This window comes from Ananas comosus, linkage group 9 (genome assembly GCF_001540865.1).
Source record: "Ananas comosus cultivar F153 linkage group 9, ASM154086v1, whole genome shotgun sequence".
NCBI classification, from domain to species: Eukaryota; Viridiplantae; Streptophyta; class Magnoliopsida; order Poales; family Bromeliaceae; genus Ananas; species Ananas comosus.
Window position 1 is genome coordinate 380,867 of NC_033629.1, and position 124,478 is coordinate 505,344.

General features: G+C 37.1%; 15 protein-coding genes, 1 long non-coding RNA gene and 1 pseudogene across 27 annotated transcripts; 10 read left to right on the forward strand and 7 right to left on the reverse strand.

Moving 5' to 3' along the window:
- Positions 6,292-8,551, forward strand: LOC109714879 (zinc finger protein ZAT9). The gene has a single exon (XM_020239604.1). It carries the CDS (start codon positions 6,682-6,684, stop codon positions 8,143-8,145), a length of 1,464 nt encoding a protein of 487 aa, XP_020095193.1. The 5' UTR covers positions 6,292-6,681; the 3' UTR covers positions 8,146-8,551.
- LOC109715363 (probable WRKY transcription factor 57) lies at positions 11,598-16,637 on the reverse strand (the record flags this gene model as incomplete). Its single annotated transcript, XM_020240341.1, has 4 exons — positions 11,598-11,982; positions 12,838-13,269; positions 14,713-14,856; positions 16,135-16,637. Coding segments are annotated over 3 exons (1,047 nt in total), but the record flags the coding sequence as incomplete, so codon positions are not given.
- On the reverse strand, positions 24,231-32,426 carry LOC109714886 (alpha-1,4 glucan phosphorylase L isozyme, chloroplastic/amyloplastic). Its single transcript, XM_020239613.1, has 15 exons — positions 32,083-32,426; positions 31,219-31,457; positions 31,014-31,115; positions 30,393-30,569; positions 29,937-30,212; positions 29,350-29,621; positions 28,626-28,743; positions 28,035-28,511; positions 27,524-27,676; positions 26,852-26,980; positions 26,528-26,764; positions 26,110-26,186; positions 25,803-25,989; positions 25,350-25,550; positions 24,231-24,818 (listed from the first exon to the last, which is right to left on the reverse strand). Exons 1-15 carry the CDS (start codon positions 32,300-32,302, stop codon positions 24,702-24,704), a joined length of 2,982 nt encoding a protein of 993 aa, XP_020095202.1. The 5' UTR covers positions 32,303-32,426; the 3' UTR covers positions 24,231-24,701.
- Positions 35,228-37,439, reverse strand: LOC109714878 (LYR motif-containing protein 4). Of its 2 annotated transcripts, none has more exons than XM_020239602.1 (2): positions 37,044-37,439; positions 35,228-35,566 (listed from the first exon to the last, which is right to left on the reverse strand). In XM_020239602.1, the coding sequence occupies exon 1, from the start codon at positions 37,342-37,344 to the stop codon at positions 37,054-37,056; it is 291 nt and encodes a 96-aa protein (XP_020095191.1). In that variant the 5' UTR covers positions 37,345-37,439; the 3' UTR covers positions 35,228-35,566; positions 37,044-37,053. The 2 variants fall into 2 exon arrangements, with proteins under 2 accessions (XP_020095191.1, XP_020095190.1); XM_020239601.1 differs by having other exon boundaries at positions 35,228-35,533; positions 37,044-37,436.
- Positions 38,023-42,450, reverse strand: LOC109715672 (heparanase-like protein 1). The gene is made up of 10 exons (XM_020240785.1): positions 42,248-42,450; positions 41,311-41,558; positions 41,171-41,207; positions 40,829-41,012; positions 39,944-40,092; positions 39,609-39,842; positions 39,312-39,501; positions 39,086-39,211; positions 38,898-38,997; positions 38,023-38,632 (listed from the first exon to the last, which is right to left on the reverse strand). Exons 2-10 carry the CDS (start codon positions 41,518-41,520, stop codon positions 38,240-38,242), a joined length of 1,623 nt encoding a protein of 540 aa, XP_020096374.1. The 5' UTR covers positions 41,521-41,558; positions 42,248-42,450; the 3' UTR covers positions 38,023-38,239.
- On the forward strand, positions 47,001-51,231 carry LOC109715893. 3 transcript variants are annotated; one of them, XM_020241121.1, is made up of 6 exons: positions 47,001-47,209; positions 47,740-47,813; positions 47,928-48,007; positions 48,410-48,561; positions 48,704-50,401; positions 50,718-51,231. In XM_020241121.1, the coding sequence occupies exons 1-5, from the start codon at positions 47,074-47,076 to the stop codon at positions 48,799-48,801; spliced, it is 540 nt and encodes a 179-aa protein (XP_020096710.1). In that variant the 5' UTR covers positions 47,001-47,073; the 3' UTR covers positions 48,802-50,401; positions 50,718-51,231. The 3 variants fall into 3 exon arrangements, with proteins under 3 accessions (XP_020096710.1, XP_020096711.1, XP_020096709.1); XM_020241122.1 differs by having other exon boundaries at positions 47,067-47,209; positions 47,287-47,813; positions 48,410-48,566; XM_020241120.1 differs by having other exon boundaries at positions 47,067-47,209; positions 47,287-47,813.
- Positions 51,930-54,376, forward strand: LOC109714940 (26S proteasome non-ATPase regulatory subunit 10). Its single transcript, XM_020239696.1, has 5 exons — positions 51,930-52,213; positions 52,350-52,482; positions 53,388-53,512; positions 53,617-53,763; positions 54,090-54,376. The coding sequence occupies exons 1-5, from the start codon at positions 52,040-52,042 to the stop codon at positions 54,222-54,224; spliced, it is 714 nt and encodes a 237-aa protein (XP_020095285.1). The 5' UTR covers positions 51,930-52,039; the 3' UTR covers positions 54,225-54,376.
- Positions 66,396-73,822, forward strand: LOC109715322. The gene is made up of 5 exons (XM_020240271.1): positions 66,396-66,997; positions 67,683-67,910; positions 69,272-69,498; positions 69,921-70,656; positions 71,605-73,822. The coding sequence occupies exons 3-5, from the start codon at positions 69,274-69,276 to the stop codon at positions 73,230-73,232; spliced, it is 2,589 nt and encodes an 862-aa protein (XP_020095860.1). The 5' UTR covers positions 66,396-66,997; positions 67,683-67,910; positions 69,272-69,273; the 3' UTR covers positions 73,233-73,822.
- On the forward strand, positions 74,424-77,468 carry LOC109715508 (mitotic checkpoint protein BUB3.3-like). Its single transcript, XM_020240548.1, has 9 exons — positions 74,424-74,654; positions 74,732-74,862; positions 75,019-75,101; positions 75,378-75,629; positions 75,750-75,816; positions 76,161-76,241; positions 76,319-76,397; positions 76,853-76,953; positions 77,383-77,468. The coding sequence occupies exons 1-9, from the start codon at positions 74,550-74,552 to the stop codon at positions 77,444-77,446; spliced, it is 963 nt and encodes a 320-aa protein (XP_020096137.1). The 5' UTR covers positions 74,424-74,549; the 3' UTR covers positions 77,447-77,468.
- Positions 78,540-81,779, forward strand: LOC109715509 (eukaryotic translation initiation factor 5A-2-like). Its single transcript, XM_020240549.1, has 6 exons — positions 78,540-78,692; positions 78,800-78,927; positions 80,509-80,631; positions 80,721-80,777; positions 80,859-80,933; positions 81,362-81,779. Exons 2-6 carry the CDS (start codon positions 78,805-78,807, stop codon positions 81,461-81,463), a joined length of 480 nt encoding a protein of 159 aa, XP_020096138.1. The 5' UTR covers positions 78,540-78,692; positions 78,800-78,804; the 3' UTR covers positions 81,464-81,779.
- On the forward strand, positions 82,363-85,737 carry LOC109715710. The gene is made up of 7 exons (XM_020240842.1): positions 82,363-82,767; positions 82,865-82,959; positions 83,396-83,513; positions 83,597-83,715; positions 84,201-84,387; positions 84,536-84,679; positions 85,207-85,737. Exons 1-7 carry the CDS (start codon positions 82,426-82,428, stop codon positions 85,495-85,497), a joined length of 1,296 nt encoding a protein of 431 aa, XP_020096431.1. The 5' UTR covers positions 82,363-82,425; the 3' UTR covers positions 85,498-85,737.
- On the forward strand, positions 86,014-89,850 carry LOC109715712 (probable WRKY transcription factor 58). Of its 2 annotated transcripts, none has more exons than XM_020240845.1 (4): positions 86,014-87,618; positions 88,244-88,779; positions 88,865-89,005; positions 89,218-89,850. In XM_020240845.1, exons 1-4 carry the CDS (start codon positions 87,532-87,534, stop codon positions 89,390-89,392), a joined length of 939 nt encoding a protein of 312 aa, XP_020096434.1. In that variant the 5' UTR covers positions 86,014-87,531; the 3' UTR covers positions 89,393-89,850. The 2 variants fall into 2 exon arrangements, with proteins under 2 accessions (XP_020096434.1, XP_020096435.1); XM_020240846.1 differs by having other exon boundaries at positions 86,014-87,606.
- On the reverse strand, positions 88,603-93,503 carry LOC109715713. Of its 8 annotated transcripts, none has more exons than XR_002217737.1 (5): positions 93,195-93,503; positions 91,837-92,167; positions 91,123-91,295; positions 88,814-89,061; positions 88,603-88,739 (listed from the first exon to the last, which is right to left on the reverse strand). It is a non-coding gene; the product is annotated as an uncharacterized LOC109715713 (long non-coding RNA). The 8 variants fall into 8 exon arrangements; XR_002217736.1 differs by having other exon boundaries at positions 88,814-89,064; XR_002217738.1 differs by having other exon boundaries at positions 88,814-89,083.
- LOC109715711 (T-complex protein 1 subunit eta-like) lies at positions 95,185-100,437 on the forward strand (the record flags this gene model as incomplete). The annotated part of the gene is made up of 13 exons (XM_020240844.1): positions 95,185-95,475; positions 96,336-96,461; positions 96,541-96,744; positions 97,229-97,398; positions 97,491-97,626; positions 97,996-98,112; positions 98,272-98,391; positions 98,486-98,584; positions 98,661-98,750; positions 99,037-99,118; positions 99,206-99,294; positions 99,387-99,461; positions 99,821-100,437. Coding segments are annotated over 13 exons (1,704 nt in total), but the record flags the coding sequence as incomplete, so codon positions are not given.
- LOC109715477 (CSC1-like protein HYP1) lies at positions 101,089-108,935 on the reverse strand. The gene is made up of 10 exons (XM_020240501.1): positions 108,288-108,935; positions 107,839-107,994; positions 107,257-107,320; positions 106,708-106,917; positions 105,723-105,917; positions 104,399-104,697; positions 103,861-104,137; positions 103,334-103,612; positions 101,925-102,158; positions 101,089-101,806 (listed from the first exon to the last, which is right to left on the reverse strand). The coding sequence occupies exons 1-10, from the start codon at positions 108,566-108,568 to the stop codon at positions 101,651-101,653; spliced, it is 2,151 nt and encodes a 716-aa protein (XP_020096090.1). The 5' UTR covers positions 108,569-108,935; the 3' UTR covers positions 101,089-101,650.
- LOC109715364 (probable receptor-like protein kinase At5g61350) lies at positions 110,844-113,517 on the reverse strand. The gene has a single exon (XM_020240342.1). It carries the CDS (start codon positions 113,475-113,477, stop codon positions 110,844-110,846), a length of 2,634 nt encoding a protein of 877 aa, XP_020095931.1. The 5' UTR covers positions 113,478-113,517.
- Positions 117,247-120,528, forward strand: LOC109715303 (annotated as a pseudogene).

Sequence of the window (124,478 nt, forward strand, 5' to 3'; positions counted from 1 at the left end):
CGAGAAAGAAACAATAATAATAAATACAAATTCCAAAACCTAAACCCTAAACTATTATCCTACCAACAAATGTTGGTATTATTTGTTTTTAGCAACATTTATGTTTGAATGTTGGCAAATTAATATATTCATCAATACAAATAAAAAAATGTTACTAAATTTTATAATCAATGTCACTTATTAAAATGTTGCTAGTTAAATGTTGCTAAAACTTGATATTCTTTTAGTGATGACGAACTAATAGAGATTCTTAAGGATATCATCTCATCAGGCTTCTCCAGAAGGTAGTAGACGTCGGCACTAATACCGGCCCGAGCTAGCACCTCACTACCCTAATAACACATGGCTGCCGATATATTTACTTGAAATATTTGAAAGGAATTCATATGAAATAAATATATATACTTGAAACATTGAAAATACGAAATTCGCCGTTTAATTCGTATCTTAAAAAATACGCGAATAATTCGCGTATTAATCGCGAATTAACTAACTAAGCTTAAAAATGCTGCCCGAGGGAGAGCAATTTGACACGTGTTTATGAAATCACTCAAACACAAGCTCAGTTGTAGATCCAAAAGTACTACATCGATGTGCACCGACCTCTCAAGCCAACCCGCATCCATTCACTAGAGTGTCTTGGACCTGCCAAGCCCAAAACGAGGCCCAAGTACCACCGAAATTGCAGCCCATTGGTCTATACTCGTATTTTCCACTTTTGCAATGTAGCCGTCTTAGCAAGTTAATTTTACATTTCAGTATGCATTAGTAGATGATATAAATACCAAGATGTAATGTGAACAGGGCATGAATGGAATATCGAAATCTGCTTCTTCCCCAATTATCCTTCTTCTTCTCTAACCTTCTCCTTCCCCCCTCTCATCTCTCCCCATCTCTCTGTATCTCTCCATCTCAATTTCCCCTCTCCTCTACTCTCTACTCTCTACTCTCTACTTCTCTTTCTCTTTTCTCTGTCACTATCTCCCTTTCCCTTACCTCTTCTAGCTCGGTTACCTCGGATCGGCGACTCAAGGCCACCATCATCCTCATCGCCGACCAAGCCTCAGAGCAATCTCATCATCGGCGGCTGTGACAGGTCCGGGGTTATTACAGTAAAATCACCCAAAACACGAGTTGTCTAAACAAAGTACTTTTACAAAAAAAATTTCTCTTCCAATATGTATGATTGAATTCCAAATATAACAATCGTAGAGGAGCAAATCCGTAATTATATTTTTCCCTTCATCTATAATAGAGCACGTCAAAACTTCCCCCATAATAATAATTATAACAATATTTACTAGTAACATATAATATATTTTTTTAGACTAAATTATAGAAAAACTCCCTGTCAAAATCCGATTTTTCACTTTTTTTCTTTCTCTTTTAAAAACCTACACTTTACCCCTTTGTAAAATGAAAAATGTTCACAAGGGAACAGTGTGAATTGTGATGATAAAATGAGAATTTTGCCCCTCATCATGTTCACAAAAGAAAAGGCTGAGGGCATTTCTGGCATAAAAATATATATAATAATATTTTATAAATGAAATCCTAACGGATTACTAACGGCATGGGACGAAGTGAACATTTTTTATTTTACAAAGGGGCAAAGTGTAGGTTTTTAAATGATAGGGGGAAAGTGAAAAATCGGGTTTTGACTGGAGGGTTTTATGTAATTTAGCCATTTTATTATTATTATTACGAACGCATAATAAGGATAGCGATCTGATAAATGTGGACGAAATCAGCCAAATAAACTATTAACAGTAACTGCAATCAGTTCTCGTCTCCACTGAAGGCAGGAATTCGACTAGGCCGAAGGATGTATTGGTAGCAAAGAACTCTAATTTTGATTTCTAAAAGGGAAATTGGTAAAAATTAGCAAGCGACTCGACGATCTCTGGATCGAATATTCCCTCAGAAGAAAAGGAGAATGAAGGGCTTTGAGCAAACTCCTATCCAACACCATTCCAAATCCTCTAATTTGTGAATATGTATTTGGATTTTGCTAGCAGATTCGAATTTGGAAATCGAATTCAGATTTTGAGTTAAAACTAAATAATTTAGAGGAATTAAGAATAGGATTCAAGTTCACTATTTTTCCTTTGTATTCGAATTATCCCAGTTCGAAACTATTTTGGTGTTTTCTCGATATGGGACGTACCCATTATAGATTTATAGATTCCATATTTGACTTTTTCTTTTTGAATTCTCAATTCTTGTTATTTATTTGTTCCTTAGTCTTTTTAAAGTTTTATTTAGAAATGCATGGCAAGCCATTAATTTTGTCCTTAATTTCAAATTTTTATTAAATATCCACCTCAAATTTGTATCTATTTGATATCCTATCTGCACTTGAATCCTTTTTATCGGATATGGATTTAAATTTTAGTATTAGGCCAATATCCAAATCCAGAGCCCATATTGAATAATGGATATGGATATGGATTAGGCACCCATCCGGCCCGCTTTTGCCCTAGTTATGTGAGATTATATAGAACAAAGTCAGGCACGAAGCCAGTATTTAGGCTCGCGGGAAGTCAAAATATATAATATATTTGTCTTTACACCCATAGACTTCTATTGGCCCCTATTTTTTCATTTTTCATGTCAATTTTCTATTTTTGTTTTTGTTTTTTTAACTAAAATCCAATTGTTAATTATTGGATTTATGGGTGTAAAATTACACCCCTATAAATGGTGTGCTATTAAGAGTTATGTACATACTAATCAAACGGTGTTGCAGTTATGAATTCAAATTTTAGTGTCCCCTTCTCTTCTAAGGGTCCTACACATAATCGACGATTTTCAAACATGATATCTAATTTATCGAGAGATTAATAGATCCTACTACTCTATGAGATCAACCGCAGTCAGTATCATGTTGTTTGAACTGTTATTTTGCGTGTCACGGAGCTCGACTTGTAGGATGCATAAGCTTGATCCAGCCCCTCAGTAAATCCTAAAGATCTATTTGATGTTTGTTTTATGTGGTTTGAGGAAGAACATTTTCAGCAGCAGTCAGTTCACGTCTTGCTAAAAACACAAAGAAACACAGTTGAAGTTTAAAACTGACAACCAGATTTCTATAAAACTCTGAAGCTAGTGATCGACAAGAATTAATTTGACAGTTCAGCACATTTGTTTGGAGATCATTTTCTGAAGCCGTTTAAAATCTGAAACTTTTCGATATTAATTCTCAAATTTCGAACTGATTTTGAAATAACTTTTCAAAGTCATGGTCTGCACCATCAATGTTCTGCTAGATTTCATTAGACTGCGAAGGCCACCTACGATGCCGAGATGCTTTTTCTTTTTGTTTTTAGATTAAACACGGTAGAGGCCCCAAAATTATTTACATTACAGGAGTAAAATTAATAAGTACAACACAGTTAAATCACCTTTTAAATTTTGGGCCGTATGATCGTTAAAGCACGTCGACTGAAACCATGAATCTAATTAGGTGTATATATGCAGTAAACAGAGAAGAAAAGACCCACAGAGTGGTCCACAGAAACCACCTCGTCCACCATAGAACTAGGAAATTAAAATGATGCATGTATATGGTCCCCTAGTTGTAGTGCACTAACACTCTGAGTTCCATTGACCAAATTGTTTTTGAGTATTTCTCAAGCATTGCTGTTGAGATCCTGCTCACCAACACATGCCATGCTCCATTATTATTACATGTACAAGAGGGAGATACACATGCACCTTTATGATCTAGACCTATAATATAAAAGCTACCTCAGGTAGAGGAGTTCATGCCTAACGAAAAAAGAAAATTTATTAGTGCGTATAATATAAATTATCTCTTGAGTATAGTTATCTAAATGAATATTAACTTTTTGGTTAATGTTGCATGGACAGTAGAATCTTGGTTGGAGTAATAAACTAGTATTCTCAAATCCAACTTTGCCTAGCTAGCTTCTGGAAGAACTTCCACAAGCAGTTGTTGAGAATTTAGCAGCAAGAAAGTGCAAAGTTTGTGGCTTAAACGGAGATTTGAAATAATCCAAAGATAAAGCGTGGAAAGAGATAACTATACTGTCGGATCATTAGCCTCTGACGCAGTGCAAAGTTCTTGAAAACATTCTAATAAAAAGTTTGTTAGTACTTTGTCGAGCAGCGCTACTTAAATAGAATTGTGAAACGTATCTTCAGCTAGTTAAGCTTGACGTATCCGCCTTTCAAAGTTTGAATCATTCTTACAGGCTTTCTAAATGAAGGCCCAATATTGAAATGCTTCAGAAAAGCTGAAGCCCACAAAACCCAATCATATTTTTTTGTCAGCATGAAAGCAACCTATATATAAATATATATATACTACAATAAAAGTCAGGTTTCAGGAAGGAATCTTCCATACAAGAAGTTAAGGTACAAGCAAATGCCATTAATACAAAGATACGCACGCCCTCCTCTTCTTTTATCTAATTTAGAAGCGTGTGAAGAGCTTGAATAAGATCATCTTCTCAATGTAGGATCCTGTTCCTCTACACAGTACACACTCATCCAAATCCACCACTTTAATGTGCAATAGGGTTACTATTATCAAGTTAATTGGCATTATCACAGTGTGGGGAAAAGAGAGATGCTCTCCTTTATTGAGCAAGTGGATGCACATATATACATTCCCCTGGTTCTTTCTCTAGCCCATATAGCTCTAACCAAGCACAATTAGGTGAGCATTTATTTATTTTTGAGAAAGGTGAGAGTTTATTTATGAAGAAAGAGAGAGTGCATCTACTGAGCTCCAATTGTGAAGGGAGAACACCCAAATGCGTGCTTACGAGTAATTCAGTTCCCTGGTTCTGTTTTTTTTTTTTTTTTTTTTTTTTTTTTTTTTTTGGCTCTTTTAAATTGATATACTCTTACCTATATGTACATGTCTACCTAATTCTCTCCTTAATTCCCTACTAGCCAGAAAAAAGGATTTCGCTAACAAATAGTGTAAGTGTTGTCAAAAATTCGAATTTGAAATCGACTCATTTGTGTTTAAAATTTGTCTCTCTCCTAACCATTGTCGATTTCGCTAACAATCGGAATATGCTCCAGCATTCAAAAATTCCACCTAATTAGTGGAAAATATAATTTGGTTTTTTTTCCCCTCTAATTCATAATTAGTTTATTAATGGGAAATTTGTGTAAGAATCATGAGAACAAGGACTTGGTACAACAACCGTGACATCAACTGATCAAGTTGATGAGCCCCATGTCCTGTAATGTGACCCTCTGTTCTATTGGAGGAAGCCCCGCACACGTCTCCAAAATGCTCCATCATAAGGGGTCCCAAAAAATGGACGGCCCGGATCATCCTTGGAAGTTCCTTATTTGGCCCGCGAATAACGGTGGAGGGTTCTTTTTGAACGGTGATCCGATGCGCCACAACTTACATCGGACACTCAACCTAACGAATAGTAATTTGACACGTAATCGTCGAATCTCCCGTTCATGGGCCATGAGAAATTTTTGGCTGGACCTGGTTCACCGTAGACCAATCGCCTACGACGCACGAAATATCTCTTTGAATGTGATTTACCTTGCATTAAAGCGCTGAGTGCAAAAAAAAGTTATAATTATTTTTTTTGTTAACTAATGTTAGCTTTGTAATACAGTTAAATTTTTAAAAAAAATTTAATTTCTAATAATAGATTTTTTTCAAAACGTTGTATTCTTAATGTGCAAATTATTTTGAGACCGTAGAGCATAATTTACAATTTTTAATTTAAATTTTCTGAAAATTTTAGGCTTGCTCAGGGATGTGGTGGACCAAGAATTTCTCTCTTTTCAGGGCCTAGATATCCTCCATGTGCACTACGTGGCAAGATCACAGCCGTCGAATAAATTGTAGGGACTACACGTGTTTATTTATTTCTCTCGCGCTCCTCTTTCTCCTTTTAACTTTGCTTCTGTGCGTGGTTTGCTCCTCCCATCCATGTACCAAAATAACTCCAAAAATAGAAGGCAAAAATTGTATAGAAACCTCTTAAACTATACCATTTGTAAAATAGCCTCCTCAAAATTTTAATTTCTTTTTTAAATTTTAAACTTTTTCTTAATTAATTAGTTTTCTTTAAGTCTAAAATTTAAATTATTCTTAAGCAAATATGATCGAAACAATTATGGATTAACAGCTGAAAAGAGCTATTAAACTACACAAAAGCTTTTAACCCCCCTAGAAAAATATAAAATTAAGGAATTTATTTTAAAATAAGCTATAATTGAGGAGATCTCTAATTCTCTATACTGCATTTTTTTCACTAAAATTAAAGAGAGAGAGAGAGAGAGAGAGGAAAAGAACAACCACCTCTCTTTCTCTCTCTCTCTCTCTCTCTCTCTACACTTCTCTCTATATCTCTTCTCTCTCTGACCCACTCTTAGAAGAGTAGATTTTCCACGCTCTCCGAGAAACGATAACAGAGTGTGTTAGAGAGAGAAGCAGAGACCCCCAACAGCTCAAATCCCCTTCTTTTTAGATCCTCAACTTCTCCAAAAAGCCCCACAAAATCTCACCTGGCAATGGCTTCGAGGATCAAGAATCCACAAGATCTAAGCAAATCTCCGATGCCCATTTGAGTTCTTGGATTGATTGGCTCCTCAGATTTCCGTTTCTCCTCTTTCGTTTTTTTTGTTTTTTTTTGGCGCTTCTTCTATCCCCTGCTCTGCTCTGCTCTGGTTATGATGGAAACAGAGAGGAGGTGTCATCAGAAGCACAGATGCAAACACTGCGGGAAGAGCTTCCCTTCGGGGAGGTCACTGGGGGGCCACATGAGGTGCCACGCCCCCCCTGCAGCCCCGGCGACCGCCTCCCCTGCTTCGGAGCCCGACGATAAGCCGCAGAGCGGCCGCAGCGTCGTCGGCGTCTTCTCCCCGGCTTACGGCCTGCGACAGAACCCCAAGAAGACGTGGTGGATATCGGCCGACAACGTTCCTGCGCACGGCGGCGCCAACAAGTCCTGCAGGGAATGCGGTAAGCGCTTCGCCTCTTGGAAGTCTCTGTTCGGCCACATGAGGAGCCATTCTCTGAAGCAATTGAGCACAATTGAGCAAGAAGAAGAAGAAGAACAAGAAGAAGAAGAAGAAGAAGAAGAAGAGCAACAACAGCAACAGCAACAGCAACAGGAACAGGAACAGCAGAGCAAAGCAGAGGAGGAGGAGGAGGCCTCTCGGAGCCGATCGGATACCGTGTTCGGTAACGTGCACGTGCCGAGGAAGAGGAGGAGATCGAGAAGGGCCATTGCCTCGTGCTCGGTTTCGGCATCGGAGGAGTACGAGAAAGAGGACGAGGAAGGGGCCATCACGCTACTCATGCTCTCCAGAGATGTGAGGTGTTGGAGCAGTGGCGGTGGCGGTGCCGGCTTAATCCACTGTGTTCAAGAGTCATCTGATAAGAACTCTGTGGTTGTGGAGAACAAGAGGGTGGATTTGGCTTCTGACGAGAGCGAAGAGACGAAGAAGGCGAAGAGAACGCGGAGATCTCAGCTGGATGATTTGAGAAATGGGCGTCGGAGTAGAGGGATCGAGAAGGTGGAAGAATCTGATGCTTCCGACAATGGATTAATCGGAGATCATGGATTTGAGCAATTCGACGACACCCGCAGGGATCCGAGTTCGAATTCCGCTTCCGAATTCTGGATCAAGAGGGAGGGATCCGAACTCGAGGCTTCTCTGCATGGCGCTTCCAATGGCGATTTCGACGACGATAAATTGGCGGAGAAGAGACGGAGGAAGAGCAGATCATTCGAGTGCGTGGACTGCGACAAGGCCTTCCACTCCTACCAAGCTCTCGGTGGCCACAGAGCAAGCCACCACAAGAGGATTGATCAGAACGCAGATCTCATAGCGCGCCGCGGTGGATCGGGGAAGAAGGCGGCGGATCACGAGTGCTTGATCTGCGGCAGGAGCTTCGCGTCGGGGCAAGCATTGGGAGGCCACAAGAAGTCCCATTTGGGCTTAATTCAGCAGCAGAAGCTGCCCGAGAAGCCGGACGCGCTGCTGGATCTCAACATTCCGGCTTCGACTACGGAGGGGGACTGCGTTAGTACGAACAACGGGTCGATTCTGAGCTCCATTTATGGCGGATTGGCGGAAGCAGCATGCAGCATGCAGCATGAGCCATTAGTGGGTGTGCTCTCAAATTGATCGACGAAGCGCTTTCCGAAGCGGTGTGTATAGAATCATTTCCTAATTTCCTCCACCTGGATTCAACAGTGAGGTAAAAGATCCATCTCATGATCTCCTCCTAGTTTGTTTTCTTTCTCTGAGAACACTCTCTCTTCTTCTTCTTCTTCTTCTTCTTCTTCTTTTTTGTTTTTCTTTTTTGAGATACTCATAACAAATTTGATGATTGAGGTGTTGGTAAAGCACAATGTTGGATAGTTCTGGAGCTCACTGATTTGTTTTGTGACCGCTAGTTTACCGAAAATGGATTCTTTTTGAGTTTTTTTTTGTTTTTCTCTTTCTCTTTTTTTCCTGAGATATACTCAATTGTATTTTGTCAAGGAGTTCAATAGTTCATTGGAGAAATTGATTCTTTCTTTTACCCTTATTATGTGCTCTTTTTTCCTGCAATTTGAGTACCGTAACCTGGAATGGCAAATGGGAAGCTCAAGTGTGTTTCTCTGTAGTTTTTATTAGATGCAATGTGAATAGGACTCTTAAAGTTTTAAGTAATAGTTTTAAGTAATAGTTGTAAGTTCAACTTCAATGATCAGTAAGTTTTCTCCTGTTCAATAATGTGTTTAGTGATTTAAAATACTCTTTTTTAAGTTTGTTTGTTTTGTTTTGTTTTGTTTTGTTTTGTTTTGTTTTTCTTTTTTTTATCCTCCTGAGTTGCTCTGAGGATACAATAAAAAGTCAATGTTGGTGCTATAACCTAACTGGCTTTGTTAATATAATATTGTATTCTCAACCTCCTAAATGTTGCTTAAAATTTGGTGGTTAGAAACAAGTCATTTACAAAAGCAGTTCGGAGGTTCTCTTTTCTTCTGTGTTGTGCTTATCTGACATTATTGATGAAATTGTAAACACAGGGGGTGTTTTGAGTAGTCATCCAAATGAGATGGAAACAAAGTACCTGACATAGTAGGATTTAGAAGCTTCAAGCTCAGGCTAGAAATGATAGGGTTCTTTTTTTTGGGTGGGGGAGGGGAGGAACATTTTTAGATGTTTAATTATATATATATATATATAGATGTGTAATGGGCTTTAACCATGGTATTTTTTTTAAAAAGATTAGTATGAGAACATGTGATATGTGAAGTTGGTTGTTCACTTGTCCACCAAAACACATGACAACCCATCTCCCCCCTAACCTATGTTGGGTGTCCTTTTCCTTTCCATGCTTTAAACCAGTAGAATACTGCTTATGCATATCTTTATTGTGGGGGTGGGAGGGGGTTTAATGCTCTTCATGCACTTTTCTTTCACCTCTCCATATAGTCCAGCTTATCAACAACACTTGTGAGCCCATATATGTCCTTTTCTTTCCTTACCTTTTCTTCTTCTTCTTTTTTTTCTTATTTATTTATTTTTTTCCCTTCTTCTTGGCACTTGGCATTGGGATGCATGAAGCCTTAATGAGAGGCCTCACTATTCAAACCCTAGCCCCTTCCTCACTATTCTCTCTACACATTCACACCCTTTTGAAGAATTTATATCTAAACGTATTGGCATATAAAGTACTTGTAAGGTAAGTCTCATTGGAAGGAATTTAAATGTCGACAAAGTTACTAATATGAAGCAAGTTGAAGAGTAAAATAGTAAGCAGTAAAGTCGTAGACACAGCAATATTTCTTATTGAGAGAGTACTTTGAATCTTTTTTTGCGCTCACTTAAAGGCCAATTAGATTTCCCAATAAGGCATTAATAATGAGATACACTTAGCTATTGTAGTAATGAGATGTATCTAGCTTGATTAACCTAAAATTATGGCACAACAAATTACGATACCGTCGAAAAAATGGTATGATTCAGCAAAATTGGTTTCTTTGCGCAATTTATTGACTAAACTTTTAAGAAACATGTATATGTATATATATATATATATATATATATATATATATATATATATATATATATATATATATATATATACACACACGTAGAAATTAACACCCACCAAATTTATCTCATCATGTATCTGCTCTCTCACCCACACTTAAGCTTGCTCTCTTATAATTTCTCCACTTGTGTGGTAAGTGTAAATGGGCCAAACGCTTAAGACAAAGCCCAATTCATTGGGGGCCCAAGAAGGCCTATTTTGGTCCACTATATAGACCCAATCATGTACGTCTCGCTACGAGACGAATCGGCCCATGTTGTGAGACTTCTAAAGTTCACAATAATAATGTGGAGGCCACACGAAAAAGTAGGGCTTGTGTAGGCCTTTTCGATCATTTTGGGTGCTTATTTGACTCTGCTTTTATTTTACTCTCAATTACAGCTATTTTTGATGGAACGTTCGATAGATATATATAAGAATGGTTAAAAGTTTTGGTGTAGTGGAAAAGTTGAGATCAAATTTTAAGCTATTTAAACTGAAGCTGGACTTTAGTCCTTACGATGATTATGCGGTATAAAGAAAGATTAGTTTTATTTTTTTATAATATTATTTTAAATAATACTTTATAAAACAGTAATGTGTTCTTTAATGAGACCAACCCATACTTAATTCGAATAAATAGGTTGATGTATAACAATGTCGTAGAAGTAGTGAGATGATGCACGAGCTACCCGACGTTCTCGTACACTGATATCGTGTAAATTATTTTGTATAGTACTATAAAATGTACCGACAAAATTATCATGATCATCGGCCTTAAATTTTTATAAAGTAATAACGGAGGAATATGAACAAGGACGCATTTTCATTTTGACTCGTAATTCGTTTCATTCACCACCACGCATAGAAAAGGACCACGATTCCTAAATAATAATTACTACTTTAAGGTACAAATTTTTGTGCATATATATATATCAGTGCTGCTATAAGTATTATATAATGCTGATTTTATGTACCATTAATATATTGACAAATTTATATAATATATATTTCGAACTTTATGCTTAATCTAATTATAATTTTTTATATTATAGATGCTAATGTATATTGAAAATACGGCAGAAAATATGTATAGGGGGATCTAAAGCATTTCTCTAATTCGGAGTATCGCTGGTGTACGTACACCTGACGCGTACGAGGAAAAGTTGTCCCTTTTTTCTCTGTAAAGTAACAGACAAAAAGGGCAGATGTAAAGTTTCCTCAGTAAATATTTGGATGGGATGTGTCGAGTACTTTTACCCACTAATTGTCTTTTCAACTAAACATATATATTACATAAAAGCAACAAATAAATGAATGAGACTTTTTCTGAAAATTGCATGAGACCAGATGCACTCCCTACGCAAAAACAGTGATGCTTCGTTTTTGACGTAGAGAAAATAAGAGGGGAAAACAAGAAAATAAATAACTTTTTTGTTGTGTGGATTAAAGGGGAAAAAAAAGAAAGCTACTTTTTCTTTCTTTCTATTTTTTGAGAGAAAAAGTTAATTCAAATGAGCGAAAATTATTGTGTGCAAAATAGGCCAAAAGCAACAACAAAAGAAACAGTTTAATAAGGTAATTAATACTTAGTTCAGAGTTTTACAAACTATATAACTAAAAAGTAATTAGTGAGTCTACTTAGAGAAGAAGATTACATTCATAATTAGAAGAAAAAAAAGGAGGACAAAAAAAAAGAGAGGAACCAGCAAGTGGGCCTTGTGGCATCAAAAACTGCCAACATTAGATGTCCAAATTAAACTCAAATAATTAATAAATAACTACTCGAAAACATTTATAAGCTTTATAAGCCTCTTGATCTGCTCTAACGCAATGCTGTACCAAGACGATTGATCGATTGATTCTTTATGTATAGACTCCAGGGTTTTCGAGATCATAATAGCCGCTTGATTCGCCACGAAACATTCCAAGAAAACCTGCAAAAGTTGTTACAAACTCACAGCTTGGAATCAAATTCATAATGAGATAATCAATTACAATAATTTTGTTATAGGAAAAGAATACTAAGATTGACTAGTGCATGAGTAAAACTGCAACAGTACTCCATTTTCTTTAAAAAAAAAAACATGTGAAACAATATATAACATGTATATGCGCACGTACTTGAACGAGTGGATAGAGAGATTATGCTGTAAATTAATTAATAAATGGAAGAATGGAAGTTAAAAGGTGTTCTTCGAATTAATTGTCACAAAAAAAGCAAGTTCTTTAGCTGTACAAAACGAGAGTGAAGCTCAGCATCATGACCATAATTTTAGTACTGGAGCCATAAATATAGAAAAGAGAGTGGAAAATGAAAAAGTTAGCCCCATTAGTGCCATAATATTAATAATCTTTTCGTCCTTTTCATAAAGATATATATATATATATATATATATATATATATATATATATATATATATATATAGAATCCAGGGAAATATAATCCTCACATAAGTTGTATGCACCTGGTGTTAACTTAATTAATTACCATCATTTTGCATCTTCAAATTGCACTCTTACTCACACAACAAACTCCTTTGTGATCACTTGATATATATCATGTGCAGTTCACGCCAATTATGTGTTATCAACTGAAAATTTGTCCAAGTGCATGTATACAACCCAGTATATATTCATGCACTTTTCTTCTTGTTATTTTTCCCTTTTACTAACAAGCTAGTCTCACTATCGTGAGTGCGTTAATGGCAAAATGTGTTTAAAAAACAGATCGATTGCATATGTTTGAGAAAAGGTAAGTAAGAACAAGAGAGATTGAGATGTATAATTACCCAAAATATTCTCTTCCTAGCAAATTAACTCCTCATCCATTTCTCATTCCGGGCGGTACCATATCGCCCAACAACCCCTCGTCGACCGGAATAGGAGCCGTTCTCTCCAGCGGTGAACTCTGGACCTCTTCTCGTAACAATCCCACCATTTCTCGGCCGGCCTCCGACAAGGGCGGAGGAGGGTTCGAGTTTTGGTATAACTGCAGCGTCGACGTTGGAAGATACAACTGCGCTTGGGACGGATACGCGATCTGTTCCGTGAGGACGGAGTTATGGGTGTTGTGGACTATGCCCGGAGTGCAGCGCGGAAAGGTTACGGTGTGGTGGCAATGCTGGCCTTCGTATGTGGTGATCACTATCGAGGGGTCCTCCGACGAGCGCTCGACTCGCTTCTTCACCGCGCACTTGCTGTTCGTGCACCGGTAGTAGCTTCTGCAAATTAAGCGCCAAATTTTTGGGATTAGTTATCTGAAGCAGCTGATCCTAGTACTTGACTGCGAGTGCTCGTAAGATCAGCTTGAAAAACAGTCTCTTTGAGAGAGAGAGAGAGAGAGAGAGAGAGAGAGAAAGAGAGAAACATTAAATATTGTTTTGAATAATCCTTCATGGTCAACAATAACAGTGTGAGCAAGTGCATGCATGTACAGAGTTGAATATATAGATTATGGTCATTTATTTCACAAAATATTTCTTCATGGGAGAAAAACTATATATGGGCCACTGCAATACCAACAATCACGAGTTTTAATATTTATTTGAGTCTAAACTCTAAAGAGCCAAAAATCGAAAAAATTTGCCTCACAAAAACAAAATTTTAGCGTGAAAAAAAAAAAAAAACGTATGGATTATTCACTGCAACAACTAAATAGGTAGACCTCAATGCTGTCTTTTTTTTAAAAAAAATTATGTGTGTTTCCACTCAGCCAAGTAAATGACACCACCCTTATTTTGGCGTATCAAAACAATTTTCTCAATCTGTTCCTGTTCTAACCTTTTATGTTGTCGTCAAAATTATATAAAAGCATCGTTTTGTCATGTACTAGAAAAAGTCCCCTTGTTAATGAATATATATATATATTCAGTAAATTTGTGCTCCCAAGCATGCATGTTCTCCTACCCTTATTTTACTTAATGTGGTTTATTTGATCAGTGTATGTCACAAAGTTATGAGTTATTACATTGCTTAGAACACCTGCAGAATAAGGAGACGTGCTTGGCTAATAGAAGCTAAAACTACAAAATTAATTAGATGAATTAGTTGGTGACGTGAGACAAGTTGTGTTGCCCTAACCTTCAAGGCATGCATACGCAAACGCTGTACTACTACTACTAAAGAGTTCATCCCACAAGCTAGCTTGCAAATTGTAAAGCCTTATCGCCAATATTGTACGCAAAAAAGAAAAAAAAGAAGACGAAATTAAGACGAGAAAATAAAAAGGTATAATATATAGTTCTAGGAAAATAGAATGGCGATGACAATAATTTAAACAAAATAGTCTAAGTTCTAATGTTTTCATAACTTTTGATAATCAGAGACTGTCGTAACAACGAGATGTTCATCCTTTGGACTGGAACAAATCTAAGTGTATCGCACAAAACATCGAACATAGAAAATTTACTGAGGGGGTTAGCATAATTACCAAGAGCCATATAATTGGAATTATGGATCGAGCAGTCGAAAAGAGGTAAACTAAACTAATTAACCAATACTTAAAAATGTAATACAAGGAGAGAAATTAATATTGTTGTAGTTACAGAATGAAAAGGTTCAATTGAAGTTATTAATTAATTAACATTAGCAGATGAATGATTTGGTTCTGAAGTAGAGGAACGAAAAGGGGCGGATAAAATGTAGGATTTAGAAATTAATATTACCTAGGATATGGGCTGTTTTTGACAGCCTTTTGCCCGTATTTTCGCCAGCGGTAGCCATCTTCAAGATGATCTATCTCGCTCTTGGTCATGAATGCAAATCTTGGTTGACGGGTTCGCTTTTGTCCCCTCTTTACAGTTTTGCTCCTACACCCGCAAAGATATAAATATATATATATATATATATATATATATATATATATATATATATATATATATATATATATATATATAATTCTGATCAGTATCAACATTGATAGGTCAAATTATGAAATCAGATTCATCGTATATATCAGATGACAAATAATTAGCATGAAATGTTCGTAAAATACGACACTGCTGTACAGCACTGAATGCAAAATAAATTACAACACAATGAGTAGACTATTAAATTACAACACCATTTATATAGAACGTATTCGTGAGAACATTAAAACAAAGGTAAATTAATTATTCTGATAAGGAAACAAAAAAATGAGAGAGAAAATCATGAAGATCGAGCATCTAGGAGAAAGATGTTAATTAAGTGAGTAGATAAAATAATAATAATTAGAAGGCAAGTCAACAAAGTAACTCTAGTACCTACAATATATAGTAGTAATCAAGCATCTTTGAGCTATTAATTGTCATGCACGCTGGTAATTTAAGTAATATAAAGACTAAACTAAGAAGATAATCTACAAGTTAATAATATAACAACATTGGCGAGGATACGGTAATTGGGTTTTAATACAATTTTAAGCACATTTTGATGCCTCAAAAAAAAAAAAAAAAAAACATAGTAAATTTACAATGCTTAAAGATGGTAGCTAATGTTGTTATATTATTAACTTGTAGATTATCTTATTATTATATATATATTTATCTACATGCACTAGAGAAGGAACAAATAGTTCCACATGCATCGATCGGTGCACTTTACACATCTTTCTAATAATAAACATATATTGTATTTGTTCGTTTCCTAACGCTTTCTATAAATATTAAATATATATATATAATAATAATATAATATAACATAATATTTAATTTAATATTTTATTTAATCTACAAATAAAATAAAAAAAACTGCAACCGCATATAATCGAAATACTAAACACGGAATTCCCGCCGCGCGATGTGGGGGTAAAAATCACATTCCCAGCATAATTACGAAACTGCCCCTCACTCTAACCGTTTTGCACCCAATGTGAACGGAATTACCCATTACGCGTTTCTATTTTTATTTTCCTTTTTTTTACTTATATTTATTTATAATTTTTGCCCCCCACTCTTTTATTCGGAAAGATGGGAAACGGGTTTCACGAATTCGCCCCGGCCGATGCTAGCTTATTACGAATTTGCCACTCGGAGAAGCTACGAGTAATAGTGGTGGTGGTGGTGGTGGTAGTTTAGCAGTGGTATATATATATACTACGAACTCACGCTGTTTCCGTTTGCTTCCCCTCCGTCTCCGGCGTCGCCTCCTCGCTCGAGCTCGACGACGCCGCGTCGCCCGATCTCTCCGCCGCCGCCGCCGGAGGAGGCGCCGTCCCCTCCGCCGGCGCCGTGGCGAACGACTCCGGCGCGAGATCGAACGGGGGGATCCCCCACCCGAGCTCGCCGAGGATGCTCGCGGAAACCGTCGCCTCGCCCCCTCCTCCTCCGCCGCCGCCGCCGCAGAGCTCGTCGAGGGAGGAGATCTCGCCGTCGCCGGAGAAGGGCCAGGAGGCCTCTCCGGCGGCGGGGTCCGGTTGCGGCTCTCCATGGACGGCGACGATCGATCCCCTTCGATCCCGATGGAGACGTAGACGATCCGACCCGACCCGATCCGATCCGATCGGGGTCGGATCACCGAGGTGCGTACAAAAACTAGGGTTAGGGTTTCGAGCCCCCTCTCCCTCTCCCTTCTCTCTGCTCTTCTCTATAAGCTCACTCTCTCTTCTCTTTTATCTCCTTCCTCTTCTAAAAGCTTTACTAGTACTTTATTAATTTTCTGCTTAATTTATTTTATTTTATAATTATCGGTTTTTGGAGCGGACGCGTTGAGGGGCATTTGGAACTTTCCCTGCCCCCCTCCTCACTCTCTCGCGTCACTCGCTACTCGATAAAAGTCATAAAGAGCGCCTTTAAATAATGAGAAAATAAATATATTTTGAGTACGTCCTGAGGTAATATTATTAATATGTCGATATTATAATATAAAATAAAATAATAAAATTAAACTATATATATAAATTTGTAATCAAGATAATTATATATAAGATAATATTATAAATTATCTGTAATGATAGTAATCTCCGGTTAGAATAATAGTGATTTTCTAGAATTAAGTGTGTGGTGGTTGAATATTATAATCTAACGAATAGAAATGATTAAAGTGATAGATCTAATTGTTGAAAATTTATATTTATAAGAGTACAGCTACGATACTCATATAATTATACTATTGATGTGTTGATATTATAGTAATAGAATAATAAAATTATAAGGTATCATTAGTGATATTATTTAATAATAAATTATATTATACTATTCTCACGATATATAAACAAAATTTTTGGACCACTGGCGCCCGTACGAGCCGAATATACATTTCCACGACTCCACATTGCTCAAAATAAATTAAGAATAATCGGAAAATTATAATTATGAGAATTAGCTATTTAATTAGCGGGTTGCTTAAGTAGTGCTTTAGCTTATAATAAATTTAAATCTCGTGTAGAAAACGTTGGCATCATATCATACAGTATTTTTTTTTTTACTTTTATTTTATGCTTGCTAGAGAATAACTTGTGTGTGATTGCAATTTAGAAAATTTTATAAGAAAATACACATTATCTATGAAATAAGATATTTAATTAATAAATAAGAGCCATGCTTAACAAAGTATTTGTACATCTAGATAGGGCCGTAATAATGAATACGATAAGTGCACTATTTACAAGCCGTTTATTGAATGTGAATATTATAAATGTAATATGATCGTAAATATATGCAATTGGAAATAGAAAATATAGCGGGGACAAGTTGAGTAAATTTGAACTTAATTTCAACCTCTGCAATCTCCATCATGTGAATTAAAAATAATTGCACCAAGTATCATTTTCAAATATATCCATAATTATAATTACGATTCAGTTGTAACTACATATAACTCCTCAAAATTATGTTTTTTATACTGCTTAAGGTTAAACAAAGCAATTTAATTATTATAGGTTTATGGTACTTAATAATAAGTGTATTTTTTTTTTCTCGTTTTGGTTCGAGTGGAATGGTCTAAATTGGGTACGGAAGCGTTGGGTGGGGATTAATTAGTACTCAATGCATTTTTATTCGGCGTTTAAACATGGGATTCGGTGGGGGATTGAAAATGCGAAGGTTAATAATAATAAAAAAAAAAAAAAAAATTACCGGTGTCGTTCGTTATCATTGTCGTTTTTTTATATATTTTAAATATTATTNTTGGGAGGAGGTTGGTGGGGCCCAGCACGAATCTTTTGAAACCTAACTTGGCCCGCACGGAAGCACGTCGCTCTCCGCGGAATTTATTGGTGCCTCTCTCTCCCGCTCTCACACTCCGTGTGCCGCGTCTACGAGGCTTATCTCTTCGGTGTACAAGCGAGTACATGGAAAATGCGAAGGTTAATAATAATAAAAAAAAAAAAAAAAATTACCGGTGTCGTTCGTTATCATTGTCGTTTTTTTATATATTTTAAATATTATTTTCATATAATTTGATATCGTAAAAAAAATTTCAATTCTATAATTGATTAGCAGCTACTTAACTTAGAGTAAGTGATAGCAGGCAATTGGTTAAAAAAGAAAGAAAATCTGAAAGTAAAAAAAAAGAGCTATTTTTCAAGTTTTTATTTGTATGGACAAGTAATTAAACATTTTAGACCCAAAAAAGAAAGATCTGCTCACTTCTACAGTATTTAATATACAAAATATTTTAAAAAATTAAAAACAAGCACCATACTAAATGAGGCTTGCACTTTTGGTTCTCAAACTATATATGAGCAGTTCTCAACCTTTAATTTGTTAAAAGTTTAGACTCAAAATTTTTGAATTGTTGTAATATAATCTCACAATTCAATTTAGTTGACTAAATATTAACGTGTCCGTAAATGATTGATGACACAGGTATTATTATCTTTTTGGCAATAAGGTTAGTAAATTGGACAAAATTTATTCTTTATGGCGTGACTAAAATAACTCAAATTAAAGTTGGAGGGTCTATTTAAAATTGAACCGTAGTTGAGGGGGGTCTCTTTGCATTTTTATAATTTAGAATCTTATTCTTTGATCAAAGATTAGAAGGATTTAGTAACGATGGTACAATTGCCTAAGTAATTGGACTGTCTCAAGTTCCTTTTCTGCGGTGATTAAATGAGCGCAACAACACCGATTTAATGAGCTTTTGTACTAACAATCAAAGGAAAAAAAAAAACAATAAATAGATTCAAAAATTGAGTGTAACCTTTATATTCCTCCCTCGAAAGGTTAATTTTTTATATTTATCTTATCCATTTTTTTTGATATTATAAAAAAAATTAATAAGACCAGTGAGAAAATATTGGCTAACATCTACTTTGTAGATATACGTGTAGTATTGCTCACAATCAATTAATACTCAATGAATTGATAAGAAAAATTAATTATTGATAAGAATGAACGGATAGAGTTGTTGGTCCAAGGGGCTTTATTGTACTATTTTCGATGCAATTAATGTTATATAATATATATCCACCTTTAAAAATAGGTAGAAATAAAATTTGAATGGTGGAAATATTTACACAAATCTCCAAAAGTAACGATTCTAGAGTGAATGTAACATTAATTATTATTAATTATTATTCCTATGCTCGGTAAAACAAGTAATATATAGCCTGATCATGCCTTTTTTTTCTTTTTTTTTTTTTTGAGAGAGAGATATAGCTCATGCTATAAAACCAAGGTGTGGAAGTTCATGTGTTTCATGCTTTCCTAGACAATGAGCCACTTCTTTAACTTTTCCTTTTCTTTATTCTTTACATTTCCTCCAGTTGATAGGATGATGGGTATATTTAGATTGGTACTTCTCCTAGAAGAAGGAAAAAGAAAAAAAAAGATAATAAAAAAGGAAAAGTTGAGCACAATATGTGTGGGGAATTGGCTTTAGATAGGAACCCTGTCAAGGAGAATGGAGTAGTAGCTTTCTCATTGAATTGGAAAGATTTGGAAGCTTGTGGCAAGTGAATTGGATGGATTTGATTAGAGTTGACCAACCTATTGTTACTACAATAGTGATTCCACTTAACCACTTATACATATACAATGTATTCTACTACTATATTTCGATGGCGATGCTAGATAGGATTACCATTCGATATCTCCGACAACGGTTGGCGATAAACGTAGGATCCCCAGCTTTCCTCCTCTCCCTGCAGAGTGGGCCTCACGATTTCATGGCATAATAAGCATGACATGACCTAAACTTGTCGCGGCATAGCTTTGTACTTAATAATGATCGATCTATTATTATGGTAGTGATTTTGATGATGTTGATGATGGTGGTGATGGTGCAGGTCATTGCTCTAACAATATAAGGGATGCATATATAAATATCTATCAACTATTTGTTTTTAGCAATGGATCACTGATGCATGCCCATCGTCACTGTGCATCTTATTAAGTAAGGCATCATTCTTTGGTTGCTCAATGCAACAACTAACTCATTCCACTTTCACCTCATATCTATAGAGTCCGGCTGGGGTACTATTGATAGCACTAAGGATTTGGTGCTATCGAGTTTTCCACCGTTAGATTTAATTTTTTGATTATTTTTACCCATTAAATTATACGATTCAACCAACCACTCACTCAACCTAGGGAGCCCACATCATCCTAACCACCCATTTATCAATCCAAAGGCTAAAAAATCAATAGCACTAATAGGTTTGTGCTATTGATAGTATTCCAGCCTAGTTCTATATATATATATATATATATATATATATATATATAATTGAGCTAGAATACTTTTAAAAGCATAAACTCCTTAGTACTTCTAAGTTTCTAGCCCTTGAATCTACTTCTTGATTACTAATAGTTTTTGAATCAAACATTATTTCACCTACCACCACCTACTACTATCTATCACCATCATCTCAATCTCATATCCCTCCATCCAATGACTAAAAACTCAAAAGCACCACCTTCATGGTGCTTTTGAGAGTATTCTAGCCCAACTCTCTTTCTCTTTCTCTATATATATATATATAGTTCTTTTATTTTTTTTTTTTGAGAGAATATATAGTTCTTTTATGCAGTGATGTTGTTGTTAGGATAGTTTCCGTAGGGTCCCACACCTACCACAAGGGTGTAGCACCATGACTGAGGCAATAGTAAAGTACGAAGTTAAAATAGTCTTATATATATGAAAAGGATGAGTATTTCTACAACTACGTTATAAGCTACGAATATTTTAATTTTCTTCTTTTCTGACAAAAACGGTGGTGTACCATATTGGTAGCAATTGTGCTCGAGTACGTATATAAATATGAAGGGTAACTACTACGCTGTAACAACTTCTTCTTTTCTTTTTTTTCTTTTTCTTTTTTTCTTTCCTACTCAGCAAATGTTTTCATTTCCTACGCACATCATCGATCCTAGTCCCTAGCTAGATAACGAAGTATGCAGGTTCTAATGGTCCTACCATTATTATTATTATTATTATTTCCTCTCTCTCTCTCTCTATATATATATAAATATATCACTGTTGTTAGTGGTGTGGACTATTTATCTCTGAGGATGCATGCTTCTTCTTCGTTCCTTTTGGAGCCGTGAAAGCTACAAATGGAACCGTTTGAGCACATGGAGAATCTCATCTTTGTGATACAAAACGTACCGGGCGGTATAATATTCTCTGCTGTGGATTGGAGGAGCTAGATCTCTCCTTTAAAAAATTATATATATATAAATATACACGTTTATATAGATATATAAGATATAAATTTGATAAAAGTGAAAAAGAGATAATATTTATCCAGGATCTCTAAAAGGAACGATGTGGACCACTGATCTACCGATGGCTTTTCGGTAAAGCGGAAAGAGGCTTCTTGTCTGTGGGTGCGTTAGCTCCCTCCCCACTTGAAAAAAATTGCTACCTTGGAACTTGATTGCATGAATAGGGAGGTAATTATCTAATCTATCTATTAGTATAAAAGTTTCGTGCGTATTACCCGCGCGACTATTGTATTATTATAAAATTATTTCTTATAGAGTGGTTAAGGGGTACCTCTACTAGTGTTCATATATACGTACATATACTCTGTGGGTGCTTGATGATATTAATTGGTTAAAGAACTATATATATATATATATTATCGATCAGCCTGAATGGTTGATCTGATTAAATCTATCATGTAAAAAACCGACCGTTCCTAGAGTAAATGACAAAAAGTTTGGTGGTTGATATCTGAGATTCCAAATTCAAGCGAAAAAAAAAAAAAAAATCTATCATATAAAAATTGATCAATTTTCATACATCTGCTCTACCAATATAATTATGGGTTATGTTCTCTCGAATTGGAGCAAGTATATGATGAGTCTAGACAAACTAATATTGGTTCTTGTGCAGAAGATAGAGAACATGTTGTTGTTATTATTATAATTAGTATTATTTCTTTTCTCTCAAATGTTATAGGTAGGCCCAAGTGGGTGCGAATTATGCTTCCATAATCCCACTTTAAGCTGTGTAAGATAAGGTTGAAGACAATCCCTGAAAGTGACTAATTCAATTTAAAAATATACCTTGCCGAAACCATTTTAACGTACATATATGGCGATTATTAATCTCCAAAAATATTCTGTTTCAGTTGTAAAATATCCTTTACTTTCACACTCACAAACACTCGCATGAACTAAAATTCTACAATTAGCTTTTTACAAAATATATAATAATAAAGGAGGGACTAAATGTCCTTCAACTAGCTATTCCAACTGAAACCATTGGCATTCTATTATAAAATAGAGGTAATCGATCTCATTTGTATCCCTTCAAAGTTTTAATTATCAAACATATTCCTCTAAAACTCTAAAAATATACAAATTTATTTCTACATGTTGACCCTCTAGTTGACCGTTAATATTTCACTGTTAGAACTGTTATATCCTTATAAAAAAAATTAATTTCTAACTTTTTTTAGAATTTATTATTAATGATAAATTTAGAATAACCCCTAGGTTAGAATGAAATAGTGACAATAATAAATGATATTGAATATTAATAAAAAGATTTCTTTTTAGGCATAGAATGATTATTTTGTAGAAGAAAATTAATTTTAATCTGCCAACTAAGAAACAAACGATATAATTGTGAAGGAATATATTTGGTGACTAAAACTTTGTAGGGAAAAAAATTTTATTTTATAGCATATATATATTTATATATGCAACAACCACTCTAAAAATAAATTATATATTAAAAAAATAAGTTAATAATTAACATTAAAAGCGTTGGTTGGATAAATAATATTTAAAATGTACACAATTTTCTTCAAATCTCGGGACTGAATCATGTCCTTTAACTTATTAGTAATTTTCAAGCGAATGTGATAAGATTTGTGCGAAGTACATATTCCCCGCTGACACAAGAGTCTTGTGATGGAGAAGATCTACTGTATTGTATATGCACCACATTTGTATTAATATGAAGCCAATCATATTTTTTTTTTAAATAAAGTACAATAATTTTTTTTATAATTATAATATGACGGATTAATTCAAAAAATTTATTTAATTAATTAAAAACGTCATGTTTCTAATATAACTGGTGCATTTTTTAATTTTTTCGTGTGATCCTTCTCTGGCGTCTCGCAATATGGTGATGGAATGAATCCCTCCCAGCTACAATCAAACAGTGCAATGTCACATCCACATTAAAATTAGCTCATAGAGCAATACTCCTTGCATGATTAATGGTGGTTAATGTGAATAGTGCCGTACAAGAATTGCTGTTATTTTATTCGGGTTTTTACTGTAGCTACTAAAGAACTCGAATTAGACGAATTGCCACATGATGTGGTAAGTGATAATGTAATACAGCTCCAATAGTGCCCGTAGCAAATTCAGTGTACAGCATCCCCACACGCACACACAAGGTGTACATAAATAAATGAATGCGGTATATATTTAAAGACATGCCAATCCCAAGTAGTTCTCGTACCTTATTTTTTCATTAAATGTGGTGTAATCGGTGGACCATCTAACCTCCCAGGTAGTATCAACTTTGGGGGAGAAAACAAAAAGAGAACAGTATGATTATGCCACATAACTGACCCCATAACATATTCACAGTGACCCTAATCAATTCTAGCCTTTAGTAAGTCGAGTGGTTGACCTTAAGATAAATGCCCCTTCCAAAATCTTTCTATGCGTACTTCCAATACATAGAATTAAAGAGACACACATAGATATTCGCCACTGGGACATAGGTTCTCAGTTCAAATCCTATATAGCGATTGGTTTAGCTCTTTAAATTTTCAAACATGCAACAATTTGAAAAGCAAAGCCCAGAACTAGCTGCATTTTGAGGTTCCTTCTGTGGTATGTAAAGCATTACCATTTTACATAAATAAAAGGCTAACTAGCTAGGAAAGAAACCTCTAGCAATCCTAACACAGCGAGTAATCAGCACACAGTAGATAATGAGAGCATCGAGTTGTGCAAACGGTGTCTATATATAACAAGAACATACCGAATATACACTAGCTGCTAGAATAATAAAATGAGTACTGCAATGATGGCAACTAATTTACCGCATTAGTGCATTAGTTTCTTCTGAGAAGCTTCACTCTTACTATCACCGGATAAGTTCTAGCCTCATCATCTGAGAAGTTTATTGCATGCTTAAGCTGCTTATTTAGGGATCACAGCTATCGTTCTATCAACCAACTGGAAGAGGTTTCTGCTTACTCAGTAGCAGAGCAGTTACCTCACGGATTGAAATGTACTCTTATTTGATTCCTTCATGGAAGAACAACAGGCTCGATATCCCAGATATCCTTCGCGTACTCACGTATTGTCCTATCGCTGCTGAATTTGTAAGAGCCAGCTGTATTCAAGATTGACATTTTCATCCATCTCTGCAGAGGACATTAGACCAAATTTTAGTGACACAAGAAAATTTGTCGATTTTGCATGTTTTATTCTATACATATAGATTTAAGCAATATTATAAGCAATAACTTGTTTGACTAAACAAAGTGAATACAGGAAATTGTTTACCATCTCTAGACAAGTTCAAAATGCATATACATCCATCTCAATGCAGCAAATAAACATTTTAGTATGTGAAGATAATACCAATTAGATGGGCTAAGAGACGGTCCTTTATGGTTATATATCATGAAGTGATGTTATAAACGATGTAGTTCTCAAAATAGTTTAATACTTGAATATAGTTGTATGACTCTGATTCCATTTTATACATTCATCCAACCATTTATATAAGTACATAAACTGCCGACTATCAGTTTTTCTGCAGCACAGTCGCATGAATGTGCATTGACCCATTATGTGAAAGTGAGCACTGTGATTTTGTCTGTATAGTTCCATATTGGATTATAATACATCCCCAAATTAGATTTGTTTTATTTAGTTGCAATTGCACTTACTTTCTGGTCTCGATATGCTTCATCAACTTTCTCTTGGCATTCAAGGTAACTGGGGAAATCCTTGCCGACAAGAAAATAATCTGCACGCCCAAATCCTTCATTCCCCTCCAAGGAGCCCATCAATTCTTCATAATCGTAAGTCCCAAAGGCACCACTGAGGACAAATTTCTTCACCTCTTCAAACCGTGGGTCAGGCACAAACTGCACATGCCATAATAAAGTCAGTGATGGAATATTTTGTTACTCTTTTGGCTGAAACTGTTAATGTTTTATGTAAGTATGAAATCGAATATAATTTTCTCAAATCAAACAACATGTAATTGATAGGCTCAATTAAGCAACCATAATAGAAAAACTAAAGTTCAGAATTTTTTTTTTGCCAACCTATAGCTGAAGGTTGAGCTGTATCGTTTTCCACTAGTTTCTCAAATAAGGTTAAATTATGGGTCATACCTTTCCCTCTGCTCTTTCTTTCCTTAAACCAGCAATTTCATGAGCTCGAGCACCAAACAGGAAAAAGTTCTCCTCGCCAACCTCTTCCCTTATTTCCACGTTCGCCCCATCCAAAGTTCCAATGAGAACACAACCATTCATAGAAAATTTCATGTTGCTGGTTCCACTCGCTTCCATCCCAGCAGTACTGATTGGAAGATAGAAAATAGTTATGATGAGATGTCACAGCATTTTGATTCAAATTTTCATTTGCTGTTAACTAAAAGGTCAAACTCTAACTGAAGATTAGAGATGACAGGGTCATTGCCTGATATGCTGAGATAATTCACTGGCAGGAATAAGAGTCTCTGCAACACTCACATTATAGTCTGGAACAAAAACCACCTGGATAGAAATATAAAAGATAATTTAGATTTTACTTCATTGAGTTGATCAAAAGAATGTGAGAAACGGAAAACAATGTTACTCGAGACATCCACAAAACCAGTGCGACCAAAGTTTTGATTCGAGAACAGCTGGGAGTAATGAAATTGCAATAGTGAGGACGACTCCACCTCTAGCTATAGGTGGTTTTGATAAAGACCCATCAACATTTTTCTTTTGTTGATGCCCCTTCAATTTTTTATTATTTCTATTTCATCCTACTTAAACAGGAGACGTTGCTTAAATTAATGATTTTATAGATTTTTACTTAATTTAACTAATATGACAAGCCATAGAGGTACCTTCAATAGATCCCCAATGTCAGGATCGTGATTAATAGTGGCCCCAACATCTGTGATGAGCTTTACTATCCTCTTGGCCTGCACATAGGTAGCAAATGCTTTGCCCCCAAATATGCAGACCCTGGGAACAAAGCTTTCTATCCTCTCTTCAGCACTCATTTCCTTCATCTTCTTATAGCGGTAGACAATTCCAAGTACATTTAACAGTTGACGTTTATATTCATGAATCCTCTTAACCTGATTAAACAAATTAGCCAGTTATCCCAATAACAAAAGAAATTATCTTCACTTTTAAGATAAGACACTTAGAATTAGCTGTACAACCTGTACATCAAACATCGCATCTGGGCTGACAGTATAACCTGTCTTCTCTTTGATAAGGGAGATAACTTTCAGTTTGTTTCTTCTTTTAGCAGCCTTCCACTCCAAGTGGAGATCTTCATCATCAGCAAACTGTTTCAGATTGCATCGATATGTCACAGAGAATAAATAACTCCAAGAAATATTTCAAACAGATTAAGAGTGAGAAAAGCAGAATAAGCCAACCATACATGGCATCACATGAAGGGAGAATAATTTGGACACCAGAGTTTCAGACCAAAATAATAAGAGAGAGAGAGAGAGAGAGAGAGAGAGATTCTATATGAGGTAAAGGAATTAAATAACAGTAAACAAAACAGCAATCGAGGGGGCACAAATACCTGCAAAAGAGTTTAGAAGAATATTACGAGAATCTTAGGCAAATTAACATATTAATGGTGGTGACAAGAAAGTAGAGGAAATAAAGAACATCCAAGTAATACTAAAAACCACTTTCATATGAAAAAGGATAAGCCCAATGAGTATATCATCCTTTCCTTGAGTAAAATATCTGAATGAATGATGACTAGGAAAGAATTTTTCAGAAGCGACTTTGGTCTCTGCACAGACTGGAGAATGGTGATTTGTACAATCAAACTAGATTTGAATATGTGGAAGCAGTAAAGTGTAGACAACCTTCTTAAGATCAGCAAGCTTCTCAGTGTTCAGGACCCAATCATCACTACCGATCCATTTAGTTATGATATTACTTAACTCAGGATTGCAAAACCGGATCCAGCGTCTTGGAGTCACTCCATTTGTTTTGTTTTGGAATTTTTCAGGCCACAACTGCGAAATATTAAATTATTCAGATCACCGGTAGCGTGCTTATTGCAAAATCAAATCTCACGTTGTCTTGGAATTCTTAATGCAACAGTTGCTCCTAAATATGATCGAGGGTTTTTTGTATATCCCCTGCAAAGATGTGAATTTGTCCTTTGAAAAGTTTGTATTTGCATGCATGCCCCTGAAAATGTATTTATCTACATTCACACCCGTGCGCACACAAATAACCAGTTACCAGGGGGTTGTCACGCAATGCAAACTTTGAGGGGTATTTGCATTATTTTACATATTTGCAGGCGCGTATAAGCAAAAAGCCCTAAGATCAAACAATTGGAGAATAATGTCCATAAAAAATATGTACCTCGTAGAAGCTGTTGAATACCTCCTCTTTCACGATTTCACTGTGAATCTCAGCCACTCCATTGACCGCATGTCCACCAACAACACACAGATTGGCCATACGAACTACTTTTGGCAATTTAGGATCTGGTTTTAAGGGCGTAGTTTCTTCTTCCTCTGAATCATCTTGTTCTATTTCATCTTCCTCTATTTCATCTTTTTCTTTTTCATTTTCTTCTTTTTCATCTTCTTCTTTTTCATCTTCTTTTTCATCTTCTTCAGATTCAACTTTTTCCTCAACAGCAATATCAGAAGTTTCCAAGGATTTAACTGATAACTTTTTCTTAGGTTTTACACTAGGATCCTCTTTTGGTTTGACGAACAATTGTGCAACAGAAGCTGGAAGGTCAACATTGTCTAAGATTCTCATTTCTTTCAATTTTTTCTCTAATATTACAAGATCCGCTGTCCCATACTGTGATATTATATTGTCAATCAACTGCTTTGCATCCAAAATATAAAATACACACAGAAAAAAGACAATATTAATAAGCCTGAGAAACATATAGTAACCAGATAGATATACAATAAAGAACTAAAAACAAAAAAGTACCTCTTCATCAATTATCTCTATGATTTCAACATGTCGAGGAAGCAGCTTTTGCATGATATCCAAACTCCATTTCTCAAGAGCTTCAGGAAGAACAGTATGATTTGTGTATGCCATAGTTCTGCAAATGAGGATACAAAATGAGAAAGCATATGTTGAAAGACTTAGAATGATAAAATAATATGAAAATCCCTTTCTAGTACATAATGTTGAAAAGAAATGCGACAATGCAAAATTGATTAATTACACTAACATTAACTATTCCAAAGTAATAATGTAATGTTAGCTTCAATAAGATAACTGAAGATAACAGATGATCAGAATACAGCCGTTGAACTTGCTTACGCTAGGACAGTTGCAACTGCATTGAGCCCAACCATAGTTCCAACTTCGATCTGCTGATGATGTCCATTATCATGATGTATACTATGATTCAAGAGGGTTGCTTTTGTCGAACTAGTTGAGGTTACTAGAATGTTGTCTTGTAAAAAATGCAGAAACATGTTAAGTAGGAGACATTTATAGAAGTAAGGTAGGTCAAGGAATCCTCTGGGACTTTAATTATCTGAATAAGCACCAAAATGATTGTGCTGGATTTTTTATTTAGTTATCAATTTTATTCTCCTCAAGCATATATATTGTAAAAATGCAAAATGAACTATTGCAAAACATTATTCTTGCAAGGTCAAATGCGATACAACAGATATATGAGATGAAAAAAAAGTACCTTTGCGTAATACTCCATGCGTCCTTCCAGCTCAATCCCTTCACATCGATAAGTATCCTCATCAACTCTGGAATGCATAGGGTTGGGTGAGTGTCGTTCATCTGCACAGCAACTTTTGATGGAAACTCTTTCCAGTTTACATTATTTCCAGATCGCCTCTCAAAACGAGCAATAATATCTTGAAGAGAAGCCGAACATAGTGTATATTGTTGCTTCAAGCGAAGAATTTTCCCCTCCAGTGAATCATCACCGGGGTACAATATATAGCAGATCTGTAATGCAAATTGGATGTTTTAGAGGAAGCTCCTTGTCAAATCAACTAATGCTGCCGCTTTATACGATAAGCTAAGTTAGATGATACAAAACGAAACCTCTGACTCAGATCTCCATAGGCCATGCAGAAACAAACAATTTAAACCTAGAACAACCTTAAATATATAGAAACGCTAACGACAGGCACAAAATCTTTAAGAATTAGACATGATTTAGCTTAACAAGGACGAAACCGAGTTTTAAGAAAAATTCTAGAATCAAAAGTAACTTAGCAATCATCATTTTATAGCTAGAACCAATAAATCAAGAAAAACCTTTTCAGCATTTGTCTGGGCCTCAATTGCTTTAGCATGTTGTCCAGCATTAAAAGCTGCCAAATCAAATTCTCGCGAAGGTACTGTTGTTGACCAAAGACGTAGATTGATAGTAGTTTTAGTCTTGTAACCAGGTATTGGCACATCATATGCAACTGCGTTGATATTCTCCCCACCAATCCAGTGCTTCTTCCCATCAGAACCAACAACAACCTTTCCATAGAATTTTACAGGATATGTCACATCGTTTCTTACAATTTCCCAAGGGTTTCCCATCTGCAAAACATTATGTCAGTACTAACAGACAAAATACTTCTTTAAACAAATGGAGTGAATATCCAAAATAATAACAATTGGTAGACAATCTTATTGGTGTCTAAGATGAAAAAAAAAGCAGAAAAGATTAATACATAGAAAGAGGCAAGGAATACATAGAGGTTGAGGAAGATCTTATACCTCAAGCCAATTCTCTGCAACTTCCTCCTGACCATCTTTTGTGATGTTTTGTTTGAAGAGACCATACCTGTATCGAAGCCCATAGCCCCATGCTGGATAATTTAATGTTGCCAGAGAATCCAAAAAGCATGAAGCTAGACGCCCTAAACCACCATTTCCTAGAGCAGCATCGGGCTCCTACATGATAAAATCCAGGAAACAAACAATATCTTGTGAACTTTTGGTGGATAAATGTCTTTACATCATATAAACTATATACATGTGTAGTACATAAGCATAAACAACATTAAAAGAAATACAAAAATGTTTCGCTATCCTACTTTAAACATCTTTGTTTCACTTAGCATGTTAATTACAGAAGCACAATTGAATGTTAACTTTTAGCACCAAGAAAGCAAGAAGTTTATCTTGCGTCATGCACAGCATGAAAAAGAAACCTTCTGTACCAGAAATTAAAAGGGAAAGTCAGTAATCAATGAAAGGGTATTAAAGGATGAAATATGCAGGAGCTCTTTCAGAACTTCCTCTGCTGCTATGCAATATATTTGATGTCAGCACATAATGAAGAGAGCTCTAGGAAAGTATCAGAACTTGTAAAAGATGTTCTTGGACATTTCTTACCTGACTAGCAACATCCTCAAGGTTATATCCGAGCTGTTTTAATGCCTCTGCATATTTTCCAGCTAGCTCTAGATTACCAATAGCATTTAAGAGTGCTCTGCCCTACATTTTGGACAAAACAATTAAAGAGATTGATCAGCATAACTACATTTGAATTCTTTGTAATTGATAAAGTCAATGATGGGAGCAAAACCAAATGCTTGACCTGTAGGAATTCCATTGAGAGATAATAAGCTTGCTTTGCGTTCATCTTGTCATAGTAATCATATGTGGCATTCCAATTAATTATGAGGGCATCTCGAACACTCTCGGCGGTTGCATAGTATGCTTTTGGTAGCTCAAAACACTCCCGAGAGAATGAGGGAGTGAACTCGGCATGATACTTGATACTAGATGCAATTGTCGAGGAATCATATACAGAAGAGCTTCGTGTGTTTGGAGAAGCTGAAAAGCAAAACAGTAAGATGAGATAAACAATCAAATAAAGAACAAGGAGTGACAAATGAAACAAACTAGCTGATGGATTAGTCCGTAACTATTGTCGAGTATATTAGACTATCACTCATCGGTGCTCTAGCATGGTTTTCTTCGAAAAATTCGGAAGCAGGAGCTCCACTTCTTTTTCTAGGTTAATGAAGCTATCTTTCATCCAGAAAAATCAACGAATTAACCAAATGTAGTTGAATGGCAAAGAGAACAAGTTAGCTTAACTAGAACACAACCTCTGTCACCATAATGCTAATAATATCATCAAGGAGATGATCCTTCGATTTTCACCTTCATCTATAGCTCATTATGGAAACTCAGTTACTACAATCAATTCCTACTCAAACGCACTATTTTTTTCTCTCAAAAATAATGAAAAATTTCGGTTGCCAAAGCACATGTAAAAATATAGAACAAAAGCTCTCAGGGAACTAAATAAAGTAATTGGCGATAATATAAACTAAACTTGATTGTTAGACTTAACATCACAACGATAAATAGTTCAAATCGTCTGAGTAATCATGATCAAATAAGATTCCACAGCAAAAACTGAAAACATGAACCAAATTAGGGGGAAGCTCACCATCCTCTGAGATCGGATCCTTAATCTCTCGATCGCTAGCGACGTTCTTCACATACAGAGGCTTAGAGACGCGGCGAAAGCCTCCGATCTTGCTGAAGAAGATCGTGGACCTCCCGAAGCTCCTCGATCGGAGATCGCGAGATCGGGGAATGGAGCTCAAATTGCAGGACGCGATGGTGCGAGCCGAGAACGGGGACGAGGACGACGACGTCAACGCCATTGCCCTAAACACGGCTTAGAGAGAGAGAGAGAGAGAGAGAGAGAGCAATGGAGATCGGGGAGGGGGAGAAATATCTCTGCTTCACCTCACACTTCCCTCTATCACTTGCTTTTTGTTTTTTTTCTTGTGATTTTTTCCTTCGCCTTTTATAGGGAGTTCGAGACATGTACACATTCTACTCGTGAGGGCCTTTTTGCTCTCATTTGTACCGTCTCAGTTCGCGAGGGGCCTTTTTGCATATTTTATTCCGCTAAATTGATGGGTGAGCGCTATTTCCAACTTTTAAAATTAACTTAATTATTAATTAATATAATAAAGGGCAAAAGAAAATTAACAAATATATATGAATTAAGGTGTTTAAGAACAACGAGGGAGCCAATGGAACGCCTCTGTACACACTCGAGTGTCTACTCTAGATTTTTAATAAATTTAAAGTACATTTGTTTTGATTTTCTAAGCAAATATTTTTAAAATAAGAGCTCTAGTCTAAATATAGACTCCGAAATTGAAATAAGTTTTACTAATTTCGATAATTATTGCTTATTTTACAGAAATTAAATTTTTCCGTCATTCCACTCTAGAATAAAAATGACTCGTTTTATTTACGACACAATCTAATTTTAAATTTCGAATCAATCTAATTCCAGAACAAATTACTTAAAATTCTTTCTTACTAATAATTTTCCTTTTAATCCCTGACTCTTCTTCCTTTTTTTTTAAGAAAAATATTTTTAAAAAAAATTTAAATGCCTATTCTAATTTTCATTTCAATAATAAATAAATTAAACATTTTAAAATAATTTTTATTTGTTATTCCTATTTCAATCATGCACTAAAATTTGTCCTGATGGGAGAGAATTTGGCGGGCCCACTTCATCAACGAACCGTCCGAAGGGCTCGCGCAGTCGCATCGGCCATGGTGATGCGTGTTTGTGATAACGCTTGTTGGGAACGGAAACGCTTCCTCCTCGCTCAAATATCGTGGGCTCCTCCGACCTACGTTTATTTTCTGACAAAATACTTCTTTGGCCTTTTCTTTTTATTATTATGGGTCTCAAAGGATAGGTACTAATTTTGACACCAAAATTTATAAAATTATTTAAATTCTTTATTACTCATAATTTTGCAAAAATTGGCTCCTAACTTAGGATGGGTAGAGAGAGTAAAGTCTAGTTTACAAAACTCATAAATTTTTTGCTCCCCAACTCAGCGGCTTCCAAATAGCTCTATATACTACACTCCACTTTTCACTCCAAAAAAATAAATAAAAAAAAACCGACCGTCCCTATGGCAAATGACAAAGGGCTTAGTGGTTAGTATTTGAGATCTCAAGTTCGAATGCTCATTGATTCACATTTCTAGCTAAGTTTATTTCTAGATGAAATAAACAAAATAGATAACAAGCTATCTATCTCTCAAAAAAAAAATTTGAAAAAAGAAAATTGCTATAGCCTCTGACTTCATGCGGAATTCAGGTAAAAATATAAAATTTCAGATAATATTTATTTTGATTCCGCTATTTGAGTGAATATATGTACAAGCAAAACAAATTAATGCTTAAAATTTAACAAGATAAATAGTTTCACCTCTTAGGGCAAAACGCAAAAATTATTTTAGTAGTTCACACCATTTTCAGACAGAAAATAAGCTTTAGGCCCAAACCTTCTTGTCCAAAAATGCTAATGTAATATATATTTATTTATTTTCCTATAAATAAATTTAGCATTAGATGATAAAATTAGATAGTTTGATAGGTTCAGAAAACATTGAGTTCACTGTTTCCTTTTTCTTTTCTTTTAAATCATTGTTCAAACAGAACCATTCAAGCTCCAAAATAAAACCTATTTGTTTAACATCATCTAAAGGGATGTTTCGTTTCTCCAGAAATACTACAGAAAATAATTTTCTATCTTAAAAAGAAAAAACTCACGACAAACTGTTCTTCCGAAAGACAGTTTTCACAATTTTCTTTAAAAAAAAATAAAATCAAACAACCCCTAACAAAAGCCAATTTCTACCGCATAGTGAAATGTTTTCTATATGTCAAACGGTTAACTTCCGCTATCCCAAAGGCGAGGTTTAAGATTGCTTTTCTACCAACCGTCCCTAGAGCAAGTGACAAAGAATTTGGTGCTTGGTATTTAAGGTTTCAAGTTCAAATCCTAGCTGATTCATATTTTCAGCTAAGTTTATTTCTAAATGAAATAAACGAAACGGATAGCGTGTTACCTATCTGTCCAAAAAAAAAAAAAGATTGCTTTTCTAGAATCTCGGGTGCCAAAGTACTGGAGCAAGTTGAATCCTGGAAAGAAGTATCAACACTAACGGCATGTTTGGTTCAAGGGTAGAATTGGAATGGATAATGGAATGAGAATGAATTGAAATAATAATTAGAATGGCCCACTCTCCCAAAACGTTTGGTTTATTTATGGATTGGGAATTGAAATGAATTATTCACATTTCATTATTTAGTTCGTATAAACTAAAAAAATTATAGAATACTATAATACTAATTTTACTCTCAAATATAAATTTATATTATTTAAAATTTATGAAAAATATATTTATTTTTAAAAACTTTTATTGATGTGGGTTAGGAATAGTTTTTTTTTTTTTTTGTGAGAAAGGGGTGAAGAGAAGGAGGGTGAGATAGTCACATGGGCTTCGAGAACTTAGTGGGCTTCCAAAATAAAAACTCAATCCGGGCTAGAAGATCGGAATCAAATTGAAGGCTAATAGGCCATTCCCATTCCAGTCCGGAATAGGAATCCCAAACCGATTCATGCGAACCAAACAAAATTAACAGGATTTGATCAAATCAATTCCCATTCCATACTCAAAATGGATGAACCAAACAAGCCCTAACTGCAATCACAATCCAACACCAATCCAACACCACACATCATCTGATCAGCAGTAGACTCATTAATACGAAGTATCACGAGATGTAAGAAAACCATCAGCAAAACTGTATTAAACATGTAACAATTCATAAATAAAGACAACTACTTCCTCTACATACAGAGCACATTTCAGTCAGAAAGTTAGACGAGGTCCTTATTGTTGCAGTAAAGATACATGGAGGGAGACCTCTGGACAGATAATGGTTCCAGAATCGTTGCTCCAAACGGGTTCCTTTTGTATCTGCTGGTGTGAAGCACATCTTATGATTTCTCAAGTTTCGAGATTTAAAGCAATTGAATTAGAAGAAAAGTGCAACCTGTGGAGAACCTGCCAAAACCAAAATTTTCCAGTAAGATCACCCTGCCCACAGATTCAAAAGCAAATGTCTAAGTTAGCAACCGAAATTGTTTACGGTTTTTTCTTTTTCTTCTATGTTTCCTCTCAAGATCCTAAAGATAAAAGCAATTAAAGATGAGCTTGTTTATCTTATTTAATGCGGGTTTATAAGCAAACTCCTATCTTTTAAGTGAGTAGAGAGCAGTTGCCAGTGTTAAGGCTTCAATATAGAAATGATGAGAGAATCCATCGCAGTTAATGCCGAATGAGTCTCTGCTAAAAATGAAATATGAGGAGGACCGGAGATAAATCCTCCAACAAGTTTCAAGGTTTCTTGCAGAGCCAGACACTATAATGCGAAAACCAACAACATGCAAGATCTCTTCTAAAACCAGCGACTCACTTGACCATGAGAAGCTTTTGATTTTCATAAGCTATGAACCAGTTAGCCTACTTATATGCGTCCAATTTGCATCCAATTTCCCTTATTTATCAGAAAGAAACAATGATATTAAATTCTGAACACTTGGAGAGAAGAGGGTACAAACTTTTACTCATGATCAATCTCATTAAATAGGTGGCCAGAAGAACATGGTACAAGACTCTCTAAAAGCCCAGGGCCCCAGGCACAATAAGCAGGGACCTAGGAACAGAAAATGTCAGCAGATCTTCGTGAGAATAGCACATTCCGCAAAAATTTCAGAATCGCTCTTCATGTTTCAAACACCCATTGATTTCGTTAAACAACTAGATAAACAAGGGTGTGGCTGCGATTATAAGGTAAGGAATGTGGTTCAGTTCAAAGATAAAGCTTACAAAATGATGGAAAGTAAAGGTAGGCTTTTGGAACATGAGGTCCCCATTAGCATGTATACCAAGACATTGCCCATCTACATGAAACTATATAACAAGGAGCATCTAAGTTGAGAAGGATTCACTAATAAAGGACTCGATTTGCATCGACTAACATGTGTACACTGAAACTAATGCTACATCCCAATTTTACGGTAAAAATGGTGTAGATTGGTTTGGCACTCGTTAATAAGCATACATAATAATTGTTTCAAGCTTTTTTGACTAGATGCAAGAACCATAAGTGCTCTAAACATGGAAAGATGAGAAAAGAGAGTAAAAAGGAGAGAGAAGCTTAACTGTAGGGAACTTGTCTTAATTTTCCTAGCATGAGATCACAAAGTTCCTGATTTATACATAAGTAGCATCTTCACACAAGTAATTTAGATGTATATAACCACAAGGAATCGCATATCCAAAATTTTCCAAATACGAAGCATAAGTATATAATTCTTCGACAAACAAAAAAAAAATAATACCTAAAAACCTAAATCTCCTCATCACAGTTATGCAACCATTCATCAGTTTGCACTGAAAAGTAAAATTAAGCCCTAACTCACAACCGCGTCATCCGAACCCAAATAAATCACAAGAAAAATCCACAAAAATCGAAAAAAAAAAGGAGTGCGAGGAGCGAATCAAACCGCACCTTTTACGAATCAGATGCTCTTGATCTCTAAGACGCTCTTGACCTTGGGGGCGTAGAGCGAGTACACCACCGCTTGGCGCCGCGCGACCTCGAGCTGGGACTTTGCGGCGGCGAATGCGGCGGCGGCGGCGGCGGGGTCGTAGAGCTCCTTGTTCTCGCGGAACCCGTCGAGGGATCGGCGCCGCACGTACTCCCTCACGTTGTAGTCGGAGAACTTCGCCGCGGTGCGGAGGAGGGAGCGGAGGAGGCCGAGAACCTCAGCCCTAGAAGGCGCCGACACCGCCGACGCCGCGCTCGCCATGGCCGAGAGCTCCGAGGAGTCGCCGAGTCGTCGCTATAGGGTACGATGCACAAAAACCCTCGCGGGGATTCCTTGTTTGTGTTACCCTCCAGAGACCATCGTTTATATTAGCGAAAGCAAGGACCTCGTCCACCACGTCAGCAAAAGACCACAGGCCCATAGGCCTTCAATAATAACCAATACAATGTTGGGCCCAATTTAAAATAAGGCCCAATAAAAACCTTCGGAATAAAATCCTGTTCATTTGTCTATTAATAAATTGTATTTAACATATTTATGTATACAGGAATTGAGCTACTATGCTTTTAAAAGTACCAAGTCATTAGTGCTTGTAAGTTTTTAGCCCTCGGATTAATAGATGTGCGGTTAGGATGATGTGGGCCCCCTTGGGTTAAGTAGGTGGTTGGTTGAATAGTATAATCTAATGGATGAAAATGATCAAAGCCGTAGATCTAACGGCAAAAAATTCACAAGCATCAAGTGCTTGGTGCATTTACAAGCACCATAACTGGACTCATGTATACAGTATATTTAGAAATTATATTGTGATCATTTAAAAGTTTACTCTGCTGCTGTTGTTGTTGTCGTCGTTGATATTCTAAATCTCCATTTATTTCTTCTTGAAAATATTAATTATGAAATACAAATTAGCTTGAATTAAACACAGTTTTGATCCTCTTTAGGTGGAATCTAGAAACTCAAAATTCACAACAATGATATACAACTAATCATACATCTTATTCGAGAGAGGAAAAAAAAAAGAAAAGAAATTGCAGGGCCTCTCTGATCCACTGCTCAATCTCTTATAAACAATCGATTTTCCACCAACAACAACATATATCAAACTATATTTCTCACATTAGAAAAACAATATGAACAGAATCATCTTAATAAGCTACCGGCCGCAAGCTCGAGCCTCGAAATTCGGGAAAACCACAAATGCCATTGACATTGGAGCAACATAAATAGCTGAATTAACCGGAGCTAACAGAGGTTCCATGGCAGGAACATCTCCGTCTTCGGTGAGCTCCAAAGGAGTGCCGTTTAACAGCATGGTTCTGCTCAGATGGTTCCCGTCTTGGGCCGTCAGATGGTACTCTTCTCTCTTCTCCGGGCCGTCCGATGCTTTGCTTCCGACCCACGACACCGTCCGTTTGATGTCGTAGGTGAGTGAGCCATCGCGTGCGATCCCGGCCCCCGCTGCGAGGTCGACGTTGATGTCGTTTCGGACGGTGACGGTGAAGCTCCTACTTCGGTTTAAGTTGATCAGGAGCACGGAGACGCCCGCCTAGTTTCAAAGCAAAAATTTGTTGTAAAATGAGACTAACGAGTAATCCGTAAATGAAAATATATTTTATTAAAGTTACTTGTGATCGCGTGACGATAAGAGCATGGTTAAAATGAAGTTTCACGCGTACAAGATCAAGTCATCTCAGTTAAGCTATGTCATAGATCAAGTTTAATCATCATACATGCAGCATTTGAAGAAACTTGCGCGCAATACATTGCAGTGAATGTACCATGTCGAAGAAATTTTAGAAGTCATGCCGTACCTTGTGCTTGCTGCAATGGGCATACGCGCGTAAATATGGAGAGCCGCTAATATCAACGGAAAGAACTCCTTTCCCCATTAGCCGATGCCACAGCAATGCGCTGAGTAAAAGAATAAAAGCTTTAGGCCAAGCTCTAAACTGTATAAATATTCATGTGTTTTCCTAATAAATTCAAATGGACTACTCACCTGTAGTAATCAGGATTTGGTATGAAAGTTTTGGTGTCGAGGAGACCATAATAGCCACCAATTAAAGTCTGTCTACAATAAGCCTTAGTGTGATACTTCGACGATAGCCCGAGTTGATCTAAGTACCTATTTCACATAGTGCAAATAAGACCAAAATTCCAGGAATAATGTAGTATGCTTAAGATATCTTAAGATTATACAGTAATTAATTAGGAAGGCAAATTACCAAAAGCTATTAAGAAAAGTATTTGACACGAGGCGACTGCCACTGTTGTATGCACCACCAGCTTCGCCAACCCAAGCAGAAGCCCAGGGTCCATGTCTTTGTAGAGTGAGTTGAAGATCTCTGAACGTATCGGCAACGCGACTTAAATACTGCGGATCGGTAATCTTACTTGCAATATGGGGATCATTACCTGAAGAAAAATTGAAATAATTATCATCACCACTCAATGCACTAATTTACCAAGGGATTCATTTAGTTGTATCTCTTCGTATCATAAGCTAAATACAATATCCTCACCTCCGCCAAGATTGTATATATGATGCGTCATGCCGTTGAGAGTACCCGACCCTGACACCTGAAGAAGCTGAGCATACCATTGCTGTTCGTAGAACCCGCCTGGCGCTAATAGCAAAGGCTTCGTACGTGATTTGCTATACAACTCATCAAGCATGGATTTAAGTACAATGAGATCCCTCCCATACTGTTCGGCACCGACACTCGCACCCACTCCGTGCCCGCTTAACTCGTTTCCTGACGCATAAAGAAGGATATATTTCATAGTCGCTAATCTATCATAGTTTTAAGAAGGAGAAAGAAGAGTCTTAAACTTCGAGTTTTTAAATATGAATTACCAAATTCCCACGAGTCAACTCGGTAACTCTTTGAGATTGTGTATTCTATGAATTTGCGAGTGTTACTTGAATTCCAAGCACCTCCCCAGATGCCCTTTCGAATAGGATGCCTCCCGTAAAGTGCGTTAAGACCAAATGTAATAATTGCTCTGTAATCATAGTTAGGACTAATTAATTATAAGAAAATGAATTTTCAAGCTATACATATCATATTCTGATGCTGATAGGCATCAACCAAATAGTTTTGTGTCATATTTGCAAAAGAAAAAACTTTACGTCGTAAATAAGTTATATGCCCGAATAAATATAATGAACAAAGTTTTAGTAACTAGCTAGTAACTTGATAGCTATGATCATTCTACATCAATATGTTGATTACTTCGAATGTCAAGTACAAAACATAAATTAAAAGTTTTCAATATGTTGCAAGTGCTAATCAACTTGACCTCAGCATCTTATCAGGAACAAGTCCATAATCTCAGGGAATTAATTTACTCCAACATGATAATAAAAGAAAAAAATGACACTATTGACCAAAGACAAAAAAGTAGAAGTTCCAAATTTAGAAGACCACATAGTTATCTAGTTGATGGTCTATTTGAAATTGAAATTTGGCGATGACATATAATTTGGCATTGATTTCCTTGAAGCTCCATTTGTTACTTCCATCAAATAATTAACTCCAGAATAACTATAGATATTTGGGATCTTACCCATATTACTAATTCTTAGAGAAACTAAGGCAATTTTAATACCAACCAATAGTAATGTTATTTTCATGTAACCTGTCATTATAGAGTATGAAAGTTCTATTGAGGTGACATTTGCACTTCTCAGCTCTGCTGTAAGAAAGAGAGAGAGAGAGAGAGAGAGAGGTATTCTTACCCAGTTTTCAGGAACAAATCATTAAGCTCATCCCATCTTTCCATGCTTAAACATCCTTGGGAGAATCCAAACAACCCGCCTGCCTTCTTCGAGAATGGAACACACGGATGTCCCAAATTCGGCATGCCATATACAACTTGGTCTTGCAAAGAGCCTCCGACTCTTATCCTCAGAGGATTAAAAGCTGAAACCAAATAAAGCCATTATAAATGATCATCGGTATTGAATTCACAATTTGTACGAACCTTCATATACATCCCCTAAGTAAATTTACAAACTATAAGGTAAATTTAAAGTGAAACCAAGGGAACAAAATCAATCTGATTAACAAAGACAACTCACCTTTGATAGCATTGGCTAGGAAAGGGTGGGTTAGATTCTGCAAAATCCAACAAAAATAATAGCAGATTATTGTTGCCGTTGTTCCTAATTGAATACGAATAATCGGCCACCATCAGAAAGACGAATATAATAAAACATACCAAATTTAGGACAGAAGACTGTCCCCATGGGCACTGATTGTAGCTACACTTCTCGGGAGGCCACCAATCGATAGTGGCGCACACGAAATTCTCGTTGGTCTCGGCAATTGTGGAAGATCCCTTTACAATAACTGTTACATCGGCAGTGTCGTCGGATAAAATCCCATTAAGTGAACATAAAAGAAGAGCAAAAACAATGCTCATCCCCATGCCTTCGGTTGTAAATTCGATCTTTTTCTTCAGAGAATCTGGCGAAAATAATTATATGTGTCACTCCTCTCATTCATGTGTAGCAAGAGATACGAAATCGAACCAAAAAAAAGGTTGATTGAGTTAAATATTTAAGAAGCTAAAACAAACCCATAGAATGGAAAGAACATCTAAGAAGTATTTGTGAAGTAAAGAAGTTTCTTGAGACCATTGAAAGCACAGGTCTTTATTTGCTTTGAGTTGAAGTAAATCAAAGATGATGTAAGGTGAAAGGAAAAAAAATATCCACAAAGCAATAAAGTTACATCATTCAACAAACAGAACTAAAGTTCACAAAACAAAACCCAAAGTTGGAAGTTGAAAAAGGCACACCAAGACAAAATTCAACAGCAAATTGAAGCTACAAAAAGATACAACAAATTAAACATTTTAGGAATATCACAATAGGGAACTACAACAATGGGAGTTCCAAGCAAATTTAGATCTCTAGACCACAAGAAACAAATTAATAAAATTATATAGAACATGTGTTCCTTTCTTCCATGCTCCTCTAGGAAAATATCTAAATAAAACAGAAATTGAAAGGAAACATAAATACATAAATAAATAAAGCTCTTATTTCTCAGTTCCTCAGATTAATAAATATCATAGTACCCAAAGTTTCATCTTATTTACCATGAAACTAAAGAAACAACACAATCCAAAGAAAACCCAGTTGAAATCTTACCTCAAAACCCAGAATTTGCATCAGAAAACTCCAACACTAAACCAATAGCCAAAAAAAAATGGTGTTTTTATTGAGAAAAGAAGGAAATTTTCTTTTGGTCCCTGGTCTCTTATTACCTACTCCTGGGTTTAACCACTTTTACAAGAAGAACCCACTCAGGAGAAATGGGTCGGATGAGATGTGAGAGGCATTAGAGAAAAAAAGATTCGGCTAATGCGTTTTTAAAAGCTTCTTTCATCATCCTTTTTGTTGGTCCCCCTCCAGAGCTGTAGCTTTCACAACAATAACAGAACATACACATACCCCACAGTGTACCCAATTATGTCCCAAATCAACTTTTACTTTTTTTTCTTCTTGTTGGTGTTATTATTAAGTATATAATTTACTGGGCATTTTTATAAATAACTAGCATAGTAATCCATGTGATACAATGAATAAATAATAAAAAAAATAAAAAATTATGACAAAGAAAGAGAAAATAATGATGAAAGAAGCAACAATAAAAGGGGGATTCATCTTGGTGATGAAGGAATGTAACTGTCCAAGAAAGTGGAAAATTAACAATTTGGCCCTGTTATAATCCGGTTTAGTCCAAGCAAAAAAAGAAAAAAAAAACATGTGGAGGTTTTGAGCTGATTCGGTAAAGAAAGAGAAAAATTCGATTCGGTTCAAGCTCCCATAATGAAAAGAATATTGTCATATGACAAATTTATAAAGAAGAGATAAATTACTTAAGTTTGCAAGATAAAAATATATATAGTTTGATAAACTTTATTTGCTGTAATTAGTCATGTTTTCTTTAAATGGCTAAATAAATCTAAAATGCTCGAGTTATTTTAGTTATTATATTACTGATGATTGCGGAAGAAAATCAACAAAAGTAGTTTTAAGTTCTTAATTTTAGATGGCTATTTATGAACCAATAATTTGAATAATTATTTCGATTATAAGACAATAAAACTCTCACCTTCCAAACCTTTTATAGTAGTCATTTTTTTTATTCAAAATTATAATTAAAAAATTAACCAACTGCACGAGACAATAACAATAAAAATGTTCTTTTCAATGAATAATTTTTTTTAACCTCCCAAAATTTCAAGTGGGTAGACACTGGGGTACATTACAGGTAATCAAAATTTATCTTTTTCTACGAGGCAATAATTTAGCGGTGAGCACGTGTTAATCCACTCCACCCCGTAGATACTGTAGAGTATTTAAGACACGACAACGATACGGACGCAGGGGTATGGTGAACTCTGCGATCCACCGTCCGAGAATCCAATGCTTCAATCCCCACCGTACAATCTTTTGTTGATCGCTTCAAAGCCATTCTAATCTCGTAACAAAAATTAATTAATCACCTTAATTATGAAGCAAATTTAGATTTGGACGTTACAGTTGTACGGGACATGGGAAGTGGAGCAGGAATTAGGAAAATTTTGCACGGATCCCCCTCACCTATATACTATTCCCAAGTTGGCCTCTTCAGCTGTTTTAATTTTTCTTTTCATATTTTAAATTTAAGTTATTATTATTATTATTATTATTATTAGAAAATAAGAATTTAATTTTGAATCTGTTAGGTTTAACTGTTCAGAATTCTATTTTAATAAGGGACTGTTTATAGAGCCATCAATTTTAACGAATATCAAATTTGATTGAAAAAAATAACCAAACCATGCGTCGATTAAAAAGAAAAACTAAATTGGAAGGTCTATATTAGAATTATCTATAATTCAGGGGGTGCTCCATGCATCTTGAACTAAAAGAATTTAAGGGGACAGGACTTGTCGTTAAAATATACATGATTGCATTAGTTGGGGACATGGAAAAGCGACAGTAATGGTGTTTAGGAGAAGTGTCAAAACTAAAACTTCACCTAATCCTTTTCGTACTAAGGATGAATTAAAAAAAGAAAGATAGAGAGTTAGAAGAAAATTATATATTTTTTTTATTTTGATTAAATTTTTTTAAAAAATAAACTAACATTTCATAAAAGTTGATTTTTTCTCAAAAAAAAATATTTTTTTCAAAAACTTAAATATTAAAGAGAGAGATATATATATATATACATAGAGAGAGAGAGAGAGAGTCCGGCAATTATGCTATCAATAACATCAAGTATTTGGTGTTCCTAAATTTTTTGCCGACTTCAACTAACCACCCGCTCAATTCTAGGGGATCGCTATTATCCTAACAAAATATTTCTTAATCCAATAATCAAAAATCTATAAGTATCAATAACTTTGTGCTATTAATGGTATTCTGATATATATATATATATATATATATAGAGTTGGACTGAGCTACTATTAGTAGCAAAATCTCATTGTTGCTATCAATTTTTTAGCCTTTGGATCAACTCTTTTTATTATTTCTAACAATTGGATTAAATACTATAACCCAGTGGGGACCACTCAACTATACTGACCCTATAATTTTTCATCCAAGGGTTAAAAACTTGATAGCAGCGTTTTACTATTAATAGTATACCAGCCTAATTCTATATATATATATATATATATATATATATATATAATATTATATATATATAATATATATATATATATATTATATTATATATATATAATATATATATATATATAATCACCAAACACTTTATTCTTATAAATTTTTTATCATTTGATCTATCTCTTTGACCGATTTTATTATTTAAATTATACTATTCCACCAACTATCCACTTAATCTAGAGAATCACTATTATTCTTATTTTATAAATTTTTATCGAAATATTGAAAATCTACATGTACTAATGATTCGGTGCTTTCTCTCTCTCTCTCTCTCTCTCTCTCTCTATCTATATATATATATATATATATATATATATAGAATTAGAGCTACTATACTATCTATAGTACCAAGTCCGGTACTATAGTGTTTGTTTTCGATCTTAGGGCGTTCAAATCAACGATCCACACCGTTAAATATGATCTAGGGTATATGAATTTCTTAGGAATAAATTTTAGTTTTTTTCGATATCGTTTACTTAGTAAATAAATTATATCAAAATGGACGGTTTGGGGAAATTGAATAATCTTTAAAATTTGAGTATAGGACTTTTAAATTCAAGATCAAGAATGTTAACCTTAATCTATATAGTTTAAAGTATTTTCTATCAAAATTTGAAGAAATTTAGATTCTTCTATACCGTTAAACTCCAAACTCGTCATAATAGCTATTGAAAATTGACAATTTTGAAATAGTTGGATCATAAAGTAAACTATGTCGAAAAAATATAAAATTTTATTTCTAGAAACTTTAAATACCCTAGATCAGTTTTAACGGTGTGGATAGTTGATTTGAACGCCCTAAGATCGAAAACCAACACTATAATACCGGAGCTCGGTACTATAGATAGTATAGTAGCCTAGCTCTATATATATATATATATATATACTTTGACTTTGGGTCCAGTTTGACGCGGTCTTCTTATCCAATTCGCGCTTGTCCGAGAACCAAATGCTTGAATGTATCCAGAGGCTATTGCTTTTCCAGGAAGCTGCAGCAGCGGCTAAAGAGTCTAACAAATTGGACAATAGTAGACGGGAAATCAATTTTTGCGAGCCGGTCTGGAACCGGACCTGCCTTTTTTGACCGGGCCCGATTTGGCTCGGTCGGGTCGCAGATTTCCGTTTTATGTCATCAGATTGTCGAGGATGGTCCGATAATTCAAACCCACCATTTTCTACCTAAGTTGACTTCTCACAATTAATTCACTATTTGTCATACATTCTAGAAAGATTGTAGAAAAAACTTTATTACGGCGTTATTGTGTTTACACTAGGGATGTCAATAGAGACGAATATTCGAAATTTTATCTGAATTCAAATTTGAACGTAACGAATTTATTCGATATTAAATGGATATGGTTTCATATATGAATATCAAAAATAAAAATCTGACAGATATGGATATGGATACGAATATAAATTTTGACTGTATCTGACCGAAACTTAAATTTATTTTATATTATATTTAATATGCATATAACAATTTGATGTTATATTTAAATTTGTATTTTAAAAATTTAAACCTAATGTAATATAGTTTGAAATATTGAACAGAGAAATAATTTTATATTATTCTGGACGGATTGAGGCAAAAGCCCTATCATCCTGGATTCATTTGCATCCATAGGAATAGGGTTTGGACTAAGGACAACCAAGTGAAGAAAGGTATGGACGGGTGAGCCGATTTCCGTTTTGTGTGAAGACGCACTCGAGACCACTGATTCCCCTCTTTCACAACTGTGGTCGTAGCCAGTACATATTATCCACGATCTTGGCGAACTAAGAGCGCGATCGAATTGCACGTTACGCCACCGGCCATCAACCGAGTGCCTCGTGTTTGGTTTGTATCAAGTTAGTACCTTGTTATTTTATTTTTCTCTTAATAAAATATTAAAACACAGGGTACTAAAGTGAGAAGTGCAAAACCATAGGATACTAACTTGAAACACTTTAAACCATAAGGTACTAAAGTGAGAAAGTGTGAAATCACAGGATACTAACTTGATACACTTTAAACCACATGGTACTAAAGTGAGAAAAAGTGAAACCACAATGAAGGTATTTGAAGTTTCTCCTAAAATAAAAAACAAAAGTTGCTACTATTTGAATCATAGGATAGTAAATGGGCTCCTTGAAGGGGAGGTTTTTCAATTTCAAGAAAACAAGCCCAAAACAGTAAAAACAAAACTTTTACAAGCCCATAAGCCGGGCCCATTAGGCTACGCGGTACTGCGAGAGGAAAACGCGATTCGGAGAGGCCGGAACCCCACTTCCGCTGCAGGACAGAAGCGAAAATGGAATCGGCGGCGAAGGGAGAGGCGGAGGAGGTGATGGAAGGGGTGGCGTCGATCGCGTTGCTACCAAGCGGCGCCATCTCCGGCCACTTCGTTCGTCTCCCCCACTCCATTTGCTACGGCCTCCATGGAACAGGTACCATCCCTATACAATAGTAGTAGTATAATGCAATGTAACCGCTCCTTTTAACTATTGCTTCGATCCTGCTGTAGGATGCAGTGCTGTTTGATGAAGCACGATGTTAGTGGTGATGTTTAGGGAAGCACTGTCTTAGATCCAGAAGCACCAAATTAGAGCTTCTGCTTTCGACGCCGAACTTGTTGCAACACAAGTTTTAGCTTTTTCTCATTGTTAAACTCTCTGCAGAAATTGTTGCACCTTAAAGGCTAAAAAAGCGTTTAAGAAATTTGTTGGACCTTCTGATTTAGACCAGAAAGCTCCCAAAATGCGGTGCTGCTTACGTAACGAGAAATATGATCAGAATGACTCATTTTCAGCATCTGTTATTACGCATTTCTGTTTCTCTCTACTCGTGCATGCTCGACTATTGCATGTGATTCATTTTTACACCGATATTATTAGCATCTGGGCTTGTATCGGGAACTCGGTGTGTCGCATCAAAAATACGAATATAATGAGCACATCTTCTCCTCCTGTTCTTTTAGAATTATCTTGCGAGAGGGAATGCAGCAGAGGAGAGGATTACCGCTTGATAAAGCTCTCGATCATTGATTATACTGTAAGGTCTAAACAAGCTTCTGAGGTCGATGAGTTTTGTGTATAAATATTGCCCTGCTTTTTGGTTATCTATCTATCTATCTTTCCTCATTGATGGCTTAATGGGAATGTACAGACGAAGAGAGAGAAAGTCGTTGCGGTAGAGTGCAGGGGACATGATGCTGCTCGTTTCCAGAGCATTGACCATGCCCATGGGTAATTTTTCTCTCTCCTACGTAGACGAGTGTGGTTACTTTCTAAGATAATATGTACAAAAATGTTCGATGCTTATATCTGAAATAATTAGAATCTGCAATATTTGATACTATTGCTATGCATGCTTGGCAGATCATTTTGCTCGGGAATTCATTACAAATTTCGCACCTAAATTTTGGCCCGGGTTTCAACCATCAGGGACCTTGTTATTACAATGGATACTGCGAGCGTGAAAAATTCGGGTCAAATTTTAGGGACCAAATTTGTGACTAACCCATTTTGGAAAAAAATAAAATAAAGAAAGTTGTTACATGCTTAATTGCTTTATGCCGAGTTATTCGTCAGATTAAAATTCAATGCCGTAAGTGATTATCATTGAAGTGAAAAAGTAACTGAATCCAGGTGGGAGGAGGATGTCATTGGTATGATCAAAGAGAAGCATGGGAATGAACAGATTTCGGTCTCTTTCGAGTGCGAGACGCTGAAGGCAGATAATGCTGCCGAGGAACACATTAGGAAATACATGCCCAATCTATCCGGGCATGATGCTGTAGGTAAGGTATAGGAAGAAAAGAATAAATAGCTCAACTTGTGTTCTTTGATTCTCTTCCCTTTTATGATCTTTTACTAATGAAAACAGAACCTTGTGTGTTAAAACCTTATCTGCTAATTTGCTGTGGCGTGAGTAAATTGCAGTGAATGTCGGTAAGATGAGTATTTCTGGTATCAACTTCAAAGAGGAGGATGCATCCCAAGCTAAAGAACTGAAGGATCAAGCCTGCTATACAGTTTAGTTTGGAGAATCAAGTTATTTTTTTTTCCCTTTTTTTTTTTTTCTGGTGGGAGGTTTTGTTGAGAGAGAGAGACAGATAGAACAACTACTTAAACATGAATTAAATATTCCAACATGTCTTGTGGTGTATGCTTGTGCATCTGTTTGAGTTGCTTTTCTATGTAAGCAGTCGTGGAATTCAACTTGAGCTCATTCTTAAAATATTTGTAGGTAGATCTCCCACGTTCTCATGAATGTATGCCTTTTTTTTTTTAATCTTATTGGAAATTATTCTCAATTTGTCACCTACTTTTCAAATTCTTTCATACAATGCATGTTTTCTCGAATTGTCTATCCCAATTTCTGGAATATTGAGTTGGCGGTTGGGTTTGAAAAGTTTTAGTTGAATTATTTCTCCTTAAACAGAATATTATCAAAAGGTACTTTTGTAGTTATCTGCATTGAATAGAATAAAGTTGCAGAGAATCAAAAGTTTGGCTTACTGTGAGAGCATATTGATATCGATTGACAAGTTGCATTCTAACTTTGCTATGGCTACTGGCTTTCCATCCGTATTTATTATTTTAGGTTTGCCTGACCGAACTGGAGCTGCTATATAATTGCTATATACAAATTAGCAGCCTCTGATCCCGTTCTTGATCCAAAGTGGAGACGAGGTACGTTCATTATACCCTTTATGGTTCACCTAAGAATAACCAATCCGCAGGGTGGTTGGAGTATTTTGGGAGAACTATAACAATGGAGTTATGATGGTGTAGTAGGGGCACATACAGTGTTTTCCGGCGTGTGCTTCTTTGCTGCTATCTGGCATTGGATATATTGGGAGCTAAAAATGCTCACTGAAGCATGAATAACTTCCGTAGTAGTAGTTTTCTTCCTCAGTAAAGCAAAAGTTTCAAGTTATAGCTGGAGGCAACTTCTCAGTATAACAAAAGCATTGAGCTTTTCGCTTGCCAAGCACGTGCCGCTAATAGAAGAGAAGTCAGGCCAAACAACAACCGTTCTTACAAAAAGAGGATAGTGTCATTTAGAATCTGTTCTCTTTTGGCGAAGAATATATTCTGGAATGGAGAATATGTACATGATGTTTCTGAAGTTGAAATAAAGGCATTTCTGAAGTAGAATCTTCTGAGAAAATTGAAAGACATACATGTTCTTTCAGCCTGGTTAAGGCCAAAAGCTAAAAAGGAAGAGAATATATGCAATGTGATCAGCCAAATTGAAGAGAATCCAACTTCCACCTATCCAGCTTATTATATATTACAGTAGCCTTCCTTTATTGCTCTCATTATTCAATTCACTTTTCAAATTAGAAATTGCTCCAGAGCACTATAATTGAAGGAATAGGCAAGTTAATTTATATTTTTGACAATTGATATCTAGACAGATGAGTCAGGAAGATGGATTGAGTAACGGCGAGTTCGAGATAAGTGTTGCTGCAGCTGCATTTGCTATTGTATCACTTGAAGAAAGAGATGGTGCCAAAACGAAGGGTGAGAAAGAAGAGAAAAGGATTAGAACAACAAATTTGGGAACAAATTCGGGATCGTTCTTTTGGTGGTTCTCTAAGGATGAGGCAAAAGACGCCGATAAATTGGCAGGTAAATGTTTGATATTTTCAGATAATTACATTGCGTATATCTTGCAAAGATTATCCATTTGCATGTATGCTGTTACAATGTTTGGTAGGGCCTACATAGAAAAATAGGATCATATAGCCTGTGAAAGTTCGAAGTATCTCTATTATTTTTTGTTTTCGTAAAAAATGTAGATCTCAACCTTGAGCTAAATGAGTTTCAGAGCAAAGACATCCATTTGCCTGCTTATCACTGAAAAGAAGTTTAAAAAGTGCGTTCGCTATGTATGAGTTGTATCTTTCCATCATTGATAAGTACATTTCCTCTGTTTTTTCTTCAGGTGACAAATCTACAACAAAATCACAGACCACAACACAGCATGACTCAACCGTCGATCTCAAGAAGCCAACCGTCGATCTCAAGAAGCCAGAAATGATTATGAATAACACCCCAAGTATCCGAAGAACTGCAACCTTGTCTGATAAAAGCACAGGTATCATAAAGAGTAGCCAGAGAGATGGAAGCAGAAACGAAACTACACAAGGAGCGAAATCTCATTCGGTGAAAAAAAAGACTAGGTTTGCGAGTTTTAAGAAGACAGCTAGCAAGTCATTTGGGTCCCCCAAAGATAAGTAGAAGCACTGATGGATCAGGTTACAGATGCTTGATTGGTTGGCAGATACTCATCACCGCATCGAAAATTATGGAATAATGTGTGAAAATACATATGATTGTTGAATGACAAGCGAAACTAAGGTGTCTGTATAATAATATATGAGTGGAGAATCAAATAAACTTATCGCAGATGTGCAAGTTGTTTTTGTTGTAGATTGATAAAATTGCCTTATTATTCACTCTGTCGTTCTCACTCTCTCTCCTCTCTCAAAAAGTGAGTGGAATGATTTGAACCAATTGATGTGCTGGTTTTGCATGGTTTTTGACACATTATTTTAGCTTGGCAAACTCAAAATCTAGATTTTTTTTTATTTTTTTCTTTTTTGGATGGTAAATAGAATCTCTAAATAACAGTTGGAAGCATTTGAGTTCATGTAACTATGAAGGGACCCAAAGAGTCGGCACAGTTTTGCTCCACAAGCACTTCACAGTGCTAACTCTATTAATCCTTCTTGCCTATTTGGTCCACAGTTTATAATATTTTAATAATTTATTTTATTTTTTATAAAAGTATTAAAATTATTATCATTTCAAGGTGATTAATTGTAAAAAGTGCTAGTGAAGTAGTAAAATAATTACAAATTCCTAGATAATAAAAATATTATATTATTATAAATTAAATGATATTTATTTTGTTGAAATTATAAGTAGTCCATTTAATAAAAGTATGCTAGTTTGTAATAACCTTCCAATTCAAATGATTTGATATGTTAATGATAAACTTGTCATTCCAAGCATAAGATATACAATATTTGGAAAATATTACAGCCCTGGAACCAAATGGCTACTTCATGTTTTACGGTTCACTTGAATACGGCGCCGTAAGATCAAGCAACGCCGACTTTGTTGCCGCATAAAAACTTTATGCAGGAAGCTTTATAATGATTTCCCCGCTTCAAAGCCCCCCCACTCTGCTCGAGAACCCTAGAAGCCCCGAGAGGAAGGAGAAGAAGAGGACGAGAACCCGAAGCTCTCGAACCCACGGCAATGGCGATGGAGCTCGATTCCCCTAAGCCTGAAGAGCTCTTCCGCGCCGCAGAGAATGGCGACGCCGCCCTCTTCGCCTCCCTCTCCGAGGAAGCGCTCGCTCGCGCTCGAACGCTGCGGAACGAGGATGGGCGCTCTCTCCTCCACGTCGCCGCCTCATCCGGACGCCCGCAGGCGAGCTCTGGAAACCCTAGCGATTGAAAATCCCATCTATTCGCTCTTTTTCCTTTTGGAATCTGTGATTTCTAGGGTTTTAGTAGCTTGCACTTACATTTTGGGGTGGTTTTGGATGTTCTACGTTTCGAAATAGGTCGTAGACGTGCTTTCAAAAGCGGATCCATCGGTAAGTGGAGTTAATGCCACGGATGAGGAAGGGTGGGCGCCACTCCACTCCGCGGTGAGCATCGGCAATGCGGAGATCGTCGACATCTTGCTTGATAGAGGTGAGATGTGTTTGATCACAAAGTATATCAAACAAAGTATTTGTCGTAATGACCTTTGAACCTCCTTTTGGGCGTATACAGTTGTTACATTAACTGCTCTAGTAGCATCAAAATGCTTATGAGTGCATTGTAGCATATACATTAAGACCATCCATTTAGATTCTCAATAAGTTGCTGTATAATAAAGCTCAACATGCTAGCTTATTGTTGGTGAAAACTATTCTGTTTCTCGTTGACCTTTGGAACAACTTCTCTTCGAGAGATTTTAATACTACAATGATCTTCTACTTGACTGAAAAGCTTTAGACTTTTGACCCGGAAAAGTAGAAGCTTTTGTTTGAAGCTCAACTTCCAGCTTGACCGATAAAAGGCCACTAAGGCTTCTGAAATACACATATTTGAACGGATACTTCTGTATAAGCTATGAATGAGTCAAACTTAGGCCAAATTTAGGATTGATTCTTTGGATGCCAAATGCAAATGTGTTAATGGTAGATTTCACCTAAGATGATCAATATTAGCTTTACTCTACATTTTATCTATGTTTAGTTATTCATTTTGGCTTTGATAGAGAGGTCTTGGTGATAGACTACAATTAGATGTTGCTAAATGGATTAAGTTGGAAGTTCTAGGAACATACAGGAAGAAAAGCGTGTGCAAGTTCATTTGAACCCTGAGGTGCTTGTTTGGTTCCTTACAGCTAATAGGAAAGTGAAAAGTTTAAGCTTATTGCAGTTTACCAAGAATTTTGGTGTCTATGAGGCAGAAATTGTTGAGTAATTACATTATTAGTCGAGTTTCATTTGTTGCATTCTTCAGTTATGAGCACTACGAGCTTCTAACATCAAGCCATTAATTTGCTGAGAGCTTACATATTATACTGAAGCAATATAATTGCAACGCAGGAGCTGATGTTAACTTGGCTAACAACGGTGGGCGCACTGCTCTTCATTATGCCGCTAGTAAGGGGTGGGTGAAAATTGCTGAAACCCTGATTTCACATGGAGCAAAAATCAATAAGAAAGACAAGGTTTGTAACTATATTAGTATCAAATAATTGGCCCTAGTGCATGTTATTTCATTACATGCATCCACACATTTTCTGGCAAGATTCTAAACTATTTACTCTTTTAGGTCGGTTGCACCCCACTTCATAGAGCTGCTAGTACAGGGAAGCCAGAATTATGTGAGTTGTTGATTGAGGAAGGAGCTGAGGTCGATGCTACTGATAGAGCAGGGCAAACGCCTCTAATGCATGCAGTTATATGCCAAAACAAGCAGGTATTTTCTATTCAAGAGCTTTTTCCATATATTAGCAAGCTTATATGCTTCAAGGTTCACTAAATATGGTAGTCTTGTAGGTTCATCAAAATATAACCTTTCTATTTTGTTGGGAGATAATCTATAGAAGAACCTAGTGACATTTCAGTTGAATAACTATGCGTAATATATATAATTTGGTTTATATAATCTTCACCATCGTAGCACCTGGACATATAAATACACTATGTACTCTGATTACCCAAATAAATAGTGGAACCAAATTTATGAATATATTACTTGCATATACCGACATAAAATAAAGAAAAAAAAATCAATACTTGTAGGTTGCTCTTTTGTTGATAAGGCATGGGGCTGATGTTGATATTGAAGACAAGGAAGGATACACGGTACTTGGTCGAGCATCACATGACTTCAGACCTTCGTTGATTGATGCAGCCAAGGCCATGCTCGAAGGTTAGAGTTTTTTTTGTGCTATCCGAAACAAATTTCTAGAATTTCAAACCAGAATTAGATATCCCCGTTGTTTGTGCTAAGTAACTCATGCTAAAAATCTGTGAGAATGTTGTAAATGATTTTTGTTTAAGTGTGTGGGTTTCATTGCTTCTTTACATTTGCTCTAGTTATTGTGAAGCGCTTTATAGTCTTTTTGTGGAACCGACCTGATCAATTTTAGACAAGAGGACCAATAGCTGGAGATGCCCAATTTATAACACCTGCTCTGGGTCTCTGTCTCATTAGCAACTTCAGCATTAGAATAGCCTAACTTATGGATCTAGATTAGTGTTATTGCCAGTGAAGAGTGAAGAGGATTCTGGGTATTCGATGGCAAGTTTTTTTGGTTGGATGGTTCCTATATTAGGTATTTAGGTGCAACGCTACTCCATAATGGGTCCCTAGAATCGTTACCGGTCTAAAAATTGAATCCAGGTAAGTTGTTGGATCCACTGATTTCCTGCTTGGCATTGGGGAAGAAGAATTTAAGTTGTTTATCTTCCTTTATTTTAGTTTAGTTTATTTGATTGATTGTTTTTTACCCTTTAGCAAAACCGTGAGTATGCTAGTAATGGATAAGACCATAAGATCAGGTCAAACATTGCATTGTAAAACTGTATGAAGCTGATACCCTGATCCTGTCTAAACCAAGTGAAACAAGTTGATTCATCCTGAACTAACTCAGTAGACCCAATGGATAAAGTTAAAATAAGGCAAGTGAGTTTTGTTCGAGTCCAATAGATCTAAACTTTTTCGTTTTGAGATTACCACACTAGTTTAATTTACCGAGACATTGATAGTGAACTTGTCTTTTATGTTTTTTTACTTAACGAAACTTTTTCTTTTCAATTGTCAAAAGAAAGAATAGCTAAGAATGTTGATATTCTTAGGGCTGCTAAAAAGAGAAGGGGACATGCTTATCTTTGAAATTAAGTGTCTTGGTATCAAAGTATATTAGTTTTCTAAGTATCTTTAAGATATGTTATGGGGAGAATATTGTCCACCCCATAGTCTATTGAATCAAGTCAACTGCTTAGATGCTCCTTCATTATGATACATCTGCACATGCGGAGACACTTATTAAAAAAATGGTCCCAACTCCAAGAAAATCCGATGAAAAAATTAGTAGATTGGGTACATCGTTGTTGGGTTAATCTCTGTTTAAGTTGTTTATGTGGCATTTCACGCAATTTGGATGTCAGAATAAAATATCCATTGAGAATTTATTTGGTATCAAATTTTTTTTTTTTTACATGATTGAAAGTCAAGGATTTAATTTCTACTTCTTAAAATATCTTGTCATTTATAACTTGGTAGGATAATATATTTTATCTGTGAGGTGATTCATTTTATTTTAAATTCTAAAAAATATAATTTGAAGGCTGAGTATTTTGATCACATTTTCATCTACCAAATACCATGTACTTGTTCAGTAAATTACAGTGATATTGCCGAATAAGATAGTAATACATGGAGACAGGTCTTAATGAATCGGATAAGATATCACCTATATTTTGGAGTCAAATAATTTCAAGATGGTAGCTTGTGGACATACGATTTGGGGTTGCAAGAGTGCGCTCCTTTCGGTGTAATGGCTTTTGTATGCATTCTATTACAATAGCAAAAGATATCATCATTAAGTTAATGAGATAGCTTATTTAATATCTCAAAAGTGTGTTGGTAATTTGTCCTATTCTTAGTCTCACAATAAAATTTTAAGTTTCAATGGACTCAGCATCCACTAACCGAGTGAAGTAGCCTACTCGGAACAAAACCTTAGCAAACCAATCATGATTGGAAGTGGATCATATTGTAATGATCCCCCTTTCAAATGTGTCATCCTTTTAATAGAGTCACATCCTTTCTATGAATACTTTCCCATGTGGGGGGTTTCGCTTCTCTATTGCCTATAAATAAAGGAATTGATTCATGTTTGCGGTGGATCGAAGCAAACCTTTTTAAGATAAGAGAGATTATTACCTGGACCTGCACAATCCAAAAAGGTTGCTTTCTTTCTTGGTTGAGAAAACTCTTTGATGATTCGAGCGAATATAAAAGGGTGAATTGTATGTGGAGTATCTCCACGGAGCGATCCTAAAATACTACTATTTCTATTTGGCTCTTATACTATACACTCGAACAATTTAGTCTTTGTACTTTTATTGCACAATGATATTGTAATTCTGTTCCAAATAAAGTGAAATAACTGGATCGCTTATTCGGAGAAAGTGGTGAAAGAATGGTTATTTTATTCGAAAAGTTAGATTCTTCCTTCTTTTTTTTTTTTTTTTGTCCAAATGAATTCAAATATGTTTGGGATCTGGTATTGCATTTTTTTTACATTTAGAAATTATAAAAAAAAATATCTAATTTATAAGTATTTTAAAGGCTAAATTATAAAAAATTCTTCTGTAAATACCTCGCTTTTTCATTTTTCCTTTATATCTTTCAGAAATCTATATTTTACCTTCTTAAAATTTCAAGTTGTTGCATTTAGTCCCTCCGTCAAGGTTTCATTACTATTCTGTCTATTTTTTTAATTTATATCCAAAATATTCTTCAAAGTGGTAAAAATATATTAAAAAAAATTTTTTTTTTTATGGAAGAAGTAAGAATAATTTAGTTATTTTGCCATCTCCATTAATATCATATTTTTTTGAAAATATTTTTAAAATTTTAAGAAGGTAAAATATAATATTTTGAAAGTTAGAGAGAAAAAGTAAAAAAAAAAAAGAAGTATTTTATAGAAATTTTTTTTTTTTAATTTAGCCTATTTTAAAATTATATTTTAAGGTCTCCACAGCTAATAAATTTAGAAGTATGAGAACGGGGTCGTGCGTTTGGTCAATGGCGTCTTGTATGTTATTGTATGCGGGCTCTTGGGTGACCCGTGGGACCCACATAAATATGCGGGGCCCACATGTCAGCCACGTAATGGTGACATAAAAACCGTTACACTGGGCTGTGGTCACCATCTACAAGAGCATGCGGATCTCAGATAACGTCCTTTATTTTTTTCGTTTTTTGTTTTTTTTATATTTATTTTTTGTCTATGATGAGGGAGTTGTACCGATCACGTGATGCGTTACCCGCATAGTTCTCAGATTATTAAACTGATGTTTTTTTTTCTTATTATTAGTTTATATACGAGAATCTTTATTCGTGGTGGCGTCGGAATGTTCGAGAGGATTGTCTATGCACCCGGTGTATACGGACATTTCATACTCCCCGCTTGATATTTATTTATTTCCTGATTAATGATGAATGAAATCTATTATTATTATTACTAAAATTTAACTGAACAGATAGATAACTTTTAATTTTCAACGGCTAAAAAAAATTATTGTTTAATTTATACGAAATATATGTTTAAAAGTTAAGTTATGATTTTTTTAATAAGTGGATATTTTCAATACTGCGAAATATAGCAATGAATTACATTATACCAATCCATCTTATCCTATATGGTATATTTGTGGTTAACTCATTGATGCCTTTTTTAACGTCCCTTGCATCAGTTAGGTTAAGAAGATTTCAAATTAAATTATTCTGCTATAAAATAATTTAAAAGATAAATTTACTAAATACTAAAGTAGGGATTCAAACCAGCAATCCCATAAAACGGCAGAAACTTAAAATTAACTCAGATTCTATATTTTATTCAAAAAATCGATCTAATTGAAAATGATGTGGGAATTAATTTTGGGAGCTTTTAGGATTGCGGTGCATGGGGTGTGGGGATACACCGGGTTCAGGGTTTAGTTTCTCGCGCTTCACACGGGGGACCGTAATATGGGGCAGGTGCGAGGGGCATTTTGGGAAAAGCGCAGCACACGCAGCGCCGCCCAAGATTTATGGGGCGCAGATCCGCTTCGGGATGGTGGGCGTGAGAAAGGCGGAACGAGAAAATCCCGCACCGCGGCGTCTGTACGAAGACTCCACAACGCCCTCAGAGTTGCCACTTTATTACGAAATTGCCATTGAGGTGATGGTTTTATTTTAGGGATTCGTTCGGTCAGCAATAATTACATATACAGTATACTTGGAGATCTATACGGTTAAAAATATAGTAATTATTACCATATGTATATGTTTAATTAGTAATTATAAATAGTTTATTTGGTTGCATACAGTTGAAAAATAATTTTTAAAATTTTATTATTTTATATATATGTATGATGGCGAGATTACTTTCAATATTAAAAAAATATTTTTTATTTTAAAAATAATTAGAAGGACATGCTTATTTTTTACTTAAAATTATTCTCTTCAACTTGCTGCAGTTGGAACTACGCTCAATTTTAATATAGTTCCAATTAATTCCTCCTGCAGTTTCTACAAACAGACTTTATAATAGAGTTCTAATTGTAAATTTGTAGTAATTTAGGATATGGAATTTAACCCCACTTTTAATTTTGTTCTTGGGTTGTAAATTTTGCTTCTCAATTATGGTGAAAATTTTGATTTCGTCCTTAAACCATAATTTTAATTATTAATTTATCATAAAATTTTTAAATTTATATAACAAGAAAATTTATAATGATGACTCCAACGTGACAAATTTTCAGACACTGGATTAAAAAGAAGAAGAAGAAGAAGAAGAAGACAGATTTGTTATGCATGATAAACTTGATAGAGTGAATTGTTAAATTAAAATTAAGATTCACATAAATCTTAATTAATATTTTAATTTAAGATATAGGATTAAAAAAAAGGATTAATTGCATATAAGTTCCTGCAAACATGGTGAATTGTAGATATATTTCTACAAAACTCAATTTTTATAAGTTGTCCCTACAAAAATACTAATGTATGCAGATATGTCCCTGCCGTTAGTTTCCGTTAGAGAAACTTTGTTAACCATAGTTAAAATACTTAATTATGGTTAATTAATAAGGTGAATTTATAATTTTACCTTTTTCTTCTTCCCCTTCGTCTTCCTCTTCCCTCTTCTTCATCGCCGGCAAACCCGACCTCGACCTCGCCGTGGCGGCGAACTCTCTCCCTCTTCCTCTTTCCCCTTCTTCTTCCTCTTCCCTCTTCTTCGTCGCCGACGAACCGGACCCCGACCTCGCTGCAGCAGCGAACCCTCTCCCTCTTCCTCTTTCTCTTCCCTCTTCCTCTCCCTTTTCCTCTTCCCTCTTTTTCTTCCTCTCCCTATTCCTCTTCCCTCTTCTTCGTCGCCGGCGAACCCAACCCCGACCTCGCCGCAAACCCCCTCGCCTCCGCCTCCTTATTCTTTTTCTTTGTATCCTCCTCTTCTCCTCCTTCTTCTTCTTTGTCGTTGTCGTCGATGATCCGCCACCGCCGCCGTCCGCTCCAGTGGCCCGAAGAGGAAAAGGAGGAGGAAGATGGAGTATTTTTGGAGGGACATATTTGTGAGGGCAAAATTATCATTTCACAAGCAAACTGTTAAAAAATTAACAGTTTCCTAACAAATTTTAACCATAGAGATATATCTGCATATATTAGGACTTTTGCAGGGACAACTTATGAAAGTTTAGTTTTGCAAGAATATATTTGTTATTCATCATGTTTGCAGGAATCTATATGAAATTAACCCTAAAAAAAAAATCTGACCTTCTTTTAATTCTCAAGGTACAATGTTGTTTAATCATAGACTATAAATTTTCCCTTTTTTTTCTTTTAAGAAGGCCCGTAGTTACACTTATAATTACAACTACTCTAAAAAAAAAAAAACTATTCCAATTCTGTTGGGAGAAAAACGTATCCTCTTGTGCGCATATTGATTAGGCATTTTTAGGCAATTGCGAAGAGAGCGACACATCATCTAACCCAAAACATGGAACCGCTACAAAAATACATCTGATAGCTACGTGTGTAAATTTATTAAATTGGCATCTACCGTAGTGGCCCCTCCGTTCTCTGGTGCGACACAAATTATACATTTTAACAGTGTAACTTAAGTTTCACCTAAATAGAAAAGATCAATAATACATATATATATATATATATATATATATATATATATATATATATATATATATATATATNATATATATAGCTTTTATACTATCGAAAGCACAGAGAATCTAGCATTTCTAATTTTTTTACCTGTAGATCAGTTTCTTTCATTATTTTTAAATTTTGAATTAATATTATTATCCTGTGGGGACTACTCAGTTTTAAAAATACTACTCAATCCTAGAGAGGACCGTAATTATTTCAACCGTATAATTTTCAATCCAAAGGTCTAAAAATCGAAAGCATCAAATGCTCTATACTTTTGATAGTATAGTATATATACACACACGCGTACCATACCACATGACATGATGCACTATAGGAGCTGGAAAAAGGAATGGGAAAAGATAATTTTAAATCCAGAAATTGTATATTCAAATTGTATAACACTTTGAAAATGATTGAACCTATGATTTTATAGAATGAAAGAGTTTAAAATTAGTTCTGATATCACATTAAATTATATTATAAAAAATAATTATTATTTTTAAAAAATTAAAGTCGGTAAAAAAAATAATATTTTTAATATTTATATTCAACAACATGCACCATCAATGTGGCAAAAGGACCTTCTAGTTTTTGTTAATTCATATATAAATAAATATATTTGCGACCCAATAATCATAAAACTGTTTAGATCTTCGATCAAAGAGTTGCTGTGTGGTCCCCGCCCATTCATAACTTGTCATGTTACCTTTGTATTCTCCAGCAGAGAATGAGATCAACATAGCCAATTGATGGCTCATTTAATGCAGAGGAGGTGAGCTCAATAGTATGTGACTGGGACGCGTACAGTGATCACATTCACATCCTATGATCATCATATTTTTGATAAAATCTAAAACTAATCACAAAATCATTTGTCGTATTGGTTACCCGTCGCATCGGCGATATCAAATAGATAGGAAAAGAGAGGAGAATTTAGTTAATTATTGATCTTTGCTTATTGTCACCACACCAGACACATTTGTGTGATTTTTATTCTAGTACATGTTTGCTAAACCTAAAAAAAGTGTTTTTTTTTTTTTTTTTTAATAAGGTGGTTGCATGATCTCTTCTTGTGTTTGGTCTACAAAAGTTTCTTTTTAAATCAATGAATTAATGTTCACTTAGATGTTGTCCGTATGGGACATGAAACACTGTGTATGTTTGACTTGTCATCTCAACTATACTCCTTATTTATTGATTGATTACTCAAAAAGTAGAAGCCAATAGATTGGCCACCATAAGCTAGAAAGATCTAATCAGGAACTAAATGGGATACCTTTTTAATGTATAGAAAAATTGAACTTCTGAATAATTGATAAGAAGTAGAACAAAGGGTATTTTGAATATCATTGCCTAATCGAAGAGCTATATTTAAAATAGGATTAATTTTATACAGCTCTCTACAAATATAGTGAATTGCATATATATTCCTACAAAATTCAACTTTCATATATTGTCCCCGCAAAAGTCCTAATTCTTTCAAATATGTTCATCTGGTTAGTTACCGTTAAAACACTGTTTATTTTATAATTTAAACGACTTTTTTGCCATCACAAATATGTCGCTCTAAAAATTTCAACTATTAATTAACGAGAGGTAAAAAAGTCAATTCATCTCATTAACTAACTAGAATTAAGTATTTTATCTATCATTAACTAATTTTTTTTAACGGATCCTAACGGCAGAAATATATTTGAAAATATCAAAATTTTTACAGAAATAAAATATAAAAGTTGAACATTGTAGGAATATATTTATAATTCACTATAATTGTAGGGACTTGTATGAAAAATATGTTGAAACTTTCTCATTAATTGGTGAGCTAACTAGGTTATAATGAATCAAAAAAATATATCTAATTTTGATGGACACATTTGGTATATTTTTAAGCCTCGAGCTTCCTGAAGAGCTATGTGAACTTAATTAGCCGTGTTGTTAGGTTGGATTAAGAATCATATATATTATACAATTAAAGTTATAATCTATATATATATACATGATTATTAGCTTTCAGATACTGCTATCTAGCTAGATCTGAGAGGCTGAACAGAGAATTTCATAAGTCGATAAATTTTTTTTGTCTCATCGTACAAAACCCAAAAAAATAGGTTTTTGAATCAGATCTTAATTAGGATCCGAGACGGAGATTTGTGCCAGATTCGGATCAAATAGATCCATTTTCTGGGTCAATTGACGCACCTGAATGATCCATTTTTCACAACTGTAATGCACTATGCTTTTGGATTTTAGCACTAGTAGGCTTTATATACCCTCTTCTGATGCCTACTTTTGAGAAGGTCAAAGTCACAAAAAGGACGAAAAAAAATGGTTATGTCCTTCAATCAATTAAGAATCACAATACACTAATGACTAACGCTTCTCTCTCAAACAAAAATCCCACTAACAATGACAGTAATGGGCACTGAAAAAAGAATATGACCTAGGTGACTGAATCTAGTCCAAAAGCTTTATTAGGTCTCTCAAGTGTGGACTTGCTCTTTCAATTCAATTACATACTTTGGACTAAACTTGTAGATTAATTTCTAAAATAATTTCTTACCAGAAAAGGCAAAATAAGAAGCTCTGCACGTAAAGCTATTGAGCTTTTGACTTAAGCAGGAAGTTGAAAAATAAAAAAAATCTTAGATTTCAAAATAAAAGCCCTCCATTTATACATACGCTTTGCTTTCTCACACAGGTTTACATTAGTAACACTTTTGTAGTAGTTCCGATTATTTTGGACATACCAGAGCCTGAACTGTACAGTTCAAGTTAGATAACTAAAGATCGAGTGATACGGCCTTCTTTCTCATACTTATCTCTCTCTCTCTCTCTGTGTGAGATGCTATCTAAACACCATGAATCCATGCACTCTACAACTTGGGAATTGCACATACTTAATAAACCCTTTCTGAGAAAAGAATCAGTGCTGGGTATATATCTATATATACCCTCTGGGGCTGCAGCAGCACAAAAGGGCAGGCCTGGGCTAAAGTGTGGGATGCTTTCACATGAAGGGTACAAAAGAGATAAGAGGGAGATACACTCCCATGATCCCACAGGGCCCTGAGGAGTACTACAACAAAATTCATAAATAGGGGCTTTTATGGTGACCCTTGTCATCAATGCCCCTTGGTTCTTTTTTTTTCCCCCTGTGCTACATCTTAGCAGTTGTATATATAGAGTTGATTTAGGATACTTTTACATGTATCATCTCCATGTTGCTATCACATTTTTAGCCATTGGATCTATTTTTTGAATACGAATAGCCCTTGAATCAAACACTATTCCACCTACCACCACCTACCACCATCATCTCAACCTCACATCTCTCCATCCAAGGGCTAAAAACACACAAGTATCACTTGGGTGATACTTGTAAAAGTATTCTAGCCCTACTCTGCATATATATATATATATATATATATATATATAATTTCATATATCATCCAAGCTAGAAAACTTACAGGAGCAATCTCCTCCAATATGAATTTTTCATGATGGTACCAATAGATATTAAAACATAGTCCCAATGATTGAGGACTTGGTGTGGAAAGATTATTCGGTGGACCTGGTCTACCGGATCATCAACGGACTAACCATTTAGACTACATAAGTTAATTTTAAATCTTATAATAAAAATTTGGGCTAGGAGGTCTATTGAGTAGACCTGAAGTAAAGTACCATATGGCCCAAAGATTCCGCCCCTTATCAAATCCGCATATTGTCGTCACAGACAAATTTAATCCATATCATTCTATTTATGCATATAGAACAGTTAAGCATCCTGATAGATGGAGTTGAATTTGTGGAGCCAATATTGGTATGTGTATTGAAAATATAGCCACCTATTATATATATATATATATAAGTAGTGAGAATCATATTCTTTTCTATAAAATATGCAAATTGGGGCATTTTGATTGGCTTAGCCTATGGATGACCTGGTACACTGGGTCTATTTACTAATTTTCTCGTTGGATGGTGATGGGGGCATGGCTTTAACTACTCACCTTCAAAATCTCAACCATAAACACCTTTAACCCCACAAGGGTTTAAAACCTTCATGCCTCTTTTATGAGTCATGTTGCATGGACCACATCATGCCCCTGTGACTAATTAATTTAAGAAAATGATATTTGAAAAGAAAACAAGGTCTTTACAGAGATCATAAACTAATCTAGCCCCTTGTCATGCACCAGATCTGTATTTCATTGGCTAAGCATTTCAAGAAATAAAAGTTTTTTTTATTTTTTCGTTACATGTAATTTAGCCTAATATCTGATTATCATTGGTCTAATGCAGGCTTTATGTACCCCCACTCAATTATGGGGTAAAAAAATAAAATAAAAACAAACATAGCATTTTAATTCTTGCTAGTTTAGGTAAAATCACTTCTCTATTGCTTAGCTATTTTTCGGTCATTCGTTGTCGGATTAATTGCTTGTATCTTGGGAGACTAGTTAAGTTCCTTACCCACCGTTAGTTTTGTGAGGTTGTGACTTCGACTTACCACAGTTGAAATTGATCGGTTAAATCCTCGATTGTTACCTCACATGTTGGGGCCATTTTCATAATTAATCCCGTCCTCATCAGGAAGGTTATTCTCAGGTCATTTCATGCTAGATCACTTTGATGAAATTGTGGCATTAGAGCAAAGACCTAACATGCGGATCCACATTTCCATGAAGTTGCAGGTTCACTATTTAATCTGCTTTGTGATCATCAATGTTTTCTTTTACAAATCTCTTTTGTCAGTGCAGGTACGGATAGTTTAATTTATCTTTATCATGCAGCGGAACTAAGCAGTTAATGCTATTCCTGAGCCATTTCATATCAAATCTACTTGCTGGGCCACAAAGATTACTCTGCTCCTAGGCTATACTATCCATCCAAAATGGTATATGGTCATACACAGAGCTAACAATATTAATCCCCTAGTTGAGTGGTCCTTTTATTATTGTATACCCATCCAACAAAAGCTGCATTTCCCTTAAAATAGATGCATATGTTTCTAAGTCCTTATTAGTCACCACCAACCTATTGGCACCAAGGTAGAGAAAGCCTTGGGATTTGAGTGTCTCATTGTTGAAGCATTATAAAAGGCTCCAGTTTGTTGCAATGATTCCAATTCTCACTTATTATAATCTAATTAAGAATCCATTAATATAATCCATTAGTAAAAAAGTTGGTACCATGAGTTGTTTTGTTTTGTTTTGTTTTGTTTTAACTAAAAAGAAAATTATTCTTTTTTACTTTTATTAAGGGGTGGAGGAGATGGGACCCTTGATTTCTTGGGCAAATCCCTCATTACTGGTTTGGATGGTCATTCCTCATATCTCCCCTTGCAGGTGTGAGAGCTAATTGTGGAGGGGGGGGCACATGGGTCATGCCATGTCCCAAAATGGTAATATTGTGCAAGTATGGTGGCATTCCCCCTACTCCCACCCAAAACTATCACCCAAGCTTCCAAAATAGAACCCCACCATCCAAGTGGGTCCCACACCTGCCCACCAATCCTAGCCACCTTAAAACCATTGGATCAAGCAAAATATAACAAATGGCAATAAAGTAATAATAATAATTCACTTTTTTAAAAAAAAAACTCTTACAAAATTCTCTCTATAATTAAATAAAAAAAATAAAGAGCAACAGTGAAATGAGAAAGATTGATGGGTTGTGTGGATTTACATTAGAGGGAGTATGGTACTGTCCTTGGAACAGTTGTGGGATGTGTGTTGGTGTGTTTCTTTTTTTACTTCCCTCTCCACCTTTTTTTTTTTTTTTTTTTTTTGTATTTTCACCTCCCCTTTATTTCTCCACCCAAAAGCAAAGGAAAGGAGGTGGAGAGAATCTCTCAAGTCCAAACCCATTAATAAAAAAAATAAAAAAAAACGAAATTTAAAAAAGAATATATATCATACACTTATAATAGATTTTATAATATTTTGTAAATTTACTTATGTGATCCTATTTAGTTGGTAAAGAGATATTAATTATGAAATAATTATTATAATAATTCATAAAATTCATAATAAAACCTAATTATTATTTATTGTAGTAGTTATTTTATTTATAAGAATAACCTCTTTTTTTTTCCCATTATATGTTGGAAAGTGGGGGAGAGGGGGGAGGAGATCATAGTGAGAAGAGAGGAGAGCCCAAAAAAAAAGGAAAAAAAAGAAAAAAAGAAAAAAAGCAAAGCAGAGAGAATAAAAAGACCAGATGTTGACAAATTTCCTGTCACTGTTCTTAGAAGGTTGTTTGTTCTTGTGAGAGGAGATTTTCTCTCCTGGGATCTCTCCCCCCTCTTCTCCTCTCCCCATCTCCCTCTTTCTCTCTCTAAAACCTTCTCTGGCCCATCAGATCAATCCCCTCTCTCTCTCTCTCTCTCTCTCTCTCTCTCTTAGCCTCTTTGTTGGTCTCCTCCTCCTTAATTTGCTGTGGGGAGAGAGAGGGAGAGATAGAAACCACTCCTCTCCCATTAGAGCCTTTTTGATCTCCTTTTGTTATTCTCTCCACACCCTTTTTTTGTTTTTGTTTTTTTTGCCTTTTTTGGAGCCATTTTTCCTACTGTTTCAGTGGTAACACCCTGTCTCTGGCTACTGGGTTTTTGGTAAAAGGGGGTAAATTTGGGACCTTCGGGGCCCTTCATGGAGGAGGAGCCGAGGCCATTTGGGTTTCACATGTTCAGGGTGGTGATGCTGAATCCGCTTCAGAGGGGCGATAGAGATCGTTGAGAGGAAAAAGGGTGAGGCGGGTTGAGGTAATTTGAGCTCATCTTTGCTCTTTGTTCATGTTGTTTTTGATTTTGCTCGGTTTATGTGGATTTGGGTTTGTGGTGGGTTTCTTTTTTTTTTTCTTCGTGGAAATGTTTTGATTTGGGTTGGTGGGGTTTGTGGGGCTATAAGATTTGGGTGAGGTTTAATTTTTGTCTTGTAGATTTGGGTTCCATGATTTTAGGGGGATCCTCTTTAATGTTTAGGCTCTAAGGTTAAGGAATTTGCTTTACCATGCGGGTTTTGATTCTCTTTTTTTTTAATAGATTTATGCTTTGCTTGGATGTAGAATTCTTCTAGGTTTGCACCTGGTGAGCTTGACAATTAAATGTTTTAAATGTGTTGTGAGTGCTGTAGATCAAATTCTCTCTATTTTGTTAACTATTGAATTGTTGAGTCCACTGCATTTGTGTTCAGTGTTTAGAGATTGCATTCCACAATTGCGCCCTTCCTATGCATTGTTACATCTGAAGCCTTCTTTGTAGGTGGTTCCATTTTCTTAGATTATCTATTTTGAGTGGTTAATATCAATGCATGGCGAATTTTATCTTTAGATTTGATATGTTTTTTTAAAGATTGTGCATATGATTTGGAAAGCACAGGCGAGAATTGTTGTAATTTAAGATTCTGTCTGGTTACTAAATTCTGACTCGCATTGTTTTGTATGTGCAGCTCTCTCTGTAGCCCGGAAATCTGCAGTTTCCTTTTGAATTCAAACACTAAATCTAGGCTACCTTATTGCGATCATGGAGCCTCACATTGGATGCATTTGAGAGTGTAGTATAATTGGGTGAGCAACTCCTGTTTCAGATCAATTCTGGTTGTCGCATCATGCAGAAAACTCGTGCATTTACAATGTAATGGGACAGCCTTTCCGGTCATTGCTGGCTTCTTGAATTGGTAAGCTATGGAAAGGCTCATAAGAATCTAATGAGTAACTCTTTTGTGTTGGTAAGAACTATAGATCGTATTACTTCCAATTCATAGTTTGGTTGCTACAAGTTTCGCGAGTTCTTGTCTCTTACAGCGGGGAATGGGTAAATGACAAGCTCGAAATTTTGCTTGGTCTGATGAGAGCATTTGGGACCAGTTGTCCTACCAATAGAACTGTGTCAATCAGTCAACTCGACCTTCACACTCGGTGTTTACATTGGCAACAATATCTGCCTAATTCTTTCCAGTATAAACTTCAGTTTTTCACATTCTTGCAAATTTGTTCATCCTGTTGCCCCGTCTATCTATTGATATCAACAAGATTTTTGGTGCAATGTATCTTCATAAATCGCTTAGAGGCGAGGAAGCTATATATAATTAATGATTATCTTTTGATAAGTAGTTGCTTAGTTTTTTCCTTTTTTTATCTCATACTGATTTTGTGGTGTCACCAAGTACTGAATCATTCTAGCTATTGCTTTCGACCTTAGAATATCACCAAATCAGGGTGGATATATGGTTCCTTTTATGAACAAAGTAGTATCCATATACATTCCTCTTTCGCCAATCAGTACTCTCCTATGTTACATAGATACGAGTACACGAGAGAGGACTGGCATGACCTGGGCTTGGGTAACAACTCTGCAGAAACATGGGCAAGGACATAGTTTTTAATATTTTATCATCTATCTGAAGTACCATACTTTCTATATGTTCCCACGTATTAATAACAGTTAACCTCTGAAGGTCCTCCATGGATGTTTTCCTGGTATTGGCGGCGGTGATTATTATGATGAATTTATTAATACTAAAATCGGGCGCTAGATGGCCATGGTAGGTAAGAAGGCCTAAACAGTCGTACTATTTTGACCATCATGTTAGGATTAACAGAAGATAGAAGGTTTAATGTTCAAATTCATGGTTATCAAATTGATATGAATCCTAAAAGTTTGGCCAAATCCTAAATGGGTTCTTCTTGGTCCTTGCTGATTGTAAACAAATGTCGAAATTCGTTACGGATTTCTAACATGGACATGTGAAGGACTTGCTGTTTAAAATTCTGAGCTGATGTGACACAGACACAACCGCTGTAACAATCGGTTGTAACAATTTTAGAGTGTTCAGTGTGCTATAGATGCTATCTCGGGCTATCTACGTCGATAAATTTTTTTTGCTAAATTTGGCCTGATCACATTTATCTGTGTAATAATTAGTCTCCCTCCCTCTTTTATGTACATGACCTATTCAGATTGCCTGGCCTTCCTTTCTAACGGATTTTGCTTTGTCGATCAACAGTTATTTCTCATGTTTTTTCAATTGATTTGCAGGAATGGGAACTAAAGTGGAGGGAAAAATTTATTTGCCAGGATATTTTGCCATGAGGGATCCTAATTTTTCTTCAAACAGTAGTTGGTCTCTGTACTTTGAAGAGAAAACTTCAAGTGGGCATCCGGATGATTGGTTCATGTCGGGATCCGCAAATGGATGCTCGGAGTATGATAAAGAAATGCTAAAGCGGACAATGCTTGAGCATGAAGCTATATTTAGAAAACAGGTAAAGATTTGATAATCGTTACTTAGTTGGGATGTCTCGTATATAAACCATCAAATTTAGTCTGATACTATTGACATATATGGCCCTTTTTTTTGGTGATTCATGCCCTTGAGAACTTTTTTAAACATATACTGATGTACTTCCAAGTTTCAAAAATGCTCCCCTTTACAAATTTTGTCTGATACAAAATCAACTTCGCCAAGTGACTTTGATGACTCCCCACCTGAAGATTGCTTATTTTGTAGGGAACTGCCCATCCATGCGCCATATATAAAATTAGGATTTTACATGTAAATTGGTGATTTACATTACAAGCTGCAACACTGCAAAATAAACTCTTTTTTTGCGTTAACTTTGGAGATTCTTGAGTAAGTTTCTAATTTTCTCACTTCTTGTGCTAACGCTTCTTGCTTGCGATCTAGGTTTATGAACTTCACCGTCTTTATAGAATACAGAAGGATTTGATGCAAGAGTTTCAAAAGAAAGAGTTATTCAGATACCCAATGTCAGCAAATACTTCAAACTCGAATTCCTTTTCATCTCAAATGCCGTGTAATGGTGCAAAACTAAATTGGCAGATGCCTCTCTTCCACACTGGTTATGAAAATAGTCCTATTACACAAAAAAATGAGATTAAATCCTCCTTAAATTTTCTTAAGGAAGGTAGTGTCCAGTCCTCCCCAAATGGAATTACCAAAAAGATGTTTGACCTTCGACTCCCCGCTGACGCATACATTGACAATGAAGAGGAAGAACGATCCTTGAAGAAAAATAAGAGTATTCGAATTGATAACGGAAATGATATTAAGCTAACTTTAGGAAGTGTGAATGGCTTTAACTGCAGAGCGGACAGTTGGGTATCTGATTCACTTACTCAAAACAATCACAATAACCAAAAAATGGCGGATTTGAATCAACCTTTTAGAGAGACATACTGTGAAGGGGTAGCAGATTCAGCGTCAACAGATTTTCTTGGCATGAAGAAATTTAGTACAGAGAATCACTTGCATCATTCATCGACAAGATGGAATACTGGTGTGTTGGCCTTTCAAAGGGACCTTTTTAAAGAAAAGCGTGTGGATGAAGGGTCTAGTTCATATTTCTTCGATGTGAACACAAAAATCAGACAAGAGAACTCATTCATTACCAGAGAAAATGGTGAGTTTTCTTCTATTACTATAGTTATTCTTTCATTGAGGTTCTTTTTGACATGATGAAACTTATCATGGCATTTAACACACTTACATTTTGTCCCTTCCGTTACAGAAAAATTGGTAGGAATTTGTAGGGAAGTAGATAGTATTGTAAATCTTCAGTTATCATATATTGGATATTTCTTGAAGGTTTAGGAATTTGTAGGGAAATAGATAGTATTGTAAATCTTCAGTTATCATATATTGGATATTTCTTGAAGTTTTTTTAATTGTCCCTGCCCATAACCATTTAAAATTGATTATACCCATTTTCTGGTAGAATAAGATGTAGATAATGTCATCTAACCATAGAGGCATTCGCTGAAATTTCCGAGTTTAAGAGAAGTACATAGGCACCTTCTGGATTTTCTGATGGTTAGCACACTACCATGTATTTTTAAGATCATATATATGCACAATTTTCACTTTCATCGGATTTGATACACATGTTACCATTTTTCAGGGCCTGTATACTTGACCGACTAATTATAATTTAATGATACATATCCTCCTCGGGTCTCTATCTGTTAAATTGTTGCTGGAGAAATCAGAAGTTGCCACAAGGTCCCTTTTTGTAGTTCCCAAGATTGTTTAGACTACATCTGATAACTTATGACCTTCCTTTATCTATGATTGCATGCTTCTAAGAGAATCAGAATCTAATACATAACGAATTTCAGCATAATTGGTTCAAGGATAAAAATGTGAACCTCTATCAATTTTAGGGATGCTTTTACTTTTTTTATCAATTGGTGGTGCATGTCACTTCAATCAGATTATATAAGCTCGCCATGTGTGATTGTGATTGTTACTTTCTTCTGCCATGGGGACAAAGTTTTACTTAGTTCTTTTTTTCCCCCAAACTTACAATCTTACCTTACCCCTTTCCTTTTCTTGGTTAAATATTCTACAGGTAAAGGCACAGGCACCATGAACAATTTTTTCACTCACAATTGCTTTACTCCGGAACCTCAAAGGTCATCAGAACCAGCTGATATGAAGCTTAAGAGAAACCATGAAACTCTTCTGCTCAATCAGAATAACGCAATGGATTGGTTTAGACCAAAAACAACCAATCATCCAAACGTTTCGAGAAGTGCTTTGCCTTCTAATTTGAATAGCTATCATATCCATCAAGAAAGCTTTGGTGATCAATATCTTGAGGGTACAAGGTTGGAAAATGCACTTCCAGATGGATTTCGAGATGGCTTAACTGCCCAGCAAGATCGTACTTTTTGCAACTTGGAGCGTAGATTTGAGGAATCTGCAATGGCGATCTCTTGGCTCAGAAAAAAAGCAGCTTGTGACGAACCTGTCGGCTTGAAAAAGCCACAAACAGTTCCAAGCTTCTTACAAGGAGCTGCTCAAGAACCTAATAGCAAACATGAAAATGAATTAGTTGTATCTATTCGACCTGACGTTAATGCAACCTCCAAGCCTAGCTGGCACATAATAGGGAGAGATGAAGCTTCTGAGGACACTTCTACAAGAATCCTTGGTATTCCCATTTATGATAAGATTCAAAAAAGTGCTATATTCTTGCCCATTTCATGTCAGGAACAATCTCCAAATGTAGACAAAGACACCGAAAAGGCTTCGGGAAGAAGCGGCACCACCCTTAGGAATCTCATTAATCTAAATGATGAGTATTCAGAGCCTTTGGATGTCTTGCCTGAAATTATGGTAGTCAATCCACTGCCAACGTCTGCAACAAGTGCTTCTGTGAAAAGCACTTTTGAGATTGATTTGGAGGCACCGTTATGTCTAACTGAAGATGATATAAATCCTCCACGAGAGTCTGTGATCGCAGTCAATGTTGTTAATTCACAAGGAAAAGAACTCCAGCCTGACTCATTCGATATACAGGCGGCAAACAATATCATCGCTATGTCAATGGAAATAAAATGCTCTTTAGAAAGACCCTCTCCTCCTTGCTCTGATACACTACGGTGGTTTGCCGAAATTATTACATTGAGCACAGAACATGCAGAAAATTCCTCAAATAATGAAGGTTTGGATCTTTTTGAGTCCATGACACTGAAATTGCAAGAGACCAAGATCGATGAGTACTTGTGCGAGCCAAGAGCACTTTTAGATAAAAATGAGGACGATGGAAAAGCTTCAGCTTCAGCTTCTGCTTCTCTACTCTTCACAAAATCTCGGAGGGGCCAAGCGAGAAGGAGAAGGCAAAGGAGGGATTTCCAAAAAGATATACTCCCTGGCTTAGCATCTCTCTCTAGGCACGAAGTAACGGAGGATCTTCAAATCATAGGCGGGTTAATGAAAGCTTGTGGTAGCTCATGGGAGATGGGCTTAATGGGACGAAACGGTCGGAACGGCTTGCGTGCAAGGAGGCAAAGGAGGAGTTTGGCCGTTACCGTTGAGGAGATTCGGGTCAGCCCCCCTCCTCCGCCACCCGTGCTGCAGCCCATTATTCCTGATGCGGACGAAGGGAGAGGTATTATTGGTTGGGGGAGGACGACGAGGCGGTGCCGTAGGTCGAGGTGTCCTCCGGGCAATTCCACTGCACCTTTGAGTTAGGAAAGATGACTCGGAAGTGAGAAAACATTCTTGGTGTTGCTCTATATGTATAGAGGAATTTTCGCATGGGAATTTTCGATGGGGCCGCTGCAGGGTGATTGAAATCGGGATTGTACATGCTTTTGTTGAAGGTCCTAATTTGGGCCTCTGCTTCGGTTAAAACAGCTTGTACATTTTTATAATAATCGTTAGACTATTTCGTAAAGCGGAAAACAAGTTGTTGTGGGTGAAGGAGACGGGAAAAGCCGGTTTAGAGTACAATTCCGGTGTAGAGTACAATATAGCATCACAATGTCTCTGCAGTCAACTGCAGAGAAGTGATGCTTAAAGTCTTAAACAGTGTAATTAGAGAAAATGGACCGAGATGGTGGGAGCTTTTCATTTTCAATCCCCGATTACATTGGAATTTCAATTTACTGCATTTGTGTAAGTGAAGTAGTTGATGAATAGGCTACAGGATTACTATTTGCTACCTGAGATATTAGATTATCAGATCACCAGTAACTCTTGCATATTTTCTTCAGCATTTTGTAAATATCTGCAACAGAGGACCAACTAATTCTTGTATAAATGGTTTTTTTTTTTTTTTTAATTATGATTGTGATTTGGGAACTGCTATAATACTCGAGGGTCTGTTTTGGGTGCACGAACATCCAGTTGGATGGATATATCTCTATTGTTTACTCTGGGGCTAACGGTAGTTGGTTGGCGAATAAGCTAAAATTTTTTGATCTCTGAACTACTGTTTCTCGTGGATTGCATGAAAATGAAGAAGCCTCACCATATATATAACCTGCATGGTGCTAAAACTATTAACGGTGGCTCCACTCTACTGATCTATATTTTAAGGAACCTGCTTCAAATCATAGTTCAAAATGTTAGCAACAAAATTGATGGTTCAAATGTGCCAATTTTACCTAACTATTTTTAAAAAAAAAATATTTCGAGAAAAGCTCCATTTGATTGGGTATTGTATGGCCCAAATTTAAACTTCGGAGCCCAATTTCATGCGGGCCTATTAAGGTCTATGATTGGGCTGAGCCATTTGATTGGGTCTCGTCCAGGTCAAAATTTGTGAGCCCCATTTCATGCGGGCTTTTATGTGCTTCAAAATTGGAGTCGCTCGCCCGAATCTCTAAATTTTGGCGGGAATTTTCAGTAGCTCGCCCAATTTCAAAACTGGGATTTGTTTTCCTCATCTTCATTCATCTTCATCTTCATCTTCATCATCCAGGCGAAATCGCTAGATCGATGACGACGACGACGACGACAAAGCAACTCTCCCCAAAACCTAAATAAGCATCTAGAGGCGATCCGATGGAGGGATCTCGTTTGGATCTCAGAGAACCCATCGGAGACGCGATCTCGAGGATCCGATTCGCGCCGAGATCGAACAATTTGCTAATTTCTTCGTGGGATTCTGTAAGTGTTAGCGATCTCACCGAGTTTGATTCATCGCCGCGATCACTATTTGCTAATTTGGTGTTTTTGGATTACAGGTTCTGAGATTGTATGATGTGGATGGATCGGAGCTTAGATTGGAATCTATCTCGGAAGGGGCGCTTCTAGATTGTTGCTTCGAGGATGAAGAAACGGCCCTTAGCGCTGGATCGGATGGATGCATACGGAGGTGGGGCATCTCTTTAGCTCTCTCTCTCTCCACACTCCCTTTTCCCCTTATTTTTCACACTTGGAGTCCAGTATTTTTACTACTATTGTTGTTGCCTTTGTGTTTTCTTGCCCAATGTACAGCATTCATTTTATTAGTTTTATGTAATATTTTCAGGTATAATTTGTGTTCAGGAACTCAAGATGTAGCGGGTAAGCACGGCGATTGCATCAAGTGCATCGAGTACTCGGCGCAAACGGGTAAGTGGACATCTATTTTGTTCACAATTCAAAAATGTAATTTTCCTTCTTCTCAAGGTTCAATTAGGAAAGCTTAGAATGCTACTGAAATTTTGCATGAAGCAGTACTCGAACCTAATAATAATTGTAACTTAACTAGAAACTGCCAAAGATGTCATTAGACCTATTAGTTCCTTTTAGTAAATCTAGTGGTGATATTATTTGATAATTCTGAGACATAACTAGTTAACTATTTTATATGTATTGTTCATTACACCTACCATAGCTGATTCTCAGGTCAAGTAATCACTTCTAGTCTTGACAAGAAGTTGAAATTCTGGGACATGAATCGAAGCGGAAATTCAGGATGCACAAAAGTTGTAGATTCAGATGTGTGGTCTATGGCATTATGCGGGGTGTATCTATTAGCAGCTGGTGGAACAGCAGTAGATGTTCATGACCTGCGAAATTTAAACGGGCCAGTTCAATCAAAAGAATTGTCTACGGACTATCCTATTAGATGTGTTCGTTCATTTCCGACGTGTCAAGGTACTTCTTTATGTGCTCTTATCACTTAACTAACTGACACTGGAGCTTACTGATGTGAACCTCGTCCATGGGCAACCACCTACGGATAATATGTTTTTTTTTTTTTGGTTAATTTTCCAGGATATGTCACTGGGTTAGTTGACGGATGTGTTGCGTTGAAGTACTTTGATCCTACAAATGAGATGGGGTTAGTTAACGGCTGATACCTAATTCTAAATTTAATAGCTGTGCCCGCTTTTTAGCCGGCAAAACTACTTCTTTTATCAAAAGTTAAAGGCCGGTGAATAAGGGAGCCATTAATTCATCTAATGGTAATAACTCAAATTAAAACATACAAAAGTTGGGAGGTGCCACCCAAAAAAGATAAAATTTAGGGGGTTTGTTTTAAGATGGCTGAATGTTGAGGGGTCTCCATATGCTGTCACATATACCTAAAAAATTGTTTAAAGGAAATTAGATTCAATATGATGTGATGGGTGATCAGGAATTTGATTGAATATACAAAGTTGAATTCCTGGATTTTATTGGCAGGTGCGTTTTCCGTTGTCATCCGAAATCAAAAAACGGAAGGCTCCATCTGGTAGCCATAAATGACATTGGTCTTCATCCATGGTATGCTACAGTTTCTTGTTCTCAAAAGAATGATTTTCACATTCATACAAAACATGAAATCTCATGCCCTTATTCAGCTATGATACTTTTGTTACTGGAGATAACGAAGGCTATGCTATTATGTGGGATGCTCAAGGCAGAAAGAAGCTGTTTGAGGTAAAACAACCTTAATAACCATGATTTTTCGTCATGAGATGCTGCACTGTTATATATAAGAAAAGGCTATAGTTCTTGTCAAATGTTCAACACATATATACCCAATGGTAAGTTACATTTTTCTTGTTTAGACTATATCCGTGTCTAATATTTGCGCACACAGTGTATTCTAAGTTTTTGCACTTCGTGTCCTACTTCGCATGCTCTCTATCAGACCATGTGATGGCTGTCATATTAGTTGCGCATCATTTATGTGAATGTTACTTTATTATGATGGCATCTTAAGTCATTGACATGTTGTTTTCTTCTTTCTTGATGGGTAAGAATTTTCCCAAAGCATCTGATGCTATGCTCTTGCTAAATCCAATACCGAAATTTCTCTTACTACTTCCAGACTGGTATTTTTCTTTTTTGTCAAATTTCTTTAAAATAGCCTAACTTTCGTTTTTCTTCAGTTCCCAAGGTACCCGAACAGTGTGTCGTCCTTGACTTATAACTGTAACGGTCAGCTATTGGCAGTTGCATCAAGCTTCACATACCACGAAGCAAATGAAGTGTTAGTTTTTCCTTCTAATGTTATAGATTTTTTGAGAAGTTCTCTAATATTATAGTTACTGAACGCATCATCAGCTAGTGTCAAATTGATGTAATAATAGTACTTTTTGCTGAAGGAACCAAATGAAATACATTCGCTCAAGAAATATGAAAACTTTATCACCCAATTAAGCATGTGATAAACATGACATGTTTGTTAAAAGAAAAGTTACTATTTTAAGTGGATCCACGATGAAGTGCTGATTATGAATAAAGATGAATTAATCCAACAATGATCTTCACTTTGATTCATGTGATCATTTTAATGCTAAATGCAATGATGTTGGTTTATTTTATGTACTCGGTTTTGGACAAATGGAAAATAGCAACTTTTTTCATCAATTATGGTTTGTAAATTGTAATTCATTTTATTTTCATCTTTTTTGGCCAGCGAGGAAGCTCCGCAGATATTCATACATAAAATGGAGAATTTGGCCCGAACTTCATCAGCGTAGGGGACTTCATATGTGAAAAAAACAAGGAAGTTCGAACCGTGTTGTAACTTTTTTCATTGTATTCTGCATTGTAGAAGTGTGCCTTGTAGGAGGTGCAGGAATGTTCAACCCAACTTTTTTTTTTAATCTAGGACTTTTCTTTTTGAGCAGGAAATATTAGGAAGAATATTTTGTTGTACACACGATTAATTATTTTTTTCCCCTTGATTTTCATTCTGTTCAAGCTTCCTAGAGAGAGGAAGAGTCATCTAGACACTTATTATGGAAAAGTTCAGAGAACTTCATGTCTTATTGTCTTCAACTGTGTTAGTATGACGAGGAGAAAAACGATAGCGACCCATGGGTATGTGAGAGATGATAATAATTTTCGTGGTGAAGATAAAGAGACTTGAATAGTTTAGTTTATCATTTTCAGAAAAATCCAGGCGAGGAAGTTTAGAGAAATGTTTTCTTGCTTCTTCAAGGATCTTATCGATATAAGAATATATAACTTAGAGACAGATATTGTCGTTTAAGATAAACTAGTTATATGGAGAGAGATATTGTTGTTTAAGACAAAACTGGATCTTGTAAAGATTGGGTCGGTTTGGACCAAACAAAACGACTTGGTAGTTTTGGTGGTAGTGAGTATTTATTATCTATTTATCTCGACAAACATAGCAAGCTATGTGAAATCTAAAACCACACCTGATTCAACCTGACCTGACTCAACCCGACCCAACCGGACCATAACTTGGCCCAAACTCGGATTCTCTGCAAACCAGAAGAAAACTCATTTTGACTTCGTTTGGGAGACTTTGCGCAGAGCATCTTAAGTGCAAGAAAAGTATGATGGAAAAATATTTTACTTGTTTTTATAAGTTAAATACATTGTGCAGATCACATCCAGTTAAGATATAAGATGTAGGGTAATATATGTAGGCTCAAATAGCATTTGGGGACCCAAAAACAGGTTTATGGATCTTATGAACCGCTTGCTTAAATGGGCCTCGTGGCGGCCCACACCAGCGTAATTGAAACGCAACACGTGAGGAGACGATCCACCGTCCACGCGTACCCCCGATCCGACGGTCACCAAGCCGGACTCGAGAGCGCTATTTACTCGCAGTTTATGGAAACCCTAGGTCGCGGCGGAATCCGTGTATCGTCATCGGCTTTAAGAGGAAGGTTCCCGCTTCCTCTCTCCCCTCTCGTCCGTCGTCTCCGCCCCCCTCCTCCTCCTTCTCCTCCTCCGTTTCCTCAACTGGTAACTCTCTCTCTCTCTCTCTCTCTCTTTCTCTCTCTCTCTCTCGATTTCGATCTCGATCCATGTCGCGATCTAATGCTTTTTACATCTCAATATCTCTGGATTAGGGAACATGTCGGACGAGGAGCACCATTTCGAGTCGAAGGCCGATGCCGGGGCCTCGAAGACGTACCCACAGCAGGCGGGGACAATCCGGAAGAACGGATATATTGTGATTAAGGGGAGACCCTGCAAGGTTTGCTCTACGATCTATCCGATCTTGTGCTTTGATTCACTTTTTTTGAGATATTTGCTTGTTTAATCGGTCTAGAAATGGCGATTCCTGCTTTACGTGTGATGTGGAATGGTCCTTTCGAGTTTTAACTTCTCTATTTGCTGATCAGGTTACTGTCATTTAGTAACTCCAATGTTGTTTGGACAGATGATCTACGATCTATACCTTGATCTATTCATGGCTAAAATCCATAACTAATTAGGGTATTTCTAGCTTTGGAACTACGTCGGTGGATTTAGTGGCCTCGTGTTTTCTAATGCGTCTGACTTGTTTGGGGTTGATAATTATTCTTTAGAATTTATGTTCATACGTCACGAGTTTTATCCAGAGATTGCTTTACCCTTTTGTAATCGGATGATATCAATCACGAATTAAGAACTTGGAAACTTGCTTGGCCCTTTGAAGCCGGAATACTAATTTTTCACAGTTAACTATAGTTTGAAGTAGTGGAAAATCATTTGCTGTTTACTTCTTACTTCTTAGATGTGCTTGGTTGGTGCCATATTTTACTTTGGGTAATTTTTTTTTAAAAAAAGTAATAAATGGAATTTTAGAAATCTTGAAATTATGTTTTACATGATACGTAGAGTTTTAGAAATCCTGAAATTATGTTTTACCTAATGCAAGTAAACATCTGATCTTGTTTGGATCCACTTGTGTAACTATTATTGTTGATAAATCAATTAAGTAATGATTTTGTTAAAGATGGGAGTTGAAATGTGGGTTTACCAATGCCAAACCGTATTTAGTCCTAGTAGAATATCATTATCCTTGTCTAGTTTTCTTCGTAACTTCCTCTGGAGCTTTAGTTTTGTTTTGTTTTGCAGAAACATTATTCATTCGTTTGTGTGTGAAAGTAAATTTGAGCCTATCCATGCAAGGAAGCCTATTAAGCATTAATTTGTGAAAATGGGGTACTCATATACCTTATAAAATATATCTACATATTTACAGATGTTTTCTTATCTGCTCGTGCGATAAGTTTTGATTGGTCGATGTAGAGCCTAGATAGATGCTTTATTTTTTTTTTTTCAGTTTCATCCTTTATGATGTGTTTCTTTATGTAGCAAGTCTCTAGAAATCGTTTCATGCCCTTTGTGGAAGTTCATTGTTACAGTATAGATGGGTCTCTACATCATCAATTACTCTGTTTTCAGCAAGCTTATTTGAAAAACCACAATTTGTGGAGTTATGACAAATAGCTGCAATATTCTATGATGCTGATCCCAGTATGGAAGATATATAGCAATTTGGAAATTCAATTTCCTTGCTAGAAGCTCAAGATCCTGTTGTCAATAATTAAGAAGAGGAACTGTTATTTAGGCTTGGGGGGCAGTTATTCAATTTCATCTGTGTGTCATCATATTTGATGTTTGACATCTTATGCCTTGATACTCATGTATGCTGCATATACAATATATTTGTGTGCGAGTATCTGTCTTCTAATACAAGTGGACTTCAACGGGTATTGCGTACTTCAGAAAGTTGACCTGTTTCTTGTTTTTACCTCTTGGTTTGTTTTGTTGGTAATTGCTTTTCTAGGTTGTGGAGGTTTCCACTTCCAAGACTGGAAAGCACGGACATGCAAAATGCCACTTTGTTGGCATAGACATCTTCACCGCCAAGAAGCTCGAAGATATTGTGCCCTCGTCACACAACTGTGATGTACGTTTGTAACAATTCTTATTCAACCCTACCAGTTGAATTCTCGCTAATTGTCATGATATATGAACTTGATTTGGTTGCATTTGCAGGTGCCTCATGTTAATCGTACTGATTATCAGCTGATCGACATATCTGAAGATGGATTTGTATGTCTCGCCTTCTCCTTGTGTACACTTTCCTGATCGTTTGTTTGATCTTTTATTTTGACCATGTGATGCGTATGACAGGTGAGTCTCCTGACTGAAAATGGCAACACTAAGGATGACCTGAGGCTCCCGACTGATGACAGCCTGCTCGCGCAGGTTAGTAGTTTAGATTAGTTTCTCCAATATTTTATTGTGTAGTGTATTATAGCATGAGGGGGAGAAAATTCTGCCAAGTGGTCTATAAGTTTCATGACGTATAGGCTCTTGATAGTTGTACAATATTCTTATCCTAGTGCATAGGACACAGTCTGTCCTTATTACGAAATTGACATCTTCCTAGTGTTCCTTTTTTTCTATTTTTGCGTGCGTGGGTTTATGCACGGTATTGCATAAATAAACATAGAAGCTTATGAGCTTTGGCAATAACGTATTAAAGTGTGATGCCTCATTGCAGTGAGGCAATTGACAGCCCTAACTAAGGGGTGTTCCGTGATTTTGTCTCCCCCCTTGGAGATGTTGGAAATCCAAAATGGTTTTCTCGATAGTTCGCTTATGACTTTTCCGTTCGTTGTGTTGTTTGACAGATCAAAGATGGATTTGCTGAAGGGAAGGATCTGGTGGTGAGCGTGATGTCCGCTATGGGCGAAGAACAGATCTGTTCTCTCAAGGACATTGGGCCTAAGTAGTCGCCCATCATCTTCTGTCTGGTTGTGTCTGTGCTTGTTCTTTGTTCTTATTAAGCAAGGAGAACTTGTAATAGTTCATACGTTGCTATTTGTTAGACTCGGATGATATCATAATTAGGTGGTCTTTCGCTACTCTTATCTCTTCTTTTCTCTCAGCCTGGATTGGTGTTGTATCGCATGGAACCCATCCTTAAATTGCCTGTTATGACGAGATTTTTTGTTTCTTTTTTCTTCTTTTTTTTTTTTTCCTTTTGCCGGCCACTATCTTTGTATTTTGCTTATCTGTGGTGAAGTATTTTCTTATTGGTTGATCTTACCATTTGTTGTGGCTCTTGGTTGTCTTATATACTGTTCTATGATTATACGTGTATACATTGCGTGGGTTTTATTTCAAACTTTTGCTATATTGTTTAGTTGTTTAGTAGTGAAGTTGTTCGATGATTATCTTGTATATTATTCGGCTAAGGAGGATAATTTTGAGTTTATAAAATTGACGCCAGGATTGTACTATGGCACCCAAAGGAAAGAAAAAAAAAGATCATCTCTTCTGGCACAGGCATGAGGAATGACTGGTCTAATGTTTAAAATCTGAGTTTGAGTTTGTGGGATTGTGTTGAAAGAAAGATCGAAAAAAACAAAACTGGATATAAAATGCAACTGTTTAAATCTTAATATATGTTTATCCGTGTATGGCATAAATTGCTTAACTATATGTATACATAAAAATTAGATAATTAGACGGAGGGCCTAGCTAGGAGCAAACGCTTCCAAAATCTGGTATTACATATTTGGGTGAGCGATCTAGTTTGGACCCGAATTGCTGATGCTTACGGCCCAACTCCTGGTTGGGCCTCTGGGCCAGCCCATTTATAAATATCCCAACAACAGCGTACCCGACGGGGAATGGAGATAAGGTTTTAAATGGCGGCGAAACTCTCCCGCCTCACTCCCCAACCTCTCCCATGGCGGAATCCCTAATCCCCAACTGCATCCAACGATTCCCATCGAAACCCTCGAGATGGAGACCGGATTCTACCACATGTCGCCGTCCCCCTATCCCCATTACCGCTAGATTTGCTCGTTCGAACCCCAAAAAAGGCCCAATCGAGCTCCCGAATCCGCGTTTCCGGAGCCATTTCGGAGGGATTCGAGCGGCGGCGACGCCTCCTCCTCCTCCTCCTCCTCCTCCTCCTCCTCCTTCGGTGGAGGAGACTGAGGAGGCGAAGGGGAACGTGGAGTCGATGAGCATCGATTTGCGTCGGTTCTTTGAGCTCAATTTGGGGAGATGGAACGGCTCCTTCTACGTCAGTAGCCCTAAATCGCATAATTTCGATCCTTACATTTGTTCTAATCTGATTCGGTTTTTCACTTTCTAATTGTTTTCCGATTTTTTGATTGCAGCAATTCGATGCCAACGGGAATTTGTTGCAGAACGTGAGCACAAAGCTTTCCGCAAGCTCGTACGGAGAGGACGAGCTCCTCAGCCTTATTCAAACGTGAGACTCTGCACTTCTTCTTTTCTTTTTTGTTTGCCAGAATTATTATTATTATTATTATTATTATTTACATATATGCTTATTTACGGTGAAAATTGATGATCTCTTGTGAACAAAATTACTGCTATTTTTGAACAACTGGTATCGTGTAGTACTGATTGCTACTGATTGCTACTGTTAGTCAGCTATTACGTCATATTGACAAGGTAATTTGACAGCTGAATTAGTAATCAGATCATCTCCTATAGATTAGTAGTTATATCGTCATATCTTCCTATTAATTTATCATTTTGTTTGGAAAATTATATGAGATCTAACAATTAACTTTATTGAAATTTCATTTGAAATTTAGTGACCAGTGATGTAATTTATCCATATCTGAAGATTCGGTATTTAGTAGTTGGATCTTAAGTCAGTTCTACTATGTATTTTGTAGGCTATACATCAAGCAACCTCCTTCGAGAACATCAATCGCAGGCTATGATGCTGAACCTGAATGGACGGAGTACAAAATCAAGGAGATTAACATGTTCACCGCAGACAAATATCAGCAGGTGATAAGGACTCACCACTCAGCTGTTGAATTTCCTGTATATTATGCTCTCTTTTCTAATGAGCAATTTCGTTTAGTGTGCAGCTCGGATTCTTCCCAAAAGAGAAGGCATTTTCTCTGAGGTACCAGACTGCTGGGATGCTGGACGCTGTCCTTCGAGCGGGCGTGCTTGGAGAAGATGACACTGGTGAAGAATCTCCCAGGTTAATATTTCCCTGTAGCCTCAAGGTTTGGTCTACAATATACATGCATACATCTCTACAGATGTTTATATCTGCATCTGTGTATGTAGGTGTATGCATGTATCTGTATATCGTGTATGAATTTGTTTGTAGTCTCTTCCCCCTTAAGACAAGCATATCTATGAAGGGAGAGTTTAGCAAAGCCTAGCACAGATAGAGTCATCTCTCAAGAAAATTAGAGCTTAAAATATGCTTACCGGGTAGTTGTGTCTTTTACTGAGAATTTGTAGTCGCAATTCTGTTTTCCTATGCTGCAGTTTTGCTCTCTTTGACTATCTTAATGCTCGAGTGGATCGATGGATCGTCTGCTAGACTCTATACTTCAGAATTAGATCACTCTCAGCCATCGTTAATACAAGCTATATAGCTGGTTGCTCTGCTGCATAATTAAAAAAATCTCTCTATCATGGCATAACGATCTTGAAGCATATATTTCTTCTTCGCAGAAACTTGAAGGTTCCTTCTCGTCAGCCATCTGTTGTATGTGAGAATTGCCTCTATTCTCTCAGGAGAGATAGGCGAGCAAGAGCCTTCCACATAATGGACCCAAAAGGATTTCTTGAAATGCTTCTTATTTTCCTCGAAGAACGAGGAGATGAGGTGCCACTTATTTCTTCTTCATGTGATTTTGAGGTTAGCATTTCTAAACTGAAGGTCGTTTGTGCTGCTAACATGTAAAACATGTGTTAGCTCCAACGTACGCTGGATTATGCAAAACAATTGTTCTTACGGACATACTTTGGTTTTATTCATCTCACTCAGTTTATTTCATAAACATTAGGACGTCCCGGATAGGATAAGCGCACTTCTTGGACGGTGGGAGGGTCGTTCTGTAACTAAACGAAGTGGGGTATATGGAGCAACAATTTCTAAGGCCGATACAGTTTCTTTGCTTGAAATGGATCGCAATGGTCAGCTAATTCAGGTATGCTGCTGCCGCAATATTACCTTTTATCCTGTTTTAGATTTTTAGGTCCAAACTATTGAGTATCTACTAAATATCAAAAGAAGTTACTGAAGCACACAATATTGCCAACGGAAAAAAAAAAAAGGCTTTTGATTAATCTGGTTCTACGTAATGTTACTAGACAACCCTGGAATTCTGTTATATCCACTTCTCTTTGTAACTGTTACAATAGTTTCTGTAATCTGCGCCACAACCAAACTCAGAATTTTTTATATCCTGTCCGGGGATAGTATGCTTCCAATCCCAGTGTAGCAAGATAACCTCAGAATAGGGAAAACAAAATTAAAAAAAAAAAATTCTGCTTAATTTGTCCCCAAGCTAAATGGTGCAGGGGAACAAGTATTCTACTCGTCTCTCCGGTAGAAACTTTGCATATTCATCTCGGTTTACAACTATTTTCACTATAGCATAATCCTTCCTTGCCAGCGTAAATCCATTCTCTCTTGCAAATAAGTTATAGTAGCTCTTCTTATATTCTCGTCCAGGACATTGCTTCGACCACCGTCGGTAGTGGCACGACAACAAACGTGCACTGGACGGGAACAGTGAACACTAACTTAGTTTCCTTTGACGGGGGATTCCAATTGACGTTATTACCCGGAGGGATGTACATGGGATGCCCAGCCGACATTGGAAAGTGTGTCGCGCAATCGCAACCCTTCCATTTGGAGTTCTGCTGGATGGAGTCATTGGACGAGCGGCAGAGGCTCGTCCGAACTTACGATGTTGAGGGCTTGGCTGTCTCGTCGACATACTTCTATGAGAGAAAAGTATAAGCAGCCATGCAAAGGTATTGCACTGTGCCTATGTGCTTTTAATCAAGTTTCGAAATAGTTGTTTTTCTTTAGTGAATTAGGGGGTTTATTGACTTGTTTCTTTTGTCAAAATGCATGCTCATCATTTTCCTTCCTATTCCCTCCTAGCATGATTATATTTTATAAGTTATGAGCATTGAGAGACTTAATTTCTGTATTTAAAAGTTTTCTGATTATTTATGTATTATAATCTTCTTCTTTGCTCTTTTTTTTTTTCCGGCTTATAAAGTAATTTCAATGTTCTTTAAGATGTAAAATGTGAATATCATTTTTCTTCTTAACCGTTGTAGGGAGTAATCCTAATAAATGAAAACCCTTTTCTACTGCAGTAGTGATTTGCTCATTACATCCTTGAGAAAACAATATTCAAGATTTATTAGGAGTACCAACCAAAATAATCTTAACATCTACGTACCGTGAGCTGCAACTAATTCTTTTCTTTTCTTCTGTGTTTTTTATTTTTTATTTTTTCCCTTTTGCTTTATCTCTTTAATGCATGCATGAAAGTGGACTTCAAACGTAGATTTATTTTACGCTTATGCGGATTTCACCGTAAGTACACTTTATTACTATGAACACATGCTTCGCCTTGTTCAAATATTCGTGTTAGAAATACTACCTAATTGGGAATATGTTATATTTCTTTATCTCAAATAAATAAATAAATACATAATTGAATGGCCTAATTTATCTTTATTATGTGAAATTTAACCTCAGGTCTAAATTTCAAACCCCTGTTGGGTTTCGGTGCGCTTCGATTTTAAGATTGAGATGCAATTTGATATTTTTTATTAATTTTATTTTAAGATAATCGACTTTTGCGACACTAATGCAATATCAGAATACATATCTTAACTCAATATGAGTTGGAAAGAACTTCAAATATTTTAAAATTGATTTCAAAACTATTAATGGTAATGAGAAATTGCAACAGTTGTATTCACGAAAGCGGAAACCTGCAATACAAACGCGTTTCAGTTTTATTTAAACGTAACATTTTGTATTATTTAAATAGTTGAGAATAAGAAATGTCAATTTGTTTCTTTAAATGTAATAATGTGGCTAAAATATATGTAAATAAAGCGTATGCTTTCTTAAACTCACAATTTAACAAAAATTCAACTGGGGACACAAATTAATTCGTGCACCTGGTGCATGGCAGTAGCCACGTTCACCACCCTCTCTTTTTTTTCTTTGGCTTAATTATACAAACTTTTTTAACACTTGATTCTGTGTCTCAAATACTACCCTGCATAAAAACTTTAAATAGTATTCCCTATATTTTTTTGTCTAAATTGTTAATAAGATGGTTTGATGCTAGATCCACTGAGAAATCACAACCATCCATATATTTTTACGCCAACAATAAATAGAAAAGGCCAGAAGCCGTGCATGATCATCTTCATGCACAAAAAAAAAGAAAAAAAAAATCCGATTGGAGTTGTTAAATTGACACATGGTTATCTTAGCTTTTATCCCAAGCCTTTGTAGATGTTGGTGTATGATATCCACTTGTACACCCGGTGCAGCGAACATTTTCTCTCGCTGGCCCCACACGGTTCGCCCCCACATCGTCGTGAGTATTCTATAGAAATATGTATACACTCCTATTGGTTGCTACGTGAGCAAAAGATCTCTCTCTCTACATCTCTGATTCCCTTCCACGAAGTTTTAAAACTATCATCTCGATCGCTTCACGGAAAAGAAAAAGTTTCTTAATATCCAACCTCCTTACAAAAATAACAACAACAATAAGAAAAAAAAAAAAAAAAAATGCAAGAGGGTGATCAGGGAGCTTCTAAATCATCGTCAGCGCCGCCACCGCCACCACCGTTTTCACCCTTTGTTACTGAAAAAGAAGAAAAAGCAGCAGCAGCTGCAGCAGCTCTCGACTTCTATATATGGCTTATCCTTCTCGCAGCTTCTCTCCGAAGATCCTCCTCCGATGCCGCAAGAGGTGCCGCCGCTGTGTTGAATTTTGGTCGAAGGCAATAAATGTCGTCGCCTTCTCGTCCACAGCTCCCTACTATGATGCATGCTCCCACCATGTTACGTACCTTCCACTATGGGGTAATTACTTCTGTGAGTTCAATATTTCCCTTTTCTTCTTTTTGTGATGTTTGTGTGAATTTTGAATCGAAAGTTTAGTACAATAGGTTGTTGGATTATGTTTATAGTATAGTTGTGTGTGCGAAGATTAGTTTGTTTGTTGAATATATAACTTGCTCTGTTGATTAATGATGATGATTAAGTAGAGCCTTAAAAGGAATTTAACTTTATTCGATTGGGTGAGTAACCGGATAAGGAGGAGTTTATTTAGGCGAAAGAGAGCAGAGAGTGTTTGAATTTGGAGGAGGTGACGTGATTTGAAAGTGCTGTTTTTCTCAAAATTCAAAAAAAAAAAAAAATACCGCGCTCTAATATCTTAATAAAATTTTAATATTCCACCAATATTGGTGACTTTCCAATAATGTGTTCTCCGTTGACAAGAGAGCATAGGCTTAAAGATGACAAAAGTTGATTTGGGGCCCACTCTCATTCAAGCAAAATTTTAGGTAGAATAAGGTTGTCAATAATACTGATCAGAAAAAGTATTACTTATATTTTGGCCTTCTTTTTTTCTCTTTTCTCATATGATTATCAGGAAAAGAAAGAAGTTAAATGTAAATGTCTTATCTTTATTGAGCAAGGGCATCACTCTTTGCAGGCAAAGCCAGATTCCTGTGCATATCTTCAACCAGCATATCAATCTTCTCTGCCTCAACAAATACTAAACCCCTTCCTGCAGCCAACCCCGCGTATCGCCGGTGCACCTTCGCTGAATTACGAGCTATTATTCCATGAAAGCGGTGGCGCCTTCGAACCAGTCGGCGATCCCTACTCAGATAAGACTTCTCAGATGTCGAATCTTGCCGTCGAGAAACCGCCTGGCGATGGATACAACTGGAGGAAGTACGGTCAGAAGCAGGTGAAGGGCGGCGAGTTTCCCCACAGCTATTACAAATGTACCGCCGCCAAATGCGATGTCAAGAAGCAAGTCGAGCGTTCTTTCGATGGCAACATAAAGGAGATAATCTACAAGGGCGAGCACAACCATCAACCTTCACAAAATAGGCGGGGCGAGGAAGGTGGTTACGACGACGACGATACTGAATCCAAATTCGAGAACTCGTCGGTTTCGAACGATGAAGATGAGGATGGAACTGCGATAAATGAAGGGGATAGTAAGAGTAGTCCTAAAATGTGGGTAGCAATGTGAATTCACGGCAAAACTAACATGTAAGTTATGCGGTAAACGTGTCTGAAAGGTTCTTTCTCCGCTTTGCAGAAACAGAGATACCGAATCCGTGGAATCGACTTCTCAGAGAATGCTCGTTTTGCAAACCATAAGTGAAACTGATCTTTTGGATGATGGTCATAAGTGGCGTAAATACGGACAGAAATACGTCAAAGGAAATAATCACCCCAGGTAGAATAATTCCTCTATTTATCTGCTTACTGTTGGTGTTTGCTTCAATTTTGTTTCTGCTGCAGCAAAAAAAAAAAACTATTGAAAGAATTAAACCAGTAATTAACAAATCATGCAACTTATACCAAAAAGCCATGCATCTTGTTCGACGCGTCGACTCTAATTTAATCATCTGATCCATAAATTGATGGAATTCTTATTGAAATCTCTAGGAGTTACTACAAGTGCACGAATGTGGGATGCAATGTCCGCAAAAGAGTCGAAAGATCTAAAAAGGACCCAAAAGCAGCTTTAACTACATATGAAGATAAGCATAACCATGATGTTCCAAAAGCTCGAAGCACCAGCCATAATACTGTTTCGGCTGAACCTGCATCAGATAACTAGCAACCAAAGCACTAGATAACAACTCCAAGAAGAATGAGATTGCTTAGTTGCTTTTCGAAGAAGCCCTGTGTAAATACATACTGTAGATGATTGTGGGTGAATGGCTTGTATGGATACATACATTGCGGCGACTGCGGATTAAATGGCTGGTAAGATCATCATACAAGTGAGTGTGTGAATAAGTAGCTGGTGAGATGTTTGGCTCGCTAACTACTGTGACAACTTGGTAAGATATTTCTCTTCTCTCTCCCGCAGCGATTTTAGAATTGATGATCCTATTTGTAAATAAATGTAGGATTCTTTTTTCTTTCTTTTCTCCTTGTACACTGATTTTGGACTTTATGTTCGAGAAATTGTACATAAACTGTTGGCCTGTTTGTGTAAAAGTACAGGGGGAAAAAAGATAAATGACGGAACAAAAGAAAGAATTAGTGAAGAAAAAAAAGTTTCTCTAGGTTTCTCTTTCTATGGCATTATGCTTTCAATTGGCTTTTTTATCTGAATACGACTTAAAATTATTGCATGGTCAGTTGTATTTACTATCACAATACATCATGAATTAATGTATTAGAAAATATAGTTGCTGCTGTAACAGATAGTATTATTGAATTAGGACATCGACGGAGGGAGCTTGTTCAAAAACACTGATCAAGTAGAACATCTTCAAGGAAGCATTAACGGCTTTTTTTAAACTGAAATCCCCTATCCAGTTGCCTGCTGCAGTAAAAGAAGAACCGTCACATTAAAGCTCCTTTCAGGCCCAGAGGCTTAACATAGCTTCCTAGCACCACAAAAACTCCTAAAAGTTTCGTTTGTCAGACACCTACATTCATCTTCTTAAAGGAGAGAAACCATTTCAGATGTTAGCAAAACAAGCACTAAGCCGCTTCGTCCGGCTCAAAAGTGGGAAAGAGGATCAACTCTCCGGTGATAGTTTTCAGGATCAACTCTCCAGTGATAGTTTTCTAACAAATAGAACTGAAAAAAGGGCTTGTAGTGCAAGAACACGTTGTTATACTTAGTCTCTACACTATAGAGGGCCTATTTTTCTCCCCTTTTTGTTTTGAGAATTGGGCACTTTGTCCGCCACAGCCTACTGGAAATCCTCCCAACCTAAGACCCTCCCAAGACTCGCCATGTGATTGGTGCCTTCGACTCCTTGCGAAGATCAATGAAGCATCTGTAAATTTTTTGTCACTAGGGAAGCCTATCTTCCTAGCTAGGAAGAATAAATTGTAAACTGTCTTTATATATGTCTTCTGTGTTTAATTTTCCTAACTCATCATGATGTTCGATCTTTCCAAAGAACAGGATAAGAAGAGTAAGAACTTAACATATATAATATACATAATATACACAAATCAGATCCGATTTACAAGCACTTTTAGCTAAAACTGTCTAATTTCTGTAAGGATGTGATTTCTCAACAAAACAAGCATCTTGAGAAACTAAAACAGCATTAAGATTCTGTGGAATATCCAAGTTACCGAGTAATAACAAATATAGCCCTGATGCACATTGGTATAAATGAATAAACAAATCATATAGAGAGAGACATGGAGCCAGACGTTGGGGAAAAAAGAAAAAAACAGATGCTATGGCTCATCGAGCAATCGGAGTACACTAGCATTGGGTAAATTCATTAACGCACAGGAATAAGAACAATGAAATAAGGTTACAGACACCACAATGGTAAAAAAATTGTTCCCTACATTAATTTCATCAAATACCTTTTTCAGGTGCTTAATCCGGGTGTAGATCATCAAATGAACAGCAAATATTGTAGAATTTCTTAGCCTTATTGGTTCGCAACATTGGGCCTCTTCAGTTCTTGGAACTTATCTTCACGCGAAAGGTTCTCAAACTTATGCATAGAATCCACCATGTCTGAAGCATCTTCACACTGCAATAAACAATTCCCCATCACATTGGTTACAGCAGAAGAGATTCTACAAGTAAGAGTCACAAAGAAAAACTTGTGTTCGGAGAAAGAAATGAAAAAAAAAAAAAATACAACGTGATTACTTTTATTAGCTACCAAAAAAAAAAAAACAAAATCAGTTGACATAAATTTGCACTCAAACTAGTTAAATATTAATAATCTAGAGTACAGAGTCAAACCATGCCTCTTTTTGGCATCAAAGAGCAAAAAGAGATCAAACTGAAGTTACTAATCATGAAATTATTATTATGTAGCTTAGACATTCAATTAAAAAAATAATAATAATAACAAATGAAACTCTGGATTTGATATTATCCTGCTAAATAACAATACTAAGAAATGATCACAATAGATCACAATACTAACAATAGATCACTTCAAAACCACACTGTAGAAAAAGAGAATATGAAAGCCAAAAAAAGAAAAAACGATACAACCGGCAACTAAAGCGAATTTTGAACTAAAAAAGAAGACTAAAGAAGAGAAGCTAAGATCTAAATACCATTTCCCAAATCCATCTGATTGCGATGCCATTGCAATTGAGTGAGGTGGAATGTTAAATTTGCGACCTCGGATCTCCGCCTATTGGGCACAGAAGACTCAGCGCGAACGATTTTGCTCCGAGTAGAAGAATTACCAGCATCATTGCCCCTGAGAGTGGGTTCATCATATATCACTGCTGAAACTTTTCCACAGCATTTCCTAGCTCTAAGGGACCATAGTTGTGATCTAGGTGTTCTATTTGATGTCGATACACAAGAACCCATTGTGTCGGGGCAATTGTACAGGTCAACTAGAGAAACAAGCATAGATCATGAGACATTCCATCCTCTCTGGAAAAGTAGGCATAAATTTGTGAATTACAGTAAGTAGGTGAACCTGAAATGGATATAATAATAATGGATAGAAACAAAAATAACTAAAATAATAATAATGACAACAATAATGATATAACCTTTTTGTTTCAATAAACAAAAAATGATAATAATGACAACAATACTTTCTGTATAAGGTTGAAATCTTAAGTCAAGCTTATATCTAAAAAATGGAAAATTAACTAAAAGGTTTGGATCATACATGAAATCTTAAATGAAATTATACAAAATGACTAGCCCATCAGTATCAACATTCTATAAACTTCACTAAAGCAAGTAAAATTGCCAGAAGAAGAAAGATTATGCCATAATGATAGTTATTAACTACAATTGAGTGCCATATACATATCAAGATAGGCTCTCCCTTTAATTAGTAAAGGATTCATGTATTACTCAGCCAAATTGGATGCGACCTCTTTATGGTGAAAAAGGGCCAAATCACTCAGATTAAGCCTATATTACAGAGGAAACAATGGATTTGAGTTCTCAATCCCCAAAAACGAAATTTTGGAGTAGTTTCCAATTTTTTCTACTTTACTCAGAAGCTTGAAACAAAAACTGCAGGAAAAGATCAAAACTCAAAAAGAAAAAGGCCCAAAATTCAGTCAAAAATAAAATAAATCAATAAATTATTTGTTGAAACATTCTTATCATCTAATTTAAAGAGGAAATGACGCAGAAGATCACAGGACATAAAAGGAAAAAAAAAAAAAAAAAAAAAGCAGCAAATTTTGAAGCTTCTCACCAAACAAAACCTTTAATTTTACACAGATCAGAGTCTAAATAATAAGCCCCAGCAATTTTTATTTGCCAAAAGAACAAATTTATTCACAAAATAAAGATGATCCGGATGATCTAACACTTAAAGGTGACACCTTTCTTAAGAAAAATCACCAGTTACAAATAATTCGAACCATATTACATCAAATTAAAAAAAAAATTGGGTGGGGGGGGGGGGGGGGGTGAGAGATCAACGAAACCTTACCGAAAGAAAAAAAAAAATCTCCTCCCCCCACCTCCCTAGATCGAAGAAGCCGATAAATAGGCTCACACAATCCGACACAGAAACAGTAGCACGCACTTCAAAGCGCCTTATTGAAGAAAAAATTAGAATTTTTTTTTTTTTTTTACTTAAAATAATAATTATCTCCTCCCACCACGGCTTCGCCTTTTTCGAGTAGTGGGAGTTGTCTCCTCCCTCGCCTCTTTTTTTTTTCTTTTTTCTTTTTGCCTTTTTGTTGTGGGTGTGGGTGTGAACGGACTCTGGTTTTTTTTTTTTTTTTTTTTTTTTTTTTTTGTGAATCAGTTTAACCATATGAATAGCTCAAATTCTCTGAGATGTGCTGGACAGGAAAATGCTTGGTTGCCGATAAAGTTAACAGCAGATTACTATAAAATGGAACTNTTTTTTTTTTAAATAAAGCTCAAAGTGCGCAGTAATGTGGAAGGCAAAAGCAGTTTTTAAAGTGCATTGCTTCACGCTTCACTACTTTATTGGAGACTCTTTTTTAGATTTGATGTAGTCCCACCGAATTGTTACTTTGCCCCCTTTTTTTTATATATATAATTTTGCACCTGATCTCTACTGTGGAAGTGCCAAACATGTGGTAGGAATAGTAACGAATATGTTTGTGCTCAAAACAGAAAATGGCTCTTCCAGTAATTGCATTGGAGATCTATTAATTGTTGTTATAAAAGAGTAATTTGTGAGATGTGTTATTTTGGTTATTTTAACATCATGTAGATAGATGATTATTATATCTAGAATGAATGAAATAAATACTTTTCGGTTGAATATGAATCATTCGAACTATCATAATTAATACAAAGTAAGAGTACTAGAAAGAAATAGCTATTAGAACCAATCAAACAAAGAGTGTGATTGATGATTAATTTCTAGAAACGTACTAAACTACTTGATGTATAAAATTCGGAGTGAAGCATATGCGTTGAGCACAGAATGAAGTCACATTAATAAACACATCCTTTTTACATTTAGAATCAAAAGCGAATTGCTGAACAATTTATTACAAACATAAAAAAAAAGCACAATCTCAAGGATAAGAAAAGAAAGAAAGATTAGAGATAAATCTTTTTTTCCATTTCATTGTTTTTGAATTTAAAGTGTTTTCCCTAGCCAGGGTGATCATCACCAACTTATTCACCTGGGAATATTTCTACTAGGTTAATCCCTAGTATGGATCTTAAAAAAAAAAAAAAAAAAAAAAAACTTATATGATTAGATCTAGACCTATGACCATGGCCAGGATGAGAAAAGTTTTCTTGTTCCTTGTATGATCTAATCCCTTTCGGCGCATAAATTGTTGTGATGTGGACTTAGTTAGGGTAAAGAATCATGAGGACACAAACAAGACGAAATTGACTTACGGAATAATCAAATCACATCGAAGTGTTGAATACAATGTTATTTTCTATTTGTCTTACTTTGTTCCTTGATGCTTGTTATTTTTTATTAAAATAGGTGAATATCTTGCTCGGTATATCAATATTTAAAATTCCTGGCAAATTACCACACAGCTAGAATACATTATCCTCAAAAAGTCATAATAATTGTCACAATCTTTGATGGAGTGAAAACAAACATGAGTTACAATAATAAAAGAAATATAAATCTCCAACTTGTTTGAACGTCTAATAGGCCCATTTGAAGTGGCCCAATTAGTTTCGGGCTGAGATGACCCGATCCAGGGCCTAAACAAATGAGCCATTCTTTACAACAAACTAGGCCCAACCCAATAAAATGGAACCCGATCCAATAATCCAGTACTATTGGGTTTTAAATAGGCCCAGTATACGGCCCATATAGGCCCATTTGCATCAGGTTTAACTCCCAAAAAGCATCGCTCGAACCTTCTCAAAACCACGCCCTCTCCTCTCCCCCTCTCTCTCTCTCTCTCTCTCTCTCTGTTTCTCTTGATGGAGCGATCGATTTATGGATCGGAAGGTGAGGTTGATCTTGTAGGGGGGGTTTTTGTTGTGCGCAGCAACCGCAGATCATACTGTTGAAGGAGGGGACGGACGCGTCGCAGGGGAAGGCGCAGCTGGTGAGCAACATTAACGCGTGCACGGCGGTGGCGGACGCGGTGCGGACGACGCTGGGCCCCCGCGGCATGGACAAGCTCATCCACGACGACAAGGGCAACACCACCATCTCCAACGACGGCGCCACCATCATGAAGCTCCTCGACATCGTCCACCCCGCCGCCAAGATCCTCGTCGACATCGCCAAGTCCCAGGACTCCGAGGTGCGTATCCGCTGTGGTGCCTCCCCTCACCCATCTTTTCGAAAGGCCGTCGTTCGAGAAGAATCCAGAGTGAACGATCAGGGTTAGGGCTAGGGTTAGAGTTAGGGTTTTCCTCAAACAACTAGGAAAAATGATTAGAGAGACTTCGTTTCGCAGGAGGAGTCGTTAGGGTTCAAAAACATGATTAGGGAGACTCCATTTCGCGGTAGGAGTTGTTAGGGTTCCGATTGTAGAGAACGGCATTTCAGGTTAAATGGATTTCGATTTACTTATTTTCACATTTGATCTAGCTTTTGTTTTGGATGCTAAATAACGAAGCGCCAAATGAGGGTGTGAGGTCGATTCATGGCCTAGTGGTTTTTTTACTTTTCATGTGCATTGATATATGTGGTGGTTACAGTGGAATATTATCTTGCCCTTCATGATGTGTAGTAAGCCGCTTACTCACAGAATGGATTGTCGCTCAACTAATTAACATGCTAATTAATTAAAGCAATATTTTCTGTGCCTCATGTCAACCTATTTCGATTATGTTATTTGTAAATCTCAGAAATGAATGGTTATGCATGTGCAGAATATCATTGTAATAATGGATGTCTTAATGCACTACTTTGGACACTTAGAATAAACCAGTTAATGTGTAAGGTAGTTCTTACGAGGTAAACAAGTGAAAATAATCATAAAGGAAAAATGTTATCCCTATGAAGCATACGCAGGCATGAGCTATTTTTCTTTGTGTGTGTTGAGTTAGTCTGATCTCAGTTACTTAACTACTTCATGTGTTCCAGAAAGTTTATTCTGCTGATTCTTTCAGGTGATATTGGAAACCATTTAAGAGTTCCATTTTGATTAACCTGCAGGTTGGTGATGGAACTACTACTGTAGTGCTTCTTGCTGCTGAATTCCTGAAGGAAGCAAAACCTTTCATTGAGGATGGTGTCCATTCACAGAATCTCATTCGAAGCTACAGGACAGCTTCATATTTGGTTGGTATTATTATCTTTTTCCTACCTTTATTTTTTATTACAAAAGCTTGAGCTTACAACTATATGAAACATGTAACAGGCAATCGACAAAATCAAAGAACTTGCTGTGAGCATAGAAGGGAAAAGCCTGGAAGAAAAGAAAAGTTTGTTGGCAAAATGTGCCGCTACCACACTCTCTTCAAAGCTGATTGGTGGTGAGAAAGAGTTCTTTGCATCGATGGTTGTGGATGCTGTCCTTGCTATTGGCAATGATGATAGACTTAATCTAATTGGGATTAAAAAGGTAATTTCTATCAGTCAGAAATTAAGCGGTTCGGTTTCCTCTGCTTCTTTTGTGAAAGTTGATGTTAGTCATAAGAAATTGAGGTTGCTGCAATTGTTAGCAAAACAAGCGACCTGTGGTAAAAAAGAAGTTAAATTATTCTTATTGCTTTCCTATATTTTCTTCCTCGTTGGGATAGAATTATAATATGGTATTTTTTGGATGCTGTACTTTAATTTATTGTGGCAATAATTTATCAGAGTGAATATTGTTTCAGAGTTTTTTGTTTTTTAACTTAATTATCGAATGCATCGTGGTTTTCCAGAGGGAATTTCTTAGCCAAAATCCACCTTTATGTTTTTCTTTTTCCTTTACTTTGTGCATTTTCTTAACAAGGTTGATGAACTAGCTGCCTCCTTTTGAATGGTCTGGATCTTGTTAAGACTTGTGACTTCAGAATTCTGAGACTTTACAATTCAATTTTCATTTTCATTCTCCTTAATAGGTTCCTGGGGGTAATATGAGAGATTCATTTCTCGTCAATGGTGTTGCATTCAAGAAAACATTTTCTTATGCTGGATTTGAACAACAACCGAAAAAGTTCTTGAATCCAAAAATTCTTTTGTTGAACATTGAACTGGAATTGAAGTCAGAGAAAGAAAATGCAGAAATCAGGTTGGTTTATTCGCCATAGTTTTTGATGATTGTACAATTTGTGCTTGTCCTTGTACTACAACCATTTATAAGCTTCTATCGTTCATTTGTAGATTATCAGACCCACTCCAGTATCAGTCAATTGTTGATGCTGAATGGAATATTATCTATGACAAGTTAGATAAGTGTGTGCAAAGTGGGGCAAAGATAGTTCTTTCTCGGTTGGCAATTGGTGACCTTGCAACCCAGGTACCTTTTCTGGACTGTGCTAAAGTTGTCTTGTTCAATGTGGTATATTTTTTGGCTTTTACTGCTAAGCAACCTAGTTACCTTATATACTCGTGAAATCTCTATTTTCATATATACCCATCTCTGAGTGTACATTCTTACACAAATCCTGACCTTCTGGGGAGTTATCCAATTCACAGAGGGAAAGTATTTTTGTATTAGGAAAAAGTTATTTTTAAAGAGGAAGTTTAAGGATGTATAAATGCAAGAAATTAAGCTTTTGAAGTGTAGATAGGAAGGTTCCGGATTTAGAAGACTACACATGTAATTAGATAAGTTCGTAGGCACATACCTGTAAATATTGCTAATTTTGCTTTTGCCACTTTATAGTACTTTGCAGATAGGGATATTTTCTGTGCTGGGCGTGTGACAGAAGAGGATCTACAACGTGTTGCTGCTGCAACTGGTGGAACTGTGCAGACTTCTGTTAACAATATTATTGATGAGGTTGTAATCATGCATTGTTCTTCTTTTTTTTTTTTTAATGTGCTTCTTTGAATGATTGCGCTAGGTTAGTAGCAGTGCAAGAGGTTCTAATTAGTATGCTACATTTTTATACTACTTGAACTTATCGTCATTGGTTTCTGATGGTCTTGTGTATCAAAGGTTCTTGGCTCCTGTGAAGTTTTTGAGGAAAAACAAGTAGGCAATGAAAGGTTTAATATATTCAGCGGATGCCCTTCTGGCCAGACAGCAACTATAGTTCTTCGTGGTGGTGCAGATCAGGTATTTCTTTTACAAGCTTATAGCTTGATCAGGCTTCATTGTTATTAACACAGTTAATACTTGTGCTATTAACTTGCGGCAAATAATTGTTCAGTTTATTGAGGAAGCTGAAAGAAGTCTGCACGATGCCATCATGATAGTGAGGAGAGCTTTAAAGAATTCAACTGTTGTCCCTGGTGGTGGTGCTATAGATGTATGTTTGCACGAACCCACATGTTTGATAGGAATGTTATATTTTGTCAAAGCTGATCTTTCCACTGTTCTGGTAGATGGAGATAAGTCGGTTTCTGAGGCTGCATGCGAGGACCATTGCTGGGAAGTCCCAACTGTTTATAAATTCGTACGCCAAAGCCCTCGAGGTAAACATGCAGAACTTTTTGTCAGCAAAATTACCATGTTCTATCCTCTGATTTTGTAATGCACATATATGATTAGCTTTTGCAAGCCATATGAAATGTCCTTTGAGCTTACACTTTTCCGTCTGTTCATTTATAAAATGTTCATTGCTTGTTGATAGTGTACTAGGCAGTATCAACTATCGCTTTTTGTGATATGTTATAGCTGGGATTGGTTGTGTGATGCCGTAATTTATGTGTTATTTGCTATTTTGATGTTTGTTTATTCTTGTGCTTATCTTCTTTGCAGGTCATTCCACGGCAACTTTGTGACAATGCTGGATATGATGCAACAGATGTACTGAACAAGCTCAGACAAAAACATGCATCTGGTTAGCTTCTTTCTGTTTTCGTAAATACGCTGACACAGAAAATGGTTTTTTTTCTTTGATGACGCATAGGATGCATGCCTACTGCAGGTGAAGGTGCAAACTATGGGGTGGACATTAATACTGGTGGAATAGCAGATTCCTTTGCTAACTTTGTATGGGAACCTGCAGTTGTTAAGGTATGCATTATGATGTTATGTTTTCTTTCCCCCCTTTACTCTTCACTTTTCAGTAATCTTACCTGGGTGATAATTATGAATGCCAATTGCAGATCAATGCTATAAATGCTGCAACTGAAGCGGCATGTCTTATCCTGAGTGTGGATGAGACAGTTAAGAACCCAAAGGTACCATTTACCCTTCAGATATAGAACTTAGATTCCATGAACGTTCTCTCTCTTTTACTAAGTTCATGGTTCTTTGATATCTCTCCGTGGGTAAAATTATATATTTACATGGAAGAATGAAAGTCTCAGTGCATTTTGGCTCCTAATCAGCTGGAAGTTCCTTAATTGCAATGTGGTCTTATTTTCTGTTATTTTCCATAGATTCAACATGGCTAATGTTTGTGAATATGATTGGCTTCTGCTCTCTTTTCGAATAAATCAATTCATTGTTCTTGTTATTTTTCCCTGTTCAACACTTTGGGGTAATTCTGTTCGAGCTATATTTTATGGTAACTCTCATTTTTATTATGTTAAACCAGTCTGAGAGTGCACAAGGTGAAGCAGCTGCAAGTGCGATGGCTGGTCGCGGCCGTGGTGGAGCGGCATTTAGAGGCCGTGGCGGAAGAGGCATGCGAAGACGCTGAAATCCATTCCCCCGAACACCGATCTTTGTATTACTTTAAATTATTTTTAGGTCACCATGAGTTTTGAGAGGGTTGCTTTTTGCGAGTTTTCTCATGTTTTTGCTTTCTACTTTCATTTCTTCTGCTTTATGGGACATTCATCTGATCAGTGGTTTGGGTATAGTCTTGTTTGAAGTAGAAACTGTTGTAGCACTAGTAGGTTTTTCTATCTGCCACAGTACAGCCTGCGGGCTGGCAAGAAACACTGAAGACTCTAATTTGGTTCGGTGAGGTTGCCGAGGACTTACACTGGGATCGCTCATCATTGCTGTGCATCGGCTTAAAAGTCCGGGAATTAGAAGGGCCAGTTTATATGTTCTGTACGCCGATTTTGTTTTTTCTGTGGTATTATTCTGGCTAAAAAAGGTTCTTCGTGCGCTCTTGAATGAAACTTTCTTTGTTTTTTTTATTTTAATGATTTTAGTCGGGTGATTTTAATCATTTTAATTGGGTTAGTTGCTATTCGTTCCGTGTCTGGATGTTATTTTTCTAGATTTGATTGTCTCTGGATGTTATTTTTCTAGCCCAAATCTTTATAACCAATGTGTTTAAATTTAATATAAGGCTAATATTAGAGATTTGGTGAGCATTCATTTATACAGTAGGATTGTTGTTGAATTTCCTGGTGTAGAAAGATGGCGTTTGTTAGTGATTGTTAGCGGTATGAGTGCTGCGACCCTCTTAACTGCGCTGTCTGAACTTTTTCTAATTGCAGTTTTATTTATTTTCTCCCCCCCTGTTTCTGGTTCAGTTATGTTTACATGGATTAAGAATTTTGTTAAAATTTCGACCACGGCTGCTAAGATAACTCATTTTGTTAGCTGGTGGATTTAATTAAAATTTCAATTCGTTCCATAACCGTATTTAAGATAAGCAACTTTGAGAATATCGAAGGAAAAGGAAAATAGATTGCCTTCTAAAATGGCTTATCAATCATGGTTTCCTGTATTTTTTTTTTTTTAACCATTATTATGTTACGCATTGAGATAATTGCTTATAATCGTGGTGAACTATGTGTTCCTTAATAATAATTAGACCCATTATTAGTCTCTTAATCATCTAATGATCTAATTACCTAACAGATAGAGAGCTCCCAAGAATGGATATAAATTCGTGTGCTATAATAAGCAGAAAATTAAGGTAGTGTGGTAGAATAGAAAGATATAAGGACTTAAACAAGGACGTAAAATAAAGAAAGAAAAAAAAGTAGACAACTCTACTCAACACTACATGCCTGCTATAACGTCCTGTTTCTCATAGCGGCACACTCATCAAGAAGATAAGCAGTTCATACGATTAGCTCCAAGCTAAAACGACGAGCTGTGAAAACTTCATGGAACGGAACAACAAGGCCCTAAACAAACCCCCATATCCCTGTTCTACCCTAAAATTACAAGGCTCTTGCAACTAGAAGCATTTCATGAAAATGCTTCTCTTTTACCTTCCATAGCTATATAGTGGCACAACATTGGCACTCTCACGAGCACCCGTCCTTTGGCTGCACATGACCTGACAGGAAGGATACACACAAAACCATCTACTTACAGTGACGAAAGGGTTCGAACCAGATGGAAGCATGGTTCAGTAAGCCAGTACCACTTCCGTAAGATTCAAATGCCGATCAAAACCACCAATACTCATCACTGAGGAGCTCAATAGTTGCTAAGGGTCAGAACTTACTTCTATCTATGAAGAATGTAGCAGAGGGGAGTTATGCTCATTTGAGAACGGGGAGTGGCGAATTGGCATCCAAATTGGGTCGCGGTATGCAGTGACCAACTTATCAAAGAACTCTCCCATGGTTGGATCATTCTGATCTGCTCTGTCTTTCTTTATCAATGTCTGCAGAGGAAATAACCCAATCAGATAATGGGTTAACGGCAGCCTAGTGACCAACACATAAACAGGAGTCCAAATCAGATTTAGATAGGTGGTTATCATATATGTAAAATTTAAGTACCTCGGCAGAATAAGCTTCGAAAATAGGCAGAAAGCGTTTTCTGCAATATTCATTAAACAGGAGCGTAAGCACGGGAAGTGGTAGAATCAAGCTTGACGCGAGAGGAACCTTTTTAAGCCCGAATATTCCGATAGCAACTAGGTGCATAAGTATAAGAGAAAATATTGTGGTATTGTGCACGATGGGCCAAAATCTTCCACCAGTATCATACTTGGGTGAGTAGACATTGAAAAGCTGCATAAAATTTTCAACAAATAGTCATTTTTAATTCAAAATAAGTCATAGAATAATATAGACGAATAGCCATTTTTAATTCAAAATAGTTTAACAACAAGCAAGTAAAGAAATAGTAAGAAATGTGCAAATACATCCCCATCACATTACAGACTTCTCTTTTCTTTTTGATTGATGAACTTCGTTAACCATGTAACTTCTATCACTTTTATTACAAATTCAGTATTTGCTCATACTCTGTACCGTTTGGATCGGGGATAAGGGGAGGGATAACCCCTTATCCCCCTTCGAGAATAGTAGTTCTCGGGTACCTGGTATAACTATCCCCACCAACACATTCATTTTCTATATATAACTACTCACTATTTTTCTTATTCCATATTATCTATCCAAACGCTATTTTTCTTATCCCGGAAACAACCCAATTTTCATCAAACGCTATTTTTCTTATCCCCATACTTGTACCTATCCTGTAATAGCTAGTTCTTGCTTATACCCGAACCAAACGCTATTTTTCTAGATTCATCACACGGCCTATATTATTAACTCTCAGATTCAGAATTCCAATTACATGCAGACAAACTGCTAGGATTCCTGAAGGCAAGAAATGGGGAGGGATTGGACGAGATTTTGGTGCAAGTCCCAGTTGGAAGGATTGAGGGTATGGGTGTTGAGGGCCAATCTTCCAATTCTCAAATATGAGGGGAAGAAAGAAAGGAATATCCAATAGCATGTAACCCACCTAAAATGGCTCTGGCAGTATAGATCTGCAATCTAACCTGTTGTTCATAATGATAAGGATGCTTCAAGGTAAACTGGGCTCATGCCTAGACACCAGGAACACCAGCATGCTTGCATACAGAGAATTTTCAATAAAATAGTAGTAGATCATCTTCATTGAAATGAATAGCACAATTCAGGCATGAGTCATTAGGATACTCAAATGCCACTAACATGAATCAACTTAAATGGAGCATAAAATTAAAGTTTCTGTAACTTGCATATTATCAGAAGATTCTCCTATTTCTCATGAAAAAAAAGGAAAAGGAAAATGAATAATTATGCTAATCTCGTCTTTTTAATAAGGTGTAGTATTAAAACATGAAACAGAATGAAGGGGGGGGAAAATGTATAATAGGGAATAGGGGGAGGAGAAAATAGAATATTCTACTTACCTGATTGCGATAGATGATGTATCCAATGCAGAAGAAGACCAGTATAAATGGCAGAATAAGTGGAGCTAAAATAAAGTATGTGAGACCAAGCAGCCCAAATAAGAGAATCCTAGGTATTTCACTGTGGTAAGAGATAGATGGTATCTGAAATTCATCATCCTCATCACTCTTACATGAACAATGCTTCCCTATCAAATTACAAATAAGAGCCATAGTTCGAGTGAGCTCTGAAGATAAGCTAGTCCATGATGTCACCACATACGCAATGAAAAAGGAGGCCTGAAAAATTAAAAACTCTTTTATTGACATGGATATAAGAAGTAGATCAAGATGCAAATATAAAATGCCTCAAGGTCCTGATAATTAGCCACCTAATAACAGCGTTACAAAATGCTTAAAGTGAATATACGATGCCTCAAGGAGCAATTAGCCCGAGCATGATATTACATAGTAGTCATGGCAAAATAATGCATTTCCGCAAAGCAAAATAATACAGCACCTGTTAAAAAAGAGATAAATGATCTTACCTGTGCTGGTACAACAACAGCTAGTCTTACGGGAATCTCCTTCGGATCAAGAATTATCTGAAGTAGACTGGTAGCTGATCCTGTTAGAACATTTGCAAAGAAGATGCTCCATATAACAAACCAGAGCATTTTGTCGCACGCACTTTTCTCAATCTGACTAGTAGCTATATATCCTTGCATGGTGGAAAAAAGCTTCATGATTGGAGGCACATAAGAGGAAAGAACGTGAAGAATGAGACTGGGAAGATACCCAGTAATTATTTGACTCACAACAGTTCTGCAAATATTATAATTTATACATCAGTAAATTTTGCGGTGGTTCAACTTCAGTTTGGGTGTATTATTCACCTAAAAGCAGGGGAAAAAAAGACAGATGGCATGCTATGCACATTCAAACTAATTATCTAAGATTAAGACATGCTTTTCAGCTTCTACAGTGGAGCATATATATAAGAATTAACACGGTTTCGCTAAGATCAGGCACATTGATTTATTAATGAAGACATATATAGAGCATATAGTAACTTCAAATACGTACATCTTCAGTATGTCCTTAAGGAAGGGCAGCCATGTCTCTAGCTGTTCCAAATAAGTAAGCCCTTGAACAAAGGCAGCAACTAAGAGGAAAATAATAATTAGGAATATAGATGCCACAAAGACCACCAGCTTAGAAATCCATCTTTGCATGAATGACGTAGAAAAGAAAGGCCAGTAAACATCATTTGGTTCAGGGGCTTCCTCTGTTACCCATTCTATAGGATTGTCCGATTGTTGAATTTTAAGAGCAGTTGCAGCACCATACCTAGATTTGAAGCAAACAAAGGCTGCTGGAATTTCCTACAGTGTGAGTGCAAGACTTATCAGTAAAACAGATCACAAGAGCTGCAACAATAAACTCTGAACAGAAAATTCTCTAATATTCATGTTGACGAGATCAAAATCCACGCAATACACAATACATATATGATAATGCATACATGGTACTTCCTAAAGTCAACAAAACTCGGTGAGACTCTAGTTATATGTATATATATAAAGTGGAAACTACAGCCTCCCCCCATGTGCCATGTAGCAAGCTCAAAGTCAAAGACAAAGCATCTCTAATAATGGGTTTAAGGAGTGTACATATTACCTTCCCAGACCCTACAATTCCAAGAGGAGCCTTGTAAAATGGGTGACACTTTAACATTTTATCATCGAGCCATGAAATCTACAGCTTACAATTAGTAGAAGAAACACTCTCTTTTATCAGTAAAACAAAGGCTCCAATTTATCGCCACATATAAAAATTTATTTGCAATTTAAATATAACAAAACCTGCATTAACATTTCTTTTTCAATTTTCACAGAACTTCTGGAAAGTCAAAATGATGAGTTATGCCTGTAGAATAAGAGAACCAGAGAACCGGTATGTTGATGAATATATTTAGAATAAGTAAATAACTTGTAAAATCAGCAGTAATAAAAATTCAACTTCAGCATAATGATGAATATTTTTGTTTTGCAATCAATAGAATCTCCCAATTTACTGGATCATCAGAAAAATCTGAAACAGACTAGAAATCCAAACTCACACTGGTGATCTCACCAAAAAGGGTAATAGTTCTACATTAGAAGTCTAAGACAGAGAAGATAAAGGAGACAATAAAAATTGAGAATACTCTGTCATCCATGAAATATATCGATAACGTAACAATTTAAGAGTACCTATCTAGTATCCACTAATACGAAAGGTAGATACAAAATCAAGAAAAACAATATGCACCTTATGTTCAGAGAAAATTCATATTTCACCAATGAAAGAACATATTCAGCAATATCAGGTCATCATTTGCAATAGATAGGAAGCAAAATGAATGCACCTCTTTTGTCACAGATATATCTGACTGTTCTACTCTCACATTTTCTTCAAGATCTTCCAATTTCTTCTCATAACTGCCCAAAAGATCTTTTTTTTTGGCAAACAATCCAAGAATGCCGCCATTTCTGTGGTTTTCAGGAGTACGTGGACTGGATTTCAAGTCAGTCAGTCTTCTATAAAGATTCTCGGAATCAGTCTGGATAAGAATTGGCAAAGCCATCGGTATCAGATGTTAAAGTCAGATACATAATTGAATGATAAAAGACATGGAGTATCATGAAAAGCTCAAAATTTTACTGTTAAAGGATGACATCTTTTAGAATAATTTGCGCCACATGCAAACAAACAAAAAATTTCATGACATTCTCAGATACTCTTACGATAAAGGACAACCTAAGCATCAACTCAACTTGCAGTGTGATAATTCGATATTGAAGCACTTTATGCAAAAGGTAGAATGTTTTCAATGTGTGGATCTAATGGAAAGATCTTTTTCTCCAATAATAGATGAGCATAAAACACTGACCAAGCAAACAAGCGTCAATTCATAAAAAGAAATACAACTTAGTATGTTCCGATTTCAACCCCAAGTTCTCTATTTCAAGATGCTCTTCCGCTTTGATGTTCATCTCTGATGAGAATTGGGTGCAAGTGGCATACAAAGTATTCTCACAATTTCCTCTTTTTTTTGTCCCATTAATTTCTTTACATAAAAGAGATTAACCTTGTAATGGCCATAGACATATTTTGGGTTTTAGATACATAGAAGAATAATTTCCATACTGATGGCTGAGAGTGACCGCCAGAACAAAAGTTCAAGTCTTGGTTCTGATGGGTTCAGAAAATTTTAAGAAACTTTTCATGATTGATACTTTGACTTGAAAATTTTTAAAGAAAAAAGGCTAACCTGTATAATGATTATCAGTCGATATGGATCCAATCATACAGAGGATACAAATATATAGAAAATTAATTTAAATCCTTACGATGAGGCGTCGAAGTTTGCTTGTTTGATGAACCACAGTGTGGCACAAGTATGTAGAAGGATGGTACTCCATGAAGAAACTCTCAACAGTATCACTGATAGAACTTCCATCACGCAATGGTATACCACGGACAAGAATGGCGAAGTGATGCGGTAGCGGTTTGGATGCAATGAAGTGGGCGATCCTCTTACTAGATAGATACTTGTATTCCTGCAGAAGGGAAAAATTTAGACACTAATATCTAAGTATTGGCAGAAAGAAACTAAAAGAGTTGTGTGTGTCACTACTAGAATACTAGAAATAGACAAAAGCACCAAAGACATTTGTTGAATGGACTATCTTCTGAAGATATATGCATCGAAAGGACAGATCCTTAAAAAATGGATAGCCAACTTCAGTAAATAAAATTGGCAGTGACTTGATTGGAAACATCAACAGATACATAACTACCGTGGGGGAAAAAAAAGAGAGAGATACATGTATCTTCTGAAGAATCAAGTAAAGACTCGCCACCAAAAGAAAAAGGAAGCAACAATTAAATTTACTTACAGAATACAGTAGATAGCACACTATTACGGTGATAAGATATGCAGCAGAGAAGTGAAACCATAACCTGTCAATGATAATAATACAAGACTAATAAGCCGAATATAGGAGATAGTAAGTGATGTTTTTAAGCTATACCAGGCTATGATTAGAGATCACATCAATTAACAGGTAACAGAGAATCAATCAAGAAACCTACACAACATTCCCAACATTAAGGGATTATGTTGATCAACAAGTCAATGCAATAGCTAAAGCAAACAGGATATTCCCAGAATCTTAGGCGCACGAAAACACATCTGTAACTTATGATCATCTGAACAAAATTGAAGTCAAGACTTTTGCAACTAGTAACATAATTCTTTAGGGGATCCAAAATCGAAACGACATTCAAGTTTGCCTCTAAACAGATCCCAGCAGTTTTCGGTGAAGTTCCTAAATCATCTAGAATGTCGACACCCTAAGCTAGTATTTGGAATTAAACAGCTAATCATGATAAATCACATTCTCCCGCATAGAAGTTATCATCAGCTTCACATGGTATTCGCCAATATGGAAAAGCATAAATTAGTAAGCACAATTTACCTGTTCGAACCATCCTTCACATTTGAAATGGTAAACAAATCCAGCGATTTGTTCGGGATATCGGAGAAGTCAATGTCGCGCAGCTGATCCCCCAGATAATTAACCGGAAGAAGAATAAATATTCCTACAACCGCGGCAACAGAGAACACTCGCAAACTGCATCAAAATTTCACAAGAAAAATAATAATAAAACTCATATAAAAAATCAAGTTCCGCGTAGGGTTTCTGCGAAATCACTATCCATCTTAAATTACGAATTGCTAAGCAAAGTAAAGATCAAAAGGAATAGAAACAGATATCCCCAGAGAATGCTCAGATAAGAACAAATCCAGCTAGGATTTCTACAAATCTGTATCTATAGCGAATCTGAGAAAGAAACAAAAGACTCAGAGAGAGAGAGAGAGAGAGAGAGAGAGAGAGAGAGAGAGAGAGAGAGAGAGATTTAGGACCTAAAGATGAAGATCCTCATGAAGACGACGCCATCGAGGCCGGAGGCTCCGAGGAGGTCGTCCTCGGAGGGATCCCATGCGCGGCGGACCCAACCGGTTGAGGGGAGGAGGTTCTCGATGTTGAACTGGCTCGGCTGGCGCGCCCTCCCATCGGCGACGAGCCGCGGCGCGTACACCTCGAGGTTCCCCCGCTGCTTCCGGAGGACGGAGTAGAGCGCGCAGAGGAGGACGGTGAGGCCGAGGTTGATCCCCACCGACGTCGCCAAAGCCGACACGATCATCGCAACTCAAGCTCCTCCTCCTCCTCTTCTTCTTCTCGCTTCGAAGGTCGGAGAGGGGATATCGATCGGAGGAAGCAGGATCGATCGAGAGCTTCCTCCTCCTCCTCTTCTTTCGAGCTCGAATCAAAGAACTCGAAGATCGGAGTGGTGATCGGACGAAGAGGGATCGCTCGAGCTCTTCTTCTTCTTCTTCTTCTTCTTCTTTCTCGTCGTCGTCGTCTTCTTCTTCTTCTTTCGATCTCGGAGGGGCGACGATCGTAGGAGGAAGAAGACGAAAGAGGGAAAAGGGCGTGCGATGGGGGGAAGGGATCGCGCGCTCGAGGAGGAGAGTACGTGGGAGAAGAGTGGGAGTGAGAGAGGGGCGGGTTCCGATTAGTAAACAAGTTTTTGTGTGCGATCGCCTAGGGTGGTGACGTGCACGTGCCAACAAAAACGGCCGCGCCCAAAACACGTGGAAATTATTCACGAACACGGTTTACCACGTCATCTGTGGACCAACGAATGCGAATGTACTATTTTGTGATAAGTGACTATAAATTTAGGGAAAACTTCAAAAACCCTCTTGTGGTTTCGTAGTTTCTCACTTTGCCCCTCTGTGATTTAAAGTGTATCAATTTGTTCCTCTGTGGTTTCGTTTTTATTTTTTCGGTGATTTTTTCGTTAATATTTCGTTAAATTATATACAAAAAAGTTTAGATACCCATCTATATTTATCAAATATTCACTTTAGTACCCTTTAATTTTAACTTTATTACTAATTTAAGAAAAAAATAATAAAATTGATAAGAAAAAGAGAAAAACAAAATCACAGGAGGGCAAATTAATACATTTTAAATCACAGGGAGGCAAAGTGAGAAATTATGAAACCACAGGGAGGTTTTTTTGAAGTTTTTCCATAAATTTATATTATTTTTTCAAAATAAAGCGAAGAAAACACCAAGCTCTATTCGACTAGAACTTTGGATAGCAGTTTATGATCTAAGAATCGATTTTTGGACACAGTAAAGATATAATTAGATAAGATAATTTTTTTTATAGACAATGAATTACAGATCGGATTAAAAAGCTGTTTATGCTTGCTGAGTTCTGTAGAACTGGTCCAGGGAAGATCATTACTGGAGTTTTTGACTCTGAGAACGTGGAGGTTTCCAGAAACAACAGCAATTGATGTGTTTCTTTGAATAAATAAAGAAATAAGAAACAATAATAAATAAACAAATAAATAAAGCCAGTTATTAATCCACAGTGTCTCGAAAAAGCAGGGGTGTTGTGTGAGAGCCACGTTGGGGAGGATGGTATAAGATGGTCGGTGAGGTGTTAGCCTTGGCTCTGAGTGGGTGGGGATGTGGCGCAATCTCAAGCCCACGGAATGATTAAATTATGTGCATTGTGCAAATTTATTATTTCTTGCAATGCTTGCAATTGACTACGTGTAGTATGCATTTAATATTTTTTTTCCGGAATTTGTTCTTTTTGACTCCGCCTCTATTTGCTATTGCGGGTAAGCTAAGTTGCTTATAAAATTCAATTACAAAATATTTCGCTTATTTTTTATGTAATATTATGCTACATAATATATCACAATAAATTAATTATAATATATTTTTTATAACTTAACTGAAAATTAAGAAAAATTTTATATTCTTTCGTTTTAATTTTGTTTGACAAGATTTATGGGCTGAATAATAAATATAATACATTCAAACGAGCCAATGCTTTATTGGCCTATCAACTGTTATAAAAATTTGTAAATGGATACAATATTTTTTCTTAGCTAATTCCTATTGATGGTTTTGCCTTGATTGTGAATTGTAAACAAGTTGCTTGACATAATTTTACGCACCATGATGAACACAACTGCAAGTCCACAACAGAATTTTATATAAAGATAAGCAATTCCCACTAATAGTCTCGCAATCAGAATAAAAATAAAGTTTGCAGTGCGTCTTATTAAGAAGGTTACAAACAATCACATATATAGCATTTCTAAATTACATGAAAAACGAAATCTTATGCAAACAATCAAAGAAACTATAATTATAACAAAATAAAAAGAATAATATCAACCATCTTCACTGGGCTAAAATTAAGAAGCCCATTAGAGTAACTTCTTTTCCTGGATTCACCAAATCACTCTCTATCAACACAAATTTGCTTAAAATTCATAATTAATACACCTCACGGTTAGACAAAGATCATCTTCTGATCAGTATATTTGTTCAAGTGATATAGTAGTTTTTGTGTCGGCCGTGAGGAATATCTTATCAAAGACCTTTCACCTCCCCTGGACCACCGGCGACGGAACTGTGGTTCCAGAATCGCCGCTGACGAAGGTGGTACCTGCGGCGGCTCCGCCGATCTCGGCATTACGATGACCACTTAAGCTCGTCATCGGAATCTCCTTCGCATTGCTCTCCGACGGCTCACTTCCGGAGGACGCCGCCATCGCCTCTTCTTTCTCCTGCAGCTGCAGCGCGCACTCGAGTTTCCACAGCACGTCCCCCATCGACGGCCGATCGACACCGTAGTCGGCGAGGCACTTCTCCGCCGCCTCGACGTACTTGCTCAGCGACACCGGCTTTATCGCTCCCGCGATCTGCGGGTCGATGATCTTGTCGAGCTGGCCCTTCCGGTGCCACTGCAGCGCCCAGTCGGCGAGGTTCACCTGCTCCCGCGGCAGCGCCGGGTTGATCGCGGGCCTCGTGCAGAGCACCTCGAAAAGCACCACTCCAAACGAGTACACGTCCGACTTCTCCGTCAGCTGCTGCCGCCGAAAGTATTCGGGGTCGAGGTACCCGAAGCTGCCCTTGACGGCGGTGCTCACGTGGGTGTGTTCGAGAGTAGGCGCCGCCTTCGAGAGGCCGAAGTCAGCGACTTTGGCCACCAAATTGTCGTCGAGGAGGATGTTGGTCGTCTTCACGTCGCGGTGGATGATCCCCTGCGCCGCGCCGGTGTGGAGGTAATGCAGCCCCTTCGCCGACCCGATGCAGATCTCCAGCCGCTGCTTCCACGAAAGCGGGTGCTGGTCGGCGCCGTAGAGGTGGTCGCGGAGCGGCCCGTTGGCCATGTACTCGTACACCAAGATCATCTCGCTGTTCTCGTCGCAGCACCCGATAAGCGACACGAGGTGGCGGTGGCGGAGCTTCGACAGCATCTGGATCTCCGTGAGGAACTCGTTGATCCCTTGCTGCGACGACGGGTTCCCTCTTTTGATCGCCAATTTGGTCCCGTCGTCGAGCATGCCGAGGTAGACCTTCCCGAAGCCGCCGACGCCAATCACGGCCTTCTCGTCGAAGTTCTTGGTGGCCTTCTGCATCTCGGCGAAGGTGAAGTAGCGACCGACACCGTACGTGCTCGACGCGAAGAGCCCGGAGAAGCCGCTCTTGCTCCGCGACACTGCAGAACCAAACCGGCTCCTAGAGCAGCTTCTCTTGCTGTACCCACTGAGAAAACTTGATTGGCTGGCGTTGATCGGGAGAAGCCAAGACGTGAAGCTGTTGTTGCTCTTCTGCTGGTAGCCGTGCGGCCGGCATCTCCAGCGGCAGAACGCGACGACCGCGACCGCCATGGCGATCACCGCCATCGCGAGCCCGACGCCCGATAAAATCATCTTCCCGACGCTCGCTGTAGCCCCTGGAATTTTACCATTGACCGAGTAGAGGCCGTCGAGGCTGCCGGCGCCGTTGCTCATCTTCATCACCTCGATGCCGTTGAGAATCGCATTCGGGTTGCCGGAATCCGAACCGGGGGACGGCCCCACCTGGACCATAATGGTGGAGTTGACGATCGCCGACGAGTCGAGCACGAAGTCCGTATAGTAGGCCACGGCGAGGCCCATCGTCAAGCTCGAGAGGTCGAGGTTCGCGACGCCCGTTAGGCCATTAAGGTACACGTTGAAGTAGAGGCTGTTCAGTGTTTTGCTCACGATATCGCAGAAATGGAGCCGGACGAGGTAGGAGAACCCGGGCTCCGCCGCCATCTCCCACGTTATGTTAAAATTGGCGGCGGTGGTGTTCGACTGCGCCATCTGCTGCGCCGTCGCGTAGACCATGGCCGGCGCGGTGAGCGGCGTGAGCGAGCTGTCGTCGGGGTATTTTATCGTGCCGGGCGGCACGCGGGCGTCTTCGGCGGCAGCCGCCAGAGTCAAGAACGCGGCGTCCGGAATCCACGTTCTCGCCAGCGTGTCGTTGAGCGGCACGATCAGCGGCCCGCCGACGTTCAGCCGGTACATCACCTGGAGGGCGTTGTTCGAAACGTCGACATTTCCGCGTCCAGGAGATGCCGCCAAGCCGGTGGTAGTGTTCGGGAGGAGATTCGGGGGGGCCGAGACGACCTCGACAGCGTTGACGAATGCGTTGGAGCCCTTCTTCGGGTCGAAGAAGAGGTTCAAGCTGCTTCCTTCTACCGTCACTAGATATTCTTTCAGGACGGGGGACGGGGCGGCGGAGGTTTGGAACGAGAAGTCGTGGAGGAGGACGAAGTCGTCGGTGGTGACTGAGAAAACAGCGGAAGAGAGGTTGTAGTTGGGATTCTGAAACGGAAAGAAATGGAGCCGGATCCAATGGCGACCGGGCTGCGCGATGAAGAAGCTGTAGGTGGACCGGTCGGAGAAGACGCGGGCGGTGAGGTAGATCGGGGGGAGCGGGGGGGAGGCGGCGGCAGTAGTAGGGGGTTTGTCGGCGGCGATTTTGACGTCGACGGGGGTGGAGAGGAAGGAGGAGGAGTCGGGGTCGGACCGGAAAGTGCGGCCGTCGTCGAGCTGCGTGTTCGAGGGTGCACCGCAGTCGAGGAGGTAGTTGTCGCGGGGATCGAATTTTTGCATCGGTGGCGGGACGGCGCGAATGGTGGCGGTGGTGGTGAGGATGAGTATGAGGAGGAGGAGGGAGAAGAGTGGTGGTGATCTCCTCATGGTGTGTGTGTGAATAAGGGAGAAGGGAGGAGGAATAGTTAGTTAGTTAGTAGTAGCGCCTCCTCATCTCGTAGGAGAGGGGATGGAGAGGAGAGTAAACGACTCCGAGCCTTTTTTTTTTTTTTTTTTTTTTTTGGAGGGATTTGATTTTGTTGAGATAGAAAATTTTTTAAAAAAATCTAAAAAATTTAAACAAAAAATAGAAAAAGAAAAATTGAGGATTCAAATTTGTGGGTTGGAGGCACGTAAGGAGGGGATCAAAACTTAGCATTAAGTAAATAATATAAACTATATATATATATATATATATATATATATATATTGGGCGAAGAATCCAAACTACTAATTTCTTGACCAAATCTAAAAAAAAGAAAAAAAAAAACTTGGACTGTAGACGTGGGGGCCATATTTGGGATGGACCAAAAGCAAAAGTTTGACCAGCTTTAATGGGCCTGTGGGAAGAAATTATTACCTGCTCCTGGTGTATACGTTGTAATTTATGCACCACCGCCAAATTTTAATGATCAAAAAATAAATGCAACGGCCATTATCTAAATAGCCTATACATATAAAAAAAAAAAACTTAATTTTTCATGTATATAAATTTCTTTTAATATTATAGAATATATTTAATAAATTGCATTTTAATTTATAGACTTTTATCATAATTCTTAATAAATGTAGTGTATGAGATGTATTTATACATCGGGTACAGGTGATAACTAATGCGAGGTTGCCCACAAAGGCAATCTCTCCTATAAGGATGGCCTATAATAACCAGTTGGACCGGTTTTAAATGGTTACAGCTAATACCTACGTGCCTTTTTAAATTCAAAAAATGTAACGTATGCTGGCCCAGAAAATGAGTATTCTTAATTATGAGGGGCCTAATCAAATATTGCACCTCATAAGACCATGAAATATCCCCTCTAATACTGTTAACTTAAGCTCCTTAACTCAAAATCTTGAGTCCACCAAATTGTTTAGTGGCCCAGTTGATAATTTAAATATCTTTCTACACAGAAGAAAAAAAAATGTAGTTACTCACGAATTTGATTTTGGCCTGTTTTACAAACTTCTCGATCCATCAGAAGTTGTCTTAATCATCAATATGTTCTTCTTCTAGTGAAATTAGTCTCTCTTGTTACGAATCGGCTATCAGAGTCGACCGCAGCATACCGGTCAAATTTAAGCTCCAATAAATATCGTGTTAATTAATCACTATTCTTGGATTCAATAGAAAAATAAAAAAAGAACCACCGTTTTCTTGCGGATCTTAAATTTACTGCCATGGCCTTAAAGTACGGCAGAGAAAGTACTTGTTCACAAATTTTCCCTAATGAGACCACACCGGGCCGTATTCTTATGGGACAATTAATTTCATTGGGTTAAAAAAGGAGTCACTTAGGCCTGAATATCTAGATCTTCTTTTCTAGTCCGTTCGCGCGCACGACCGTTCCTAACGTAAATAACAAAAGACCAGATAATTAGTACTAAAGGTTTTAGGTTTGAAATCTAGTTATTTTATCTTCCAGTTAAATTTATGTCCAAAAGAAATGAACGTCACAGATAGCATTCTCTTTAAAAAAAGTAAATAGTATGCTATATTTTTGGATTCAAATGCAAAATTTCAATCAATGTATCTGTAAAGTAATTATCAATTGAATTTTAATGCAATTTTGCATCTATTAGTGGAGAGTTTCATCCCCTGTGTTTATTCATTCTGTTACGGTAAAAATCGAAAAAATAAAGTTTGTCAAATTTGAAAAAGATTAAAAAAAAAAGTCGAGAAAGGAAGAAAAAAATATAAGCACATAGATAATTTATGTGATTTGGCACTATCTTAAGTCCACAGGCAAAATATAATCAAAGCAAAATACAAAATATGTCTCTCTAAAAATAAATCTTAGCTCCAAAATAAACTCTACACTCTTGAATTTACAGATTTTTTTTTTCCTATTCAATTTCCACTGTTAAGAAGCTCATTTAGAATTTTCATTAGACCATTCATTGTCACTTTTCCTACCTAATTAAAACATTAACAACTGTCAAATTTAGCTTAGCATTGCTATGTGGATCGATATCTTTTTAATTCAGTAAAAAAAAAAAAACAAACAACAATTAATAGATAAAGAGTATGTAACAATTAAAATCACTCGCATCTTAAGACACACTCAAATATTACATATATATATATATCCACAATAAATAAAATTTTCTTTCGTAGAACAGTGCAAATTTATCTTATTCGGGCATTTAAACAGTTGGGGATGCATCGTATGGCTCACGAATATAAAAGCATTATTAGCCTCGTCGATGATAAGCTAATTAATTAAACACGTTTGTTGTTTTCGATCCTCTACGTAAGCTATTACGCCATCGGCACACGCACACGCACACGCCACGCTTTATACAATGCGACACGCACTTCTCTCCACTCTTAGTCAACAACAACAACAACAATCTATGAAATATAAAATTTGAGGGTTAAGTCACACCAACAAATCCAATCTTTAGAAAATCACGTCCTCCCTTAAAACAACACCCGCTACTGGAAATTATCACGTGCCTAATAAATATTTCGATGTGCTCATTTTATTGTAAACTAACTCTAAAATGCGTATCAAAAATAAAATTATGATACTATATATAATAAATTATTTAAATATTTTATACCATATATATTATATCATATTATTTTACACTATTAATTACTAAATACTCTATAACTTATATAATGTTCTAGACGGTGTATAAAAAAATTAATACACACTATATGCAGCAAAGATTTGTTCTCTCTTTTGAAATTATATGTGCATTAACTAAGCATTCTATGCATCGGCTACTTAGACTATATACTCAACATCCTTCGGTAGAGATTTTAAAATTAATTCGTTAAATATAGTTTCTTTCTTTTCAATTAATTTTATCAAGGTAAAGACACTCTCACTTATTCTTCAATAGGAAATAAGCCCGTAAATATTAACTTTTTATTTAAAAAAATTTATTTATAGAATAGTCAACAAGACTATAAAATTTGATTAAAATTTTAAATAAAATTATTAGAATAATTCAACTTTATAAATATTGAAAGGTAAGAAAACAGTGATTAAAGAAAAAACCTATTTTGTATAATATACATAAGAATATTTCATGGACTTTTTTTTTAATTTAATATTTTATTTATAAAATTTTATTAACTATATATATTTTAATTAGTTGAAATATTATTCTTTACTAGGAGTTGAGCTAGAATACTCTTAAAAATATCAGGGGGTTGGTACTTTTGAGCTTTTAGCCATTGGATGAAGAGATGTAAGATTGAAATGATGGTGGTAGGTGGAATAATGTTTGATCTAAAAATTATTAATAATTAAGGAGTAGATTCAATGGCTAGAAACTTAAAAGCACCAAAAAATTATTATTTTTAAGTGTATTTTAGCTTAATTCCCTTTACTAGTGTACACTATCACAATGGAAACGTATACTGATTACTTGCTGTTCTTTTTTTTTTTTTTTAATAAAAAGAAAAAAACATGTTTGTTGTTTTTGATCCTTTACGTAAGCTATGACACCGTCGGACGCCACGCGCTTTATGTATATATCTATATCTATAGTCTATAGTATATATGAATCCTCAGTTTTGAACACGTGGCGAGCGCGGAGGCGCGGGCAGGGGCGAGCGCGGGGCGCGGGCAAGCGAGCGCGCCTGGCGGGGCGCCGTGTGGCACGGGCGCGCGGGGCGCGGGCAGGGGGGCACGGGGGGAGGGGCGCCGCGTATATATAAAGCGCGCCACGCACTTCTCTCCCCTCTCCTCATTACAGTAGATTCACAACTCGCTATCACTTATATCTACTCAACAACAACAATCACAATGGAAACGTTTACTAATTATCTCTCGCTCCTTGTTGCTGTTCTGCTCATTCTCATCATCAAATTTTCGTTTGCTTCGGGGAAAAACAATAACAAGAAGCTGCCGCCGAGCCCGCCGTCGCTGCCGATCATCGGCCACCTCCACCTCGTGAAGCATCCCCTCCACCGCGGGCTCGCGGCGATCTCGGCCCGCTACGGCCCCGTACTCCTGCTGCGCTTCGGTTCCCGCCGAGTGCTCGTCGTGTCCTCCCGCGCCGCGGCCGAGCAATGCTTCAGCGCCAACAACGACGTCGCCTTCGCCAACCGGCCCCAGCTCCCCTCGCTGAAGCTCTTGACCAACGGATTCACGACCCTCGGCTTCGCCAATTACGGGCCGCTGTGGCGCAACCTCCGCCGCATCGCCGCGGGTGAGGTCCTCTCTGCCCACCGCCTCACCGCCTCCGCCGCTTCCCGCGCCGAGGAGGTGCGGGGATTAGTGAAGAGGATGTTCTTGGATTGGAAAGCCCAAAATAAGGTACTAGCTACTGCAAATTTTTCTTAGTCTTTTTTTTGCAAACCTCTGTTATTTTGCTTATCCGCCCTTCTGAGGTTTTAGCTACTCCACCTTATGTAGCTAAATATATTTTCTTTTTTTCAAAAGTAGCATGCTATTTTTTTTCTAAAAAAAAAGCTACTTCAAACTTTTACAACCAGACATATTGAATCTAAGAGATGTGAATGGCCTATCACTGCTCGCCAACGGGAGTGAGAGGCAGTTCAACTGCATCTATCTATGGCCCCAGACAGATTAGCAATAATTGCTAGGTGCTGAAAATAAATAATTGAGACCATCCTTATCCGGACAAAAATTTTGAGGGCACCGTTTCCAAACTAATAGTTTGGGGACGACGTGGATGGTCACGTGGTGGATCCGACGACTGTCCTTTCCTGCTTTTTTTTTTTTTGTCTTTCTAAAAATATAGAGTAATTTTTTTTTTTTCCTTTCTATCGGTGGCCGTCGGATGGACCACATGGCGCCCATCCACATAATCCCTAAATTAATTATAAGGAGACTATGCCTATAAAATTTTTGTCCTCTTTATTCTTGTAGCTTAAATTTTTATAAAAAAATAAATTATTATTTAATATAGTGTGAGAACTAAAGTTTTAGTTTTATTTAATTTCTACTCTTATTTAATTATTTGATGTAGTTCAATAAATTTGAATGTTAAAAAATAGACTAAATTGCGTGGAAAACTTTGGTCCCCAAATTCTAGTTTTCTACATATTTTATTCAGAATTTTTAAATTATTAATTATAATTAAGTTTTATGATCTAATTTAGTTGGTTAAATAATAGTATAATGCTAATGTGGTAGTAATATAATAATGTTGTCATGGCTTGCTAAAGTGATAATGACTAAGGTACCGATTGCTATCATATTAGTAAAACATTAGCACATGCATGCCAAATCAATTAAATTATATTATAGCATTTAATTGTAATAATAATTAAAAACAACGAGAAAATTATAAAAAGTTAATTTTCGACCATCAAAGTGGCACGCGTCTCAGAGTTTGCGGATCAGAAGTGCAATTTTCCCTACAAAATACCTTCCAAAAGCAATCCATTTTTAAAGGATTGCATCTTGAGCCTGAAAATTCTAATTTCGATTGTTCACAATTAGTCATATACATACCACCATTTATAATTATCGCAGGTCATCGCTTTATGTAATTTTTCAATTTAATTACGATTCATTTTTGTTCTATTATATCTCTAATATTAATTTGTGTGTATCGAACACCTTTTATTACGGTAAATCTCTGATAGGATAATGAGACTTGGTTCACCAAAGTGGACATGAAGACGTGGCTGTTCGACCTAGCGCTGAATGTGATGTTGAGGATGATAGCAGGGGAGAGATACACCCACACAAACCGCGGCGAGGGCGCCGCGGGGTCGGACACGGCGAAGCGCTTCAGGGCGATGGTCGAAGAGACCTTCTTGGTGTTGGATTCGACCTCGAATTTGGGCGATTTCGTTCCCATCTTCAGGTGGTTGGATATCGGCGGGGCCGAGAAAAGGATGAGGAGAGTGGTGAAGGAGAGAGGCGAGCTGAGCCAGGCGATGGTGGACGAGAAGAGAAGAGAGAGCGGGGAGGAGGAGAAGGAGAAAACTATGATCGGAGATCTGCTATCTTCCCAGATGCAGGATCCTGATTTCTACTCCGATGACAATATCAAGCGACTTGCTGTCGTGAGTATCTTAATTAGGTTTATATATATATCTGTCGCATGTATGTAGTTGGACCGTACGTCCACTATATATATATATATTGAATCGCTAACAATATTGCTTCATATATATTTTGTCCTCGTGGAAGAGTTTATTATCGGCGGGAACAGATACCACCTCCAATACTCTCGAGTGGGCCATGTCGCTCCTCCTCAACAACCCTGAAGCCCTGAGAAAAGCCGCGGCGGAGATCGACGCTCGCGTGGGCACCGACCGCTTAGTGGAGGAGTCGGACGTCGCGAACCTCCCCTATCTCCGCTGCGTCGTCACCGAGACTCTCCGCCTCTACCCCGGCGGGCCCCTCCTCGTCCCCCACGAATCCGCAACGGAGCTAACCATCGCAAACTACGTCGTGCCGCAAGGCACAATGCTACTGGTCAATGCCTACGCCATACACAGAGATCCTGCCGTATGGCGGGGGGCCNTTCAAGCCGGAGAGGTTTGAAATTGGGAAGGAAGAGAAGGGGTGGATGATTCCGTTCGGGATGGGGCGGCGACGGTGCCCCGGGGAGGGCCTCGCGACGCGGGAGGCGTCGCTGGCGCTCGCGACGATGATCCAGTGCTTCGAGTGGAGGAGAACTGGAGAAGAAGAGGTCGACATGACTGAAGGAATGGGGCTTACACTGCCTAAGGCGTCGCCTCTCGAAGCCTTGGTTCGACCGCGTGAGCACATGATCCATTTGCTTTCGAAGATCTAAATTCCTTACGAGATCGATGTGCTTATGTTTACGATGTACGTATTAAAAATAAAAGTATTTTAGCGCAACTATATATTTTAGTAATAATTAGTATGCTGCTGTGTTGTCTGTATGCAGATGTTGTAACACAGTTTGTGAGATCTAACTTTATATTATGTAATCCACCGTTGCTGCGTGCATAAATAATAATCTTTTATATATACACTGCTTAGTCGTTTAAATAATAGAACATAGATTACATCATTCTATTGTTCATTTTTCAACAATTTTATTTTGAAATTTAACCAAAAAAAAAAAAAATCTTTGTAGTTTGATATATATCGAGTTCCATTACATATCGTTCGAGCACTTTAATTTTAACCGTTTTATCTTTGTGTCGTGCAGCAATATAAGTCATTCTAGGGGATTACTTGATGCTAAATATGATGTTGCGATAGCATGCATCATCATTAAAATTTAGTGAAACTATATTTTTTTTTAGCAATTTTAATAATTGAATTGGAATAAAGAATCTCAAATAATTCAATATGATTAAATATAAAGATTTGAATTTGTAAATAAATAATTCTTTTAACATTCTCATTTGTCATTCAAGAGAAGATGAGATAGATTGAATAGCCAAAAAAAATTGCAAAACAATAATCGTTCGTAGTTAAATTTTTGATAAAATTATATTCCCATTCGTATTCTTATTTGCTACCTCCATGGGATCCCACAAAGGTAACTGTGGATCTGCCATTGTATGTCACATGCTAGGCTACAAATGTGGCAACAAATCCAACTCCAACCTTCAATTTTCGTCCTTGATGTGTGTGGACATGGAAATGTACAAATGGAAAGGATGAAAAAGAAGTAATAAATATGACGTGCTAATTTATAATGACGTGGTGCGACAGTTATGCCTATATACATATTTAAAAAATAGATATAATTTTACTTATACTGTCTATTTAAAAAACTATATTTCTATGCTAGTCATGCTAAATATTTTTAAAATATTAATAAATAATAAATTTTAAATAGATAAATATAAAATTTATATTTTATTTTTGACTTATAAATAACACTTTTTACATAAATTAGGAAAGAGCTATGCTATACTATCGAACACAAAAGGCATATAAAACGTTTTTTTTTAAGAAATAGTGCGCGTTCGTTCGTTTTATTCGACAGGTTAGGTATCCATCCTTTCAATAAAAGGCATATAAAACGTGTTACTTGTTTCCTCGCACTGTAGCAAGCATGGATCCATCCGTTTTAGATAAAAGTAGTGACCACTGCACGAAGGCACTGCATTCGCTCCATACTCGCAGTGGTGGAAAGGTGTGGTTCGGTATCGCGAAGTGTTTAAATGTGGCATTTCCTATGACATTGGTAATGGTAGCAACGTCAGTCTCTGGACGGACATCTGGGTGGAGGAAACTCCGCTGAGCACAGTGTTCCCAGGAATTTTTGCTTCGATCAGGAACAAGGGGGCGCGCATTTCCCAATGCTGGAACTCACATGGATGGAGATGGCGCTTCATTTGTAGAGGTTACGTGGCTTCCGCCTCGTCCGAAAATAGAAGACAAATGGGGCTGCTGAAGGACCTACTACTCCACCACATCCCAAGAAGTGGACTTGACTCGCTTAAATGGAGATGGACCTCACATCAAAAGTTCACTGTTAACTCCCTATATAAATTCATCACTTATGCAGGCCAATCGGACCCAATCAATCAGCAGCTATGGAAACTAAAAATCCCCGTCAAAATCAAAATATTCGTCTGGTTGCTACTTCGCAAGAGGTTGCTCACGGCTGATAGACTCATCAATCGTGGGATTCAAGCTGAACCCTATTGCGTCTTCTGTGCTTTTTCCCACGAGTGTTGCGATCACCTTTTTAGCGATTGCGTCTTCGCACGCTTTCTCCTACTCCGTCTGACTGGGATATCCAGCGGTGTCCCGACTGTGGACGTTCGAGATCGCTGGAACTCTCTATCTCTTACCCCGGATGCCATCGCAAGAGCTAAAGGATTAACCAAGCTAGCGGCCACCTGGTGGGTTATCTGGACCGAGCGAAACAGCTTTGTCTTCTCTTCGACACTTCCGAACGTTGTTAGAGCTTTAGATAGAGGCTCATCCCTGTCCAACTCCTGGATCTCGCTTCTGTAATCGCGCAACGTCGCCTTTTACTGTATTCCCCCTCTCTCCCCCTGCTCCTCTTCTCGCCCTGTTTTGTCTCTTTTTTTCCTTTAATGTACCTCCCCTATGTTCTTTCTAAAGGAAGCCTAAGCTGCTTCCACCTTGTACGCTTAGTTCATTGCTCTTAGTGAATGAAGCAGGTAGCGTGCTACCTTTCTCTCAAAAAAAAAAAAAAAAAAAAAAAAAAAAAAAAAAAAAAAGATAAAAGTAATGACCCCACGCAATTATGGATCACTTTGAAGCAGTGTCCTCGAATTCTTTATTTATTATTCTCAATTGTAATATCCTAATTTAAATTATTTTATTGGTTAAATGAGGAATTTTGTTGCATTCCATTAACTGTTAATCATTAATTACTATATTTTTATTTATTAAAAATAATTAAAACTATTAAATTTAACAATAGTACCACTTTTTAATTTTATCGACTAGAGTCGAACTAATTTATAGAGTGTGTAGTGTGGGTTTTATATATATATATATATATATATATATATATATATATATATAGCTAGGCTGGTATACTATCGGTAGCACGGAGGTCTCCATACTACTAAGTTGTTTTTTAAGTTGTTTTCAATATTGTGGTTTCCAAATTGGCGATCGGCTCTGTTAGACTTGATCTACACTATTAAAAGTATTTGAAAACTAAATTTTATAATTTTTCGGCATTATTTACCAATCAAACAAGTAGTTTAAAAATAAACTGTTGAAAATAAAAATCTTATGAAAATGATGATAAAATACTTGAATTTAAGATCAGAGGTACTGATCTTACTCTAAATAGTGAAAACAATATTCTATAAAAATTTTATCAGATTTGGATTGTTTTACGTCGTTAAATTTACAAACGTATCACATCTATTAATTGTCAATTTTGAAATTTTTGATTACTAGCCAAATGATGTTGAAAAATTATAAAATTTAGTTTTCAAATAATTTTAATAGTGTAGATCATGTCTAACGGAGCCGATCGTTGATTTGAAAGCCGCATCATTTGGTATACACCACGCTGGTCCTCCTCCTCCGCCTCGGCTCCCGCCCGGTGCTCGTGGTCGCGTCGCGCTGTCAGGGCCCTTTTTAGTTGTCAACGGTCCTGACCTTGTCAATAACATTGAGTTTGTAATGAGTCTGTAAATGTTGTGTCGGGCAAGACTTCGACATAGGATTTTTCTTATTTTGGATGGGCATTACATGTAAATTGGCATCCGGTTGGCTACCCGCGGGTTCACTTGTGCTACACATCCAAGGGGATATAGGTTTCGCTAACGATGGCCGCTTATGCGACGGATTGAGCCGGACGCGTGTCGGACATGGGTCGGCGGCCTATTTTTCCATGGATGTGCGGAGTGGGAAAACGTACCCCTCGGTGAGCACCTTTGTACCCCGGGGTGCCAAATGGGTGGATGCTAATATAGGGTAGTACGGGAAGGTTGGGTGAGACGTATTAAGTGAGCCCGCTTCGCTAAAAGCGTAGTGTCTTGGTGATCATTTTGCCCTCACCGGCCATGCCCGACCAAGTCGAGTCTTGTGCCTTTCGCTTGTAGTCCAACTTTTCGTTATCAATAAAATACTCGTTGTTTGTACCAATTTGCAGGATCCCTTTACGTGCTTTCTCTTATTTCTCGGTCGTTGCCAATTTGCGAAGTTGTGCCTCGGGACGGTTTGGCTTGGCTGGCTCGTTCTGTGCAGGTGACAGACGAGCGCCGCGCGGGCTTTTCGACAAAAAGTCATTAGACCCGTGACAGCGCGGCGAGGCGGAGCAGTGCTTCAGCGCGGCGACCGACGTGGCCTTCGCGAACCGGCCACTGCTCCCGTCGATGAAGTACCTCACCCACGACTACACTACGCTGGCGTTCGCCAGCCGAGGTGCTCTCGACGCACCGCCTCACGGCGTGCGCCGCGTTCCGCACCGAGGAGGTGCGGGGGATGGCCCGGAGGATCTTCTCCGATTGGAACGCCGACAAGG

Bases quoted from the DNA above. Each gene is read 5' to 3' on its own strand.
- LOC109715710 (XM_020240842.1), top strand. From the start codon at position 82,426: ATGGCGGAATCCCTAATCCCCAACTGCATCCAACGATTCCCATCGAAA. The intron at 82,768-82,864 runs GTCAGTAGCCCT...TTTTGATTGCAG, and splicing joins GATGGAACGGCTCCTTCTAC to CAATTCGATGCCAACGGGAA. The intron at 84,680-85,206 runs GTATGCTGCTGC...ATTCTCGTCCAG, and splicing joins GCAATGGTCAGCTAATTCAG to GACATTGCTTCGACCACCGT.
- LOC109715509 (XM_020240549.1), top strand. From the start codon at position 78,805: ATGTCGGACGAGGAGCACCATTTCGAGTCGAAGGCCGATGCCGGGGCC. The intron at 80,778-80,858 runs GTATGTCTCGCC...TGCGTATGACAG, and splicing joins ACATATCTGAAGATGGATTT to GTGAGTCTCCTGACTGAAAA. The intron at 80,934-81,361 runs GTTAGTAGTTTA...GTTGTTTGACAG, and splicing joins ATGACAGCCTGCTCGCGCAG to ATCAAAGATGGATTTGCTGA.
- LOC109715364 (XM_020240342.1), bottom strand. From the start codon at position 113,477: ATGAGGAGATCACCACCACTCTTCTCCCTCCTCCTCCTCATACTCATC.
- LOC109714940 (XM_020239696.1), top strand. From the start codon at position 52,040: ATGGCGATGGAGCTCGATTCCCCTAAGCCTGAAGAGCTCTTCCGCGCC. The intron at 52,214-52,349 runs GCGAGCTCTGGA...GTTTCGAAATAG, and splicing joins CCTCATCCGGACGCCCGCAG to GTCGTAGACGTGCTTTCAAA. The intron at 53,764-54,089 runs GTATTTTCTATT...CAATACTTGTAG, and splicing joins TTATATGCCAAAACAAGCAG to GTTGCTCTTTTGTTGATAAG.
- LOC109715322 (XM_020240271.1), top strand. From the start codon at position 69,274: ATGGGAACTAAAGTGGAGGGAAAAATTTATTTGCCAGGATATTTTGCC. The intron at 69,499-69,920 runs GTAAAGATTTGA...CTTGCGATCTAG, and splicing joins AAGCTATATTTAGAAAACAG to GTTTATGAACTTCACCGTCT. The intron at 70,657-71,604 runs GTGAGTTTTCTT...AATATTCTACAG, and splicing joins ATTCATTACCAGAGAAAATG to GTAAAGGCACAGGCACCATG.
- LOC109714879 (XM_020239604.1), top strand. From the start codon at position 6,682: ATGATGGAAACAGAGAGGAGGTGTCATCAGAAGCACAGATGCAAACAC.
- LOC109715712 (XM_020240845.1), top strand. From the start codon at position 87,532: ATGTCGTCGCCTTCTCGTCCACAGCTCCCTACTATGATGCATGCTCCC. The intron at 87,619-88,243 runs GTGAGTTCAATA...CACTCTTTGCAG, and splicing joins ACTATGGGGTAATTACTTCT to GCAAAGCCAGATTCCTGTGC. The intron at 88,780-88,864 runs GTGGGTAGCAAT...TCCGCTTTGCAG, and splicing joins AGTAAGAGTAGTCCTAAAAT to AAACAGAGATACCGAATCCG.
- LOC109714886 (XM_020239613.1), bottom strand. From the start codon at position 32,302: ATGGCGTTGACGTCGTCGTCCTCGTCCCCGTTCTCGGCTCGCACCATC. The intron at 28,744-29,349 runs GTACTTTTTTTT...CCTCATTTGCAG, and splicing joins GCATGGAGTATTACGCAAAG to AACTATGGCATACACAAATC. The intron at 25,990-26,109 runs GCAATGACCCTG...TCTTCCAATCAG, and splicing joins GAATTATCTCAGCATATCAG to TACTGCTGGGATGGAAGCGA.
- LOC109715508 (XM_020240548.1), top strand. From the start codon at position 74,550: ATGGAGGGATCTCGTTTGGATCTCAGAGAACCCATCGGAGACGCGATC. The intron at 74,863-75,018 runs GTGGGGCATCTC...TAATATTTTCAG, and splicing joins TCGGATGGATGCATACGGAG to GTATAATTTGTGTTCAGGAA. The intron at 76,954-77,382 runs GTTAGTTTTTCC...TTTTTTGGCCAG, and splicing joins TACCACGAAGCAAATGAAGT to CGAGGAAGCTCCGCAGATAT.
- LOC109715893 (XM_020241120.1), top strand. From the start codon at position 47,520: ATGCGGTGCTGCTTACGTAACGAGAAATATGATCAGAATGACTCATTT. The intron at 47,814-47,927 runs GTAAGGTCTAAA...GGGAATGTACAG, and splicing joins TCTCGATCATTGATTATACT to ACGAAGAGAGAGAAAGTCGT. The intron at 48,008-48,409 runs GTAATTTTTCTC...AACTGAATCCAG, and splicing joins AGCATTGACCATGCCCATGG to GTGGGAGGAGGATGTCATTG.
- LOC109715477 (XM_020240501.1), bottom strand. From the start codon at position 108,568: ATGATCGTGTCGGCTTTGGCGACGTCGGTGGGGATCAACCTCGGCCTC. The intron at 107,321-107,838 runs GTAAATTGTGCT...TATCATTGACAG, and splicing joins GTGAAGGATGGTTCGAACAG to GTTATGGTTTCACTTCTCTG. The intron at 104,698-105,722 runs GTGCATTCATTT...CTCACACTGTAG, and splicing joins ATATATCTGTGACAAAAGAG to GAAATTCCAGCAGCCTTTGT.
- LOC109715672 (XM_020240785.1), bottom strand. From the start codon at position 41,520: ATGGGGATGAGCATTGTTTTTGCTCTTCTTTTATGTTCACTTAATGGG. The intron at 39,843-39,943 runs GTAATTCATATT...TTTATGCGTCAG, and splicing joins AGTTGACTCGTGGGAATTTG to GAAACGAGTTAAGCGGGCAC. The intron at 39,212-39,311 runs GTAATTTGCCTT...TATGTGAAATAG, and splicing joins ACTTTTCTTAATAGCTTTTG to GTACTTAGATCAACTCGGGC.
- LOC109714878 (XM_020239602.1), bottom strand. From the start codon at position 37,344: ATGGCGAGCGCGGCGTCGGCGGTGTCGGCGCCTTCTAGGGCTGAGGTT.